At 42.3% G+C, this 144,179-nt stretch overlaps 1 protein-coding gene and 1 long non-coding RNA gene across 2 annotated transcripts; one reads left to right on the forward strand and one right to left on the reverse strand.

Annotated features, from left to right (window-relative positions):
- Positions 1–7,292: 7,292 nt before the first annotated feature.
- On the forward strand, positions 7,293–109,526 carry LOC111962587 (leucine-rich repeat-containing protein 4C-like). The gene is made up of 3 exons (XM_023985760.2): positions 7,293–8,898; positions 65,314–65,386; positions 104,558–109,526. The coding sequence occupies exon 3, from the start codon at positions 104,614–104,616 to the stop codon at positions 106,552–106,554; it is 1,941 nt and encodes a 646-aa protein (XP_023841528.1). The 5' UTR covers positions 7,293–8,898; positions 65,314–65,386; positions 104,558–104,613; the 3' UTR covers positions 106,555–109,526.
- On the reverse strand, positions 40,405–41,121 carry LOC111962588 (uncharacterized). The gene is made up of 3 exons (XR_002877124.2): positions 40,909–41,121; positions 40,615–40,799; positions 40,405–40,507 (listed from the first exon to the last, which is right to left on the reverse strand). It is a non-coding gene; the product is annotated as an uncharacterized lncRNA (long non-coding RNA).
- Positions 109,527–144,179: the final 34,653 nt, after the last annotated feature.

A 144,179-nucleotide genomic window follows, 5' to 3' on the forward strand; every position in this document is an offset into this window, starting at 1 on the left:
GGAAGTATGTCTGAATGCACACGTCACATTTTATCTGTCAATAGGTGTAGAGTTCTCTCAAAATGGAGTTGATTCTCGACTCCTGAAAGGTGCACATTGGATAAGTGCAAACTCTGTTTCAGTTCAGTACAGCACCTTAGCTTGAATTTGAATGAAAATCCTTCTACTTTATTGAGAGTTCTACATGGTCCGTGCATGCACTCACAACAGTACCAAGTGATTGCATATAATCGGGAGTTGTCAGTCATACGTTGTGTGGGCAACATAGTAAACCTGTGATTGTACTAAGATGAGGTTGCTGTGTTTTTGATGTGTATTCTCTTGTGTGTTACTAATGGTAGAGTTTCTGCCTGTGGGCCTGCTGCTACCGCTGCTGCTGAGGAATGGTAATGATCAATGGGATGATAGTGATTATGGTTATCATGATCATCATACATCCTGTTATCCATCCACGTGCAGAACACTGCCCTTCTCCTTTCTCCTTACTGTTCTGTGCTGCAGCCTAAATCCAATAACCCCGTCAGTTATCAAGACCTCTGTTACCTGTCATATACTGAAATTCAAGCAAGGCAGAGGATGCTTTTAGGGTGTGCCTGGCGCTGAATTATTAAAATGTTGCCAGTTGAATGGGCGGAATAGAGGAATAAAGGCTGCTGTGAGGGGGGCTGCTAGCAGTGAGTTGAGAATCAGGACTGGGCTGCTGCTCTTCGATTTTATTTTATTTTTTATTTTTTTATTTTTTTTCACCTTTATTTAACCAGGTAGGCTAGTTGAGAACAAGTTCTCATTTGCAACTGCGACCTGGCCAAGATAAAGCATAGCAGTGTGAACAGACAACACAGAGTTACACATGGAGTAAACAATAAACAAGTCAATAACATGGTAGAAAAAAAAGAGAATCTATATACAAAGGTGTGCAAAAGGCATGAGGTAGGCAATAAATCGAATAATTACAATTTAGCAGATTAACACTGGAGTATAAATCATCAGATGATCATGTGCAAGAAGAGATACTGGTGTGCAAAAGAGCAGAAAAGTAAATAAATAAAAGCAGGTGGGTGAGGTAGGTAAATTGGGTGGGTAGTTTACAGATGGACTATGTACAGCTGCAGCGATCGGTTAGCTGCTCGGATAGCAGATTTTTAAAGTTGTTGAGGGAGATAAAAGTCTCCAACTTCAGAGATTTTTGCAATTCGTTCCAGTCGCAGCAGCAGAGAACTGGAAGGAAAGGCTCCAAATGAGGTTTTGGCTTTAGGATGATCAGTGAGATACACCTGCTGGAGCGCGTGCTGCGGGTGGGTGTAGCCATCGTGACCAGTGAACTGAGATAAGGCGGCACTTTACCTATCATAGCCTTGTAGATGACCTGGAGCCAGTGGGTCTGACGACGAACATGTAGCGAGGCCAGCCGACTTAGGCATACAGGTCGCAGTGGTGGGTCGTATAAGGTGCTTTAGAACAAAACGAATGGCACTGTGATAAACTGCATCCAGTTTGCTGAGTAGAGTATTGGAAGCTATTTTGTAGATGACATCGCCAAAGTCGAGGATCGGTAGGATAGTCAGTTTTACTAGGGTAAGTTTCGGCCGTGAAGTGAAAGGCTTTGTTGCGGAATAGAAAGCCGATTCTTGATTGATTTTGGATTGGAGATGTTTGATATGAGTCTGGAAGGAGAGTTTGCAGTCTAGCCAGACACCTAGGTACTTATAGATGTCCACATATTCTAGGTCGGAACCGTCCAGGGTGGTGATGCTAGTCGGCGTGCGGGTCAGGCAGCGAACGGTTGAAAAGCATGCATTTTGTTTTACTAGCGTTTAAGAGCAGTTGGAGGCCACGGAAGGAGTGTTGTATGGCATTAAAGCTCGTTGGAGGTTAGATAGCACAGGTCCAAGGAAGGGCCGGAAGTATATAGAATGGTGTCGTCTGCGTAGAGGTGGATCAGGGAATCGCCCGCAGCAAGAGCAACAATCATTGATGTATACAGAGAAAAGAGTCGGCCCGAGAATTGAACCCTGTGTACCCCCATAGAGACTGCCAGAGGACCGGATAACATGCCCTCCGATTTGACACACTGAACTCTGTCTGCAAAGTAGTTGTGAACCAGGCAAGGCATCATTAGAAAAAACGAGGCTACTGAGTCTGCCGATAAGAATATGGTGATTGACAGAGTCGAAAGCCTTGGCCAGGCGATGAAGACGGCTGCACAGTAATGTCTTTTATCGATGCGGTTATGATATCGTTTAGTACCTTGAGCGTGGCTGAGGTGCACCCGTGACCGGCTCGGAAACCGGATTGCACAGCGGAGAAGTACGGTGGGATTCGAGATGGTCAGTGATCTTTGTTGACTTGGCTTTCGAAGACCTTAGATAGGCAGGGCAGGATGGATTAGTCTGTAACAGTTTGGGTCCAGGGTGTCTCCCCCTTTGAAGAGGGGATGACCGCCCAGCTTTCCAATCCTTGGGATCTCAGATGATACGAAGGAGAGGTTGAACAGGCTGGTAATAGGGGTGCGACAATGGCAGCGGACAGTTTCAGAAATAGGGGGTCCAGATGTCAAGCACTGATTTGTATAGGTCCAGGTTTTCCAGCTCTTTCAGAACATCTGCTATCTGGATATGGGTAAAGGAGAAGCTGGGGAGGCTTGGGCGAGTAGCAGCGGGGGGGCGGGCTGTGGCCAAGGTTGGAGTCGCCAGGAGGAAGGCATGGCCAGCCATTGAGAAATGTTTGTTGAAGTTTTCGATTATCACGGACTTATCAGTGGTGACCGTGTTACCTAGCCTCAGTGCAGTGGGCAGCTGGGAGGAGGTGCTCTTGTTTTCCATGGACTTTACAGTATCCCAGAACTTTTTGGAGTTAGAGCTACAGATGCAAATTTCTGCTTGAAAAAGCTGGCCTTTGCTTTCCTGACTGACTGCGTGTATTGGTTCCTGACTTCCCTGAACAGTTGCATATCGCGGGGGCTCTTCGATGCTATTGCAGTTCGCCACAGGATGTTTTTGTGCTGGTCGAGGGCAGTCAGGTCTGGAGTTAACCAAGGGCTATATCTGTTCTTGGTTCTGCATTTTTGAACGGAGCATGCTTGTCTAATATGGTGAGGAAGTAACTTTAAAGAATGACCAGGCATCCTCAACTGACGGGATGAGGTCAATATCCTTCCAGGGTACCCGGGCCAGGTCGATTAGAAAGGCCTGCTCGCAGAAGTGTTTTAGGGAGCGTTTGACAGTGATGAGGGTGGTCGTTTGACCGCGGACCCGTGGCGGATACAGGCAATGAGGCAGTGATCGCTGAGATCTTGATTGAAGACAGCAGAGGTGTATTTGGAGGGCAGGTTGTCAGGATAATGTCTATTAGGGTGCCCATGTTTACGGATTTAGTGTGTACCTGTGGGTTCCTTGATGATTTGTGTGAGATTGGAGGCATCAAGCTTGGATTGTAGGACTGCCGGGGTGTAAGCATATCCCAGTTTAGGTCACCTAACAGAAACAAACTCTGAAGCTAGATGGGGAGCGATCAATTCACAGATGGTGTCCAGGCACAGCTGGGAGCTGAGGGGGGTCGGTAGCAGGCGGCAACAGTGAGAGACTTATTTCTGGAGAGATTAATTTTTAAAATTAGAAGTTCGAACTGTTTGGGCATAGACCTGGAAAGTATGACAGAACTTTGCAGGCTATCTCTGCAGTAGATTGCAACTCCTCCCCCTTTGGCAGTTCTATCTTGACGGAAAGTGTTATAGTTGGGTATGCTAGACATCATTGCTGACATTACAGCTGTTGATGATGTCATGTCTGTTTTGACATGTGAACCAATCTAAGATCAACCTGCACGGTATTATGAGGCAAGCCACAGTAAACAGGAAAGGGCAGTGTGGCTTCATAAGCACATAATGCACATGGTCTATGCCCAATTCGATCGTGGCCCTATGGGCCAAAAGAATCCTTGGATAACGAGTAGAGTGAGAGATTAGTGTGAATCAAAGTGGATATTAAACAGGATGGCAAACACATTGATGCGCCTAATTATGAAGTCCTTGAAATTTTCTGAACCTCTATGAATCACATTCATGTCGCTGAGGTGTTTGTGGGGATTTTACTCATTGAATTCTACACTGTATTGTATGGCAACATGTGTTTTCCCCCGCTCTGGGCACTTACAGTGCATACAATATGTATCACCAGAGTCCTTGTGTTGCAGGCAAATATTAGGTTGGAGGTCAGGAACTAAAAGCATTACTGTAGCAGACAAGAGGAGCTGTCAATTGCTATTTTTATCAACAACTGTGGCTGAACATTTACTGTTAGATTTACTGTTAGACAAGACAGTGAAAACAAAGAGAAAGAAAGCAGTGAGAAAGAGAACAGAGAGGAGATTGAAAGAGAGGTACGCCTATCACCACTGTAACCCTAGCTGCCACCAGGCCTGCTGGAGCGGAATTGAGGCCAGTGACGAGTGGCACTCTCAGAGACACAAACTAAGGCTCTCGCCTCTCAACACCTGCCTCTTCATTTCCTACATTATTCTATTTTCCTCTGAGTCCCAGGAGGACTAGCGAAGTGACGCTACTCCAAACCCTCCAAAAGCAACAGCATTAATAATGAAAACAACCTACGTCGACTCCACCAGCAATTTGAATTTTCAGAGCCATTCAGGGGTGATGTTTTGAACCAAGATTTGGAAGTGGGTTAAGTCAAGAGGTGCACATACTCTGTCAGAGCCATGTGCATTATGTGCTTATGAAGCCACACTGCCCTTTCCTGTTTACTGTGGCTTGCCTCATATCACCGTGCAGGTTGATCTTAGATTGGTTCACATGTCAAAACAGACATGACATCATCAACAGCTGTAATGTCAGCAATGATGTCTAGCATAAAGTAACAAGACAAGACCCTTTTAACCGTATGCAAGGACATTACTAAAACATATGAAGAGACTAAAGTGCTCTGTTGACCATGTATTAAGGGTTAAGACGTGAAATGAATCAATATATTGTAGAATAATTACAGCTAAATTAAGTTCCTTCTCAAAACAAAAAAAATTAACTTTAAATAAAGACACCAATTTCAGACTAAATAAAGCTGTATACTCAGATGATACTAACCAGAGAACAGGTTGATGTTTTTGACGGTAACAGTGGGATGTATCAATCAACATTCATTCAGTTTCCCCAAAAGGCACATTAATCCAAATAAAATGGGAGTTAATATGACCGCTTGTGATGGCCCCCACAGAGCAAACAGGGTTTTAAGTAAAAAAGGAGTGGTCACCAGATTCACAAGAAAGTGGTCAAATGAAAGCCTTAAATCCAAACCATTAGGCATGGCTGTCATAACATGGCTGCTATTATTGCAGAGTGCTCAATGACAGTGAACTAAACAATACATGTGAACAGCATGAATCTACTGTGCAGAGGTGAGGGAGAGATTATTAGAAAAGGTTACGACTCTGCCTAGGTGGAAAGTGGCTGTTTGTGGCTGTTTGCAATTGTAATAGGTTACATTTGCATGGTCAGTCTGAGAAAAATGAATTTGAATTTGTGTGTGTGTGTGTGTGTGTGTGTGGCGGGTTGAGATAGTGAGAGAAAGAGACTGACAGAGAAAGACCGTGACTGACAGAGAGAGGGAGCGTGACTGACAGAGAGAGAAAGAGTGACTGACAGAGAGAGAGAGACTGACAGACAGACAGAGAGTGTGACTGACAAACAGAGAGAGTGACAGAGACAGAGAGAGTGACAGAGACAGAGAGAGAGACCCTTTAATGTCAAACAATTAAAATTGCTCAATCATAGGTGAGGAATGCAGGATAATGGCAGTGCACTTTTAGTGATGAGTGGCCAACAACTGACAGACAGGTATGTTGACATTTATGAAGACTGATAGATGATGCAACACCTTCACTGTTGAGATGTGATGAGACGTTGACAGCTGGACAGATCCTTGGTCTGGCATAATAATGTGTTCTCACATCTACAGTATCAACGTAAAAAAAAAGGGACTGCAACCACTGCAAGTGGAATGTCTCCTCCCTCCCCATCAGCAAATAGTTCTATCCATCTTGTCCAGTTTTAACAGTATATGTATATTTTGTATATGTCATGTCATTCACTGCTGCTTCTTGTAGCCACTGAGAATACCATCATAAGTAGTATGTGCAGCAGAGGTAGTTTGGTGGGCTACAGTCAAGTGATAAGTACCCATGTCTGGGACCATAGCAAATGCATATTTTATCCAAAGATATAAAGAAATCCCAGCTGAACTACACTACTTTCAGTGTTACCAGTAGCTTAGATTTAAATACATATTTTTATCATAATTGTGATAACATGTTAGACAATTATATGTACATACTGTGTACTCTGCACTGTATTGACTCTAATTCTGTTCTAGTATTGAGAAATTACCCCTGACACAGCAATTAGCGATAGTACCACGCATTGGCCTCTTTCACTGCCTGATGATGATGTGCGTAATTTCGAGTTACATTCAACTCGACAAAAGCGCTGGTGCTTCTCATAGTTGTGTGCCTGAGTCGCCCATTCACTGAATGTTTCCAAACAGTCACATTTTGAGAACCGTTAATGCCATCTGCGCTGCTCTGGTGACGTCGCAATTGCGCATCCCAATGTGAATTGAACTGTAGGCGCACTGAGGCCAAAAATAACTATGGACTGGCTATTTAATTGTATCTGGTCAGGTGCTACAGATATTGCTCGATGGGAGTGTGTAAGTTTTGTTGAAACTCACGCTGAATTATGTTGGCTGCAATGGGTGTGATCTTGAGTTGTGTCTGTGTGCATAATGCACAGCATAGACTATAAGAAAATGGACCCGTTGTGAAACGTAAGTTGATGAGAAAAGCACCGTGTTCTGCCCGGCTGCTCCAGTAGCCTGTGGCTCTGATGGTGTCATAGAGGGGAAGGGGGGGGGGGGGGTCGGTAGGTGGCAGTCGTGTCCCATCTGGTGCAGGGAGCCGCTGAGAAACAGGCCTCCGCACCTCTCTCCCTATCTTTCTCTCTCTCTCTAACTCACACACACATTCTCAAGTCGTGCACGCACGGGGGCAAACACACGCGCATCCATATTACCCCCAGACGCATCGCTCCTCATGACATCAAGTGATAATGCAATTGACCAATCAGTGGGTAGGTGATGGCAGGAAATTGGATAATTGTATTTCACCCATCAAAAGTGAGAAAGGGTGCGTGGGGAAAATATAGTGGGACCCACAACAAGGCAGACGCAACACATGAATGTGCGTCAAAGGAGAGGTGTTCAGCCAGTCTAGAGGGAGTATTCCTTCTGCACTGACTGGCGATATACAAATGGTCTTGTTTTGAGTGAGGGAGGAAGCCAGTGCGGTCTGGGTGTGAGGCTATCAGCACTCTGCAACAGAGGAGAAACTACTTCCCCGCACTGTCCACTATCTATTGTCTAGACCTTCGATCTTGCACATGCATGGTATCATATGATCTATGTGAGAGCGCACAAATGCATTGCATGTATAAATTGTAGATTGTTGGATGTAAACTAATTCTTAGCTTGATAAATTGTGGTCATAGCTATTGGCCATCATCCCAACGCGCAATATGAGTTGGCGAAGAGCGCGCACGGAGGATCATCACTAGGTGGATATTCGTTCCCTCTTGTGAGATATCAGTGGATTGACGGTACTGGAGAGTCCTGTCTGACACGTATAGAGCAAGAGAACAGAGAGAGGATGCGATGATTGCTGTGGGGGAAAACTGACAGGAGCAGCTTGGTGAACAAACGGCTCTCAAGACGCAATGAGAAGTCGGGACACGAAACCTTTGGAACTGTAATAGGCCTAATATTATAGCGTTATATTAGCTATAGCTATAGCTTATCCTGTGAAACATACTCATAACATTTGCCTTAGATTTGAGAGTCAGAGTCCAAGGAAGGGGATTTCGTTGTTAACCCTGGAAACAAGGCTTTAATGCATTTTTAGGTTATACAACCTGCTGGATTTTCCACCTGGCTCGCCGCAGGTTCTTACATCAAACATACTGACGCCTATGAACATCGATGGAATAATCTATCAGAAGACAAAGATAAGCCTGAAGACTGTATCATTCTTCGTCCAATCTACCCGACGAATTCATAGGCTACATCAACTCCGGGACCCCATCCAACGACATTCAATACGGAGGAAAAGATTAGTAAGAATCTTGAAATCCGCACTGGGTTGTGCGTTGAAATCTAATCAGATTCCAGTGGGGTTGCAGAGTAGCAAGGGGAAGCGTGAGAAAAGTTCCAGCTAAAAGCGTGACAGCGGGAAGACAACTATCAACCTCTTTATTTTTGCTCAATATGTCTGTTGATGATATTCAGCCGTAGATTATGATGAGGTTTGAGGATGTTATCAATCTGGGGGTCCACGGCTGCGTGAGACGGTGTCTTTAGTTGTCTGGCTCTGAAGAGGTTGGTTTTGTTTTTATTGAAAATAAAAATATAAGGGCTGGATCTGGGAAGAGCTCGGATTTCTCCTGATTCACGAAATGGTACCGGACAGCGACATAGATATAATTTTGCCTTGTTAACCTCACAGCGGGGTATCGCTCTGCATCAAACCATTAGTTTCAACAGTGCCTCCGTATTATTTGCCTCTTGAAAAATATGATTATGGTGATGGATAATTTGACTCTATTATCAATGTGCAAGTCCTAAATCTCAACCGATTGATATTAATTGATGGATTAAATTCTACATCGTTTGCAATCTGGGGACCGGATAAGGTTATGTGAAAGTATCACCACGGAGTCTGTCAAATCGCTTGAGAATTGCGGATGTATTTTCGATGCAGTTTTCGAGGGGAAGGAGCTGAAGAGCCAACTGTCGTTGTTTGAATCAGCTATCCTGCTAACATCAGCATCTTTGGTGACAAGTAAGTTATATGTGCTAATTTTGTTTAGTTGAATTGATTTTGAAATGGCACTAACACCTTGCCCACATTGAATTACGGTTTTAGCTAAAGCATATTGGTAATCTGGTAGAGGTAGGCTATTTAAAATCTGCGTTCCTTTGCTGCTCTGTCTCACTTTGCCGTATTATATTACGACATAGACTAAACAAAAAGCTTCATCCGACTTCATCTGACAAAAAAGCATATTTTGTGTGATGTGATGAATGGACCATTCGGTGTGTGTGTGTGTTCGTGTGCGTGCGTATGTGGTGGAGCGCTCTAGGAAATGCTTGTCGATTCAGCCTTTATTCGACTAACCTATACACATTTTATTTTATCATGAGGCCGATGCTGCTACCACAAATAGCCCAAACTGATCAAAATGTGTGGACAGGATGGTTGACTCTGTTATGTTGAGTAGTGGTGATGCAGTCTGTTGCATCCCATTTGCAGTATTTGGACCGTTGGATTTCAGCACCTACCAAAGGCCAAATAACATTCAGAATATCAAATATTTTATGTTGATTATAATATGCACAGTAGGCCCACCAATAGCTATTTGTAGAGCACATTGCTGTGCAATTGACTTCAAACTGTTATGTTATTAAGGCTCTTCGCATGCGCCCGGGTGAAAAGCCTAACATATCTGCCATGTCTTTGAGAATGATGTTTGCAAGAACACTATAGGGCTGTAGCTAATGCACTTTCATTTCCACCTATCCATGGAGTGTAGTGTCTGTTTTAATGCGGAGGCGCTGCGCTCCAATGTGTGCTTGAGTAGTTGGCTCGCGGTTGCTGTGAGCTCACTACTGGTATTGAGGGAGCTGTCCCTCATAAACGTGGTGCTGAAATGACAAGAGTATGGAGGCCGCTATGCAGTCTGCTGGCTAGAAACGAACGTAGCATAATGTGTGGTGTATAGCACACATACATGAAGCAATGGTATTTTGGTTATATTCCAGTTATGATAATTGATCACCATGCACTGATGTACAGTGTGCCATGGTATGGGATATGGTGTATCGGTTGAAATGGATTGGTTCTCCATTCATTCATTCATTCATTCATTCATTCATCTCACCCATTCATCTCACCCATTCATTCATTCTTGGCACTAGGAGCACATGGAAACAAACACACACACACACGCACACACACACACACACACGCACACACGCACACACACACACTCTGAACCCTACACCCTCCTTCTCACACAGTGGTCTCTTTGATCTCGCAGAGGGACAGCAAGACAGAAGACCACAGAGAACATGCACACACAGGGCCTTGCATCTAGCCAGTAATGAACGTTAGATTAAATTTGACTCCTTCAAAAATGAGGTTTTATCATATCTGCATGCTTAAAGCAAATGTTATACAGTATACAACTCTCTTACATGTGAATTTAACCAATTGTGTTTTCTTATTTCAACCACCCATTTGTCTGAAAACAATCAAATCGGTACTCTACAGTGCATTCAGAAAGTATTCACCCCTTGACTTCTCCACATTTTGTTGATTTACAGCCTGAATTTAAAATGGATTAAATCGAGATGTTGTGTCACTGGCCTAAACACAACACCCTATATTCTCAAAGTGGAATTATGTTTTTAGAAATGTTTACAAATGAAAAAAAAAGAATGAAAAAAAAAAGAAACTGAAATGTCTTGGGTCAGGAAGTATTCAACCTTTTGTTGTGGCAAGCCTAAATAATTTCAAGAGTAAACATTTGCTCAACGAGTCACATCATAAGGATTCACTCTGTGTGCGATAATAGTGCAATAATGACTACCTCATCTCTGTACCCCACACATACAATTATCTGTAAGTTCTCTCAGTCGAGTAGTGCATTTCAAACACAGATTCAACCATAAAGACCAGGGAGGTTTTCCAATGTCTAGCAAAGAAGCGCACCTATTGGTAGATAGGTAAAAAAAAAAAGCAGACATTGAATATCCGTTCGAAAACATGTGTTGAATATCCGTGTTTTTAATGACACTTTGTATGGTGTATCAATACACCCAGTCACTACAAAGTTATACGCGTCCTTCCTGACTCAGTTGCCGGGGAGGAAGGAAACCACCCTGGGACTTCACCATGAGGCCAATGGTGACTTTAAAACAGTTTCAGAGTTTATTGACTGTGATAGGAGAAAATTGAGGATGGATAAATAACATTGTAGTTGCTCCACAATAATAATATAAATGACAGTGAAAAGAAGGAAGCCGGGACAGAATACAAATATTCCAAAACATTCATCCTGTTTGCAATAAGGCACTAAAGTAAAACTGCAAAAAATGTGTCAAAAAAGTTAACTTTATTTCCTGAATACAAAGTGTTATGTTTGGAGCAAATCCAATACAACACATCAGTGAGTACCACTCTTCATATTTTCAAGCATGGTGGTGGCTGCATCATGTTTTGTGTGTGCTTGTCAGCGGCAAGGACTAGGGAGATTTTTAGGATAAAAATAAATGGAATGGAGCTAAGCAAAAATCCTAGTTCTTTCCAACACACTGGGATGCAAATTCACTTTTCAGCAGGACAATAACCTAAAACACAAGGTCAAACTGGATTTGCTTACCAAGGCAACATTGAATGTTCCTGAGTGGCCTAGTTACAGTTTTGACTTAAGTTGGCTTGAAAATCTATGGCAAGACTTGACAGAGCCTGATAAAAAAAGAAGAATGTGCAAATATTGTACAATCCAGGTGTGCAAAGCTCTTAGAGACTTACCCAGAAAGACTCACAACTCTAATCACTAAAGATGATTCTAACATGCATTGATTGATTCAGGTGTGTAAATTCGTTTTTTCTGTATTTCATTTTCAATAAATTGGTCAAACTTTCTAGAAAACACTTTGTGATTATGGGGTATTGTGTGTAGATTGGTGAGACATAAACTATTTAATCTATTTTCAATTCAGGCTGTAACTCAACAAAATGTGGAATAAGGCACTGTATATGCTGGATACAAGCTACTATCGAATAGTATTTTTCCATCATGTTTTTACCATCTTCTCCTATAATACAGCTACATTGAATCATGGATATATGTAGGTAATTTTAGGCGATACAGGTAGTAAGGCTTGGTGAACGCACAGTTCACTTGGTTTTAGATTGACTAATGCAGTATCTATCCTACATATCAGTGTTGGAAGTATATGCCATTTAGTAGTATTAGTGGTAGTCAATCATTAATAATACATCACAGTAGAAGTAATAGGAGTAGTAATGTTATCGCTTCAGTTGCAACTGAGGTTACGGTTGTCATTCTACTGTTGTAGAATTGATCGCAGCTTTCTGTCACCTGATTAAAGTGGCCCCCTATTCCCTCAGGTGAGTGAGGGAGTGAACATCTTTCACCCTATTTGAGAAAGCATGTTGCCTTGGGGAGACAAATCAGACTGCTCATTTTATGTTCTTCCCTTGTCAAAGGTTTTAGCATGATAAATCCACTCTATGAATCCCAAAGATGACATGTGTTTGTTGTGGCGTGATGCAGAGTGATTCATGCCTACGAGGAGCCTATCCCTTCTGCATGTTGAACACTTCTCGAAGGTCCACTTCCCTCCTGAACTTTCCATTCTATAGAGGTGATAGAAAGTCATCAGTCTGGGGCTTGGGGGGGGGGTTGGATGTACTCTATACTAACCAAGGGTAGCTTATGGTATTACAGTGTTTTACTTTTTAAATACTTAAAAAAATACTTTAGAAAGATAGAACAGTCATATTGTACACTTGGATTCTTGTTTTTTAATATTGCAGTAAGTAAGTTGTGCAGTGGTCTCAGAGCAGGTGCGGTGTGGATACTGAGGACCGAGGGAAAAGTCCTGCTGCTGCTAGCATCAAGCCAGAATTCAGTTGATAACATTGTCACCTCCGCAGACGTCTGTTTCATGTCCAATTCCTCCCCTCGTTGCAGTCTTAGTAATCCGTTGAAAATTGTGCCAAGCGGCCCTGTCAAAAAATTAATGAACTTGTCAGCCAGAAAAGGGTAGCATTGCGACAAGGTGTCAGCCCCTCTAGAAGCCACAGAGCATATGCCCATGTTCCTTTTCCCACATTCTCCTTTGAAATGTTGCTTATTTCCTCAGACTGTGACTCCGTTCAGATCAGGGCCATCGCTTTGTGCCATTTAATAAATGTTCATTTGTTAAATCTGATTAATCTGGGTAAAGCCCCAGCTTAGGACACCATTAGCATTAATTTCTCTGACTGCTGGGGACTTCTATCAATAATGGAACCGCCCGTACAATTTTCATCTTCTCTGGGTAGAAATGTTCTTTGGGGATTGGATTGGTCGTGAAAGGGAAATTAAAAAGTCAGGCAGTCCTGTGTTATCTACACTCTTTGAAAAAAGGTGCTATCTAGAACTTAAAAGGGTTCTTTGGCTGTACCGTACGAGGACCCTTTGAAGAACCCTTTTTGGTTCCAGGTAGAACCCTTTTCGGGTAAATGTTGGCTGCCAGACCGGCAGATAGAAACACCATGGGGGAGGTTGAGACGAGGAGGGGCGCTGGGGTACCAAGAGAGAGCGAGAGAAGGCAGATATGTTTTCAGGTCAAGGCAGTGCTGCGGTGCTGTGAGTATACAGTACAAGCTCTAACTGGATGCATCATCTCAGATGATTGGTGGTTTGTTACATGAGTTCAGTCCCTTGATGACTTCCTATGCCTAGGTGCTGATGTAGGCAATGGTTGAGTCTAGGGCTGTTATGGTGATTGCCACACCAGCAGTCACGAGTCATGACTGCAGTCAGATGCCACGTGACTGTTGAATCAAGGTAACTAGGCTTCTCAAAAGCGCACTCTGAAGTCGCTGATTTTCATTAGTAGCCTACCAAACTTGCTTACGGCCAGTCGCAAATGGCCTGGTACTCAGCGCTCTATTGTCCCTCTAATCACTCTGTCATCAATGCAAATGCATTCGAAAATAAAATCAAACACTTCATGAGAGCCCTGGCATTCAGAGTTTGAGTGGAAAAAGATCACCTCTTGCGCAGCAAGAGCCCACTCCTCATAGCTGATTGATGCATGGAATTAATAAGTGTTCCCCATAAGCCGTTGTTGCGCAACATTTCTATAGGCTATGCTATGCAATTACGTGAGAAAACAGAGTTTTGACGGCCTCTATTATTCTCTAGGGTAGGGGGCAGCATTCGGAATCTTGGATGAAATGCATGCCCAAATTAAACTGCCTGCTTCTCGGGCCCAGAAGATATGATATGCATATAACTGGTAGATTTGGATAGAAAACACTCTAAAGTTTCCGAAACTGTTCAAATAGTGTCTGAGTATAACAGAACTGATTTGGCAGGCGAAAACCTGAGAAATCCATTCAGGAAGTAGTTTTTTTTGTTGGTTTTGTAGTTTTCTATTCAATGCCATTACAGTATCCATTGACTTAGGTCTCAAATTGCAGTTTCTATGCCTTCCACTAGATGTCAACAGTCTTTAGAAATTGTTTCAGGCTTGTATTCTGAAAAATTAGGAAGTAAGAGCAGTCTGAATGAGTGGAACCTACAGTGTCACAGAGCTTTTTCATGCGCGCGACCGAGAGAGTGCCTTTCTTGTTTACCTTTTAAATTGACGACGTTATTGTCGATTATTTAGGCTAAAAACAACCTGAGGATTACATTTTAACATCGTTTGACATGTTTCTATGAACTTTACGGATGCAATTTGGATTTTTTCGTCTGCCTGTTTTGACTGCGTTTGAGCCTGTGGATTACTGAAGAAAACGCGCAAACAAAACTGAGGTTTTTGGATATAAAGAGACATTATCGAACAAAAGGAACATTTATTGAGTAAATGAATGTCTGCTGAGTGCAACCATATGAAGATCATCAAAGGTAAGGGATTAATTTTATCTCTATTCCTAACTTGTGTAACTCTTCTACTTGGCTGGTTACTGTTTGTAATGATTTGTCTTGTGGGCTATGTTCTCAAATAATCGTAAGATATGCTTTCGCCGTAAAGCATTTTTAAAATCTGACACCGTGGTTGGATTCACAAGAAGTTAATCTTTAAACCTATGTCAAATACGTTTTGTTTTCTGAATTTTTATAATGAGTATTTCTGTATTTGAATTTGGCGCCCAGCAGTTTCACTGGCTGTTGAAGAGGTGGGACGCTAACGTCTCACGTACCCAAGAAAGGTTAAAATAGGAATATCCCATCAGCTTTAATCCGTTACATGTAAGGGATTACAAAAAAAGCATAACTGTAATACGTTATGTTACTATCAAAAGAATTGTAATCAAATTACAGATACTTTTGAAAAACTAGATGATTACTTCGAAGATTACTTTTAAATTCAGAAAGGATGTTGTCTAAAAAAAATATTTGACACTATCTGTTTTCTCAATGACATTCAAATCAGCATTGAAAAAAAGCTCAAATTTTAGTTTGTTCCACCTGAGCGAGTCTGACCATAAATCAGAGACGACTATGATGACAAGCTAGTGGGAAGGTTGCTGTCCTTTTCTGTGGCTTAATTATGGCTGAAGGGGCAGTATTGAGTAGCTTGGATGAAAGGTGCCCATATCAAACGCCCTGCTCCTCAGTCATATTTCCTAATACTTGCATATTATTAGTAGTATTGGATAGAAAACACTCTACAGTTTCTAAAACTGTTTGAATTATGTCTGTGAGATTAACAAAACTCATATTGGCAGGCAAAATCCTGAGTTGAAATCAAAACAGGAAGTCAGAAATCTGAGCCTGTATGTATTCACCAGAGTCCCTTAAGAAATCCACTTGAGTTATGAATGATGTTGCACTGCCTAGGGGTTCCACTAGATGTCAACCATCAATAGAAATTCCAATGAGACTTCTATGATGTTGTGGGAGAGAATGATAGCAGAATCAGTCAGGTGTCCATCAAGCAGCCATTTTCTGATCATGCTTTTTATTCATGGAAGTCACCTATGTTCCATTGCTTACGCAGACAAGAACGAATACTCCGCTTGGAACTTTATTGAAGCTATATGTTAAAAACATACTAATGATTGATTCAGTACTTAGTTTGAAATGTTTCTTCGACCGGTAATATCACATTTTGAAGTTTTTGTCCGATATAAAGCTGACCAGAATTAGCGTTTGGACATGTTTACCAAACGCGCTAACAATTGGACATAAATAACAGATTTTTTCCGAACAAAACAAACATTTGTTGTGGACCTGGGATTCCTGGTGTGCTTTCTGATGTAGATCATCAAAGGTAATGGAATATTTATCATGTATTTTTGTGTTTATGGTGACGCCATCTTTGCAGCTGTGGTATGCTACTTTTGAGCGCCGTCTCAGATTATAGTGTCCATTTCTTTTTCCGTAAAGTTTTTTTTAAATCTGACACAGCGGTTGCATTAAGGAGAGGTATATCTATAAATCAATGTGTATAACTTGTATTATCATCTATATTTATGATGAGTATTTCTGTTGAAACGATGGGCTATGCAAAGTCACTTGATGTTTTTGCATTTAGTGAATCTAGTCGCCTCAATGTAAACTCAGATTTTTTTATATAAATATTAATTTTATCAAACAAAACATGCATGTATTGTGTAACATGAAGTCCTATGAGTGTCATCTGATGAAAATAATCGAAGGTTAGTGATTCATTTGATCTCTATTCTGGTTTTTGTGAAGCTATATTTAGCTGGAAAAAATGGCTATGCTTATTGTGGTTTTGTGGTGACCTAACATAATCGTTTGTAGTGCTTTCGCTGAAAAGCCTATTTGAAATCGGACACTTTGGGGGGATTAACAACAAGATTTCCTTTAAAATGATATAAGACACATGAATGTCTGAGGAATTTTAATTATGAGATTTCTGTTTTTTGAATTTGGCGCCCTGCACTTCGACTGGCTGTTGTCATATCGGTCCCGTTACCGGGACTTCAGCCATAAGAAGTCAACCTCTCTAGGGTATGTGGGACGGTAGCGTCTCACCTCGTCAACAGCCAGTGAAACTGCAGGGCGCCAAATTCAAAACAACAGAAATCCCATAATTAAAATTCCTCAAACATACATGTATTTTACACAATTTTAAAGATACACTTGTTGTAAATCCAGCCACGGTGTCCGATTTCAAATAGGCTTTACGACGAAAGCAAANGTCCGATTTCAAATAGGCTTTACGACGAAAGCAAACCAAACGATTATGTTAGGTGAGTGCCTATTCACAGAAAAACACAGCCATTTTTCCAGCCAAAGACAGGAGTCACAAAAAGCAGAAATATAGATAAAATGAATCACTAACCTTTGATGATCTTCATCAGATGACACTCATAGGACTTCATGTTACACAATACATGTATGTTTTGTTCGGTAAAGTTCATATTTATATCCAAAAATCTCAGTTTACATTGGCGCGTTATGTTCAGTAGTTCCAAAACATCCAGAGATTTTGCAGAGAGCTACATCAATTTACAGAAATAGTCATCATAAATGTTGATGAAAATACATGTGTTACACATTGAATTTTAGATCCACTTCTCCTTAATGCAACCGCTGTGTCAGATTTAAAAAAAACTTTACGGAAAAAGCAAACCATGCAATAATCTGAGTACGGTGCTAAAACGACAAATCAACCCAAAGAGATATCCGCCATGTTGGAGTCAACAGAAGTCAGAAATAGCTTTATAAATATTCACTTACCTTTGATGATCTTCATGAGAATGAACTCCCAGGACTCCCAGTTCCACAATAAATGTTTATTTTGTTCGATAATGTCCATCATTTATGTCCAAATTCCTCCTTGTTGTTCACGCGTTCAGTACACAATCTAAACTCACGATGCGCGTGCAAGTCCAGCGGAAAGTATGGACGAAAAGTCCAAAAAGTTCAGTCCGTAGAAACATGTCAGAAACATGTCAAACGATGTATAGAATCAATCGTTTATGTTTTTGTTTATGTTTTTAACATAAATCTTCAATAATGTTCCAACCGGAGAATTCCTTTGTCTTCAGAAAAGTAAATGGAACAGAGCTCGCTCTCACGTGAATGAGCGTCATGAGCTCAAAGCATTCTGCCAGACCTCTGACTCATTCCCCTCTCATTCGGCCCCACCTCACAGTAGAAGCATCAAACAAGGTTCTATAGACTGTTGACATCTAGTGGAAGCCTTAGGAAGTGCAACATGACCCCATTTCCAGTGTATCTTGGATAAGCAAAGAGTTGAAAACCTACAAACCTCAGATTTCCCACTTCCTGGTTGGATTCTTTCTCAGGTTTTTGCCTGCCATATGAGTTTTGTTATACTCACAGACATCATTCAAACAGTTTTAGAAACGTCAGAGTGTTTTCTATCCAAATCTACTAATAATTATGCATATCCTAGGATCTGGGCCTGAGTAGCAGGCAGTTTACTCTGGGCACGCTTTTCATCCGGACGTGAAAATACTGCCCCCTACCACAAAGAAGTTAACCAACCTGGCTCATAATTTAACAATTGTATTCGTATTTACAAATGGCTCACACGTTTGTTATTAAGGTATATGAAAGTTCACATGTTCCAAAAGGTATTTCTGTCAAAAAATGGATTTAGATTTTTTTTTTAAGTTTACATTTAAATGACTCTCCTGTGATGTAGTGACCTGCGACATTTGGCTAGTTTCCTGAAATGAGTCACAAATGTGTTTGATGGATCGCGGGAAAAGCTTTTGTAGACTAGTCCAAGCTATGTCTTCCAATGCTGCAACTGCTGTCAGCATCCAAAGATTATCCAACTTGAATAAACTCTTGGAGGTAAGGATTACAGCAGTGATGTAGTCTACGGCGATATGGATATCACTTATTATTGATATTTACATTGTGCATTGATGTGAATCACACTGCTGCTCTCTCATTTAGCTATTTGTGGCATACTGATTGTGGTTGTTGTGGATGGCTGTTCACAAATCTAAATATGTATTTGAAGTCAATAATGGTTGAATTCAAGAAGTTTAACTTCTTGACGCACGGATCCCGTTACCGGGATCATTTATCAACAACAACCGCTAAATTGCAGAGCGCCAAATTCAGATGAAATACTAAAAATATTTATAATCATGAAATCACAAGTGAAATATACCAAAACACAGCTTAGCTTGTTGTTAATCCACCTATCGTGTCAGATTTTGAAAATATGCTTTACAGCGAAAGCAATCCAAGCGTTTGTGAGTTTATCAATCACTAGACAAAACACTAAGAACAGTTAGCCTTAAATTAGCTTGGTCACGAAAGTCAGAAAAGCAATAAAGTTAATCGCTTACCTTTGATAATCTTCGGATGTTTGTACTCACGAGACTCCCAGTTACACAATAAATGTTATTTTTGTTCGATAAATATTAGTTTTATAACAAAAAAACGCCATTTGGGTTGTGCGTTATGTTCAGAAAACCACAGCCTCATTCCGTTCCTGAAAGGCAGACAAATTCCAAAAAGTATCCGTAATGTTCGTAGAAACATGTCAAAGGTTTTTTATAATCAATCCTCAGGTTGTTTTTAACATACATAATCGATAATATTTAAACTGGACAGTAACCTACTCAATAAAATAGAGAAAGAAAATGTTGAGCTATCCCTCTCGCACGCAGGAACTAATCAAAGGACACCTGGCGCGTTTTGAAAATTCTCGCTAATTTTTCAAAATAAAAGCTTGAAACTATGTCTAAAGCCTGGTCACAGCCTGAGAAAGCCATTGGAAAAGGAATCTGGTTGATACCCCTTTAAATGGAGGAGGGGCAGGCAACGGAACAGGGATTAAAAAAAGGCACTTCTGGGTTGGATTTCCTCAGGTTTTCACCTGCAAAATCAGTTATGTTTTACTCACAGACAATATTTTGACCGTTTTGGAAACTTTAGAGTGTTTTCTATCCTAATCTGTCAATTATATGCATATTCTAGCATCTGCACCTGAGAAATAGTCCATTTACCTTGGGAACGTTATTTTTCCAAACATAAAAATTCTGCCCCCTAGCTGAAAGAAGTTAAGCTGCCAATCAATCATTGTTTTTGAAACCAGTGGACGGCCAGTGAAAATTGCAACAGCTCCACAGTGCGGATCCCAGCCTATGAAATAAAAGTGGTGCTTTTATTGCTCAATCTAATTCATGCTGATAAAAACAAAAATCTATAGACCTAATGGACACATGCTCAAACTCGTAAACTTTTGATAGACTTAAAGGGGCAATCTGTAGTTGCTACATCCTTTTTTGGACTTATAAGTTATATATATTAATGTATAGATATTATTTTATTTTATTATTATATGTATTAGAAAGCGATGGGTTAGAAGAAGCCTATATAACCAACCCATAAAGTAAAATTTTACCTCCATATATGGCCAGCTATGTAAACTTTAACATTGATTTATCCTGCAATAGATGTTGTTCAATTGGTAACATACATTTTTATTGTAACGGTACTCCTCTTCGTCTGAGGAGGAGTAGGAAATATCGGACCAATGTGCAGCGTGGTAAGTGTCCATAATAGATTTTTAATAAATCAACTGAACAAAAATAACAAAAGCACAAACAAACAACCGAAACAGTTCTGTATGGTGAAACAAATAAAGTTGCATAAATAACTCTAATTTATAGGAGGACCTGTTTCAAATTATAGGCTATGCGTGGAAGCCCGGAGATGCGAAAAGTGTTTATGTTAATTAACGTTCAATTATCGTGAGACCGGCAGTTATTTTCATGACAATAACCGGCTGACAAAATGTCATGACCACCACAGCCCTAGTTGAGTCACCCCACAACAATTGACCTTAGAAATATGTATTTTGACCCCAGTTGCAGGAAGCCGACACTCAAACTAACATACAGAAGTCCTACACAGGATGTTGGGATCATGAGCTATTCATGCACATTCTTTTCAACAATTTCTCTTCGAAGTGATTTATTTGTGGATGAGATGTTGAGTCATTATTTGGCTGTAGAATGGCTTAGCTAAGAGTGGACCTTTTTGTGTATTTTGTTTTATTTGTGGTTGTTATTGTTTTGTCGGCTCAAGCTAATTCTGTAACACTACAATGATCTACACAGGCATGGATGTTTATTGTAGCTCTGAACCCCATTAGCGACCCTGTACAATACCCTACTAGTAGAGTAAATAGGAACAGCAATGTGTTTTCATTCAGGTTTTTGGTAGTTAACGTAATCAATCCAGTCTTCAAAGAGTTTTATGATTTTGGGTTCATGCACTCCTGACATTGATCTAGATTCTTGTTAAGGATCAGAGTTACTATTTCAATCATGTGGAGACTGAAGACGTCAGTGAGCTGTGGACCAACGCACTGGATTTCTAAATCAACTAAGTCGACAGACACGTACAGACATCCTGCACACATACACACAAGCACAGAAATGCAAGCAGCCAGGCAGGAACAAACTCATGCATCACGCACAGGTGTGTGCAAACACACACAGGTGCTCTGGACACACACACAGCCCACATTAGCACACACACCGACACACACAAACACACTCCTGATAAACACACACACACTCACGATCAACACACACACACACAGCGGCTGTAGTGGGCTCGCTCATTAGTCATCGTCTCTAGCTTGTCTCTCTGAATGTGCCATCCAGGGAAAGGACAGCAGATCCGGAGGAAAGTAGCACTACATTCCTTCAGTCGATGGATTAATCAATGGCTGCTCCTCTCTCCCATCAATCTCAGGGAATAATCTGAGAGACATCCATTCTGTCACACTGGATGCCGGCATGCACTGCTCCTATTACTGTCCTCTTCTTTACAGCCAATTGTACTGTACCATAGGAGGGGTAGGGACATGTGAGGTTTGGATAAGTGACCGCAGCTGTAGCGTGTGCATACCTTTTAGGGGTTGGCAGTGGTGGTCAAGTAGTCTTTTCCATAGTGGTGGTCAAGTAGTCTTTTCCATAGTGGTGGTCAAGTAGTATTTTCCATAGTGGTGGTCAAGAAGACTACACCATAGTGGTGGTCAAGTAGTCTACTCCATATTGGTGGTCCAGTAGTCTACTCCATGGGTGGCTCAAGTAGTCTACTCCATAGTGGTGGTCAAGTAAGTCTAACTCCATATTGGGGCCAGTAGTCTGACTATATTGGTGGTCAGTAATTCTACCACATATTGGTGTCAAGTGTCCTCTCCATATTGGTGGTCCAGTAGTCTACTCCATAATTGGTGGTCAGTAGTCTACTCCATATTTGGTGGTCCGTAGTCTACTCCATATTGGTGGTCCAGTAGTGCTACTCCATAGTGGTGGTCAAGTAGTCTACTCATATTGGTGGTCCAGTAGTCTACTCCATATTGGTGGTCCAGTATTCTACCACATATTGGTAGTCAAGTAGTCTACTCCATATTGGTGGTCAGTAGTCTACTCCATATTGGTGGTGAAGGTCTCCTCCATATGGTGGTCAGTAGTCTACTCCATATTGGTGTCCAGTAGTCCTCCATTGGTGGTCAAGTAGTTCTACTCCATATTGGTGGTGAGTAGTCTACTCATATTGGTGGTCCAGTAGTCTCTCCATATGGTGGTCAAGTAGCTACTCCATATTGGTGGTCGTAGTCTACTCCATATTGGTGGTGAAGTAGTCTATTCCATTTGGTGGTGAAGTAGTCTACTCCATATTGGGGTCAGTAGTCTACCCATATTGGTGGTCAAAGTAGTCTACTCCATATTGGTGGTCAAGTAGTCTACTCTCATATTGGTGGTCAAGTAGTCTACTCCATAGTGGTGGTCAAGTAGGTCTACTCCATATTGGTGGCCAGTAGTCTACTCCATATTGGTGGCAAGTAGTCTACTCCTATTGGTGGTCAAGTAGTCTACTCCATATTGGTGGTCAGTAGTCTACTCCATATTGGTGGTCAAGTAGTCTACTCCATATTGGTGGTCAAGTAGTCTACTCCAATATTGGTGGTACCAGTAGTCTACTCCATATTGGTGTCCAGTAGTCTACTCCATATTGGTGGTCAGTAGTCTCCTCCAGTGTTGGTCAGTAGTCTACTCCATATTGGTGGTCCAGTAGTCTACTCCATATGGTGGTCAGTAGTCTACTCCATATTGGTGTCCAGTGTCTACTCCATAGTGGTGGTACCAGTAGTTCTACTCCATATTGGGTGGTCAAGTAGTACTACTCCATATTGGTGTTAAGTAGTCTACTCCATAGTGGTGGTCCAGTAGTCTACTCCATATGGTGGTCAAGTAGTCTACTCCTATATGGTGCCATGTAGTCTACTCCATATTGGTGGTCAAGTAGTCTACTCCATATTGGTGGTCAAGTAGTCTACTCCATATTGGTGGTCAAGTAGTGTAACTCCATATTGGTGGTGAAGTAGTCTACTCCATATTGGTGGTCAAGTAGTCTACTCCATAGTGGTGGTCAAGTAGTCTACTCCATATTGGTGGTCAAGTAGTCTACTCCATTTTGGATGGCCCAGTAGTCTACTCCATAGTGGTGGCCCAGGTGTCTACTCCATATTGGTGGTCAAGTAGTCTACTCCATATTGGTGGCCCAGTAGTCTACTCCATATTGGTGGCCCAGTAGTCTAGCCCGTAGCAGGTAATGGCTTTAAACAAAAACAAGCTGAAATATACTTGTTGTGCTGTGACTCAACGATGTCCCTTTCCCTCTCGCCCCTCTCCCCTCATTCTTCCGCCCCAAAACTCAACTAAAAGTAGTGACCTGGAATTCAAGTTGCCACGTTAGTCAGTCACCACAGGCCTTACCTCACCCACATTGTCAGTCTTGCCGAGGTTCAACTTAATGACTTAGCCCCCTCCCTCTTTTCTCCTTCCCCCTTACACCATGCATGAATGTACAAGGTGCAGAATCGAGAGAGTGGCGGCCCCTGAAGTAAGGTTGTGCTGACGTGACAGCCTGGGTGAAGGAAAACATACACACGCATGCATACACACACGGCAACACACCACCGACACACGTGTCTCCAGCGAAGCCAATCCTCTTGCCTCCAGGGCAGTGTGACAGCGTCTGCTGAAAGTGATAGTGGCTCAGGTCGCCACATTAATTTCTGCTGCTAAATGAAAAGGTTAAAGGGACTGAGAGAGGGTGACGTGTTGTCTTTCACCTCCTCCCGCCCACTCTCAGGCCTCCTCCTAATGAAGGTGAGACTATAGATTCCTTCCCTTCACTGCGGAAAAGGACCAAAGGAAAGAGACAGAGTATGGAGGGATAAACAGAGAGAGAGAGAGAAATCTTAATGATGGGAGCACGAGTAATCTGCATGTAATAGGTTATTTGGAAATGCAGAAAAAGGGAGACTGCTGGAGTTGATTGTTCTTATTTGAGTTCATTAATACAATTCCCCCTCACAAAGAGCCTGTGCAGAACCTTTCAAGCTAAAAGAATGACTAAATCAGTCATGGTGACTGGGCCTATTTGCTCTGTAAAAGACTGTGTCATAGCACACACATGCACACACACGTGCGCACGTACAGACACAAACACAGACTTGTCTGTGTTCCCTGTCAACAAGAGGTGTTTTGAAAGATTATAAATTGAGATGGAAGGACTTTGAGTGAAGTGGTGCCCTGATGCTGGTATGGCTGGGTGACCTGTTACTGGGGAGAGATTGTGTTTTATTTTCTGGTTGCTGCAGTCCTCTCCTCTGCAGTCCCTTTCAAAGGCATACTGTAGCCCAGTCTAGAGGGAGAATGGTGATGGCTGAAGCCAACACTCAGTATGAGGACAGGCATAATATATCACCTGTGTGTATGCATTAACCTCAGAGAGTTTCTCCTTTCATGGGTTGTCTGGAGACATCATTATTCATCACCGTTGGCTGAGAAAATAGGGCAACGGTGGTTGAGCCGAGCACATGCACTGAAAATGTAACTGTCAGCCAGGTGTTTGAAATGTTTCAGATTTACTGTGTCTGGAATCTCTTTTACTGTTGCCTCTTAACTCTGGGCAAAGTCAAGGAGCCTCATTATATAATCTAAGGTTAAATTCTAAATTCTCCATTCCACGGGTCATAAGTTAGCATCAAAGGAATGGTATGTTACATTTTAGGCTATGTTTATGAGTGTGTCATTCCTTGCAAACAATAACCTCTGCTTTATGGTGTGAAGCTGTAGCATAATCATGGATTGCTATTACATCTATTACTATGCAGATGAAAGGGCCTTGCAGAGAGTAGAGAGAGAGAAAGAGAAAGAGAAAGAAAGAGGGAGGGAGAGAGAGAAGCCTGCATCGCTGATGACTCAAACGCCCACGTATATTACCTCACATCTAGATTAATCAGAGGCTACAGAAAACTCACTAACGCGATTACAGAGCTTAATATAATCACCCCATATTCATAGTATATAATAGCATCAGATTTGATAATGGAAATGATCATGTTTTCTGTGAAATGATCATGTACTCTGACTCCATTCTGAGCATTTTTATACTCAGGTCCTGTTGAGATGTGTGCTATAATGCAAACACAGCTGGAATCAGTCCCTCTTATGGTATCTTTGAGGTTATAGATCAGTGTTTTGTCCTGCTCTTCGCTAGATATGTGTATTACCTGCACTGAGGTGTTTCATTATCAATATTGATGAGTTTTCGTATATCTCAATGAGGCAGTGTCCTTCAATCCCAGATTTTTGTACTAACATGTCTAATTCAACAATGATCAAGGGATAAAAACACTAAGGAGAGTAATGTAATGGCTNCTGTAGCATAATCATGGACAAACCTCTGTTGCTATTAGATCTTACTATGCAGATGGCAGTGCAATCCAGAGAGTAGAGAAGGGAGAGACAGAAAGAAGGGAGAGAGAGAATCCTGCTTTGCTGATGACTCAAACTCCCACATGTCTATTACCTCACATTTACATTCATCAGGGGCTGCAGAAAACTCACCAACGTGATTACAGAGCCTAAAATATCACCCCATATTCATAGTATGTAATGTAATCAGGTTTGTTTTCTGTGATATGATCATGTAGTTGGACTCCACTTTGAGCATTTTTACGCTCATGTCCTGCTGTCATGTGATGTGATAATGCAAACACAGCTGGGATCAGTCTCTCGTAAGGGTCATCTTTGAGGTTATAGATTAGACTGTTCATGTGGTATGTTTGTTTTGTCCTGTGTTTACCTAGGTGTGTCTCACCTGCACTGCAGTGTCTCATGATGAATATGGATGAGTTTCCCTACTATCTCAATGAGGCAGTGTTCTTCAAYCCTTGTCCTGACATTTTTTTCTTCTTCAGCCCAGTGCTAACATGTCTAATTAAAGCAATCATCAAAGATTAAAAACACTAAGGTGAATCATGTAATGGCTGCAATTTCCTTCCCACCCTCCCTCCCTGGATGTGTGTATGTTGGCCTTCTGTAGACCCAGGGGTGTAGGATGAGCGTCTGGGATCTGGACAGCTGGGACGGGCTTCTCCATCTGTCTCCCTGAACCTCTCTTTAACTCACAGACCCAATCAGCCTGGCAGGACTCAAACACTAGTGCAGCTAGCACACAGCTAGCACACAGCTAGCACACAGCTATCAGCGCTCCACTCTGCTCAGCAGGAAGAGGCTGACCTGCCAGTCAATTAGTTCATACTAGAGTACAGTACAGTACACAATGTCTGTGTTTTCTTCACATCTATCTCAGCCAGTATGTATCACTTTCTCTCTCCCTCTCTCTCTCTCTCTCGCTCTCACTCTCTCCCTCTATCTCTCTCTCACTCTCTATCCTTCACTCGTTCTCTCTCCCTCTTTCTCCTTGTCTCTGTCCTTGATGCGTCAGTCATTCAGCCACCTGTGTGTAGACTGGATTTGCCCTATGAGGGGAGTTTTGATCTGACAGGAAGAGACTTGAACTTGATGTAATCCTGCGTGTCTCCGGGGAGTCTAATGAGGTACTAGTGTGTCTGCCTGGTAAGGTCAGGGCCCTGTGACAGAGACTGCCAACTCACTCCCAGACAACATGGATGACAGAGGGAAGGAACGACATGGTGGAAAGTGAAAACAACTCCTTGAGATACAATATAATGCAACTATATTTTTTAAATAGAAGCTATCCAATATGGTGCTACCTAAATAGTGTCTTATCTTCCCTGTGCCTGACCAATTAAATTACACCTTCACTGTTGACATAATCATATGTATTTGTAATTAGAGATTGGATCTTTAATGTACACAGATAGAGTGGTGTTATGTGTGCCTATCCTATCCCCTGTCATCTACATATTACCCTATCCTATCCCCTATCATGTACATATTACCGTATACTATCCCCTATCATGTACATATTATCCAATCCCCTATCATGTACATATGACCCTGTCCTATCCCCTATCATGTACATATTACCCTATCCTATCCCCTATCATGTACATATTACCCTATACTATCCCCTATCATGTACATATTATCCAATCCCTTATCATGTACATATTACCCTGTCCTATCCCCTATCATGTACATATTACCCTATTCTATCCCCTATCATGTACATATTACCCTATCCTATCCCCTATCATGTACTGTATACACTATCCTATCCCCTATCCTGTAAATATGACCCTATCCTATCTCTTATCATGGTCATTTTTCACTATCCTATCACTTATCCTGTACATATTACCCTATCCTCTCACCTTTCCTCCCATCCACAGTCACCCATACCCATGCCCAGATCTACCATGCCAACATGATTTAAGACGTATGGTCATTCAAAAAAAATAAAGAATAGTCTGATTGGTCACTTGGAGTGGCAGCAGGTTATAGGAGGGTACTGTGACTCCCTTTCTCTCTCAATCTCGGTGTGTGTGTGTGTGTTACCCCATGGCACACCTCCTGCAGCCTACGCCAGACTCTTCGCCCTGTGGGGCACAATGTTTGGCTGTGACAGGCCCGTCTGCCACAAAACAGAACAACACTGTCACACAATTGCCAAGGTCTGTCCACATACAGTACTTATTATCATCCTCTGGTAATGCAGCAATACAGAATATCACCTCATCCATGCACACATGTACATGTATGGATATATATATCTATAAAAAAATACAATGTTAGATGAAGTGAAGATAGCCAGTTAGATATGTAAACTTCACTGTTTTGTACACATCCCATTAGCTACCACATTATACCACTCACTATACTGTACTTCATGTGGTTCATATTGATTACAGAGTCTACATGAATGCATGCTTGATATTCCTGCCAGGTATAGGCCTTCAGGAATATATTTTAAAGGGAAAAACTTTATTTGTCACATACGCCGAAATCCACTGTAGAACTTACCATGAAATGATTACTTACAAGCCCTTAACCAACAGTGCAGTTCAAGAAAGAGTTAAGAAAATATTTAACAAATAAAATAAAATAAAAAATTATTAAAAGTAACATTATAAAATAACAATAACGAGGCTATACACAGGGGGTACCGGTACCGAGTCTATGTGCGGGGGTACAGGTTAGAGGTCATTTGTACATGTAGGAAGGGGTGAAGTGAATTTGCATATATAATAAACTGCGAGTAGCAGCAGTGTACAAAACAAATGGAGGGGGGGGTGTCAATGTAAATAGTCCGGTGGCCATTTGATTAATTGTTCAGCAGTCTTATGGCTTAGGGGTAGAGGCTGTTAAGGAGCCTTTTGGACCTAGACTTGGTGCTCCTGTACCTCTTGCCGTGTGGTAGCAGAGAAAACAGTCTATGTCTTGGGTGACTGAAGTCTGACAATTGTTTGGGCTTTCCTCTGACACCGCCTAGTATATAGGTCCTGGATGGGACCACCTGATCCATGTATGGTGTTATATTACTAATTGGCCTCCCATGTCACACCTGTGTCATGTTAATGAGCCAGATGCATCTCATCGGCATATTCATGAACTGGAAGGTTTGCCTATGTTATAGGACTGCAGAGGTGACTCTGTGTGTGTTTGTGTATGCGTGTGTGTTAGTGTGTCTCTGTGTGGGTGGGTGAGGGTTTCTTTGTGTGTGTGTGTTTCTCTATGTCTCCGTGTGGGTGGGTGTTTCTCTGTGTCTCTCTCTCTGTTTCTCTCTCTCTCTGTGTGTTTGTGTGTGTTAGTTGCTGTGTTTCTCTGTGTTGTTTGTGGGTGGGTGTCTCTGTGTGTGGGTGTGTGTGTGTGTGTGTGTGGTTGTGTGTGTGTGTGTGTGTGTGTGTGTGTGTGTGTGTGTGTGTGTGTGTGTGTGTGTTGTGTTAGTGTGTTTCTTTGTGTGTCTCGTGTGTGTGTTAGTGTGTTTCTTTGTGTGTGTGTGTGTGTGTGTGTGTGTGTGTTGTGAAAGTGTGTGTGTTAAAGTGTGTGTGTTTCTTTGTGTCGCTGTGTGGGTGGGTGTTTCTCTGTGTGTGTGTGTGTGTGTGTGTGTGTGTGTGTGTGTGTGTGTGTGTGTGGTGTGTGTGTGTGTGTGTGTGTGTGTGTGTGTGTTAGACTAGGGAGGTTATGCACCCTTCACTGTTCTACTTTGATTTATGTTGAAGTCTTCCTGAGAAGCAGTTACAATGCTTGTAGTCTCTGCATCATGTTTTATGCCACCTCTGTTGAAATGAAAAGATTTGTATAGTTGAAATCCCTGTGGACATGCACTGCATTGTAGAAAAACATGTATCTCTTTGTCTCACAATGTCTGAACAAAGGGATGTAAATAAAGAGACAGAAAAATGTGAAGACCAGGTGGTGCATGTTCAGCCATCCATTTCAAATGTAATATAACCTGAGTAGTTTTAGGCTGCAGCATCAGTCAGGGTATCCCCCCCTGAGGGAAATGTGTGTTTGCAGGGTGTTGCGGCCAGGTTAAAAGGATCCTAAGCCTTGATGGAACAGGTAGGACCCCTCAGTTACTGGCGTGTTGTGCTATGCCCATCCCCCCATCTCGCCTCCCTCCCTACCGGGGTGTTATGTATTAGCATAACACTGATGGGGGCATGAAAGAGACATAAAGTCCTTCTGTATCCATTAGCTTCATCTCAAGGTGTTTCCTTTTATTCCAGAAAGGCCCCATCACAGCCTGGTCATCACAATGACTTCTCTACACTACGCTCAAAGGCTGCACTATTTATTTTTCTCAGCTTTTGAATTGGAAAGAGAGTCTTTGGTTAAAATGTCTTAACAACTTAGACTCAACAACATGTACTCAGAGAAGCCTGTCCTTTCTGAGGAGCTGAGGCCCATTTCAATGAGGTCATAGAGGATAGGTTATGTTGAATGACGGCCCTGAGGATATGTTCAAGGTCAAACAAGTATCATAGCACACTATCAGAGAGACTGCGCTGATTTAGTTCAAGCATTATTATATCTAATAAGACTACTTCCCATGATTCACACTGATATTTTGGCTGCTACAGACCAAGACCTGTTCCCTCCACAGTCACCCTGTGCACTCCAATCCACTCTCCTGTTCTCATCTCTCCCAGGCATTGTTGGCTAATTGGGATAAGCTCCTTGTCTGTTTGACTTCACTCCTCAGATTCAGGAGATGAACCTCAACGGACAATTGTGTTTCCTGTACAGAACGAAATTACACATAAAAAAGTGGGTGGGGGAAAAAAAGTGAAAAAATATTTGATAGCAGCCTAGTGGAGTGTTAGCCATAGCGTCTGATCCAGCGTCTGATCCAGCACACTGACTTAGACGTGTTGCTGAGGCATTCATTACACTTTGTTAGGAATGGCAGCTATCAATCCGTAAATGAGCCGTACAAGTCATATAAATTATGCCGAAAGCGCGGAAATCCCTTCCGTAAGTGTCAAAAATGCAAATGTCTTAAATGGATGACTGGGCGGGTGGCTAAAGCTTATAGGAGGGAGTTTACTCCCCAAAGCCATGTTCTCTCTCACCAGCTGTTGTGACAGCATAGGTTCCAGTCCATGTGAGGGAACATACTGTAGATCCTCAGGTATAAGGGAGAAATAGTGCTATTTTGTCCCTGGCTCTGTGGATTCCATTAATTTCTTAGTATATTTATGAAGTTTGAACATGAAAAATAAAAACATAAACTTTGTCATTTACGTCAACTTTATTTTATTGGTGGTTCAGCATCTGGACAGCTTCTGGGCAGTGAGTCTCCTGTGAGACTGGGTAGTGAATTCAGACGCCAAGCTAAAGTAAACCCAGCTGCCTACTAACCTATGCTGACTTGACAGGAAGAGCTAAGACAAGTCTCCTGTCTCAAGCCATTGCATCCCCATAGAACCTTTACCTTCCCTTTGGCTGCCATTCAACTTCATCAGATGAGGATTGTTTCCAAATTCTTTACCTTATTACCCACGTACATTAGCTAATGATGCACTGGCTTTTTCAAATCGAGTGGGCAGAATGTGCTGTTGCAGCTAGACGACAGTCTCTGCTTTCAAAGACCTCCTGATAGAGCAGAAAACTCTGGCTCTTAGTTGCAGGGGTGTACAGAGTAAGTTAGCCTGCCACCTCAGGGTGAGTCCATGTGAGGCTCCTGTAGAGATGTGGGAGCAGGCCGGTATACACTGAGGGTGGTGCAGAGTTCTATGGGGGCAGGCAGACACGCTGAGCAAATGAAAATCCTACATCTGCACTGAGGATGGAGCAGATATCTGTGGGGGCAGGCAGGGATACGGATCAGTTCTAAGGGGGTAGACAAATAGAGGATGAAGTAGTTGTATGGAGACAGAGAGGAACACACAGATACTGAGGATGGAGAATAGGGTTTGAGTCTTTCTCAGAGAGACTGTGGGGTAATATGGAGACCTGTACTGTTGGGCCCAACATGAGGCTTCTTTAGTTTCCATATCTGTCTGACACATTGTGTGCTTGTGTGTCTGGTACACATAAACACACACACTATGTATTTCTCTGTGTATTTCTCAGACGCTCTCTTACACACACACACACACACACACACACACACACACACACACACACACACACACACACACACACACACACACACACACACACACACACACACACACACACACACACACAGTAGACACAAGCATTAGCGCTCACATACCAAGACAACTCCCTCTCACGTTCTCTGTTATAATCTCCCCCTCTCTGTCACACAGAAACACACAGGGAGTCTCTTTCTCTCCCATCTTTTTTTACCCCTCCTGACTCAGTTTTCTTCTGTCAGACTAATCTCAATGTGCTCTGCATGCTCTATGCTCAGTAATTGGTTTAGAGAACTGTTTATCCCCGGCCCCCACACTTCCCCACTCGCGCCACACCGAATCCGCTCCCCTGCATGCCTTCAATCAGACAGCCATTCCAGGGAGCAACAATGTCTTGGCTGATTTTGGCACTGCTGTCCCACAGGTAATGGGAGAGATTTAAAGAAGGCTGCCGCCGACCTGCACAAACAGCCCTGAGGTTGGGGGAAAGAATAGCAGCTCATCTGGAAAGTGACCGCATCAGTGCTTTTGTTAGCCACCTAGCTGGAGATTGTGTAGTTGGTGCTGATAGTTTGGCCGCTAAGCTAAGCTACCCCTGCTAAACAGAACACTGCCACTGTGTCACAATTAGCCTTGATGGCTGCAGTCATGATTGCTGGGCCTGGTGGCGCTGGAGTCAATCCGTCTCCCGTCACGGTAATATCACTACTGTAGAGATCATTATCAAAGTGATGAATTCTGCAGCCTATTCACCCTGAGGATTTCACACCTGGACAGGAATCAAGGGAAAATACAGGCAGTTGTTAGCTTTGCTAGATCTCCTCTGACTCCTGTGTTTAACAAGATCACAGTGGACAAAATTACCCTGGTCTCACTCACATGGTCTAATAGTAAGGCCTCAGGTCTTGGAATTGGAACAGATAAGCACTTTTTTCTCTCATCAACACGTGTTCCCATAATATATTCCTGGAAGCAGGAGCAAACCAGGTCAAATAACCAGGTCAAATAACCAGGTCGAACGTTTAAAAGGCAGAGAATTATAATTTTTTAAACCACAACCTCATATTCTGAGAAACAAGTATGTCCAGAAGTAAACACTAACTGGACCCCTCTTACAGTCTGCATTAAGCTTTGGCCCCAGGTCTACACATGCACACACACACACATACACACACACACATGAACACACATGAACACATACACACGTGAACACACAAACACACTTGAACAGACACATGAATACACGCCAGATTTACACAGACTCATACACCCACACACACACAGATCCAGCAGCTCTGACTGATTAGAGTGCATGATTAATTAGGAGACAGATTGCTAAATGCCTACGTTCATGGTCTGACGGGGAGAGGTAAAGTGTCTCTGTGGTGCTGAACACCCTCCTCTGCCCCTCTTTTCTCTCTCCTCTCTCAACTCTCTCTCTCTCTCTTTCTCTCTTCTCTCGTTTTCTCCCTGTCTATATTAAGCTCTTCTGGGCTAATCATTCCTAGAGGACGGCAGCCCAACAATATTGCCATGACTTGACACACATCTGTGCTCAATCAGATTCCAACAACATCCTTCCTTTAGACTCCAACTACTGCCACAGTCAGAGAGGATGAAAAGCATTTTTCTCCCACACGTCTCTCAATCTTATCATTTCACATTTGTTTTAATAAACTTCCTGATTCTGTTTGTCCCTCTCTCTCGCTCAGCGTAATCTCTTCCTGTCCGTCTTTCATTGTGTGATTAAAAGTAAGCTTTCACATTTTTTTGTTCCAAATACTGTATCCCTGCTCTTCTCTCATCCCCCCACTCCTCTGTTGTGCTTTGCTGGTGCTGGACCTTGTGGGAGGTGTGTGCTGTAATTCATGTGTTTGAATATGGAGAATATGTCCAGTTTTATGGATGGCACTGACTTTGGCAATTTCTCCACTGGCTCTGCTCTCCACTAGTATAGGCTTCAGCTGCCTCAGAGGACCATATCCCCAAAGAGAGAGAGGCATATATCAACAAACAAATATCGCCAAACAGTCACACGCACATGTAAGCTAGCACACACACGCACGCACGCACGCACGCACGCACGCACGCACGCACGCACGCACGCACACACACACACACACACAACACACACACACACACACACCACACACCACACACACACACACACACACCACACAACACACACACACACACAGACACACACACACAGAGACACAAAGAACATCCCACACACAACAAACACAGAGAGAAACACACTAACACACCACAAACACAAAACACACACACACACACAGAGAGAGAGAGAAACAGAGAGAGAGACACAGAGAAACACCCACCCACACGGAGACAGAGAGAAACACACACACACAAAGAAACACTCACCCACCCACACAGAGACACACTAACACACACGCATACACAAACACACACAGAGTCACCTCTGCAGTCCCATAACAAAGGCAAACCTTCCAGTTCATGAATATGCAGATGAGATGCATCTGGCTCATTAACATGACACAGGTGTGACATGGGAGGCCGATTAGTAATATAACACCATACATGGATCAGGTGGTCCCATCCAGGACCTATATACTAGGCGGTGTCAGAAGAAAGCCCCAAAAATGTAGCATGTTGTCGTCGTGAGTATAGAACACACGATCGAGAATAGAACGCTGAAAAGACTCCATGACTATCCTCTTATCTTCTTTAGTAGATTCCCATTCAGGATGGCTAGCTCTCTTGAACCTGTTCTTCTAGAAGGGTTCAAGAGGTTTGAGAAATGAGTTTTATGTCTGGACTCAATGAAATCGAATCTCACCATCCTTGAGGTTTAGAATTGATTTTCAAAGATGATTGAATGAATATGCTCAAGGTAATTGGATTTGTTTAATTTTCATTATGAAAGACTATGTGATAGGCTGCCTCGATCAGAGCAAATTAATGCATTCATTTCACATCCCCACCATTTTGTTTAACACTCTCTGGAACTTGACACTTGATCTGTGAAGTGTATGTCAGACAACATCTTCTAGAGCATTGGGGTGTTTGTGGTGTTCGGTCCACAAGAGTTGAAATCAGTGGTTACCAATAATAGCATCTTCCTGGTTCACATTAGGCATCTTCCTGGTTCACATTAGTCTGCCTGGGGATTTTCTTAATGAATGTGCTTTCAAGCTGGATGTGATCTGACTGCTAAGACACAGTGCTTGAGGCTCTCGCTGCTCTCTCTCTCCTCACTCATTTCTTTCTTTCTTTTTATCTATATCTCTCTCTGTCCTCTCCCTTTTCTCCTCGGCCTCTTCTACTCTCTCTCTATTTCTCTCCTCTCTCTTTTTCCTCTCTGTCTCCTCTAATCTATGTTTCTCTTTCTCTCTCTCTTTCTCTCTGGATCTTCAGCTAAAGTTGAAACCTACCCAGCTGAACGTGTCTTCTAAGGTGACCTGTGTTTGTCCCCAACTGAAACCCTATCATTTGTGTACCAGTGATCAAATGGATTTGGGATTTGTCACAGCTTAACCATGTGAATATTATATTCACCTATTTAGAAGGTTCATTCATCACTTACCAACCCTGACCTCATCACTTGAGAGGGTATTTGTAACACTGAAGTTACAACATCTGTTTTGTGCGACTACCCCTCCTCACATCTAAATGTATTGGGTGTGTTATGACTATTTTGGTTACGTCCCTAAACAGTGCCCATGGGGAGACCCAGCTGCCCAGGGTTCTGATGACAGACTGGCTGTTCTCAGAGGTTCAGCCATTTCCTCCTCCTCTGGCTGTTCCTCTGGGCTTGTTTTTTCACAGTTTTGGGGTCTCTCAGGCCAGGCAGAGGACCACAAACACACACACGCACACTCACACTCACTCTGAGCCTGATCAAACACTACTGGACTGCACCCATAACTAAAGAGAGAACGGTGCTTGTTTGCACTGAGTTTACGGACGTCATCTGTAATGGAACATTTGCTCCTGTTTGAACTGCAACAAGCTCCTTCTCATGAGCAAATCTGAAACAAAGCCATGAGCACTGTTCTTTTGATCCATGCTTTTGATGCCAAATTAAATGCACAAGCTTCAAACTCGCGAGACAACACAGCATCCAAGAACACAGAAGATGCCAAGACACTTCCCACTACAGTGAGGTGAATGGCAGATGTGGCAAGGGAATGTGCGTCTCTCTCTCTCTTTCGCTCTCTCTCTTTGTCTTTCTCTCTCTCCCCCCTCTCTCTCTTCCCCCCGTCTCTCTCTATCTCTCTCTCTCCCCTTCTTTCTCTCATTATGAAAATAGTATCACAAACCTGATTATTATTCTCTCCTACCCAGACAGGATCAGAAGAGAACAATCAGGGAGAGTAACTGTGCTTATTCTATTTTTAAATCCTGCTTATGTAAACCGCCAAGTGGCGACGCTGATGAAAGACTATAATTGTATAACAGGTCTAGATAAACGTGTTACTGAATATACCTGATCTGGATATGTACCTTGATGAATCCAAGTAGAGAAGCTGCTCAATGTGTGGTGTGTGTGTGGTGTGTGTGTTGTGTGTGTGTGTGTGTTGTGGTGTGTGTGTGTGTGTGTTGTGTGTGGTGTGGTGTGTGTGTGTGTGTGGGTGTGTGTGTGTGTGTGTGTGTGTGTTGTGTGTGTGTGTGTGTGTGTGTTGTGTGTGTGTGTGTGCTGTGTGCGTGTGAGTGTTGGCGTGCGTATACATATAAGTGTTTGCTTGTGTGTGTACCTGAGGCCTGCTCTTCTGCAGTGCTACCTCATCCATGACATGTGTATCAGACACCTAAGAGTTAATGAACAGGCCCTCAGCACCTCTGGCCCTGATACATCTTCCAGACATCCACATCATGAATGACTATTCAGCATATCAGCAGGAGCAGTCTACATATACAAACACATGCTGGCAAGGATGCTTTGCATGGATGCAACACACACACACTCATTGTGTATTTATTCCTTGTGTTATTATTTTTCTATTATATATATTTCTGTTCTCACTGCGTTGTGGAAGGCCTGTCATGCCAAATAATGTCTTCCGGCCAAATATGTCCCCCTCTATGTCACAAATGGGATTCGATAAACAACTACCGTCCGTTGCTATATCAACGGTGTGACGACCTAATGATTAACATTTTGGAGATTCATTACAGCCCTAAATGACATTCTTTTCATCAGACGCTATTCAAAACTAGGCTGATTTCCGCGACAAATTTCACTGTTTAAAAGTTTTATTTTAGCTAATATAAATGAAAACATTAATTCAAACTACTTTTGGGTACCTGCTAACATTACAACATGAAATCCATATCTTAAAACATTTGCTATGTTTTTGAAATGACAAAGAAAACACGTAATCTGCTTGACACATTGAAGTTACTTTACCTTACAGATCACGTAAGTTCAGCTAATTACCACTCCATTCATATGGAAATCGATTTGATTCATACACTTGCTTGTCTGGCTGTCATGTTTTTATTTTAACCTGCCCTTCCCTTGTCTACACTGAAATAATATAATTTCACTAGTCCTCTATTATGATTATTTTTTTTCTATCTCGCATAACTCATTAGTACACCCTTTGGTTGAATATATAATGTATCTATTGTAGGTTCGAGATACAACAATGAATAATGTGGAACAAATAAATAGCCATCAAAGGATACCTTACAACTTACAATAATGAACACACCTTGTGAAAACCAACCTGGCAATATTTAGATTGTAATACATAAACTTTGGATAGTTTTGGTACAGTGTGTCATTAATTTATTTTCCTAAATTGTTTGTAGGCACTAACAAGGAAATCATAGACTAAACATGCAGAATTTCTGTGTGTTGTGAATATAGAGGAAGTGGTTGCTGTGTGGGTGGGGAGGTTCTGCCTGTCACTCGTTCTCAACAGGCAGCCGTTCTCGGAAGAGACTTGAAGAGGGAGACTGCAAAGTCCAGGCACTGCTGCTCACTTTGTTCTGAGTGTTACAGTGCTAATGATTTTAGTTGATCTGTGTATCTCACATATTATGTGACCAGTATGATAGAGCAAGAACACTTTCTTAGCAGATAATGACAACAACAGTAGCTGTAGATGATATAATGACAAGTTGGAGTGTAGTTGGTAATGGAGGATGTCAGGTGGATCCACGTCTGGGTGTTAGGCAGAACCCCTAGGTCTTGGAGAGCAGGAGCAGAGTTAAAGGGAACAGGTTAGGAGACAGCGACGTAAACAAGCAAACACACAGGTTACACTTTACTGTGAGAACATTTGATGGACTAGTGCAGTGTTATAAATGGGAGATATGTATTTTTCAACACTTTGGAAGGTATAGCTTACCTCAAGCTTGTCCCCCTCCGACCCAGAGCACAGAGAATCAGACTGATCTGAACTCACTGGTTCTGGTGGATGGGACACCTCCTGGAGGGCACGCAAAGTCAATGGTCCTAAAGTCATGTGGAGGTAAATTGAAGAGGTACATTTTTATAAGCATAGCATAACTACCATTTCTTACTTTCTTGCATCCTCTGTTAGGTGACCTAAACTGGGACATGCTTAACACCCCGTCCATCCTACAATCTAAGCTAGATGCCCTCAATCTCACACAAATGATCAATGAACCTACCAGGTACAAGCCCAAATCTGTAAACACGGGCACCCTCATAGATATCATCCTGACCAACATGCCCTCTAAATACACCTCTGCTGTCTTCAACCAGGATCTCAGCAATCACTGCCTCATTGCCTGCGTCTGTAATGGGTCTGCGACCAAACGACCACCCCTCATCACTGTCAAACTCTCCCTAAAACATTGCAGCGAGCAGGCCTTTCTAATCGACCTGGCCCGGTTATCCTGGAAGGATATTGACCTCATTCCATTAGTAGAGGATGCCTGGTTATTCTTTAAAAGTGCTTTCCCCACCATCTTAAATAAGCATGCCCCATTCAAAAAATTTAGAACCAGGAACAGATATAGCCCTTGGTTCAATCCAGACCTGACTGCCCTTGACCAGCACAAAAACATTCTGTGGCGTACTGCATTAGCATCAAATAGCCCCCGCGATATGCAACTTTTCAGGGAAGTTAGGAACCAATATACACAGGCAGTTAGGAAAGCAAAGGCTAGCTTTTTCAAACAGAAATTTGCATCCTGTAGCACAAACTCCAAAAAGTTCCTAAATTATATCATAACCACCATCGATAAAATACAATACTGTGCAGCTGTATTCATCGACCTGGACAAGGCTTTCGAGTCTGTCAATCACCACATTCTTATCGGCAGACTCAACCGCCTTGGTTTCTCAAATGCAGTGGTGGGCCGTCAGGGCCTGCAAGGCCTTCTCTGCTGGCCTATATAATTTTTTTTTAAATATATTTTCCCACAAATATGTATTAAATTATTCCCCAGAGTAAGAGTTATACTCTTCGATTTCATACTTTCCTCTTTGGTGCACTGCTTCCAGCCCCAGGTTGAGATTTGGAGGTCGGTCTTTATGTTAGATCTTTTTATCCAATCATATTCAGCCCTCTGTGTTGCCAGGGGTTCTAAATCTGCTCTCAGGCCTTCAGAATCAACAGTGCGGGGCGCTTGTTAGCTTTAAGTGAATGGAAATTAAAATTTTTGTGTCAACCAATCAGCTTTAGATTGGCTATTTGTACGCCTGCTGGCTGGCTCCAATGTTTTACACAGGAGCCAGCTAGCAGGCCCTAGGGCGTCCACGTCTTTTGATTGGATTACCAATATTGAGAGGCAGGTCCTATGGGCAGGTCTATGCAGATCTAGGAAACTCTACTTAAGCTGTTTTTTGAACCCACAATGGCGGGAAGGAGGAGAAGATATCGATTTCGTCGAGGATATAATTATAACCGCCATTCTCAAGCGAACTTTTTCAAGAAAAAGTTAGACATTGTAAGGAGAGGATCGCCCGACGCCACAAAAGCCTGTCACAGGCGGGGAAAGGGGTTCGTTCGCTCGCCACTTTCAAAGTTCAACTACGAGCGCTGTCAATGGCTCAAAGGCTCCGAGAAGCACTGCAAACTGTACTGCTGGGAATGCCTATTATTTGCAAGTGATCGATTTGGTGTTTGGAGCCACACTGGCTTTGCAAACTTGAGTTGTCTGTTAAACACTGTTTACCCAAAAATTTCAATTTGTCAATTTCAAGGTGACGCAACGCCTGGTTATACTGCGTTTCTGTCTAAATGTATAGTGTCTAGAGCCATGGCATAATTGATGATAATAAGAGGTGGATTAATTCGGGTGGGACTGTGTAGTACCTCACTGAAGGCCTAGGCCCCAGGCCCACGGCACGCCACTGCTCAAATGACTGCCTCGCCTGGTTCACAAAATACTTCTCAGACAGAGTTCAGTGTGTCATCTATCACTCCAGTGTTTAATTGCTAAATTGAAATTACTTCGCCACTACGGCCTATTTATTGCCTTACCTCCCTAATCTTACCTCATTTGCATACACTGTATATAGTTTTTTTTTCTATTGTGTCATTGCCTGTATGTTTGTTTATTCTATGTGTAACTCTATGTTGTGGTTTGTGTCACACTGCTTTGCTTCATCTTGGCCAGGTCGCAGTTGCAAATGAGAACTTGTTCTCAACTGGCCTACCTGGTTAAATAAAGGTGAAAAAAGTCAACCAAAGCTTAACATGCATTGTCTATTGGGCTTCAGCGAAGTGTAGGGCGTCAGTGCTTCCAGTGGTCGACCGTCCAACTGCTCCAACTGTGGATGATTGTTGGCTTCCACCGAGGTAACCCTAGGAAGACAAAGAGAAAATGATCAGTGTTAGGGAAGCTAAAACTAGCTTCAGGTTATTTTGTGAGCAAATCCAAATAATTATTATTTGAGATTTTTTATATTCACTTTAACAGATGGTGATCCCAGCTAGGAGCGAAGGAGCAGCAAGGTTTCCCAGGTCTCGCCTTCCTTTCGTCCTTCTTCCAAACCAAGTAATTCACCCGGATGTCATAGCTCTTGGTCCCCCTCTTGATTCGGCTCTGGTAGCTCTCCTTCTGTTTTTCCTGCGCCTTGTCCATGTTCAGTCTCACCTTGATTGATGACAGGAATACATGCAATTATATTTTATATTACAAATACATTTTTTGCACATCTCTTGGAGGGACTGAAAATAAACGAACAGCAGACAATCCTTTTTACCTGGTCGAAAACCTCCACATCCTTCTCAGCCGTGCCTGAAGGTCGAAGGCGTTCTGATCTGGATTGACAACTTCCACCACATCAATAGCCAAACAACAACACTAAGTCAATCACACATTTGATAGACTACAGTATATGCAATAATTGTATATAATAGAACCTGATTGATAAACAAAAAGTTATTTCACTTGCCCAGCTTTCCACCTCCTTGACAATTCCCCATCAGAAGAAAGCATAGGTTGATTTTGGCAATCATGAGCTTCACTCCGAAATGTCCAGCATGCATCTCGGTCAGCACAGCAGCCTTCTCCTCCTTAGTAAAATTCACCCTCCTGTGTGGCTGGCCATCCTTCCCCCGTAAGTAGATATGACAAGTTGGAAGAGAAGAGTTGTTGAAATACCCAAGTCTAAGTACATTTGCACTGCTGTCTTTCTCTCTCTGTTTCTCTCTCTCCATCTTGCTCTCTCTCTGTCTTCCACTTTCTTCCCACCTCTCTCTCCCTCTCTCTTTCATTCTTTCTTTCTCACGTTCTTCCTCCCCCCTCTCTGTGTCTGTCTAGCGAAGACACCTAGTTAACGGAATTTGTAATTACCATAATTCCTTACACCTATCCATTTGATTGAGCCGGTTTAACTTATAGCTAGACAACTCAATATGACAGAGGTATAACTATATAATTGGAGGCTACTGAGGGGAGGATGGCTCATAATAATGTCTGGAATAGAGTCAATTGAATGGTATCAACCACATAGAAATCACGTGTTTGATACCATTCCAGACATTATTATGAGCCATCCTCCCCTCAGCAGCCTCCACTGAACTATATGTATAGCTAGCACCTAGCAAACATTAGATGGAAAATGGTTGTGAATTTCTCTGAATGTTGCGCCTTTTGTTGAGATCAGTGGTGTCTTCATAGTACTTTGCCTGGTTGGAAAGATGAAAGAGAATCTCCTCGAGGGATGCCATTGAAGTGCAAGCTACATACAACAGAAAGCTACAATAACAGTTACAGTAGCTTGCTTGCTAGCTAGCTAATGTTATATAAATACACCTTATATAGGTGCAGTAGCTAACAATGTAAATCTAAAAACAGCTTACATTATTTATTCCTATTTAACAATATGTACTTATATAAAGACACATACATGGTAAAGAAAGTGTTCTCTTTCCAGTATTTTCGGTCCTCTGAAACAGCAGGTAGTCAGCAGGTTGTCACTGTCAAAAACACCGTCCTTGGAGAGCAATTCTGAGGTAATAATTTTGCACTTAAACTAGAACTGCCCGCATCCTCCTTTCTTCGCGACCACTACCGGGTAAAATAGAGCCAAGCAACCAGCATAGCAACGGACGCTTTGGTTCATTACGTAATCCGGTTCAAGTTCTAGCAACAGCCCTAGCAACAGAAGCTAGAGCTCATCGAATCCCATTGTGACGTAAAGGGGGACACTATTTGGCCGGGGGACACTATTTGGCATGACAGGCCCGTAAGTAAACATTTCACTGTTCTTTACGAAGCATGTGACAAATAAAACTGGATTTGATTTTACACTCACGCACACACGCACGCACACACGCACGCACACACACACACATACACACACACACACACACACACAGCACCACCCCTCCTCACATACTGACTGAGGTTATCTTGTTTCCTTTGTTTAATTGTGTTTTCAGCTGAATTATCAAAGCAGTTGGATCTGCTCTAATATATGCAAACGCTAACCAAGTCAAAAGAGAGAAAAGAGAACAAACAATAAACAATGGGAGCTCTTGCTCTTGACAAGGCTAACCCACTGCTGCTACTCTAGCTGAGTTCTGATGAATGCAGTGATAGATATTTTTAATATTGTAAAAACATAAAAAAGGTCCTTGTGTCTTTGCATGTGAGGATATTTTATAGCATACAGTGTGGTTCCATCACACAGTCATTAGAAAAACACGTCATTACACTGGGGTAAAGGGAGTTGAGAACTGTTTTAATTTTAGACTTTATCTCTTCTCCATTGCACTTATATTAATTTATTACGTAATTTAGTTTGGCAGAAGAGGAGCAAAACAAAGTGCACTTTAGACTCTAATTGATGCTGGTTCTCCTGAGTCTGCACCCTCAGCATTCTTCCTCCCTCACCAATGAAGTTAACTAGGTGGGGGAGGGAGAGTGGACGCAGGAGGGATGGAGGTAGGAAAGGGGAAGAAGGAATGAGTGGCTAGTCTGGGCTGTGTGTGTGTCTTGTGTGCTTGTGGATAACTACGTAGTGTTGTTGTGTGTGGGGTGCACATTTCATTTCCTCCCTGTCTGTCCATTGTTAGTCCAGGGCTTTGAGAGGCAAAGAAAGTGGAGATCCATTTTCTAGGCTCTGTTGTGACGGAGATTAGCTGAGGCTGGGCTTGTTTCTATTTGAATAATCTCTCTCTCTCGTTCCATTCTGCCTTTTTCTCAATCTCCATGTCTCTTTTTCCTTGTCTCTTTCTTTCTTTCTTTCTTTCTTTCTTTCTTTCTTTCTTTCTTTCTTTCTTTCTTTCTTTCTTTCTTTCTTTCTTTCTTTCTTTCTTTCTTTCTTTCTATCTTTCTTTCGTTCTCTGTCCTTTCTCGCACTTTCACCCGCTACGACAATCCACGGCACCGCTGAACAGGGTTATCTGTGACGTTCTTCTCCGTTTCTCTACTGGTTCCCTCACAGCACACATGTGGACAGGGAGGAGGAGGGGTGTTTGTGTACGCTGGGTCGGGGGGTCAGATTGATAAAGGAAGTGATGCTTAAACAGGAAACAGTCAGGAAGTGTAAATTCACAGGGCGCCACACTCTCGTCAAGTGAGAGTTTGCAGGAAGGCTTGCTGCCTGGGTCCACTTCACCAGAGCCACAGTGTCACCTTAATTATGTAGCTTCTCCAAACCTCCAAAATCCAATAAAATCAATGTTATTTGTCACATGCTTCGTAAACAATAGGTGTAGCCTAAGATTGAAATGCTTACTTATGGGCCCTTCCCAACAATTAACAGAGAAAGAAAATAGAGAAATAATAGAAAAGTATTAACACGTTATAATAAAAGTAATAACAAAGAGACAATGAGTAATGATAACTTGGCTTGTATACACTGTTTACCAGTACCGAGTCGATGTCCAGGGGTATGGGGTAATTGAGGTAGATATGTACATATAACTAGTAATACATGTACTATCCTGTTGGGATAGATAATATACAGTAGCAGCAGCACATGTGATCAAAAAAAGTTATTGCAAAAAGGGTCAATGCAGATAGTCTGGGTAGCTATTTGATTATCTATTTAACTAACTATTTAGCAGTCTTGGCTTAGAAGATGTTTAGGATCCTGTTGGTTCCAGACTTGGTGCATTGGTTTTGCTTGCCGTGTGGTAGCAAAGATAACAGTTTTGGGTGGCTGGAGTCTTTGAAAACGTAAGGCTTTCCTCTGACACCTTCTGGTATAGAGGTCCTGAATGACAGGGAGCTCAGCCCCAGTGATGTACTGGGCCATATACACTACCCTTTGTAGTGCCTTGCAGTCGGAGGGATGGGGTTGACGGGGTAGCATAGCACTTTTCGTACATAACCCCCCCCCCCGGAAGACACAAGCAGGCCCAGCGCATGCCTAGGAGACCCAGCTTTACTCTGCTTTATGTAGCCTCATTTCACCTCCCAACTATAACTTACACAGCAGCCCTGGCAGAGTTAAGGTGTTAGCAGAGCTGCCGTCCACATCGTAAGCCTTGTCCGATCCCAAGAAGGAAGGATGAAAGGAAAACACAAGAGAGGACGGAGGGATGAGGGCTGGGTTTTGAATGACTGTGGAGTGCGATGGGGGTGCCGTTAATAATCAGGGCTTGAATAAAAGTGTGTGTGCATGTGCATGTGTGTGTGCGTGCCTGCGTGTGCGCGCGAGTGTGTATGTGGTGTGTGCTCTCCCACATAGACTCAGACAAGACTGATGAGGAGCCTGGATCTCAGCATGGCTGTCATGGTTCAGTCTGGGCTGAAAGGAGTTTGAATTAGAGGTGAGACGGCTGGAGAGGCAGCCGGGAGGAGGAGGGAGACTAGAATGAGCAGAGTGTGAGCTCACTGGGGAAGATCAGAAAGGTGGGAGATAGAGAGAGAATGGTGGGCAAGAGAGGGTAAGAGAAGAGAGAGAGCAAGAGATAGAGGTAAAGCAGAGAGAAATGCAGAAAGAAAAAGGAAGATAGGGAGAGAGAAACAGGGAGCCCCAAGAGTGTACATCCCTAGTCAGTAATTCCACTGGGGCTCTCCACACAGCTCTTCAGTTTCATCTCCAGATGAAAAATATATAACCTCTTCAGACGCCCTGCTTCTCCACAGAGAGAAGCAAGAGAGAGAGAGTTGCTCACTTTCCATCTGTCTCTATCTCTATCATTTCACATGCATACTCTCAGACACACATGTAGACTCTGTCTGGTAAGCCTGCTGTTGACACACACACACATACACACACACACACACACACACACACACACAACACACACACACACACACACACCACACACACACACCACACACACACACACACACACACAACACACACACACACACACACACACACACACACACACACACACACACACACACACACACACACACACACACACCCACACCTCCATGATAGCCATCAATTACAGAAAGCCACATGCAAGCATGACTCCTTTCACTGAAATATGGCCTATATCCTTCAGCTGTTACCCAAATACACTCCTAGAAAAAAGGTGCTATCTAGAAACAATAAGGGTTCTTTGTCTGTCCCCATAGCAGAACCCTTTTTTGGTTCCAGGTAGAACCCATTTTGGTTTCAGGTATAACTGTTTTGAGTTCCATGTAAAACCCTCTGTGGAAAGGGTTCTGCATTGAACCCAAAATGGTTCTACCTGGAACCAAAAGGGTTCTTTCTACCTTTAACCAAAAAGGGTTCTTCAAATGGTTCTCCTATGGGGACAGCCGAAGAACCCTTATTGGTTCTAGATAGCACCTTTTTTTCTAGGAGTGTAGATATGGCCAATGCCAATATATCAGATGTCCACGACTGTATAGATGAGCAAACAAAACTAGCAGAACTATTCGGTCTTGATAACCAAACATGTCTATGGAATACAGGCTGTACTGTAGCTCGTCCAGTTTCTCTTCAGCTCTATCCTGCTTTCTTTTCTCTGTCCCTCCCTATAGCTCTCTCTCTCTCTCGTACAGACACGTTCTCACTGACTCTCTTTCTCTCCCTTTATACCTCTTTCTTCCCTCTGTCTGTTACCTCCTCACATCTCTAACCCACCCTTTGTCAAAGCTGCAACCTACTTATTCAGAATCCTGTACTAAATACAACATCCAATCCTACTCTCCTCACTGTGACTCTCTCTGCTATGTTTCGGTGTCAGGGAGTCTGCACGGCAGGCAGTTTTGCTACAGTATCTGACTGTAGTACCCTGACGATTCTCTGATGCGTTGGTGCGTACACTACACCCCCTGGACGGGGAGGGCCGGCGGGCGGCAACAGCTGCTGCTGGCACTGAGGCTATGGGCTAGACTGGGGCGAGATCGTTCCGGAAAGCACCGGAAGACGGATGGTCTGTGCAAGACAGAGACGCATGGCTGATGGCGCGTGGCCTGTACTCCTCATCATCAGCTGCCTCTCTCCCTCCCTCTCTTCTTTTATCTCTCTCCTTCTCTCTCTATATACCTTATCTGTCTATATCTCTATCTTTCTTCACTGTCCCTCATGCAAGAGATTATCAAAGAAAAAGAAAATATGTCTCCTCGCAGTGCTCTCTTTCTCTAGCAGTGCTCGCTCTCTCTCCAGCATAACTCTTTCTCTCAAGCAGTGCTCTCTCTCTCTAGCAATTATATTTTTCTCTAGCAGTGCTCATTCTCTCAAGCAGTGTTCTCTCTCTCTAGCATTACTCTTTCTCTCTAGCATTACTCTTTCTCTCTAGCATTACTCTTTCTCTATAGCAGTGCTCTTTCTCTCTATTATTACTCTTTCTCTCTAGCAGTGCTCTCTCTCTCTATTATTACTTTTTCTCTCTATTATTACTCTTTCTCTCTAGCAGTGCTCTTTCTCTCAAGAAGTGTTCTCTCTCTAGCAGTACTCTTTCTCTCTAGCAGTGCCCTCTCTCCCTAGCAGTGCTCTCTCTCTCATTCTCTCTAGCAGTGCTCTCTCTCTAGCAGTGCTCTCTTTAGCAGTGCTCTCTCTTCCTATCAGTGCTCTCTCCAGCAGTGCTCTCTCTAGCAGTGTTCTCTCTGGCAGTGCTCTCTCCAGCAGTACTATCTCTCTCTCTAGCAGTGCTCGCTCTCTAGCAATGCTCTCTCCCTAGCRGTCCYCTCTCTCTAGCAGTGCTCTCTCTCTCTWGCAKTRCTCTTTCTCTCTRGMAYTWCTCTTTCTCTCTAGCAGTGCTCTCTCTCTCTCTAGCAGTGCTCTCTCTCTCCAGCAGTGCTCTCTCTCTCTAGCAGTGCTCACTCTCTAGCAGTGCTCTCTCTCAAGCAATATTCTTTCTCTCTAGCAGTGCACTTTCTCTCTAGCAGTACTCTTTCTCTCTAGCAGTGCTCTTTCTCTCAAGCAGTGCTCTCTCTTTCTAGCAGGACTCTTTCTCTCTAGCAATGTTCTCTCTCTAGCAGAGCTCTCTCTCGCTAGCAGTGCTTTCTCGCTAGCATTACTCTTTCTCTCAAGCTGTGCTTTAGCTCTCTAGCAGTGCTCTATGTCTCTAGCATTGCTCTTTCTCCCTAGCATTTATCTTTCTCTCTAGCAGTGATGTCTCTCTAGCAGTGCTCTCTCTCTAGAATTACTCTTTCTCTCTAGCATTACTCTTTCTCTCTAGCAATTATCTTTCTCTCTAGCAGTGCTCTCTCGCTCTTGCAGTGTTCTCTCTCTCTAGCAGTGCTCGCTCTAGGAGTGCTCTCTCTAGCAGTGCTCTCTAGCGGTTCTCTCTCTAGCAGTGCTCCCCCTCTCTAGCAGTGCTCTCTTTCTCTAGCAGTACTCTTTCTCTCTACTAATACTCTTTCTCTCTAGCAGTGCTCTTTCTCCTCTCAAGCAGTGTTCTCTCTCTCTAGCAGTACTCCTTCTCTCTAGCAGTGTTATCTCTCTTTAGCAGTGCTCTCTCTCTAGCATTACTATTTCTCTCTAGCAGTGCTATCTCTCTCTAGCAGTGCTCTATCTCTAGCGTTACTGTTTCTCTCTACTATTACAATTTCTCTCTATCAGTGCTCTTTCTCTCTAGCAGCGCTCTCTCTCTCTAGCATTACTCTTTCTCTTTAGCATTACTCTTTCTCTCTAGCATTACTCTTTCTAGCAGTGCTCTCTCTTTCTAGCAGTACTCTTTCTCTCTAGCAATGCTCTCTCTCTAGCAGTGCTCTCTCTTTCTAGCAGTACTCTTTCTCTCTAGCAGCGCTCTCTCTCTCTAGCATTACTCTTTCTCTCTAGCATTACTCTTTCTAGCAGTGCTCTCTCTTTCTAGCATTACTCTTTCTCTCTAGCATTACTCTTTCTAGCAGTACTCTTTCTCTCTAGCAGTGCTCTCTCTCTCTCTAGCAATGCTCTTCTCTAGCATGCTCTCTCTCTTAGCAACTCTTTCTTCTAGCAGTAACTTCTTTCTCTCTAGCTGTGTTCTTCGCTCTACATACTCTTCTCTTTCTAGCAGTTACTTCTTTCGCTCTAGCATGCTCTCTCTCTAGCATGTTCTCTCAGCGTACTCTTCTCTCAGCTGTGCTCTCTTCTCTAGCAGTGCTCCCTCTTCTTCTAGCAGTGCTCTCTCTCTCTAGCATTACTCTTTCACTCTAGCAGTATCTTTCTCTCTAGCTGTGACTCTTTCTCCCCAGGCAACTGGCTCTCATTCTTCCTAGCGTTGCGTCGTCTCTCTCTTATTAATTATTCCTCTTTCTCGTTCTCAGCAATGCTCTCTCTCTAGCAGTTGCTTTCTCTCTCTGCATATACACTTTCACTTCGAGATTACTCTTTCTCTCTGCATTGCTCTTTCTCATCTAGGCATGACTCTTTCTCTCTAGCATTACTCTTTCTCTCTAGCAGTGCTCTTTTCTCTCTGAGCAGTACTCTTTCATCTCTTTAGCAGTTGCTCTCTCTCATACGTCGTCTAGAGTACTTCTTTCTCTCTAGCATGACCTTTCTTCGTTAGCAGTGCTCTTTCTCTCTAATGCAATTTCTCTTTCTCTCTAGCATTTGTCTTTCTCATCTCCCCTAGCAGTTGCTCTCTCAGCAGTGCTCTCTCTCTTCTCTAGCAGGTGCCCTCTTTAGCAGTGCGTCCTCTCTCCCTAGCAGTGCTCTCTTATCTGCCAGCAGTCTCTCTGTAGCAGTGCTCCGCTCTCTCTGCAGTGCTCTCTCTCTAGCCAGTGCTCGCTCTCTCTAGCATGCTCGCTGCTCTGCTAGCAAGGTGCATCTCATCTCTAGCTCAATGCTCTCGTCATAGCTCAGTGGCTCCTCTCTCCTCTAGCTCAGTGTCTCTCTCTCTAGCATACTCTTGTCTGCTCTAGATTACTCTTTCTCATCTAGCAATGCCTCTCTCCTCTCTAGCAGTGCTTCTCTCGCTGAGCGGTGCTCTACGTGTCCTCTCTAGCAGTCCCTCGCCACTCTATCCTCTCTCACGCAGTGCTCTCATCTCCTTCTGCAGTACTACCTTTCTCTCTGAGCAATGCAATCGTTCTATCTGAGCGTCTCTCTCAGCTACCTTTACTTTTCTCTTAGGCATTTACTGCATTTCTCTCTGATGAGCAGTCTACTCTTTCTCTTCGCCAGCTGACTCTTTCTCTCTCTAGCAGGCTCTCTCTCTCTAGCATTACTCTTTCACTCTAGCATACCCTCTTCTCCTAGCTGCTTCTTTCTCCCCAGGCAATGCTTCTCTCTCTAGCGTTGCTCTTCTCTATTATTACTCTTTCTTCTCTAGCAATGCTCTCTCTCTAGCAGTGCTCTCTCTCTCTCTAGATTACACTTCACTCTAGCATACTCTCTCTCTGCAGTGGCTCTCTCTCGTCTAGCAGTACTTTCTTCTAAGCAACTATCTTTCTCTCTAGCGTGCTCATATTTCGCGGATCTAAGCATTACTCTCTCTTTCTAGCAAAGTATTCTCTTCTCGCTCTTACAATGCTCATCTCTACTTAAGCAGCCTGCGTCTTCTCTAGCGAGTACTTCTTTCTTCTTCTAGCTGCTGCTCTCTTCATCTCTTAGGCATGCTCTCTCTCCTCTCTCAGCTCAGTGCTCTCTCTTCTCATAGCGATTATCTTTTCCACTCTAGCATACTCTTTCTCTCTAGCGTGTTAGCTCTTTCTCCCAGCAATAGCTCTGTCTCTTGACGCGTTGCGTTCTTCATCTCATATATTACTCTTTTCTCTAGTCCAATGACTCTTCTAAGCAGATGAACTCTCTCTCTTCTGTCTAGCATACACTTTTCACTCTAGGCATTATCTTCTTTCTCTCGTGCTTGCTCTTCTCCTCTAGATTACTCTTTCTTCTCTAGGCATGACTCTTTCTCTTAGCAGTGCTTCTTTCTACTCTAGCCCATTACTCTTTCTCTCTAGCAGTGTCTCTTCTCTCTCATCGTAGCAGTACTCTTTTCTCTCTAGCATTACTCTTTCTCTCTCAGCAGTGTCTTTCTCTCTATGTCATTACTCTTGTCTCTCTAGCATTTGTCTTTTCACCTAAGCCAGTCTCTCTCAGCAGTGGCTCTCTCTCTCTCTGAAGCAGTGCCCTCTTTAGCAGTTGCTCTCTCTCCCTAGCAGTGCTCTCTCTAGTCTCCAGCAGTTCTCTCTCTAGCAGTTGCTCGCTCTCTCGTAGCAGTGCTCTCTGCATCTAGCAGTGCTCGCTCATCTCTAGCAGTGCTCGCTCTCTCTAGCCAGTGCTCTCTCTTCTTAGCCAATTGCTCCTCTCTAGCAGTGCGTTCTGTCTCTCAGGCCAGTGCGTCGTCTTCTCGTCTAGCAGTACTCTTCTCTCTAGAATTATCTCTTTCTCCTTGCAGCTGCTCTCTCTCTCTCTTAGCTAGTGCTCTCTCTCGAGCTAGCAGGCTAAAACTACTCTCTCGTACAGTGCACTCTCTCTCTCTGCAGTGCTGCCTTCGTCTGCTGAGCAGTACTCTTTCTCTTCTCTAGCAATGAATCTCTCTATCTGATGCTCTCACTCGTCTAGGTGCATTACTCTCCTCTCAGTGCTTACTTCTGTCTCTCTTAGCAGTACTCCTTTCTCTCTAGCAGTGCTCTCTCTCTCTCTAGCCAGTGCTCTCTTTCTCTAGCGAATACTCTTTCTCTCTATGCAGGCTCTTGCTCTCAGCAGTGTTCTCTTCTCTCTCAGTCTAGCAGTACTTCTTTCTGTCTTGCTGTGCTGTCTCTTTCTAGGCACGTGCTCTCTGCATCTAGCAGTACTCTCATCTCTGTAGCGAGGTGACGTGATTTCTTCTCTAGCAGTGTCTCTTCTCGTCTAGTCAGTACTCTTTCTCTTCTTAGCCAGTTGCTCTTCTCTTAGCAAATGCTACTCTCTGCTATGCAATGCCTCTCTCTCTAGCAGGTGATCTCTCCTACTCTCTAGCATTACAACTTTCACTACTTAGCATTACTCTTTCTCTGTCAGCATTATCTTTCTCTCTAAGAATGTGCGAATCCTCCTTCTCTCGTAGCTGCATTACTCTGTTTCTCTTAGCAGGTCTTTCCTCAGCATTACCTTTCTCTCTGAGCATTTGTCTTTACTCCCTAGCAAAGGTGCTCTCTCCAGTCCAGTGCTCTCTCTCGCTCTCTCTAGCAGTGCCTCCCTCTTTTAGCATTACATCTACTCTCGCCTATCAGTGCCCTATCTCCTATCTCCAAGCAGTGCTACCTGCTCTCTGAGCAGTGCTTCGCTCTCTTAGCAGTGCTCTCTTCGTCTAGCAGTGGCTCGCTCTCGTCTAGCAGTGCTCGCTCTCTCTAGCAGTGCTCTCTCTCTTAGCACAGCTCTCTCTGCTTAGCAGTTGCTCTCTCTTCTCTAGCAGTGCTTCTCCTTCTTCTTTTCGTAGCAGTTCCTCTTTCTCGATCTAGTTAATTATCCTCTTTCGGGCTCCTATGCCATGCTCTGTCTCTCTCTACGCATGTGTTCTTTCTCGCTAGCAGTGCCTCCTCTCTCTCCACCAGCATGCACTCTCTCTGCTCTAAGCAGTTGCTCTCTCTCCTAGCGACGTACTTTTCTCCTCTGAGCTCACAGCAATCTCCTATATCTGTACTCTCTTCTCGTGCTTAGCATTATCTCTCTCGTCTAATTACTCTTTCTCTCTAGCAGTACTTCTTATCTCTCTAGCAGTGGCTCTCTCTCCAGCTCCCTACAGCTGCTCGTGCTCTTCCTCTCAGCGATATCTGCTTTCTCTCTAGCAGTGCTTCTTGCTCTCAAGCTTCAGGTCTGCCTCCTCTTCGCATAAGCTCCAGTACTCTTTCTTCTTGCTTGCTCTCTCTTTCTAGGCAGTGGCTCTCCTCTCTAGCAGACTCTCTCTCTCTAGCAGTACGATATTTCTCTCGTGAGCAGTGCTCTCTCTCTAGCGAGTACTCTTTCTCTGCTTAGCAGTGGCTGCGTCTCTCTAGCAATGCTCTCTCTCTAGCAATGGCTCTCTCTTCTAGCAGTGCTCCCTCGCTCTAGATTACACTTTCACTCTAAGCATTGACTATTTCTCTCTATGCTATTACTCTTTCTCTCTGACTTATTGCTCTTTCTCCCTCTAGCCATTCACCTCCTTTCTCTCTGCAGATAAGCTCCTCGGCTCTCTAGCCTTCACTCTTTCGTTCTAGCATTTGTCTTTCTGCCCTTAGCAGTGCTCTCTCCAGCAGTGCTCTCTCGCTCTCGTCTCTAGCCAGGCCTCTTTAGCAGTCTCTCTCTCCATGCCTAGCAGTGTGTCTCTCGTTATCTCGCAGCAGTGCTCTCTCTAGCAGTTGCTCTGCTCTCTCTTGCAGTGTCTCTCTTGAGCTCAGTGCTCGCTTTCTTCTAGCTCAGTGCTCTTCTCAAGCGCATAGCAAGATGCTCCCTCCTCTACGCAAGGCTCTCTCTCTAGCATGTGCTCTCTCTTCTCTATGACAGTGCTTCCCTCTTCTTAGCAAAGTACTCTTTCTGCTCTAGAATTACTCTTTCTCTCAGCAATGCTCTCTCTCTCCTAGCGTGTTCTTCTCGTGCAGTGCTCTTCTGGTGCTCTAGAACAGTGCACTCTGCTGCTTCTTCATAGCAGTGCTTCTCTTCTGCTCTTGCGAGTACTCTTTCTCTCTAGGCAATGGTCAATCTCTCATGACTTGACTCTCTCTCGCTAGCAGGTTACTCTCTCTCTATGCGATACCTCTTCTCTCTAGCTGTACTTTGCTCTCTAGCACGTGTCGCTCTCCTCCTAGCGAGTGCTTTCGTGTTCTCTGCAATACGTCTTATCTGCTCTAGGCAGTGCCCCCATGCTCTCAAGCAGGTGTTCTCTTCTCTGTCTAGCTTTCTTTTACTCTTTCTCTCTTGCTGATGCGCTCCTTCTTTTAGTCAGTGCTCTGCTCTCTTCTATGCTCACGTACTCCTCTCTCTACGAGTATCTTATGTTCTCTCTCTAGCAGTGCTCTCTCTCTAGCAGTACTCTTTCTCTCATATGAACGTGCTCTCTCCTCTAGCAGATGCCTCTCTCTCTATGCAGTGCTCTCTCTTCATCTAGCAGTGCTCTCTCTCTGTCTAGCAGTACTGCGTTGCTCTCTAGAATTACTATGTCTCTCTAAGCAATGCTCTCTCTCTTCTCTAGCTTCAAGTGCTCTCTCGTAGCGAGTGCTTCTCTTCTAGCGCAGTACTCTTTTTTACTTTTAGCTCAGTTCCTCTACTCTGCGTAAAGCCTAGTGACTCTTTCCTCTACTAGCAGTACTTCTTTCTCTCTAGCAGTGCTCTACTACTAATAAGAAACAAATATACTCATCATACTGGAGCATAATGTATTAGACATTACTCTCTTCTCTCTAAAGAAGTGCCTCTCGTATAGTCAGTGGCTTCTCTCTCTTCTCCTAGGAGTTTCTCCCCTCTCTCTTAGATTACTCTTTCTCTCTGACAGTGCTCTCGTCTCTCCGAGCTATACTCTTTTCTTGTGTAGCGTATTACTTCTCTTCTAGGCGAACTCTCTCTCTTCTCTCATAGCAGTATCTTAACTCGATCTACGAGTGGCTCTAATTCTCTCTAGCAGTGACTCTCATCTCTCTCTAGCATTACTCTTTCTCTTTAGTAATTCCTCTTCTTCTCTCTAGCAAGTACTCTCTCTCTAGCATGTGTTCTCTCTCTCTAATTACTGTTTTTCTTCTCTTAGCAGGCCTCTCTCATCTAGCAGTGCCTTCTTCTACATCTTGCTTTCGTCCTCATCATTCTCCCCTAGCAGGTGCTCTCTCCAGCAGGTTATCTCTCTCTCTCTCTCTGTCTTCTCTCTCTCTCTCTGAGCACGTGCTCTCTCCAGCTCATGTGCTCTCCTGTCTTATGCAGTGCTCTCTTTACGCAGTGCTCTCTCCAGCAGTTGCTCTCTCCAGCAGTGTTTTTCTCTCTCATAGCACGCTCTCTCTGTATAGCAGTGACATTGCGTTCTCTGCTAGCAGTACTCTTTTCTCTAAGGCAGTGCTCTCTCTCTTCTAGCCCGAGCAGTGTCTTCTTCCTCTTCCTCTAGCAACTCTTTCTCTTCTAGTCAGCTTACTCTTTCTCTCTTGGCATGTCCTGGCGAATTCTCTAACTCTTTGCAGTGCCCTCTCTCTCTCTTACGCAGTGCTCTTCTCTCTCTCTAGCAGTTAATCTTTCTTCTCTTAGCATTATTACTTTTTCTCGCTAGCAGTCTGCTCTCTGCTCTCCAAATAGTCTCTCTCTCTCTAGTCAGTGCTTTCTTCATCTCTCTAGCAGTCTTCTCTTACTCCTCTAATAGGGTGCTCTCTCTCGTCTAGCAGTACTCTTTCTCTTAACAGTGCTGCTCTCTCTCACTGCATTGCTTTCATCTGTCTCTTCATCTGTCTGTCTATCTGTCTCTCGGTCCGTCTGGACTGTCTGTGGGTCTCTCCTCTTTTGTTGCTTATTTTTTTTGTAGATCTTTCTCCCTCCCTCCTATCCCTCCATTTCTCTCCTCTCGTGCATTCCTCCTAAAATTATTTGTTTCAAATTGTTTCAAGCTTAAAACCTAATCTAATATTCCCATAATCTAGTGATATCATCTGGACTTTTTCCAATTATTGTTATTTTGGTATCCGTTCCATTTAGAAAGTAGATTGTCTTAACAATTTAGCTGTTATCAACCACTTATGGAAATTGAATTCTAAGTGCTTATCATGCATTTGGCAATCATTTAAGCAATAAAATTATTATCGTCCTATTCAAGTAAGAGAATTCGATTTAGTTTAGCATTCTTATCAATCATGCTGTGTTAAACTGATATATATTGTAAGATACCCAAATGAGCCATATTGTTGCACGTTGTTGTAATCATTACCTCTAAAAGAATCCACTCAAAGTTATATTGAAGAGATCTAGGTTAGACGTGATTCTTTAAGCATCCTATCCTTTTGGTGCTATGCAGTACGCCAAAGCCGCACACAACACGATCACACGACTACAGCTATCACCATCTTGCACAAACACATCATTATACAACACAAGCATTGTGCTGTCTCCCTTCTTATCTGTCTTTTCAACATTATATATTGATAGTGCAAAATCCTAGGTTGGTTGGAGTAGCAGATGAGTTATGTTTGTGTTTTGTGTGATGTTGCTGTGTGTGTGTTGTGTGGGTGTGTGTTGTGTGTGTGTGTGTGTGTGTGTGTGTGTGTGTGTGTGGTTGTGTGGTGTGTTGTGTGTTGTGTGTGTGTGTGTGTGTTCCTGTGTGTGTGGTGTGTGTGTGTGGGAATTAAGAGTTAGGTGCTAGTGGTGTGTTGTGTGTGTCGTGTGGCCTGTGAATGTTTCTGTGGCGTGATAATAGTCTCTGGTATGAAGCTATCTGGCTTACAGCTCTTCTGATACGAGGCAGTCTTCTAATCTGGCCTACAGACGGTACATTACACTCTGCTTCTCTGGTACCACGTCAGCAGTTCCTTTCTTAACTCCACCATCCACTTCCCCTCCTCCATACCTGTAATGAACGATACGCTTAGCGCTGATATCTGAAATCCTCTTAATAACCTCTACAGGATCGCACCCCCCCCCAAAGGACGGTTAAGCTAACGTAGGCTAATGTGATTAGCATGAGGTTGTAAGTAACATGAACATTTCCCAGGACATAGACATATCTGATTTGGGCATAAAGCTTACATTCTTGTTAATCTAACTGCACTGTCCAATTTACAGTAGCTATTACAGTGAAAGAATACCAAGCTATTGTTTGAGAAGAGTGCACACTTATGAACTTGAAAATGTATTAATAAACAAATTAGGCACATTTGGGCAGTCCTGATACAACATTTTGAACATATATGCAATGGTTCATTGGATCAGTCTAAAACTGTGCACATACACTGCTGCCATCTAGTGGCCAAAATCGAAATTGCGTCTGGGCTGGAATAATACATTATGGCCTTTCGCTTGCATTTCAAAGATGATGGTACCTTTTACGGTATCTTTTACCATATCTAATGTGCTATATTCTCCTACATTAATTTCACATTTCCACACACTGCAAAGTGTTTCCTTGTTTCCTCAAATGGTATGAAGAATATGCATATCCTTGCTTCAGGTCCTGAGCTACAAGCAGTTAGATTTGGGTATGTCAGTTTAGGCGAAAATTGAAAAAAGGGGCAGATCCTTTCTTAAGGAAGCAGCAATGACAGGTGCACCTACCCCCACCTCTCTCTGTCTCTCTCTCTGGCTGAGAGGGAAGGATGGAAAACCTCATCGCATGAGTTTCCTCCCATTGCGTGTTCTGTTCTCTCCTCGACAAGACTTGTGTGGGATGTTACACTTTGTGGTGAGACGTGTCCGTGAGGATTTGGAGATTGGGCTGAGGAGGAGCAGAGAGGTGTAAGAAGGGTGTAAGCGTGCAGAAACACAAGGCTTACATGCTCTGGGAGGCTTCTCTCAAACTGAGACACACAAAGCTTGATTCAATCAGATCCGCTTTAGCCGCATCCGACACCGCCAAAACATCTGCTATGCGGGTAGCTGCTATCGCCGGTAAACACTTGATCTGATTGAATCTAGGCCCCAGTCTCCCAAATAATGGCTGCTCCCACCCGAGACAGAGAATCCGGATTGAGGAACTTGTATGTGTGTGCGTGCTAGATAAATGGAAGTCGGTGCAAATGGCTGTTTGTTGGAGTTGTAAGAGTTGGGATGGACAGAGTGATGTGTTGTGAGCTGAGGCAGATAGAAGGAGTGACAGAATCTTCAGTCCACACTCAGTCACTTCCCAAACCATTCAATATTTTATGCAGTTAGTTCAGCCTGCACATTATCAATGCATAAACACTTAAGGGTTCAGATTTTCACTTTTGATTTTATTACACAGTTAAACAATTTAATTGAATTATAACAACAGCTTTATGTGACCATGTTAAATGTAGAATAAAATCAGAAGCCAACCTGTGAGGCAGCTGAGGAACCAACAGGACTTCCATCCCTGGAGGAGTCTCCTGGGGTTAAGAGAGGGAACATCAGAGGTGTTGCTCTAATTTGTAATCACCCCAGTCCTTTAGCATGGCCCTTTGATGAGAGACCAGGAGCCTGAGTCTTCATGGCCCCGGTATGCTCCACGGTCCTGTGTGTGTGTGTGTGTGTGTGTGTGTGTGTGTGTGTGTGTGTGTGTGTGTGTGTGTGTGTGTGTGTGTGCTGTGCGGTGCAGCGCACGCGAGCGAGGCAGAGGAGAGCGAGCGATTTGGTCACTTTCCCCCTGGCCCAAAGAGAGACAGACTGAACATCACGCCCTGTGGACCCAGACGTAGCCTCAGTGGTGGACAGATGAGTAGACTGAATCACTACGAGACCAATCACTCTAATCTACTCTACTACTCTCTCCTCTCCTCTACCATCATACGTTATGCCTTTCTCAACTTTATTCCGCTCTTTGCCCTCACTCCTCTTCCTTCCCACTGCTCTCCATTTCTCTATCCTTTACTCCACGCCTCCCTCATCACGTTCTCTCCTCTTCTGCCTTTCTTTTTACTATTTTGATCTTTCCCTCCCTTCACTCCTCTCCAAACGTAGTCCTTAGCTATATTTCTTCTCCACTTTTCCTAACCCTTTTTCCACATCCACATAGGTCCATAGAAAACAAGCTGTAAATAAACGTGTCATTTGAGGCCAGATTCAACAGTAAACATGTTATGGCTATTATACAACTCAGCTGGCATGCTCCATGAGAAATAGTAATATGAAATGTGGCATGTAATGTGTCTTCAGAATGACTCCCTCAGTGACATGCTTAAAGCCCGAAACCTTCCTATTGTTCCAGTGTTTGCAGCTTTCATAGGAGACTCAAACATTCTGAGGGGTGGGTGATTCCATATATTGTTAATTAATATCATCAATATATACATGCTGTATCACCCCCAAAGCCAATTCCTACTTTGGCCGCCGCTCCTTCCAGTTCTCTGCTGCCAATACTGGAACGAACTGCAAAAATCTCTGAAACTGGAAACACTTATCTCCCTCACTAGCTTTAAGCACCAGCTGTCAGGGCAGCTCACAGATTACTGCACCTGTACATAGCCCATTTATAATTTAGCCCAAACAACTAACCCTTCCCCTACTGTATTTATTTTAAAAAAATTGCTCCTTTGCACCCTATTATTTATATTTCTACTTTGCACATTCTTCCACTGCAAATCTACCATTCCAGTGTTTTACTTGCTATATGTATTTACTTCGCCACCATGGCCTTTTTATGCCTTTACCTCCCTTATCTCACCTCATTTGCTCACATTGTATATAGACTTATTTTTCTAACTGTATTATTGACTGTATGTTTGTTTTACTCCATGTGTAACTCTGTGTTGTTGTATGTGTCGAACTGCTTTGCTTTATCTTGGCCAGGTCGCAATTGTAAACGAGAACTTGTTCGCAACTAGCCTACCTGGTTAAATAAAGGTGAAATAAAAAAAATAATAATTAACTCCTATATGGGCCTCACCATATAGGGCTTTCATCTTCTCGGTTTTCTGATTTTTCACAAACTACTTTTCCCAATCTTCTTCCTCTGCCTGTTGAAATTTTGGCATTGTCTCCTGTTTTCTCTCTTCTTAGGAGGAAATTATCTTTGTACCTGCCTTCATATCTCCTCTCCCCAGTTAAGCACCTTCATAAGGCCCACTCATCTTTAATACCAGTATCTCTCTCAGTAAAAATGTTTCATAATTTATTCTGTGAATATGCAGTTTTCAAGGGGCCAAAACAATTATCTTCCACTTCATGAAGAATTGAAAGCTGGTATGTGTACTACTGAAAACCTAAGGCAGAAGGGTGAATAGGAATCAATTTCACAGTCAGATGAATCGGAGGAACATTTCCTTGTCAAAAATTATTAATCAAAGAGAAGAGACTAGACGAGGTAAAACCAGGAAACATTATCTTCTCAGCGGGACGCTGTCTGTCTGTAATGACATATTTCTTTTATATAATCCCTCCCTACCACTCTTTCACTCCCTTCAAAACCCTCCTTACACTCCACATGCTAATTCAGTCAGCCACTTAATCAGACATATTAATCCTATATCTCTCTCCTGATTGTGTTAATTTTACTCGGCAGATAGTTTGTCTATCTATATATATATACAGTATATAAATATATATATATATATATTAGACAGGCAGATAACGATCCCTCCCTACTTCTGGAACTATATAACACAGTGTGTTAAGTATCCACATTTGTTAATACAATTGTGTATTAGCGCTGGGTGGTAAAACCATTGAATAGACTCCATGGCTGTGGTTCTACATTGGGGCAGTTATGAACTGATAATGCTATAACATGGTAGGTAATGTCCATCACACATTGTTGCTGTTAATCGTCCCTCTTGTCATTGGTTTTATAAGACTGGCAGCCATTTCTGAGGTCTTGACAGATGTTGTGAAAGACCAGATGCAGCAGGCCTGTCAACTACATTAGAATAAGCAGGCCTTCTCTGTCCTCATTGTCAATGACTGAGAAGGGCATCTGGCTAAAGCACCATACCATTGTTTCTGTATTAGCCTGTCTGTGTGAAACATAATGGTGTCGTATTTTTCAGTATTACAGGCTGGTTGTCAGTAGAGGCGATTACAAGGAAACATGTAAACACATGTTGCAAATAATGCACACACACACACACACACTTTTTATTTCACAAAATGTGAAACATCGCTTTTGTTCATATTTCCATGAAAGCAGTACACCACCAGTGTACAAAGATTGTCTGAGGCTCATTTTTGACCCGGCAGTTATAAAATGATTTACACACCACAAAAACCACAAAGACACACACACACACACACACACACACACACACACACACACACACCCACAACACCCACACACGACACAACACCACACACACACACACACACACACACACACACACACACACACACACACACACACACACACACACACACACACACACCACAATACACATAAAAGCCTTTGACAGTTTCACAAAATAGGTTGAAACAGATAAGCCTGTAAGCACAATTTAAGATAAATTATGTATATGGCTGGGAAATGTGTTAATTACAAATCATATTAAAGTAGAGCTTTAGCTGCATTTTAATTTAATGAAGTCACAGATCCTGTAACACAGAATTACCAAATCATATTCTTTGTTCCAGATAAATGTATTCCCACTTAATTCCCACTTTAGTCCCAAATTTGCCTTATCTCATCACCATCATCTCCCCAGACGTATTTACTATAATAAAAGAAACCAGCATTACATATAAATCCCTGTCTGTATATGAGACACGTCAAGACAGGAATAAAGCAACATTCAATTGTTATGGATCACTGTCAGGTCCTAGTTATGACTATTATAACTATCATTGGCAGCTGGGAAAAGCTGTCTGCTCCTCCCCAACCTCCTAGTTAGAGGTCTGCACGGGACTGATTTCTTCATCCCGCTCCCGCCCACACCTGCAGCTTTTCATACTGCATCCTCCCACACCCGCTTGCTTTCTGTCCGACTCCCACCCGCTACTGCAAAAACCTGGTCCCTAACCCAATTGCAGTCCAGCAATGCTATTTTAAGCATATGTGACTTGCCAGTCATTGTCCCAGGAAACCTGCGCCCTATAGTTAATATCAAAATGCTCAAAAATAACCTAAGAAAAATAATTAATAATAACCTAAATTACCTGAGATTCTCACATGGCCCATTATATTAGGCTATCAGTATTACTGGTCTTAGTTTGAAGAGAGTAGAGTTGGAAAGACTTGCACTTTCAACATTTTCAGATGGAGACAAACATATTTATTTTTAGGCAATATAGTAAACTATAGCCTAATCATATTTATTAAGTACATTTCCGTGGACAGAAACTGCCCCGTGATTCTCCGCCCATGCGTAGGCTATAGCCTACTCTTTGAGACCACACATGGCTACTAAACTTGAAGCAGCAAGCATGATGACAGCGGGTCACTTGCACTTTCTCTTACGTTTTGCATATAGGATATAGCCTACCTTGTAGGATGAGGATCTGCAGGCAGAGACAAATACATGGCTAATCAATATTTATTGAAACATTTTTGGACTGCACTTCGACTCATGTTGGTTGAGCCCCTTTCACTTCTTTCCATTATTAATATTTATTTACAGACACATTACTAAACTATTATTCTAATCATACTTAAGTTAATTTCCTTGGAAAGATAACTGCCACGTGATTCTCCGCCCATGCATAGGCAGCATACTCTATTTAATTGAGACCCCACATATAGGCTACTACAGGCACACTTGAACTCGCAAACACAACTAGAAGAGGAGCGGTAGACTGATTGAAGTCGAAGCTGCGGATTTTGAGTTTGTGAATAATGCAACAAATATGTGCTATTAATACAAAAGGTAGACCTATGCTAACCCATGCCAAGAAGAAAGAAGACTGTTTCCAAATAATCTGCAGGACCCAAAAAATATTTTCATCCCAAAGTTGTCTGTCTGACCTCCTGCTCCCACACACAGCACGAAAAATGACGACCGCAACACAAAGATTGCTGTCGGGCCCGCAACCCTATACTCCTAGTCAACCTCCTGGTGCCTTCATAAAGATATTTGAAGTATGTGTGATGAACAGCTATTCAAGTCTTTCAAATGTTTCATCGACATTTGTTGTCTCGACACCAATTGTTGTCTGGTCTTCAGACATGGTCCTAACAGCGGGGCATCCAGACATTCTTTATTAGCTGGATTGCACACACAGCAGGCTATTCCCTCCCTTCATTTGATCTCTTTCTCCCAATGTCTTCATTCTTCTCTCCACCCCAAACACATCTCCATCTACGTGTACTATTATCTCTCTTTCTCTATACATCTCTTTCTTCCCTTTCTGTCTCTCTTTCAATTACATCCCCCTCTCCCCTTCCTCCCTCCCTCTCTCTTGTTACTTGGTGGTGAGGTCAGTGTGTGTGTGCTGGCCTGGTGAGAGAGCTGATCCAGACACAGATGGATTTACCATTAGGTGATGATTAATTGGAGGACCGGCCCAGGTGATTTCAGCATTCACAGCCCGTCCGGGAACTCCTGTTCCTGGCCAGGGTGGCCTCACCTTCACCCTTCACCACCCCAGCCTCGACCCACCCCACCCCAAGCCTTAATTATACAAGTGGGTGTGTTGCCCATTAACTGGGCCTGACAACACTTCTTGGTCATTTCCACAGGGTGATGGAGGGTGACCTGTGGGTCAGATGGTGATAGGGCGGCCAGAGGAGTAGAAGGCACGCAGATTGCTGACATCGCTTGATTTGTTGGACTTCTACTCCTGGAAAGATACACCTTGTGTCCATGAGTTCAGGAGAGATAAAGAGAGGGAGAGATACGAGCATGGTATATGTTAGCCCCACTGCTAGTGGGGAGGTGGTAGCTTACAAGCATAAGTCTCTGGAGACTTGGAGGAGGTATTGCAATCTCTAAGTTTATTGGGTTGAAATTGAGGTTGCACATTGTGTGGAAAATTACTTCAAGGGATGGTGAATTCAGAGGTTATTATCAGTCGACCAAAAACCACCAGTAAATTGTTGTGCTTATCCCATACATAGGACCCATCATTTGATACAATCGGTTAGAGTGCTATTCATCCATATGGAAAGGTAGAACACATTTCACAGAAAAATACAGAAATCGAGGTGAAATGGTGCCTTGAATACAATTTCAGGACTTTACTGTTAGGATTTTTTATTAATGTTGAGAGATGTCTTGACAACTATTCAAAATATATGCTGCTGTTCTTTCCATTCATTGTCCTCCTCGGAGCATCAGCTGCACTAACCTGACCTCTCTCCATCCCATGGCTGAGCTGAAATAGACAGCATGTACTCTATACTGTTCTCCTAGCATTAACTATATATAGTTCAAACAGTGAACGCATATCAATGAACTGTAGGTTACATCTCCCCATCCTCCCATGGTAGGACCCAGCCACAGAGGAGGCTTCTCCAGCCCTGGTACTCTTCTCTCTCTGACATAATGTTTGAATATGTATTTTCCTCTGTCCTCATTAGAGAGAACAAATATCTCTCCACGTTATGAGCCATTGACTCTGGATCCACAGTTGGAAATGTGATGATGCAGTGTTTTGTCAAAGTAGGAGGTGTGTGTGTGTGTGTGTGTGTGTGTGTGTGTGTGCGTGCGTGCGTGCGTGCGTGCGTGCGTGCGTGCGTGCGTGCGTGCGTGCGTGCGTGCGTGCGTGCGTGCGTGCGTGCGTGCGTGTGTGTGTGTGTGTTTGTTTTATGGAGATATCATTGAGGATGAGGATGAGGATGATGATGATTAGTGTGGCAGTGCTCATATCCATCATCTCCGTCATCTTCTTTGTTAGTATAATTAGTCACTCTCAGTTGAATATATGCTTTGCGGCGTCAGCTAGCTCCAGAGAGAAAAAGAGGGAGAGAGCGAGAGATGCACCGGTTTGGGCCCTCAGGGAGTGTATTGTGTGATGTGTGATGAGTTCATTGTTGTACACACAAACACTCTCTTGCTCGTTCTCTCTCGATACTATTTCTCAAACACACACACACACCCATGCACGCACACACAAACACACACAGACAAAGTCACACACACAGAGACACATTTGGATGCTCTGAGCTTACGCAAGGCTTTAATGCCATTAGTTGCGTGCGCCTGCAAATAATGCAACAGTAATGTGGAACAGCGCCCACTGGGCCGCAGCATGGATGAAATAGCGAGAAAGCGAGAAAACCCTGACAAGGGATCTCAATAGTCTACAGAGACTTCCTCTCCATGTCTCCTGCCTTTGTCTGCTCTGAGGGGAAGGAAATGTACAGGTGAAAGCAAGTGCTGGATAGGGATCAACCATATTGCTGTCACCTGTTCTTTGTTTTCAGAACAGAACAGTGCAGATGAAGGTGAGGAGACAAGGAGAGGAGTCCACTGTAGACCCAGTCTGAAAATAAGGACAGCAGTCAGGAAAGGCCTCTACTTTTATGTTCCTGAGGTTCAAACACTCCCTTATTAACACTCGTCCCTTTGCATTAATGGTTGGAAGGATTGAGGGCTTTATCGGTGTGTTTTTTTTTACCCCTCTATTATTTATTCAGTGAGCGGATCCTCTATTTCCTCTCCTCTGTCTATGGTTAGATGTGACTGTCCGCTGTCCCTGGGGTATGTGGAGCAGCCCACCCCCCACTGAGTAGAAAGTCTTCTTTTTGGCCCAGCTGGACGTTCGCTCCTCCAGTTATGTAACGCTTGGTTCCTCAAAAGCAGCGAAACCTGCCTCAGCAGAGCCGAAAGGGAGAGGAGGAGGAGGGAGGAGGCAGGGGATAGAGCCAGGAATGTAGAGAGATATTTTTGGAGAAGAAAGGGGTTTGGGGAGGTATGAGTTATTTTTTTGTCAGGTGGGTGGATAAGATTTTTATGGTTTCCACATAGTTAATGAAAACAGGTTCAGTCTGCCAACAGTCTCCAGCGATACTCGATATAGGCCTAGCCAGAATTCTGTGTCAGTAATGTATTTTTTAAAGGTCTATAGCTGGAGTGGGATGTACTAATAATAGTCTCTGTGATTCTATGCCTATCCGGTAGAACATTTCCTTTCGCTAAGCCCTTGCTTTGGCGGTACTACACTCGCACTGCTTCAACAAAGACCTTGGCACCCTCTACGCAGTACCAATGCACTCCGCTAGCCGCCGTTGCCATGTGAGGAGCCCACAAAACCAAGTGTCATCCAAGCAGCTTGGCTTGTCATTGTAAACACAGTCATTCTTTTCTCTTTTTTAAGTATTCATAATGAGTAATTTTTCCTCTCTTCTCCTTTCAGGGTGAGCCAGCATCCGAAAGCGAGCAAACGTGAGGATGGCCAGAAACCACGGAGACTGTGAATAAATTGGCAGGTGAGAGCAAAACAAGAGGCAAAAGGAGAGAAAGAGACAACCAGAGGCTACAGGCTGATCCTGGATTAGCCGCAGGGCCTGACTCCGCCCAGTCTAATGGGGAGGGGCGGAGCATGGGATTTAGTGACAGGGACATGACTCCTCATTGGCCTGAAGGGAGGTCCAAAGAGACCTGGGTTTTGGGGTGGCCTTTGTCAGGCAGTGGTGTCCTATCACAATAAAAATTGATATCTCAGTTCCAATAATCTTCCTTTATGCAGTTCCAGGAAATAACAAAGCATACAGTAGCACCAAAGGTGCGCTAATTCCTTAGTCATTGTGGAAGTATGATTATGTAACTAAAAAACAGTATCAAGTTCAAGTATTCGACTCTTGTTTACTAAGTTAGCCCCTTGATATTTACTCTCCTTAGCGCTTTGATAGCAATATTAAATGATCTTAATTCTCTGTGTTGTCCCCTATGCAGTGACGATTTAAGCATGTAAATCTTGGTGGGGCAAACCCACCGAAAAATAGTTTGATGCATGCCAGCAAAGCCACTACACAACACAATACTAAAGAATACATTAATTGCACTATAACGGTGACAAACGGAGCCCACAAACTGTTAGGGCCTAAATAAAGCTGTCCCAACAGCAGAGCTTTCTTTCCAGCACAATGGAGTGAATCCTTACCACTGCTACACCTGGCTATCAGTGGAGCCTTGTCTGGCAGCGAAACAGTTAATTAAGCCTAATTTTCTGCCTTAAAAAAAACCATAACTGATATGGCTGACTTGCTTAACCCTTGTGTTGTCTTAAGGGTCAAAAGCCCCCACTGTGTTTAACAGCAGATTTGATGACTTTTCCTAGAGTGACCCCAACATTAGAAAAGTGAAACATCACCTTTGTTCATATTTCCATGAAACACCACCAGGGTACAAAGATTGTCTTAGAGTCATTATAACATGATTTACACACCACAAAAACCACAAAGACACACACACACACACACACACACACACACACACACTACACACACACACACCACACACACACACACACACACACACACACACACACACACACACACACACACACACACACACACACACACACACACACACCACACACACACACGCACACACACACACACACACACACACACACACACACACACACACACACACACATGAGATATTGAGATTATGTGTGCTAGCTAATTGAACTCAGCCAGCAGCTCCTGAAGAGGAAGAATCATCATGGTTGGCACAGTTAGAAAGAACAAGCCTGAGCTCCCCCTGCTTCTCTTGCAACAAGGGGGAGAGAGGCTTCTCATCAAAGTTTGCCTTCATCCCTGCCACCACTCTAGTTTCTTACCTCCCAAAGAGGAACAAGAATGTGGTCCTACTGAGCACACTGCACAAAACATCTGAGATCAGTGATCGTGAGGACAGGAATCATCCTGGACTACAACCACAACAAAGGAGGCTGGACAACCTGGACAAGGTGATTGGAACTTACAGCTGCAGGAAGGATACTGCCCGCTGGCCCCTGGTCATCTTCCATAATATCATTGATGTGTCCTCATACAATGCCTTTGTGATATGGAACAAGATCAACCCTACCTGGATGCCTGATAAGTGGAACAAGTGCTTTTTCCTCCTGGAGCAACAGGGAAAGGCACTTGTAACCCCACACATTCAAAGAAGGGAGCGCCTCCACCGCACAACAGCCTCTGCAGCGCTTGTGAAAGCTGTTCAGGGGGCTGAATCTTGTCCTGATCCATCTGAGGCTGCAGCTGGGGCAGGCAAGAGGAGGAGATGCCAATTATGCCCCCAAAGAAGGACTGGAAAACAAATACTATGTGCTGCACATGAGAGAAATACATCTGCAAAGTCCATGCACACACACTTGCATACTGTCCTACATGTGCTAATTAGAGTTGATTGATTTATGTTCTTCACATTTTTGTTTTGTATCTATTACCTTATTTTATTCTTATTTATTGTTGTTGTTTATACACCTTGTGGGTGGGGGCAATAGTTTAAAAAATGGGAGAAGACTAGTATTTTGTAGTTGAATTCGTCAACTACAAGATGCAGTTTTAAAATAATTGTGTCCCATCTATTTTCCGATTAGGCTACTTCGCAAACTGCTAGTGCCATTTAGAATTGGTTAGCCTTAGGCTACACTATAACCCCCCCTAAACATAGACTCTTTACACACTCAAAATATGCAAAAACATTGGTTTGATGAAGACAATGATAATGTTTTCTTCAGAATCATTAAGCCTAGGTCTACTCACCAAACAGATGTTGTGGCTGTAGTTCATCACCATGCAGTTTTCGATGTGGAATTATCCATTTAGAAAATTACAAATCACAGGCAGAATATACTAAATCGAAAATATTCTGTTCCATTTTCTTCTGTTATATTACCTTGTGTTTTTTACTATAATATAGGTGTGTCTTGACTGTGATAAGGGCTCTGTAAATACGTATATTGTCTGCAAAACAAGGCTATGCCATTGCACAGCCATAGGCTTCTACAAGCAAGCACAACTGCTAAGGTTACTGCATTTTTAAAGATCGTGTTCTATGATATAATATCACCAGTTGTATTGTAGTTTCAATAAATCAATATTTTAACTGAATATACACTGAGTGTACAAAACATTAGGAACACCTTCCTAATAGAGGTTCACACCCTTTTGCACTCTGAACAGCCTCAATTTGTTGAGGCATGGACTCTACAAGGTGTCGAAAGCGTTCCACAGGGATGCTGGCCCATATTGACTCCGATGCTTTCCACAGTTGTGTCAATGTTAAGGTAAGCCTAAATAAGTTCAGGAGTAAAAATGTGCTTAACAAGTCACATAAGAAATTTCATGGACTCTGTGTGCAATAATATTGTTTACCATGATTTTTTTATGGAATACCCCACTTATACCCCACATATACAATTATAGTCCCTTAGTCGAGCACTGAATTTCCAACAGAGAATCAACCACAAAGACCATGGAGGTTTTCCATTGCCTCGTAAAGAAGGGCACCTATAAATAAAGGAGACATTGAATATCCCTTTGAGCGTGATGAAGTTATTAATTGCACTTCGGATTGTGTATCAATGCACCCAGTCACTACAAAGATAAAGGCATATTTCCTAACTCAGTCGCCAGAAAGGAAGGACACCGGTCAGGGATTTCACTATGACGCCAATGGTGACTTTAAAACAGTTACAGAGTTTAATGGCTGTGATAGGAGAATACTGAGGATGGATCAACAACATTGTAGTTACTGCACAATATTAGCTTAAATGACAGAGGGAAAAGACAGAAACCTGTACAAAAAAATATATTCCAAAACTAATATAGGCCATGCATCCTGTTTGCAAACAGGCACTAAAGTACAACTGAAAACCTTGTGTGAAATGTGTCAAATCAACTTCATGTCCATAATACAAAGTGTTATGTTTGGGGCAAATCCAACACTTCATTGAGTACCACTCTTCATATTTTCCAGCATGGTGGTGGCTGCATCATTTTATGCTTATGCTTGTCATCGTCAAGGACTAGGGAGGTTTTTTTACATAAAAATAAACAGAATAGAGGAAAAATCCTAGAGGAAAACCTGATCTTCTTTCCAACAGACACTGGGAGAGAAACTCACCTTTCGGTAGTACAGTTACCTAAAACACAAGGCCAAATCTACACTGGAGTTCCTTAACAAGATGACATTGAATGTTCCTTAGTGGACTAGTTACAGTTTTGACTTAAAATCGGCTTGAAAATGTATGGCAAGACTTGAAAATGTCTTTCTAGCAATGATCAACAACCAACTTGACAGAGCTTGAAGAATGTTAAAAATAATAATGTGAAAATATTGTACAATCCAGGTGGCAAAGCTCTTATAGACTTACCCAGAAACACTCACAGCTGTAATCACTGCCAAATGGGATTCTAACATGTTTTGATTCAAGGGTGTGAATATTTATGTAAATGAGATATTTGTGTATTTGATTTTCAATAAATGTTTAAAAAATACATGTTATTGTTTTCACTTTGTCATTATGGGTTATTGTGTGTAGATGGGTGAGAAAAAAACATATATTTAATCCATTTTGATTTCAGGCTGTACCACAACAAAATGTGGAATAGGTCAAGGGGTATGAATACTTTTTGAAGGCACTGTATATTAGGAATTGTTTTGCACCGTTTGCATATAGGCCTAGATAAATGCGCACACATTTTTTTCTGGCCTTGTGTGTTTCATTCAAGTATTCAAGTTATATAGAATTTATTGTGGAGGCACCTAATAAAAAAGTGGTGTTCTGTTCATAAATATAAATTACCCCTGTGAAGAAATGTTTAAATGTTTAATAAAAATATATATTTTATTTTTGCACCCCCACTTTCAGACAAAGTCATGCGACCATGCGTGTGAGTATCTGTTTGTCTGTGTGCTCGTCGTGTGTGTTACTGATTGGCTAAAAGCAGAATCACCAGGAGCTCGTGTGTGTACTGAAATAGACTAGGCATGAGAGAGAGCTCCTGGAGCTCAATTAGCTGTTATTAACTAGATATAGGCACTCTATCGTGGGAATGACACTCCTCCATCCATAGGCTTGGTGTCTGGATTGCTCAGTTGACTGTCTCTTCCTACATTCTTTGGTATGTGTATTGTAGCTCAGTCAGCAAGAGTCATTAAGCTCCCCGATGCAGTGTTCCACACAAGCACTTCAAGATGAAAACTACATAAAAACATACACCTCTGGTTTATATGCTGAAACAGAAATGCAACGGGTTGTTACTGTACCGTGCTTATCCAATTGTATTTGAAACAAAAATCCAAACTCATAACACACCTTTGATTATAGTTACCCCATTCACAGAAACCAAATGGGTCACAAAGGTTATTCAACGCAACACTTCCTCCGTTCTTCACCAAACACCTGGGTTGGTTAGTTGTTGCCCTCCCTGGTAGCCTTTAGCAGACAGCTGTTCCCTGGGAGCTGCCTCTCTGTCTCTCTCTCTTCCTGGTCCAGCAGCTGTTGTGTCTGTGGCACGTCTTCCATCACACAGACCAGAGGCTGCTGTTGCTGCTGCTCTAGCCTGCAGCATGGCGGCCCAGGGTTGTGACCTCTAGATGGCCGGGTCAGACTGGATGTTGTGCATGGTCACCCTGTCCTCTGCCAGACACCCAGGTTGACAGGACTAATGTGGACAGAGAGAGAGAGGTGCTTCTGACTGCCTCACATAACCATGAAAGGACAGCATAATGTTTAGCGGCCATTTTCTAACCACAGTCACTCGGAAACCTTAACAGGATGAAGCATCACAGAATGGGAGGTACACACACACACGAACACACAGCATGACCAAATGCAGACTCACACAAACGCAAACATAGACAGACTCACAAAGGCACACACAGGACACAGACATGGGGATTTTATCCTTGCCTATGTGATAGAGACATTTGGACATTGATTGTGAAAGAAAACATGTAGGGAGATTGATCTAGACCGATACACATCTCCTGAGTTGTGCCCTCCCCTCCCTCTCCTCAGCCTGAGATGATCGATAAAGCACCTGGGTGTCAGATTCTGCTTAATTGTGGAAATAAATCAGTGACATTAAGAACAACAGACTACTGACAACAGAACAACAGACTACTGACCAATCTCCATTGGTCAGTGAAGAAATTGGTCAGGAATTCAGTGAGGTATAGACAATAGCAATGACAAAGAAAATCTGGGTATGTGAAAGAAAGGGAGGTATTGACAGAGGGTATGTGTATGTCTGTATTAGAGGTCGACCGATTATGATTTTTCAACGCTGATACCGATACCGATTATTGGATGACCAAAAAAGCCGATACCGATTAATCGGTCGATTTTTAATGACAATTACAACAATACTGAATGAACACTTATTTTAACTTAATATAATACATCAATAAAATCAATTTAGCCTCAAATAAATAATGAAACATGTTCAATTTGGTTTAAATAATGCAAAAACGAAGTGTTGGAGAAGAAAGTAAAAGTGCAATATGTGCTATGTAAGAACGTTTTAACGTTTAAGTTCCTTGCTCAGAACATGAGAACAAATGAAAGCTGGTGATTCCTTTTAACATGAGTCTTCAATATTCCCAGGTAAGACGTTTTAGGTTGTAGTTATTATAGGAATTATAGGACTATTTCTCTCTATACCATTTGTATTTCATTAACCTTTGACTATTGGATGTTCTTATAGGCACTTTAGTATTGCCAGTGTAACAGTATAGCTACCGTACCTCTCATCGCTCCTACCTGGGCTCGAACCAGGAACACAACGACAACAGCCACCCTCGAAGCAGCGTTACCCATCGCTCCACAAAAGCCACGGCCCTTGCAGAGCAAGGTGAACAACCACTCCAAGTCTCAGAGCGAGTGACGTTTGAAACGCTATTAGCGCGCACCCCGCTAACTAGCTAGCCATTTCACATCGATTACACCAGCCTCATCTCAGGAGTTGATAGGCTTGAAGTCATAAACAGCAGAGCTGCTGGCAAAACGCAAGAAAGTGCTGTTTGAATGAATGCTTACGAGCCTGCTGGTGCCTAGCATCGCTCAGTCAGACTGCTCTATCAAATCATAGACTTAATTATAACATAATAACACACAGAAATACGAGCCTTAGGTCATTAATATGGTCGAATCCGGAAACTATCACGTTTATTCAAGACGTTTATTTATCAAGACGTTTATTCTTTCATTGAAATACGGAACCGATCCGTATTTTATCTAACGGGTGGCATCCCTAAGTCTAAATATTCCTGTTACATTGTACAACCTCCAATGTTATGTCATAATTAAGTAAAATTCTGGCAAATTAGGCGGCCCAAACTGTTGCATATACACTGACTCTGCGTACAATGAACGCAAGAGAAGTGACACAATTTCACCTGGTTAATATTGCCTGCTAACCTGGATTTCTATTAGCTAAATATGCAGGTTTAAAAATATATACTTCTGTGTATTGATTTTAAGAAAGGCATTGATGTTTATCTTGTTATGGCTGCAATCGCGTTAATGGGATAAGTGTCATCAACAACCGCTGAATAGCATAGCGCTACATTCAATAAATATTACTAAAAAAAATTATATTCATGAAATCACAAGTGCAATATAGGAAAACACAGCTTAGCCTTTTGTTAATCCACCTGTCGTGTCAGATTTTGAAATTATGCTTTACAGCGAAAGCAATCCAAGCGTTTGTGTAAGTTTATCGATCGCTCGACAAAACATTAAGTACACTTAGCATCAAGTAGCTCGGTCACGAAAATCAGAAAAGCAATCAAATTAATCGTTTACCTTTGATGATCTTCGGATGTTTTCACTCACGAGACTCCCAGTTAGACAACAAATGTTCCTTTTGTTCCATAAAGATTATTTTTATATCCAAAATACCTCTGTTTGTTTGGCGCGTTATGTTCAGAAATCCACAGGAAAGAGCGGTCACGACAACGCAGACGAAAATTCCAAATAGTTTCCATAATGTCCACAGAAACATGTCAAATGTTTTTTATATTCAATCCTCAGGTTGTTTTTAAAATATATAATCGATAATATATCAACCGCAAATGTCTTTCACAGTAGGAGAGGGAAAAACAATGGCTGTCCAAACTCTGTTGCGCGAGCAAAACTCATGTGACCACTTGACGAGATGTTATCGTTCTGGCTCATTTTTCAAAATAAAAGCCTGAAACTATGKCTGAAGACTGTTGACACCTTGAGGAAGCGATAGGAAAAGGAATCTGGTTCATATCCCTTTAAATCCAGCAAAATGAGGCTATGGAACATGGAGTTTTCAAAATAGAAGCCACTTCCTGTTTGGATTTTCCTCAGGGTTTCGCCTGCAATATCAGTTCTGTGTTACTCACAGACAATATTTTGACAGTTTTGGAAACTTTAGAGTGTTTTCTATCCAATACTAATAATAATATGCATATATTAGCAACTGAGACTGAGGAGCTGGCCATTTACAATGGGCACATTTTCATCAAAGCTACTCAATACTGCCCCTGCAGCCATAAGAAGTTATGGTTAGGTACACATTGGAGCAACGATATGCACCGCATCGATTATATGCAACGCAGGACACGCTAGATAAACTAGTAATATCATCAACCATGTGTAGTTAACTGGTGATTATGATTGATTGATTGATTGTTTTTTATAAGATAAGTTTAATGCTAGCTAGCAACTTACCTTGGCTTACTGCATTCGCGTAACAGGCATGCTCCTCGTGGAGTGCAATGTAATCAGGTGGTTAGAGCGTTGGACTAGTTAACTGTAAGGTTGCAAGATTGAATCCCCAAGCTGACAAGGTAAAAAGTCGTTCTGCCCCTGAACGAGACAGTTAATCAACCGTTCCTGGGCCGTCATTGAAAATAAGAATGTGTTCTTAACTGACTTGCCTAGTTAAATAAAGATTAAATAAAGGTGTAAAAAAAAAATATATATATATATATATAGGCCAAATCGGTGTCCAAAAATTCTGATTGTTATGAAAACTTGAAATTGGCCCAAATTAATCGGCCATTCCGATTAATCGGTCGACCTCTAGTCTGTATATATGTGTGTGTGATGTGGGTTTGAATGAATGAGCCTGTGTGTTTGCAGAATGTTAACTTACCTTGACACGACGCTCTGTGCCTTCTGTCTGTGTGTGCGTTTGTGTGCCGGTGTGTGTCTATATCCGTATCTATTCATGAGTGTGTGTGTGTGTGCCTGCGTGCGTGTTTGTGTGCATGTGCATGATGCTGTGGTCGTACATGGGATTCAGGGCCAACAGTCTAAATGAGCTCTCTGCCCGAAACTCATGTCTAAAGAGGCCAATCGGAATTACTGCGCCTCATTTGTCATGAAAATGTGTTGCTCCGGGGTCATTCCCCGACTGGGGGATCGGACGATTGCTCCAGCTCTGTGGCTGGCTCGGCGCTGTAGATGTAGCCCGTGGATATGATCCCAGCTCATTTGTATAGTGAATGGGCTGCCCTGCAGACACGTTACATGGTTATTTTCATGCTCCGATGGCCACATCGCCCTCCCTGACACTGGCTGGATGTAGACCGATGGTCAGTGTTGACTCACAAATGAGCCACTGCCAGCCACCCAGTGGCAGAAATTGAGAAATGTCATACATATCGAAATAGCGTCACATAAAAGTGTGCGGTGAGAATCCGAGTCATATGTGGTTGTATTTGAATGTATCAGGTGCTTCACAGTAGATGTCTAGTACCTTAAATAATGGTTGTTCAAATTAGCATAATCAAAATGCATGATTATACGTTGCTTCTATATAACATATACTCACTCAGGTGTTTATAGAAGAACCATGTAAGAGTTCATTTAGAACCATTGCAAGGTATGTCTCAAGGGCTTACAAATCACAAGGCTTGTTTATGTAACACATAACCTTGATATGTTGCTTTGGTGTACTTTTATTTTCTTATTTTGATACAAGCATGCTATGCATGCAGTATAAGATTCAATGGGTATAGCTACAGTGCATTTGAAAAGTATTCAGACCACTTGACTTTTTCCAAATTTACTTACATTACAACCTTATTCTACAATGGATTAAATAAACACATTTCCTCATCAATCTACACACAATACCCCGTAATTACAAAGTGAAAACAGGTTTTTAGAAATGTTTGCAAATGTATAAAAACAAACAGAAATATCACATTTACATAAATATTCAGACACTTTGCGATAAGAACCAAAATGGAGCTCAGGTGAATCCTGTTTCCATTGATCATCCTTGAGATGTTTCTACAACTTGATTGGAATCCACCTGTGGTAAATTCAATTGATTTAACATGATTTGTAAAGGCACACACTTGTCTATATAAGGTCCCACAGTTGACAGTGCATGTCAGAGCAAAAACCAAGCCATGAGGAAGATGGAATTGTCCGTAGAGCGCCGATACAGGATTGTGTTGAGGCACAGATCTGTGGAAGGGTACGAAAACATTTCAGCAGCATTGAAGGTCCCCAAGAATACAGTGGCTTCCATCATTCTTAAATTGAAGTAGTTTGGAACCACCAAGACTCTTCCTAGAGTTGGCCGCCTGGCAAAACTGAGCAATCGGGGAGAAGGGCCTTTGTCACGGAGGTGATCATGCACCTGATTGTCACTCTGAAAGAACTCCAGAGATCCTCTGTGGAGATGGGAGAACCTTCAAGAAGGACAACCATCTCTGCAGCACTCCACCAATCAGGCCTTTATGGTAGAGTGGCCAGACGGAGGCCACTCCTCAGTAAAAGGCACATGATAGCCCGCTTGGAGTTTGCCAAAAGGCATCTAAAGATTCTCAGACCATGAGAAACAATAATTAATTATTTGGCCTGAATGCCGAGCGTCACGACTGGAGGAAACCTGGCACCATCCCTATGGTGAAGCATGGAGGTAGCAGCATAATGCTGTGGGGATGTTTTTCAGTGTCAGGGACTGGGAGACCAGTCAGGATCGAGAGATGAACTGTGCGAAGTGCAGAGTGATCCTTGATGAAAACCTGCTCCAGAGCGCTCAGGACCTCAGAATGGGGCAAAGGTTCACATTCCAACAGGACAATGACCATAAGCACACAGCCAAGACAATGCAGGAGGAGACAAGTCTCTGAATGTCCTGCAGTCAGAGCCCGGACTTGAACCCGATCAAACATCTTTGGAGAGACCTGAAAATAGCTGTGCAGAGACGCTCCCCATCCAACCTGACAGAGCTTGAGAGGATCTGCGGAGAAGAATGGGAGAACCTCCACAAATATAGGTGTGCCAAGCTTGTAGCGTCATACCCAAGAAGACTCGAGGCTGTAATCGCTGCCAAAGGTACTTCAACAAAGTACTGAGTAAACGGTCTGAATACTTATGTAAATGTGATATTTCTGTTTTTAAATGTTTTATACATTTGCAAAAATTTCTAAAAAACTGTTTTTAATTTTTCATTATGTGGTATTGTGTGTAGATTGATGAGGAAGGCTGTAACGTAACAAAATGTGTTAAAAGTCAAGGGGTCTGAATACTTTCCGAATGCACTGTATATATCATTAATTTAAATGAAAATTGCACAGCAGAAACTATTACAGTACAGAATGTGTTTTAAAGTTTAAATAATGTTCTCCCCTAGCCTCTCTCAGTTAATGAGAAATGAATTCCCTCAGATATGATTCAGTAACTGGGACCTTTTACGATATGTGGTGCTTGACCACTGGACTATGCATTTCATCCTGATGAACTTTTAATCCAGTTCTGTGTGGATGAATAGATGAGATGTGAGCACAGTTCACATTATGTATGCAGTTCATTTCTCTGTATGTGTCATGTATTTCTCTGTCCCATTCCCCCTCTCACGCAGCCCTCCTCTCTATCTCTACCAGTTTAAGGAAGAGAACTCTAATCCAAAATGTTGAAATCGCACAAAACACTGACTGAGATTTATTTATCAAAAATGTGTTTTCATATTTGTTTCTCACTAAATGTACTTTTTGATGAGTCCTGTTGCATTTATCTATTCATTAATTTGTTTAGTGTTTCATACATGGTGTTTTCCAATTATCCTCCATTGGCTTACTCTTCCCAAACTAGACTGAACAGCCTCAATTCAGCAGGGCATGGACTCTACAAGGTGTCGAAAGCGTTCCACAGGGATGCTGGCCCAAGTTGACTCCAATGCTTCCCACAGTGGGAGGTTGACCATTCTTGATACACAAGGGAAACTGTTGAGCGTGAAAAACCTAGCTGCATTGCAGTTCTTGACTCAAACTGGTGCGCCCGGCCCCCTCTTACTATACCTCGTTCAAAGGCACTTACAGTTTTTGTCTTGCCCATTCACCCTCTGAATGGCACACATGCACAATCCATGTCTCAATTTTCTCAAGGCTTACATTTTTTTTATTTAACCTGTCTCCTCATCTTCATCTAAACTGATTGAAGTGGATTTAACAAGTGACATCAATAAGGGATCATAGCTTTCACCTGGATTCACCTGGTCAGTCTATGTCATGGAAAGAACAGGTGTTCTTAATGTTTTGTATACAATATATTTCTCCAACAACTTTAAAAAACAAATAGGTTAAAATGGTTCCCAAAGGAGTTATGTGACTTCAAGCTTAGTCTTTCACTTAAAGTGTCAGATTAACTTCACAATAATACTTTCATGAACTGTATTAAAATTGCTTTGCAAATTAAAACTGTAATTTTGTGCCAGAAAAGCTTGCGTTGTGAAAGACTGTCAGTCTCTACAGAAGCTTGTACAGATAATGCAGAAAAAAAGGGATTTCATTGTAAAGACTAAAAAGAAGATTGCATTTTGAAATGTGATTTTGATCCATCAACCAAACCCTTCAATCTCCCACTCATTGTGGACATTATTGTCATGTCGTAGCATCAGCAGGGTTATATGTTGACCAGTGTAACCAAAAGGTAAATCCTGACACAATGGCTGCTATTTAATCAATTGCGCTTTCAGAAGTGTGTTTGATTTGCACAGCAGCATGTCCCAGATAGATGTAGTTGACACTTGATTTAAGAGACTGGAAGTGCCCTGATGTGGCCCCTTCCCACCATAGGTACAAACACAATTTGGACTACGGCATGTTTCTTACAGAATGAGCCCTGATATGTTCAAATAATCTCTACAATGTTACTGTGTCCATTCTCTTGTGCAGTTTCAATGTACACAGAACATAGTCAGTTGCACAACTGAATGAATTCTAAAATGTTTCTTCCGCATTTAACCCATCCCCTCTGAATCAGAGAGGTGTTGGGGGCTGCCTTAATCGGCATCCACGTCAATGGCGCCCGGGAACAGTTGTTGTTGGGGGTTAACTGCCTTGCTCAAGGGTAAAACTGCAGATATTTTCCACCCTGCCAGCTCGGGGTTTCAAACCAGCGACCTTTCGGTTACTGGGCCAACGCTCTCAACACGCTGGGCTACCTACCTACGTATGACGCTATTGTAATGGTAAAGCTGATTCAAGGATAGAGAGGTATTAGATAGAGAAAAAATCTCTCATAGACGTGTCTTGGGATTCAGTGGGAGGAAGGACAGTGAAGAGTATTATACAACAATCTAGTATGCCTAGCAGCGGTATTTCCTTTTGTGATCATTGGCATGGCAACCAAGGACAGGAAGTAAAATGATGCCAACCAAAGAATGATCACCAACGAGACTCGAAGTAGTAACTTTGTGCGGTCCCCTGATGAAGTGTGTGTGTGTTGTGTGAGTATGTGTTGGGGGCTGGGAGGGGAGGCAGCTGGGGTATCAATGGGTGGGGTCTGTTTAGTTCTAGCATGCTGCTATGGGAATCCCATGTCCCTGGGCATCCCATGCTGTAACACTGTAGTGGTTCTCCAAATTATTCACTGTGCTTAAACAAATAGCACAATTTCAGTACCGGTGCTATGCTTGCTGTAGTCATGCAGAAAACAAGTGCTCTGGGTGTACTCAACAGCAACAACACTCGCTGGTTTTTAATCTGTAGACTTTACCCCAAAGGGAAATTGTGCCCTCTCTTCCCACTTCTCTCTCCATACCCATGCTTAAGATTAACAGCAGTAAACCCTTTGCTTATTAAATACAACCATGCCAGCGATAACATCTATGGTAATCCTATCCGTTGCATTGGTCACAGTTTTTGTTTTTCTCATGTTCAGTTGGTGCTCATGGTTATGTGAGATGCATAGTGAGAGTAGTATGTGCAGCAGCTAGGGTTGCAAGGGATGGTATATTACTGGAAACATTCAAAGTTTACCAGTAAACTGACAGAAATTTGGTTTCGTTTAAGGATTTTATGTAATCTATCACAGACATCTAGATGGCCCTTTTGGGTACTTCCAATTATCACAGGTGTCGGTAATAATCTCTGGCCCTCTCTGTGGCCTAATCACATGTCGAATACAGTTGAAGTCGGAAGTTTACATACACCTTAGCCAAATACATTTAAACTCAGTTTTTCACAATTCCTGACATTCAATCCTAGTAAAAATGTCCTGTTTTAGGTCAGTTAGGATCACCACTTTATTTTAAGAATGTGAAATGTCAGAATAATAGTAGAAAGAATGATATATTTCAGATTTGATTTCTTTAATCACATTCCCAGTGGGTCAGAAGTTTACATACACTTAAGCAGTATTTGGTAGCATTGCCTAAAAATGGTTTAACTTCTCTAGGGTAGGGGGCAGCATTCGGAATCTTGGATGAAATGCATGCCCAAATTAAACGGCCTGTTTCTCGGGCCCAGAAGATATGATATGCATATGATATGCATACTGGTAGATTTGGATAGAAAACACTCTAAAGTTGACAAAACTGTTAAAATAGTGTCTGTGAGTTTAACAGAACTGATTTGGCAGGCGAAAACCTGAGAAAAATCCATTCAGGAAGTCGTTTTTGTTTTGGTTTGTAGTTTTCTATTCAATGCCATTACAGTATCCCTTGACTTAGGACTCAACTTGCAGTTTCTATGCCTTCCACTAGATGTCAACAGTCTTTAGAAAGTGTTTCAGTCTTGTATTCTGAAAAATTAGGAAGTAGGAGCCGTCTGAATGAGTGGACCCTAAAGTTTCACGGAGCTTTTTCTTGCGCAGAACCGAGAGAGTGCGTTTCTTGTTTACATTTTATATTGGCGACGTTATTGTCCGGTTGAAATAGTATCGATTATTTAGGCTAAAAACAACCTGAGGTTTGAATATAAACATCGTTTGACATGTTTCTATGAACTTTTCGGATACAATTTTGATTTTTTTGTCTTCCTGTTTTGACTGCGTTTGAGCCTGTGGATTAAAGAAAACGCGCGAACAAAACTGAGGTTTTTGGGTGTAAAAAGACTTTATCGAATAAGAGGAACATTTATTGAGTAAAGGAATGTCTGCTGAGTGCAACCATATGAATATCATCAAAGGTAAGGGATTAATTTTATCTCTATTTCTAAATTGTGTAACTGTTCTATCTGGCTGGCTACTGTTTGTAATGATTTGTCTTGTGGGCTATGTTCTCATAATCGTAATGTATGCTTTCGCCGTAAAGCATTTTWWAAATCTGACACCGTGGTTGGATTCACAAGAAGTTAATCTTTAAACCTATGTAAAATATGTTTTGTTTTCTGAATTTTTATAATGAGTATTTCTGTTTTTGAATTTGGCGCCCAACAGTTTCACTGTCTGTTGAAAAGGTGGGATGCTACCGTCTCACGTGCCCAAGAGAGGGTAACTTGTGTCAAACGTTTCGGGTAGCCTTCCATACGCTTCTCACAATAAGTTGGGTGAATTTTGGCCCATTCCTCCTGACAGAACTGGTGTAACTGAGTCAGGTTTGTAGGCCTCCTTGCTCGCACACGCTTTTTCAGTTCTGCCCACAAATGTTCTATGGGATTGAGGTCAGGGCTTTGTGATGGCCACTCCAATACATTGACTTGTTGTCCTTAGGCCATTTAGCCACAACTTTGGAAGTATGCTTGGGGTCATTGTCCATTTGGAAGACCCATTTGCGACTGTTACGTTCCCCAGTTTCTGTGTTGTATTTGAGTGTGTGTTTCAGGAGATGGCTTCCTGGAAGCCTCCCCAACCAGCTGATTGGTCGACCCCAGGCTAATTGATGATTGGAGTTGACCCCGCCCCCTCGTCAAGAAGCAGCTGACTCTAATCACCATTGCCACCTGAAGATATAAAAGCCAGTGTTCTGCTCAGGAAGAGGGGTAGTTGAGATTTGGAGATCAGAGAGGGAAATTGAATATTTTGGAGAGAGGAGAAAGGAGAGAAATTAGAGATTAGAGGGAGATAGAGGGAGAAATTAGATTGTGATATAGTGTTGGTTGTGTATCAGAAAGTGTGGTATGTACTGTTGTTGTTGGTAGCAGTTTTGCTATGTCCTGTGTTTGTGAGAGTTTGTGAAATCGTTAATAATTATTCTATTTCATTTGTTCCCAGGGGGGGAAGGAGAAGGCACTTTGGGAGTGCTTAGGCAAGAGGCCCGCGGGCATACATATACCCGTAGTATATTCATTGTCTAGGCACACTAGGTAAGACCTGGGCGGACCACCCCCTGTATTTTGGTTAGGGCACCAGGTGGTGCTAAGATAGGTAAGTAGTGGGTAGGTAGGTTAGATAGGAAAGGGGGAAGTTTTGATATTTACTTTCTTTGCTTTGGTTCCGTCCAGMCCCTTTTCCCCATATTACCGTAAGGAAATAAATCCTAGTAACGGTAAMATCTGCCTTTGTCGTCCTTACTCACGCCTACAGTCCATACCTCTTACACTTCACAGGGAGTTGAGTTGCAGCAGGGAGTTGCGTTCCCTCTTCTCAGAGGCGTGCGTAACAGCGACCAAGCTTTAACTTCCTGACTGATGTCTTGAGACGATGCTTCAATATGTCCACAGAATTTTCCTACCTCATGATGCCATCTATTTTGTGAAGTGCACCAGTCCCTCCTGCAGCAAAGCACCCCCACAGCATGATTCTGCAACCTCCGTGCGTCACGGTTGGGATGGTGTTCTTCGGCTTGCAAGCATCCCCCTTTTTACTCCAAACATAATGATGGTCATTATGGTCAATCAGTTCTATTTTTGTTTCATCAGATTAGAGGACATTTCTCTGGCTTTTTAATGGCGGTTTTGGAGCAGTGGTTCCTTCCTTGCTTAGCGGCCTTTCAGGTTATGTCGATATAGGACTCGTTTTACTGTGGATATATATACTTTGGTACCTGTTTCCTCCAGCATCTTCACAAGGTCCATTGCTGTTGTTCTGAGATTGATTTGCACTTTTCGCACCAAAGTACGTTCATCTCTAGGAGACAGAATGCGTCTCCTTCCTGAGCGGTATGACGGCTGCGTGGTCCCATGGTGTTTATACTTGCGTACTATTGTTTGTACAGATTAAAGTGGTACCTTCGGTTGTTTGGAAATTGCTCCCAAGGTCTACCATTTTTTTCTCTGAGGTCTTGGCTGATTTCTTTAGATTTTCCCATGATGTCAAGCAAAGAGGCACTGAGTTTAAAGGTAGGCCTTGAAATACATCCACAGGTACACCTCCAATTGACTCAAATGATGTCAAATAGCCTATCAAAAGCTTCTAAAGCGATGACATAATTTTCTGGAACTTTCCAAGCTGTTTAAAGGAACAGTCAATTTAGTGAATGTAAACTTCTGACCCACTGGAATTGTGATACAGCGAATTATAAGTGAAATAATCTGTCTGTAAACAATTGTTGAACAATTACTTGTGTCATGCACAAAGTATATGTCCTAACCGACTTGCCAAAACTATAGTTTGTTCACAAGACATTTGGAGTGGTTGAAAAACAAGTTTTAAAACTTCTTAGGGATCAAATCCCGTTAACAGGATCGATTTGAGAACAGCCATTGAAATTGCAGGGCGCCAAATTCAAACAATAGAAAACTCATAATTAAAATTCCTCTAACATACAAGTATTATACACCATTTTAAAGATAAGCTTCTTGTTAATCCAACCACAGTGTCCGATTTTAAAAAGGCTTTACGGCGAAAGCATACCATGCGATAATGTTAGGACAGACCCTAGTCACAAAAACATACAGCCATTTTCCAGCCAAAGAGAGGAGTCACAAAAAGCAGAAATAGAGATAAAATTAATCACTAACCTTTGATGATCTTCATCAGAAGGCACTCATAGGACTTCATGTTACACAATACATTTATGTTTTGTTCGATAAAGTTCATATTTACATCAAAAAGTCTCAGTTTACATTTGTGCGTTATGTTCAGTAATGTTTTGTCTCCAAAACATCCGGTGAATTTGCAGAGAGCCACATCAATTTACAGAAATACTCATCATAAACTTTGATGAAGGATACAAGTGTTATACATAGGATTAAAGATAAACTTCTCCTTAACCTTTCTAGGACACACGTTCCGCTAGCGGAACCCCCCCCAACATTCTGCTGAAAAGGGACATTCAAAAATATTTTTTTGAAATATTTAACTTTCACACATTAAACAGCCACCACTAACATTGAGTGGCTGCTGCCAACATACTGACTCAACTCCAGCTCACTTTAATAGTGGAAATTGATGGAAATTGCTCAACAATGTATCACTAGCCACTTTAAACAAGTCCACTTAATATAATGTATATGTATATACTGTACTCTATATCATCTACTGCATCTTGCCATCTTTATGTAATATATGTATCACTAGCCACTTTAAACTATGCCACTTTTATGTTTACATACCCTACATTACTCATCTCAAATGTATATACTGTACTCGATACCATCTACTGCATTTTGCCTATTCCGTACTGTACCATCACTCATTCATATATCTTTATGTACATATTCTTTATCCCTTTACACTTGTGTGTATAAGGTAGTAGTTGTGGAATTGTTAGGTTAGATTACTCGTCGGTTATTACTGCATTGTCGGAACTAGAAGCACAAGCATTTCGCTACACTCGCATTAACATCTGCTAACCATGTGTATGTGACAAATACAATTTGATTTGAGATTTCACGACACATTAAGTGTGTGCCCTCAGGCCTCTACTCTACTACCACATATCTATAACACAAAATCCATGTGTACATGTGTGTATAGTGCGTATGTTATCGTGTATTTGTATGTATATGACTATGTTTGTGTTGCTTCACAGTCCCTGCTGTTTCATAAGTTGCATTTTTATCATTTTGTTTTACCTAATTCTACTGCTGGCATGAGTTATTTGATGTGGAATAGAGTTCCATGTAATCATGGCTCTATGTAATACTGTGCGCATCCCATAGTCTGTTCTGGACTTTGGGACTGTGAAGAGACTCTGGTGGCATGTCTTGTGGGGTATGCATGGGTGTCTGAGTTATGTGCTAGTAATTTAAACAGACAGCTCGGTGCATTCAACATGTTAATACCTCTCACAAATGCAAGTAGATACTGTTGATTACCAAGATACAAGTAGATACTGTTGATTACCAAAATGACTAAAGATTCCGGTAACTTTGGTATACAGCAGCTACCACACTTCTAGCAACAATCCTTCTCAGGGGCTATCCCACCCAGAAAACACCCCTTGGCAGCTCGAATTCAATCACATCCACCACAGCAATGTTAACATAATGTTACATGGTGTTAGCAATAGGATTTGAAATATGGGTAAAAGAGAGAAACACATATGGGAAAAGGAGCTCCTGCTTCAATACTGCATTGCGAGTGTGACTGATTTGGTATTTTTGGTACCCTGTTCTCTCCTCTTTTTGGAGTACTGCGTAAAACATCAGGCTCTGCCAGGAGCTGACCTGATTCAGTTTTGTATCTCATTAATGTGTGTCTCTCTGTAGGCACCTCACAGTGCCATCATGTCTTTTCCTTCCACCATCCACAGGCCGTCCCAGCCCGCCTCCTCCTCCCTCACAGAACATCATCTTGGTCCCCAACATCCTCCTTCTCCTGTCCTCTCATACCATCCATGCTATCCATATCACATGCCAAGCTCTGTCAAAGCCCCACCATGTTACTGGCAGTCAGGACAAAAAAAACTCATCATGATTGCGCGCTGAAGCGATGACCAAGTGGAAAAAGCCTCAGCAGCATTTTTCGCTGGTTTCTTCTCTCCCTTTTATCCCTGCTCTATGGCAGCCATGAATGTGGCTGCAGTGAAGGGGGAAAGAGAACGTTTGTGGGCCGCATTTTTTTTTTAAGTCCTTTTTACGTTGTGCTCCTTGCCCGGGGTAGAAGCAGACACCCTTGTATCTTTGTGTGCTGCTGTTACGGGGGATGGGGGGATTGTGTGTGAGTTACTGTGCTTGTGTTTATGTACACACGCATGTGCCTTTGTGCAGGCATACTTTAGTGTGTGTGTGTATGTATGTTTGTATGTGTGTGTGAGTGTTTCCCTGTTTCTCAGGTTCATCGAGGAAGGTATCTGACATGCCAGGGTTGGCTGAGCTCACTGAGCAAGGTGTCCTTTGTGTTTGTGAAGTGTGAGCCCCTCCACTGGAGGGATATTGATTTGGTGTATCATGCAAAAGAGGGGCCTTTCGTTTTTGCTACTACCAAAGTCTATTTCCACTTGGTTGCCTCCAGGTGCTGCGTTGACAGGTCCTCCTATCATGTCCAAAAGAGCGAGAGAGAGAGAGAGAGAGCGAGAGCGATAGAGAGAGAAAGAGAGGGAGAGGGAGAGGGTGTGAGGCAGGATCATACCAGGATTCTGTGAGTAGTTGTGCCATGTCCTGTGGGCTGTAATAGAAATTACAGTGTTTTCAGACACTGTGTGACTAATGCTTCCAGTCAAACAGAGTTAGGTTACATCTACAGTTTGCATACTATGGACATTATGCAGTTATCAGTTATGCCTTTCCATAGGTAAAGTATATCAAATGAAACATTGAAATTGGTTCAGATTATTGCAGATAATATTTATATTTTAACCTTAAAAAAGAACATCACTTCACTCACTACATAGCCTTTCATTTTCTGATTCAACCATTGACAAACCACATGGAAGCTACCTTATTTGAAACATTGTTAAAAGTGTGAATGAGGTAATCCCACCACAGGATGAAGAAGATAACCCATCTCTAAATATGTGGTAAGAACTAGATATGTGACCGTAGCAACATTTAAAATTGTGTATTTTACATTGGGATAAAAGTAGAGACTCAGAGCTGAAAAATGTTATATCATACACTACAGCTGAGGAACAATGGGAAAGTGATTCTGCTTTGACAGTTGAAAGTAATCTTGTAACCCCACTTTGAGAAAATGGCCATTGAATGTTTGGGTACACCTACTGGAGAGCTCTTCTTTGTATAAACCCATTCAGCATCGTTCACACCCTCTTAAGCCTTAGCCACACCCATCTCTTTAAGGATTCACATGTGAGGTCATGAGGTAAACAAACAGTATATCAAATAAAATTGAAGTTTATTTTTCACATGCACAGGATACAGAAGGGTAAATGGTACAGTTGTTACTTGCATAGTAACAAAATCAAAAACAGAAAGTGTACAGCTAAAAAATATTGTATAAATATTTCATCATTATTAGATGACGCTTACCTGACACACTTCTCAAAATTGATGGGTCATGTAAAGGAAATGCTATAACCACCCCCCGGCCACATCTAGCTAAGTGGATGGTTCACTATTGTCTAGACATGTACACATGAAATACAATAGATGGTCATAATCACCCCCAGACACACCTGGCTAATTTTATGGGTTATGTAATAATCCGGCTGAAGTGGAGTCTTTTATTTAGACATGGAGCTAGCTAGCTAGCTAAAAAATGAAACAGTAAATCCCAACTCATACTACGGTAGCTAAAGCTAACAAACTAGGTTAAATGTTAGCTAGCTAACATTAAGCTATTTCTGTTGACTAACCCCATTCCGTACACATTTGTGCATCCGCGGCATTCAAACGAGGTTGCAATGAAAACTAATGGGACTGTAGCGACTGTGTTGCCATCAAAATCTTGGGTGTGAACTATGTTTCTATTCAAGCGTTGATTGACATGGTAAGGGCCCGATAGTATTGGAGAAAAGTTGAAAAAACTGAGCCCTCTGTCGATGTATGTTAAATTGTGACGTGTCATGACGTAATGTACAGCACGCATAATGCAACTCATTCTGTGTCATACAGCCTCTCTCCACCAGGTGTAGCGCTTCTCTCGCAGTTAAAAAAAAGGGACAGGGACAGGGTAAGGGGGATACCAAATCAATTGTACAACTGAATGCATTCATTTTTTGCATCATCACTGCAAACCGTCATGACTCTCAAAAGCCGTGACAATCACTGTTTACGTCTGAAGATAACTAACTTTTTTTTAAATCTTTCTTTTGGTGTTTTTCAGAGTCAGTAGAAGGGCCTCTTTAGTGTCGTATGTTTTCATAACTGTGACCTTAATTGTCTACCATCTGTAAGCTGTTAGTGTCTTAACTTCTCTGCGCTAAGGATCCCTTTTACGGGATCATTTTCCTAAACAACCGCTGAATTGCAAGGCGCAAAATATTACAAAAAATATTTATAATCATGCAATCACAAGTAAAATATACCAAAACACAGCTTAGCTTGTTGTTAATCCACCTATTTTGTCAGATTTTTAAAATATGCTTAACAGAGAAAGAAATCCAAGCTTTTGTGAGTGTATCAATCAATGCTAGAACAGCTAGCCCAAATTAGCATGGTCACGAAAGTCAGAAAAGCAATAAATTAATCGTTACCTTTGATAATCTCCGGATGTTTGCACTCACGAGACTCCCAGTTACACAATAAATGTTATTTTTGTTCGATAAATATTACTTTTATAACAAAAAAACACCATTTGGGTTGCGCGTTATGTTCAGAAAACTACAGCCTCGTTCCGGTGCTGAAAGGCAGAAGAAAATGCCCAAATGTATCAGATTCAAAAATATTACAAAAAATATTTATAATCATGCAATTACAAGTGAAATATACCAAAACACAGCTTAGCTTGTTGTTAATTCACCTATCGTGTCAGATTTTGAAAATTTTTTTGCAACGAAAGCAATCTAAGCTTTTGTGAGTGTATCAATAAATGCCAGAACAGTTAGCCTTTTATTAGCTTGGTTAGCTTGGTCACGAAAGTCAGAAAAGCATAAAATGAATTGCTTACCTTTGATAATCTTCGGATGTTTGCACTCACGAGACTCCCAGTTACACAACAAATGTTCTTTTGTTTGATAAATATTACTTTTTAACAAAAAATCGCCATTTGGGTTGCCCGTTATGTTCAGAAAACCAAAGCCTCGTTCCGTTCGACGAAAATTCCAAAAAGTATCCGTAATGGTCGTAGAAACATGTCAAATGTTTTTATATATCAATCCTCAGGTTGTTTTTAACAAACATAATCGATAATATTTCAACCGGGCCGTAACCTATTCATTAACCTCTACTGCCTCAGAAACCCGGATCCGGAGCCCCCCCACCCCCACACACTGTTTAGCATAGCTAGCATAGCTTCACAAGTAGATAGTAGCATCTAAATATCATTAAATCACAAGTCCAAGACACCAGATGAAAGATACAGATCTTGTGAATAAAGCCACCATTTCAGATTTTTAAATGTTTTACAGGGAAGACAAATATGTAAATTCTATAGCTAAACACGTTAGCAAAATACACCACTATTCTAACTCCATCAGTTTCTTACTCCTTCAGGTGCTATCACCAATTCGGCTCAACTAAGATATTGATATCCACTAACCAAGAAAAAACCTCTCTTCAGATGACAGTCTAATAACATATTCATGGTATAGGATAGTTTTTGTTAGAAAAAGTGCATATTTCAGGTAGAAATCACAGTTTAACATTGCACCCACCATCACAAATCGACTAGAATTACTAGATAGAGCAACGTGTATGACCAATTTACTCATCATAAAACATTTCATAAAAATAGACAAAGCATAGCAATGGAAAGACCCAGTTCTTGTGATTTCAGACCATATTTCAGATTTTCTAAGTGTTTTTCAGCGAAAACACAATAAATCGATAAGTTAGCATACCACATGTGCAAACGTTACCAGAGCATCGATTCCAGCCAAAGAGCGCTATAACGTAATCACCGCCAAAATATATTAATTTTTTCACTAACCTTCTCAGAATTCCCGATGACACTCCTGTAACATCATTTTACAATATACATATACAGTTTGTTCGAAAAGGTGCATATTTAGCCATACAAAACCGTGGTTACACAATAAATACTAGGAAATCAAGCCTCAATATGTCTGACGTCATCTATCAGAGTGATCTAGTTTAATTGAAAGCTAATCATATACTTGACTAAAAAATACAGGGTTGACAGCAATCGAAGACAAATTAGTTCTTAATGCAACGCCTGATTTACATTTTTAATTATCCTTACTTTTCAATACAGGGTTGGCCAAGTGAAGCTATACCAAACAAATGGCGAAATATGCGTTTAAAATATTTCGACAGAAACACGATTTATCATATTAAATATTGCTTACTTTGAGCTGTTCTTCCATCAGATTCTTGGGCAATGTATCCTTTCTATGTTATAAACGTATTTTGGTCGATAGATGTCCTCTGTCCTTCGAAATGTCCACCACCAACGACCGACACCCAAAACGTGTCCAAACTTTCAGAGTGCACAACAAAGAAATTCCTCAAAATCGCACTAAACGGATATAAATTGCTATAAAACGGTTCAAATTAACTACATTATGATGTTTTTTAACAACTATAACGACTGAAACATGACCGGAGAAATTATGCTGGTTGAAAACGATTTGGAACGAGGCAGGTCCGATGTCCTTCACGCTTCAGGCGCACGACGAGAAGGGCGGTCTCTATACATTTTGGTCTTTTATAATGGCTGTGAATGTCCCATCGATTCCATTGAAAACGTGATGACGTACAGACACCCAGAGGAAGACGTAGGCAGTGTCGGTTTCTATAGCATTCACTGTCGCCTTAAAAACAGACCCAGATCAGAGGTAAAAATTTCTGAAATTTGAACCCTGTCATGAAAAGTGCTGTAGAAATTGTTCTGTACCACTCAGAGACAAAATTCCAACTTCTATAAACTAGAAGGTGTTTTCTATCCAATAATAACAATAATATGCATATTGTACGATCAAGAATTTAGCACGAGGCAGTTTATTTGGAGAACAAATATGCTAATGCGGAACAGCACCCCCTATAGTTGCAAGAAGATAAGAGAGAAAAAGAAAATGGAGAGCTACGCAGGAACTAATCAGAGGCCACCTGACTACTTTTGAAAAATCTCGCTCATTTTTCAAAATAAAAGCCTGAAACTATGTCTAATGCCTGGTTACAGCCTGAGGAAGCCATTGGAAAAGGAATATGGTTGATACCCCTTTAAATGGAAGAAAGACGGGCCAGGAAACACAGATTAAAAATAAAAATAAACCACTTCCGGGTTAGATTTTCTCAGGTTTTTGCCTGCATTATCAGTTTTGTTATACTGACAGACAATATTTGGACAGTTTTGGAAACTTTTGAGTGTTTTCTATCCTAATCTGTAAAGTATATGCATATTCTACGATCTGGACCTGAGAAATAGTCCGTTTACCTTGGGAACGTTATTTAAAAAAAGTATATATATGACCCCTAGCGTCAAGAGGTTAACCTCTCTAGGGTATGTGGGACGGTAGCGTCTCACCTCGTCAACAGCCAGTGAAACTGCAGGGCGCCAAATTCAAAACAACAGAAATCCCAAAATTCAAATTCTTCAAACATACATGTATTTTCCACCATTTTAAAGATACACTTGTTGTGTAAATCCAGCCACAGTGTCCGATTTCAAATAGGCTTTACGACGAAAGCAAACCAAACGATTATGTTAGGTGAGTGCCTATTCACAGAAAAACACAGCCATTTTTCCAACCAAAGAGAGGAGTCACAAAAAGCAGAAATATAGATAAAATGAATCACTAACCTTTGATGATCTTCATAAGATGACACCCATAGGACTTCAAGTTACACAATATATGTATGTTTTGTTCGGTAAAGTTCATATTTATATCCAAAAATCTGAGTTTACATTGGCGCGTTATGTTCAGTAGTTCCAAAACATCCAGTGATTTTGCAGAGAGCCACATCAATTTACAGAAATAACATCATCATAAATGTTGATGAAAATACATGTGTTTCACATTGCATTTTAGATCCACTTCTCCTTAATGCAACCGCTGTGTCAGATTTAAAAAAAACTTTACGGAAAAAGCATAATCTGAGTACGGCGCTCAGACGACAAATCAACCCAAAGAGATATCCGCCATGTTGGAGTCAACATAAGTCAGAAATAGCATTATAAATATTCACTTACCTTTGATGATCTTCATCAGAATGCACTCCCAGGAATCCCAGATCCACAATAAATCTTTGATTTGTAAGATAATTTCCATCATTTATGTCAAAATTCCTCCTTGTTGTTCGTGCGTTCAGGATACAATCTAAACTCACGACGCGCGTGCAAGTCCAGTGGAAAGTACAGACGAAAAGTCCAAAAAGTTCCGTTACAGTCCGTAGAAACATGTCAAACGATGTATAGAATCAATCTTTAGGATGTTTTTAACATAAATCTTCAATAATGTTCCAACCGGAGAATTCCTTTGTCTTCAGAAATGTGATGGAACGCAGCTAACTCTCACATGAACACGCATGGTCAGCTAGTGGCACTCTGGGAGAGACCTTACTCAATATCCTCTCATTCGCCCCCACTTCACAGTAGAAGCATCAAACAAGGTTCTATAGACTGTTGACATCTAGTGGAAGTGCAAGATGACCCCATTTCCACTGTATCTTGGATAAGCAAAGAGTTGAAAACCTACAAACCTCAGATTTCCCACTTCCTGGTTGGATTCTTTCTCAGGTTTTTGCCTGCCATATGAGTTCTGTTATACTCACAGACATCATTCAAACGGTTTTAGAAACTTCAGAGTCTGTTCTATCCAAATCTACTACTACTAATAATATGCATATCCTAGGATCTGGGCCTGAGTAGCAGGCAGTTTACTCTGGGCACGCTTTTCATCCGGACGTGAAAATACTGCCCCCAACCCCAAAGAGGTTAATACTTTCCGAATGCACTGTGAAGGTAGTGTGAGGTCTAAAAGACAGTTCATAAGATTAGCCTAGAGTCCAGACATAGTATGTAAATACAGATATTTGAGGAAATTAGCCCACATCTGCACAAGGAAGGCTGCACTCGTGAGAGGACAAGCCTTTGATCTATTTTCAGATGAGCCTGATGTTTAAGATGCAAGCTGATTTTGCAGTATCACATATGTGACTTGTTTCAGGAAACTAATGTTTATGTCGATCTTCACAATTTCACATGAGCGGCATTTGAACGTAATTTTTTTTTTAAAATCTAAACGCGTTTAGCGAATATATGATATGCATATTATTAGTAGATTTGGATAGAAAACACTCTGACGTTTCTAAAACTGTTTGAATCATATCTGTAAGTATAACAGAACTTATATAGCAGTCAAAACCCTGAGGACTAACTTTTTTATTGTTAAGTCACTGTATGTTCAATGAGTTCTCATGGGCAAAGCAGAATTCTAATTACTATGCACGCAGTTTCTACTGCTTCCACTGGATGTCGCCATTGTATGGAAAAAGGTTAAGGTTTTTCATTAGTGAAATGAGAAAGATATTGACCCGGAAGTGGAGTSACGTCGTTTGTTTATGTTTGAGAGTTGCGCAAGACTTGAAAAGTACYGTGAGTTTGTTGATATCCTGTATTGAAAACAGATTGACCCATCTTCAATTTGATCGATTATTAACGTTTACAAATACCTTAAGTTGTATTACAAAAGTACTTTGAAATGTTTTGGCAAAGTTTAGAGGTAATTTTTTAGATATTTTGTCGTGATTTTGCGCAAATTGAAGGCTGTTTTTCCTGGTACAACGGCGCGAAATAAATGGACAATTTGGATATATATGGACGGAATTAATCGAACTAAAGGACCATTTGTGATGTTTATGGGACATATTGGAGTGCCAACAAAAGAATCTCGTCAAAGGTAATGCATGTTTTATATTTTATTTCTGCGTTTTGAGTAGCGCCGGCATGGTTGAAATTGTCAACAAAGAGAGTGTAGTCATTGCACTATCATCAGATAATAGCATCTTATGCTTTCGCCGAAAAGCCTTTTTGAAATCTGACATGTTGGCTGGATTCACAACGAGTGTAGCTTTAATTCGGTATCTTATATGTGTAATTTAATCAAGTTTGATTTTATAGATTTTTTTTTGAATCTGGCGCTCTACATTTTAACAGGCTGTTGGGACGCAAGGGTCCCGCGATCCCAGAGAGGTTAATAACAAACTTTTATTTCATCCATGAATACGAATAAAATTGTTACATTATGAGCCTAGTTGGTTTAGCCACGGAAAAAGTCAGGAACCTTCCCGCTAGCCATGATTGGCTTAGATAATGTATGGGCTGGACATGCCGGGAGATGAGTTTGGATTGGTCTGCCATGTAGCATGCTTCTGTCTGTAATGTGAGCGGTTCAGTATGTGTTGACAGTCATTTCTACCTCACCGTTTTTGAAAGATTTAACGTTAGCCATTGAGAACTACATTTTTTAAAACATTTCTCAACAACATTGATGCCCTGAATTTACCAGGCGCTATCGACAGATCAGTTGGAAAAAGTGATGTGCTACTTTCTGCACAAGCCACGGTCAGTGTGAACCGGAGTGTTTTGACACAACGCTGGCCAAACAAGATGTAGCTACAAACAAAACAGAGTTCAACGGTTCTAGTCTGCTGTGAAGAGTTCATCCATGTCTAGAGTCTAGCTGCATTTTCAGATATAGTTTCTAATTTTGTCAGAAAGTCATATTTATTGCAAGTTAAGGTGTACTGCTTGTTAGCTAGCAAACGTGTATGATCTGTGTAGTAATAATATTCGAATCAGAAATCCATTTGCATTGCTAGCATAGTTAGCTAATGCACTTTTGTACATTGCACTGTAACATACAATTTACCTTATTTTAGCACCCAAAAACGTAATACTTCCAGGTCATCTGTAATATGAATACCATTGTAAAGCACCATTTGTCCCTTTCCAGTGATATCAATGACGAGACCTTCATGCTGCCTGAGGCTGTACGACACAGAATGAGTTGCATTATGCGTGCTGTACATTATGTCATGACACGTCACAATTTAACGTACAGCGACAGAAGGATCAGTTTTTTCAACTTTTCTCCAATACTATCGGGCCATTACCATGTCAATCAACGCTTGTATAGAAACGTAGTTCCCACCCAAGATTTGGATGCCAACACAGTCGCTACAGTCCCATTAGTTTTCATTGCAGCCTCGTTTGAATGTCGCGGTTGCGCAAATTTGTACAGAATGGGGTTAGTCAACAGTACCAATTTTCGAGAATTCACTCTGTGAAATGGAATGTTGATACTTATACACTACAGGCTGATGGTGAGTTGTCCAGTTTTTATTTTTAGTAGAGTGGTGTGTGGACACAGCTAGAAGTGACCTGTGCTTTGAATTCTGCAACATCTAGACCAGTCTATTTGAGTTACATTGCTAGTTTTAATGCAGTGTTGAATGAACCCAGCACTCTCCTGACTTGTGCTTTGAAATGTAAAAAACATTAAGAACAACTGTTCTTTCCATGACATAGACTGACCAGGTGCATCCAGTTGAAAGCTACAATATACATCTGAAGTCTGAAGTTTACATACATAGGTTGGAGTCATTAAAACTACTTTTTCAACCACTCAACAAATGTCTTGTTAACAAACTGTAGTTTTGTTAAGTCGGTCAGGACATCTACTTTGTGCATGACACAAGTCATTTTTCCAACAATTGTTCAACAGACAGATTATTTCACTTATAGTTCACTGTATTACAATTACAGTGGGTCGGAAGTTTACATACACTAAGTTGACTGTGCCTTTAAACAGCTTGGAAAATTCCAGAAAATTATGTCATGGCTTTAGAAGCTTCTGATAGGCTTATTTACATAATTTGAGTCATTTGGAGGTGTACCTGTGGATGTATTTCAAGGCCTACCTTTAAACTTAGTGCCTCTTTGCTTGACATCATGGGAAAATCTAAAGAAATCAGCCAAAACCTCAGAGAATAAATTGTAGACCTTGGGAGCAATTTCCAAACAACTGAATGTACCACGTTAATCTGTACAAAAAATAGTACGCAAGGACCACGCAGCCGTCATACCGCTCAGGAAGGAGACGCGTTCTGTCTCCTGGAGATGAACGTACTTTGGTGCAAAAAAGTGCAAATCAATACCAGAACAACAGCAAAGGATATTGTGAAGATGCTGGAGGAAACAGGTACCAAAGTATATATATCCACAGTAAAACGAGTCCTATATCGACATAACCTGAAAGGCTGCTCAGCAAGGAGGAAGCCACTGCTCCAAAACCGCCATAAAAAAGCCAGACTATGGTTTGCAACTGCACATGGGGACAAACATTTTACTTTTTGGGGAAATGTCCTCTGGTCTGATGAAACAAAAATAGAACTGTTTGGCCATAATGACAATCATTATGTTTGGAGGAAAAAGGGGGAGTCTTACAAGCCGAAGAACATCATTCCAACCGTGCTTTGCTGCAGGAGGGACTGGTGCACTTCATAAAATAGATGGCATCACGAGGCAGGAAAATTATGTGGATATATTGAAGCAAAATCTCAAGACATCAGTCATGAAGTTAAAGCTTGGTCGCAAATGGCTCTTACAAATGGACAATGACCCCAAGCATATTTCCAAAGTTGTGGCTAAATGGCTTAAGGACAACAAAGTCAAGGTATTGGAGTGGCCATCACAAAGCCATGACCTCAATCCATTTGAAAGTTTGTGGGCAGAACTGAAAAAGTCTGTGCGAGCAAGGAGGCCTACAAACCTGACTCAGTTACACCAGCTCTGTCAGGAGGAATGGGCCAAAATTCACCCAACTTATTGTGGGAAGCTTGTGGAAGGCTACCCGAAACGTTTGACCCATGTTAAACCATTTTTAGGCAATGCTACCAAATACTTATTGAGTGTATGTAAACTTCTGACCCACTGGGAATGTGATGAAAGAAATAAAAACTGAAAAAAATCTATGTCTCTACTATTATTCTGACATTTCACATTCTTAAAAAAAAGTGGTGATCCTAACTGGCCTAAGACAGGGACTTTTTACTAGGATTAAATTACTAGGATATACTTCATATGGCTGCAATCCCGGTGACGGGATGATGTGACAACAGCCAGTGAAAGTGCAGGGCGCCAAATTCAAAACAACAGAAATCTCATAATTAAAATTCCTCAGACATACATGTGTCTTATACCAATTTAAAGGTAGTCTTGTTGTTAATCCCACCAAAGTGTCCGATTTCAAATATGCTTTTCAGCGAAAGCACTACAAACGATTATGTTAGGTCACCAAACCACAATAAGCACAGCCATTTTCCCAGTGAAAGATAGCAGTCACAAAAAAGCTGAAATAGAGCTAAAATTAATCACTAACCTTTGATGATCTTCTTCAGATGACACTCATAGGACTTCATGTTACACAATACATGCATGTTTTGTTTGATATAGTTCATATTTATATAAAAAAATCGGAGTTTACATTGGCGCGTTACATTCACTAGTTCCAAAACCATCCGGTGATTTTGCAGAGAGCCACATCAATTTACAGAAATAGTCATCATACATGTTGATGATAATACAAGTTATACACATTGAATTATAGATATACCTCTCCTTAAATGTCAGGAATTGTGAAAAACTGAGTTTAAATGTATTTGGCTAAGGTGTATGTAAACTTCCAACTTCAACTGTATATACAAAAATATGCGTACACTCATTCAAAATAGTGGATTCGGCTATTTCAGCCGCACCCATTGCTGACAGGTGTATAACATCGAACACACAACCATCTCCATAGACAAACATTGTCAGTAGAATGGTCTTACTGAAGATTTCAGTGACTTTAAACGTTGCAGCGTCATGGGTTGCCACCTTTCCAACAGATCAGTTCTTCAAATTTCTGCCCTGCTAGAGCTGCACCGGTCAACTGTAAGTGCTGTTATTGTGAAGTGCAACAATGGCTCAACCGCGAAGTGGCAGGCCACACAAGCTCACAGAACGGGACCGCCGAGTGCTGAAGCAGGTAAAAATCGTCTGTTATTGGTTGCAACACTGACTATCGAGTTCCAAAATGCCTCTGGAAGCAACGTCAGCACAATAACTGTTTGTCGGGAGTTTCATGAAACGGGTTTCCATGGCCGAGCAGCCGCACAGAAGCCTAAGATCACCATGCGCAAAGTTTGCTGACACTGGAGCAGTGGTGAGATGAATCACGCTTCACCATCTGGCAGTCCGACAGACTAAACTGGATTTGGTGGATGCCAGGAGAACACTACCTGCCTGAATGCAGAGTGCCAACTGTAAAGTTTGGTGGAAGAGGAATATTGGTCTGGGGCAGTTTTTCATAGTTCGGGCTAGGTCCCTTAGTTTTAGTGAAGGAAAATCTTAATGTTACAGCCTACAATGACATTGTAGACAATTCTGTGCTTCCAATTTTGTGGCAACAGTTTGGGGAAGGCTCTTTCCTGTTTCAGCATGACAATGCCCCCGTGCACAAAGAGAGGTCCATACAGAAATGGTTTGTCGAGATCGGTGTGGAAGAACTTGACTGGCCTGCACAGAATGGAAGCATGTCCCCGCAGCAATGTTCCAATATCTAATTGAAAGTCTTCCCAGAAGAGTGGATGCTGTTATTTCCGCAAAGGGGGGACCAACTCCATATTATTGCCTATGATTTTGGAATGAGGTGTCCACATACTTTTGGTCATGTAGTGTATGATCCCTTATTGATGTCACTTGTTAAATACACTTCAATCAGCATAGAGGAAGGGGAGGAGACAGGTTAAAGAAGGATTTGGCGTCCAACTCAATATTAGGAATTTATTGTTTGGTATACCCAGTGTATATTCCTACCTACAGTATGTGGTGAATTTAGGTCAAATTTATATTGCAGTGGTTACGCCTTATATACTGTAAAGGTTGACCTTTTTAACCCTGGTATTTGTATTCATGTTTGATGTTGTATACAGTTTGCGATCCTTAACCTCAAAGTATTGTCCAGTCATTGCTCTGAACTGGGTCTGCATTGCTTACTCTTCCCCTGCTGTCTGATGGCTTGGAATTTAGTTGAAACATATGCCTCTGGCTACATTGGCTTTGTCGTATCAAAGGGCATATACATCCCCAAAATAAAGAGACTGGGCAGCAGAACTAGTGATGCTCTTCTCCTGCTGCCTGATGGCACATGGGCTGTAGTCATTACACCCACTGTACCTAGCAGTGTGGCGAGAGAACTATCAGGGAGCGTGATTGCATGAAGCTACGCCATGATGCTGGGCCATGCTCTGAGGGCAGAGAGCTACTGTGCTGATCAGGGTAATTGGCCTCTGCAGTCCAGCTTTAGGAGTCGGTAGTAATTGTCTCAGACTGCTTGTCCAGGGTCAGATGGTGTTATACTTCTAATGATCAAGGTTGGGTTTTCAGTCTGAATCTGATCCTATATCTTTGGCGAGCCACAACATCTACCCTGTGCATAACTCTAATCACCTGGAATTGCCTGATTGTTGACATTGTGGAGGCCTTTTCATTTCATGACAGAGATGGCACGTTTTTAACAGCTCTCCTTCTCCTTAAGCAGTTCTCCCCATTGTCAGCTACATAGAAAATTAATTCACAAATCTTGCTTATCTAATTTTTGCTGCATTCTGCCAATCTGGGTCATGCTTTAGCCATTTCCCCTGCTCTCAGGCTTCCAAGAAGCCTACTGCCAGTTCATCGTCTCTTATGGGGACAAAAGTTTAAAAACCTATTCATTTCTTAATCTCATTTTGTTTATCTTTTTTCCATCTAATTCCCTCCCAGCTCTAAATCCAATTTCGCTGCTCTCATTGTCAGTGAGGAGACGGATTGCTTCGTAAATCAACTTCATCTTCTTTTCTCTCTCGTCATGAATTGGATTGCGTACCTCTGATTTCATTGTTTAATTTATTTCAAGGCTCTATTGGTGGAGAATTAGGGGATGAGGAAATAAGTAGAGAATGACATTGCATAAGGGGATAAGGGATACAGCTGTCTATGGGGTGCTTTAAAAGTAGCTACTAATTTAACTTCTGCTGGATTTAGGTAGTGAGTCTTACTGTATCTTATGGGCAAAAGTTCGATCAGCTTAATGTACTGCACTGAATATATCCCCTCAAATAGTCACCTCCAATACAATGTAAATCCACAAGGCATGGTAACCAATGAGTTATGAGAAAGAGACCAGGCAAGCCAAAATAAAGTCACATTGTGCCCTAAATTTCTAACCATTGTCAATTGCTTTCTGCCTTAATGCCCAACAAATTAGAGGAGCTCGACTGGAATGCGATTTTCAGCCTTGTGTGTGATCCCTGTCACATTTCTCTGATCTCCCGAACAGAAACACCATGTCCACCCTCAGGCTATGGGCTGATCAGAATTGGGGTAAAGGTAATTAAATAATTAATGTCCTTGGTAATCATGAAATTAACCGATAGTTACAGTAATAGCCTGCCCATCCTCCAGTGAAAATGGGACGTATTTTTGTTCCAGAGCTGGCCTTATGGCTGGACTCACACAATGGAGAATGTACTGTAGCTAAGAACTTCTTCAAGACCACTAGTGTGGCTCCCTCATACATACTGTAGGTTGCAACACTGAAGTCAAATGTCATTAAAATACAGTACTGCATCATGGTGATTCCACTGATCCATAGTGACAGTCAGACAGACACAAAGCTATATGAGCACAAGCATCACAAATATATACTCATCTCTGAACCTGCTGCAAAAGAACATATAGAAACTTAAGAGCACAAACACATGAAAGTACACACGCATAATTTTTCTTACATACTAAGGCATGCATGCACACATGCCCGCAAACAAGCAAACACACACACACACACACACACACACACACACACACACACACACACACACACACACACACACACACACACACACACACACACACACACACACACACACACACACACACACACACACACACACACACACCAGCACAGAGGAGAGGCAAGCATAGTACAGCATACACATCCCCTAACAGCATGACATATGATACAGACAGATCATCATTCCCTGCTATCTTTGTGCCTCTGCCTTTTCACAGTCCAGCCACATACATACAATTGAGCATCACTCCGAGATGTAATCAGAAATGACCTGATATGGCGGCATGATTGAAGGACTGGTGGGTGGCAACTTTCCTGTTATTTATGTCCCCACAGTCTGAAATATAAATCACATCACAGCTTCAGACATGGCTGTGCCTGCCTCCACTCCTCCTCTCCACTGGAGAGATACAGCACAGATGTTGGAGGAATTATTGTGATTTTGTTTTATGTGACTGAGATTGAGACTGCAAGGGGAACACTCTCAGAAACAGAAATAGATATAAAACACACTGCCAAGGTCATCGCAGGTTCATATTGTGGTTCACAGTGTGAGTGAGTGAGTGAGTGAATGAGTGAGTGTATTGTGGGGTAGACGGGATCATTTCTCTCTCTGTTTTTATGTTTGGGGTTCTGGCACCTTATGGTCTTGTCAGATCTGAAATGGTTGATGTGGCCATACCCTGTATGCACCTGTGAATGACAGGGGATTGCTTATATTTTGGGCTCTGTGTGGTGCATGTCTGTGTGCATGTGTCTCTGTCTCTGTTTTGTGTGTGTGTGTGTGTGTGTGTGTGTGTGTGTGTGTGTGTGTGTGTGTGTGTGTGTGTGTGTGTGTGTGTGTGTGTGTGTGTGTGTATTTAATCCTGTAACCTTTTTTTTAGGCAGATTATGCGTAGGGGTTTTACGGTGACCGTATTACCGCCACACCAGCGGTCACAAGTCATGACAGCAGTCAAATTCCACGTGAACGTTTAGTCACGGTAATCATGGTTCTCCAAGCTCTGATGCTGCTGATGACCGTTAGTAGCCTACCAAACTTGATAACTGCCTGGTACTCAGCACTCTACTGGCCCTCTAATCACTCTGACATCAATGAAAATGTGAAAATCTAATCAAACACTTCATGACAGCATAAGCTCACGTTGCTCAACATTTCTATAGGCTATGGAATTGCGTGAGAAAACAGAGTGATGGCCTCTGTTAAAAAAAGGATGATCCCATCATTTTTCTACACACTAGGCCTACTATATTTATTTCTCAACTTTCCTAATATTAAGCACATTGTTTCTCTTTACAACAGGAGTATAGCCTACCTGGCTGGCATGAAAAGGAACCACGGGAAAAGTGTCCTCCATATGCTATTTAAGTGCATAGATGACATGTATTTTTTTCTACTGCCCTTGTTTCGAGTAAGGTGCATGATAATGGTCCATTCTAAATCACAACAAATTTAACACATATTATTTAGTGTATGTAAAGACAAGATTACATCAAGAATAGTGTGATGGTTAACAATATTAGCCTATCACATGTGAATGATATATTAGCCTATCACTTGTGAATGATATATTAGCCTATCACTTGTGAATGATGCCCAGTTTATTGCTTTGCAATGGGTGTAGAGCCTAGCTGGCATACTATACATAGCGTGTGAGTTTGCGGAAGATAATTTTCACTATTAAAATGCACCTTTATAATAAAAGCATTACATGCATAATTGTATTTGTGGTCAATTTTGAGAATGGGTTTTCCTGCTAATTGAACATTTGCTCTTATAGCCTACTACTGTGTGAACATTGCTGCGCTTATAATGTGAAGAAACAGCCTAATAGTTGATCAACACTCTAAGCTAAACGTTCTCATCTGTTGCATCAGGCTCATTGCTTAAAACAGGTGTTTTGATGATAGTGGTTGTATTCATTTGGGATCTATCGCATCCCACAACTGTCCCAGACTATGTTTGGAATATGTGTTTCTCGCGCAGAATAGAATAGGTCAACTGTTGTACTACGGGGGATAGTAGATTGACATAGGCTAGTGCTTTTGCTGTTCGCTAGGCCTACTCATCTTATTGACTGACGAAAAGTAAATGTGGACAGTTCTTCCAATATCTTCCATATGCACCTCAGAGTTGGATAAGGACACAGATCACGAGACCGATAGCCATGTGAGTGAGAGGTGCTTCGACATGCAGCCGGGAGAAGGGAACTATCATTATTATATTCAGCCCAAGGGCACAATGGGCACTGGCCCCAAAAGGCATAGATTCTTTTAGGGGGCATTACGGCCACACAAAGTGAATGCAGCCGCGAAATTCGAGGCATTATCAAGTGCTTGTCAAATTGGGAATGAGAGACTGATGAGGTGTGTACAGCCTTTGCAAAAAACAATGAGCCCTCATGCCTTTCATGCAACTTTTTTCAAATCATCATTAGAGTTGCATCATGCAGCCTTAGAATGTATAAAACATCTAATCATAAAGCCCAACATTTGTATCACAATTAAAGTTACATAAATAACTCTAAATTAAAAGGATAGGCGTTCCATCAACGGGACAGTTGTAAATCATACAGTGCATTTTGTCAAGATCGCAGATTTTAGAGAAACAACAAACGTCGGTACATATAAGTGTCTTATATCGGCTGAAAACTTAAATTGTTGTTAATATAACTGCACTGTCCAATTTACAGTAGCTATTACTGTGAAAAAATGCCATGCTATTGTTTGAGGAGAGCTCCTAACAACAAAACACTTTTTTCAACGTGATAGGTTTGATAAATTCACCTCTGAAGGTGACATGTGTACTTACATTCTGAAATCTTGCTCTGATTTATCATCCAAAGGGTCCCAGAGATAACATGAAGTGTCGTTTAGTTAGATAAAATAATTTTGTATGTCCTTAAAAGGTCCATATAGCACACACAATCGATTTTGTATTTCCACATGTTCAATTTGCAAATAAAGGAATCTGTGAAAATCTCACCCTGAACGTTGTTTGAACGAGTCAAATCATGTTTGTTTCTATTCCTCAGATATCCTAGAAGGTAACATGACTTCACTATTTCATTAGGAGTGTAGTATATCCTATAGGACACCATATTTGGTCAGAGAGCGATGCCTTCATGGCACGCCGAAGACGCGGGCGGCCATCACTTGAACGACTGTATCTTTGTCAAATAAGCACCAATCGGGGTCAAACAAAGCTATCTAGATAGCCAATGAGCTGGGATTTACGGGAGTAAACCATGTATATGTCATAAAATGTAGGTACTAACCTTGTACGACAGCATGCCTTTTCATTTTGGAGAAAGAAAACAAGGGTATTCAGAGTTATAAAGTTATGAAAAATGGTTGTTTTGCAAATGTTGAACTTATAATATGGATACTAATACTTGGAAAGCTAAATAAAATTCCAAGTATACAGATTTGACGATATTCTTGATGAAAAATGGAATATGAACACGAATGGGTTTTTCATGATTTGCCCAAATGTACATGGGGACTTCACACTAAAAGTCTTGAGGAGCAGTCATACTCCAAGTTATCCATCTGAAACTTTGCACATACACTGCTGCGATCGTGTGGACAATATCGGAATTACAACCAGAGTGATGGCTATAACAGTGACCTTTCTCTTGCATTTTAAAGATTGTGGTAAAAATACACCGGTTGGTTTTTTCTTTCTATTTTCTTTTACCAGATCTATTGTGTTATATTCTCCTACATTCAATTCACATTTCCACAGACTTCAAAGTGTTTCCTTTCAAATGGTACCAAAAATATGCATGTACTTGCTTCAGGGCCTGAGCTACAGGCAGTTAGATTTGGGTATGTCATTTAGGCGAAAATTGAAAAAAAGGGGGCTATCCCTATGAAGTTTTAAGCATATAGGAGTACCTGTTTCTTTCTTAACTGCTCAACACGGAATAGCCACTTGTGTGCACTCCCTCAAATCATTTGGGGAAAATATCCTTTCTATTTTATTCAGCTATGTTCAGTTGTATTATTCATACTACAAAATAATAAGAATAATGCCATGGATCTCTAAGAATATCTTGTCAGCTAAATTAATTAGTGTAGCCCATAGCCATTGAAATAGCCAGATCATGGCCTACAGAAACATAAGGACAACTCAAAGTATGCTATTCTGTTCCTCTAAAATAGACTACATATCATGTTTCGTTAAACCTGTCTAAAATAAATAATGTGTTTATTGTGATGGTGTAGGCTATATTACATGGATTTATTAGACCTTTTAAAATGTAGATGTTCCAAAGGTCTGCATCAGTGATTTGTAGGCTATATGTGGAAGCCAGGAGAAGCTAAATGTGTTTATGTTAATTAGCGGTCAATTACCGTGAGACCGGCAGTTATTTGCTTGACAATCACCGGCTGACTAAATGTAATGACCGCCACAGCCCTAATTATGCACGGTTTATCCTTTCAATGTTTCATTGCACAAGAAATGCATTAAAAGGCTTCAGAGCATGTGTCATCACTCAGCGCTCATGTACACATGTTATAATTATATCTTGCAAACACATTATAAATCACATCATATTGCAATACATGATGGCGTTTCATTTACATTCCTCCCTTTTAACCTACCCCTCCCCTTTCTCTCTTCTTCTCTCATTTCAGCCTTCCCCAACCCCGCCTCTTCCCAAAGAGTGGATGATCCAGCCAATGAATTATGAATGTTGAACAAAATGACCTCTTCTTGGCAGCAGCAGACGATGAGAGGTCCTAGGTGGAACCGGGTCCTGTCCGACCCTTTGTTCGTGCTGCTCCTGGCCCTCCAGCTCCTGGCGGTGGCGGGCCTGGTGCGCGCGCAGACCTGCCCATCCGTCTGCTCCTGCAGCAACCAGTTCAGCAAGGTGATCTGCACCCGGCGGGGACTACGTGATGTCCCAGACGGCATCTCCACCAACACACGATATCTGAACCTTCAGGAGAACCTCATCCAGGTGATCAAGGTGGACAGCTTCAAGCATCTGCGGCACCTGGAGATCCTCCAGCTCAGCAAGAACCACATCCGCAACATTGAGATTGGGGCTTTCAACGGCCTGGCTAGTCTCAACACCCTGGAGCTGTTCGACAACCGCCTCACCACCATCCCCAACGGGGCCTTTGAGTACCTCTCCAAGCTCAAGGAGCTGTGGCTGAGGAACAACCCAATCGAGAGCATTCCCTCGTATGCGTTCAACAGGGTGCCCTCGCTACGGAGGCTGGACTTAGGGGAACTGAAACGCCTCTCGTATATCTCAGAGGGAGCTTTCGAGGGACTCAGCAACCTGCGCTACCTGAACCTGGGCATGTGCAATCTCAAGGAGATTCCCAACCTCATCCCACTGGTCAAGCTGGACGAGCTAGAGATGTCAGGGAACCAGCTGACGGTCATCAGACCCGGCTCCTTCAAAGGGCTGATCCACCTGCAGAAGCTGTGGATGATGCACGCCCAGATCCAGACCATTGAGAGGAACTCCTTTGATGACCTGCAGTCGCTTGTGGAGCTCAACCTGGCCCACAACAACCTCACTCTGCTGCCCCATGATCTCTTCACCCCCCTGCACCACCTAGAGAGAGTCCACCTCCACCACAACCCCTGGAACTGCAACTGTGACATCCTGTGGCTCAGCTGGTGGCTCAAAGAGATGGTGCCGGCCAACACCAGCTGCTGCGCCCGCTGTAGTTCCCCAGCAAGCCACAAGGGGCGCTACATCGGTGAGCTGGACCAGAACTATTTCCATTGTTATGCACCGGTTATCGTAGAGCCTCCGGCTGACCTGAACGTGACAGAGGGCATGGCAGCGGAGCTGAAGTGCAGGGCAAGTTCTCTGACCTCAGTCAGTTGGATTACACCCAACGGCTCCATTATGACCCACGGTGCATACAAGATTCGCATTTCCGTGCTAAACGATGGCACGCTCAACTTCACCAACGTCACCATGCAGGACACGGGCACCTACACCTGCATGGTGAGCAACTCAGCGGGCAATACCACAGCATCTGCCACACTGAACGTGTCATCCACAGAGAACGTCCTGAGCTACTTTACCACAGTGACAGTGGAGACCATAGAGCCAGTGCATGACGAGGGGCGCACCACAGTTGGGCATAATGTGGGCCCTACCCCCTCTGCCGGCTCCTGGGAGACCGTCTCATCCACATCTACCACCACCACCACCACGGCCCGGACACCTCTCTCCACTCGGGTCACAGAGAAGACCTTTACCATCCCCGTCACAGACCTGAACGGCGGCTCAATGACCGGCCTGGACGAGGTGATGAAGACCACCAAGATCATCATCGGATGCTTTGTGGCCATCACCCTCATGGCCGCTGTCATGCTCATCATCTTCTACAAGATGAGAAAGCAGCACCACCAGCAGAATCACCATGCACCCCAGCGCACCATCGAGATCATCAACGTGGACGAGGACTGTGTGACGGGCGGGCCGGCCATGGAGGGCCACCTGACTCTTCCCCCGCTCGAGCATGAGCACCTCAACCATTACAACACCTATAAGACTGCGTACAACCACGTCTCCACCATCAACTCCATACACAGCTCGGCGCACGAACCTTTGTTAATCCGGGCCAGCTCGAAAGACAATGTACAAGAGACCCAGATCTAAAACTTTTTTCATAATGAGACGAACTGATAAAATTACTAAAAGGGACATTATTGGATATTAGTTATGAGGACTATGAATGGGAAGTGGAGGACTTGACTCACTGTGTGTCCAGGGTATCAGTGGTTGATGTTTATTCAATGACATTGGGAAGGAACTAGGGTATGTCTAATGTTTCAAAAAGTGTCTTTACAAAACAGAAGTTATTTATTTAAGAAAAAATATATTGTGGTTAATCAAGAAAAAAACTGTATTCTGCAAATATTTTTTCAGCACTTATTTCATCAGATGTTTTGTTTTTCTTCATTTGAGGGAGGGTGGTTTACTAATATGCTTACAAACTCTATGTGACTCTAATGCTAACCATAAGTCTGTATGTGATGGCAAGTTGGCAATCACTTTTTACCCCACATACTTTGAGAATTTCTAGATAACCGCAGAGATTTCCTCCTGCCACAAATTAATTGATGAAATCTTTTGTGACCATCTGTTAATTTAGATGGATTAAAAGCTTGGTCGTTATCTGAGGGTGAACGCTGGGACTGTCAGCGATGAAATCTGATAATAACACAATATTTCATTAAATCTTCCACTCAAATGCATTAGACACAGATGTACACTTGGCTCTGCCATCGATAGATTGGGGACGTTAAACGAGGGTAGTGTGTTCCAAACTAACCCAGGGCCAACTGTTAGCAACAAGCGATTCATAGTTGTTTCACTGTGTTTATTGCGCCAGAAAGTCACACGTTTCACACAGTGTTTTTGTCTCATTTACACGTTGTGCATTTATACTATTTGTGATTCCTTCTTTATTCTATTAGCTCTAATCCATAATAACTTTGTGAGTCACACAAAGATGCTTTAAGATCACTTTGGCAAATGTAGTCAAGCATATGAGAGCTCCCTGAATGCCATTCCCCTTGTTTCCATCTGACACCATCTGTTATAATGGTGTGCCATTCCATCACAGATATGGGCGCATTTCCAGAAGATTGCTGTATCATATTAATGTGGTTCCTGAGAAATTAAGCACTTCTCCAGGTGTTGAAAGATCTAATAATTTGTCCAAAAGAAGATTCCTAGAACTCCCCCAATAATTCTGGTGTAATAATCAGAATTATAATAATCCTGTATGAACTCTCTGTGACCTCTGACCCCTGACTTCAAGGAGCTGACTGGTGAGTGGGAGAGGGAGTTTAGGACCCCGAACACAGCTGTTTCTTCCAGCACATTGCCTGTCGTCTGTAGTCTGTTCCCACATTGGGCACGGCAGCCTCAGATTCACACCGGGCTCCTGCCAAGTGCAGGATGAAGCCCAGAGGACAGAGTGCCAGGGCTTTTGCAGAGAGAGGATTTAGGTATGAAGCGTGTGACGTCGGGCATCAAGCAGATGTTCAGGTCACACCTGCATCCCTCTACCTCGGCCATGGCACCATTTCCATTTTAATTGATGTGCCTGCAGGGGCTTTGGGTGGACAGCTTTTCACAGGCACCCTGTTCCCTGGAAAACGTTCAATAGGCCCCACAGTGAAAGATGGTGCCATAAATACAGAGGCCAAACAAGTACCCTTCACATCCAAGGCTTAGCCACATGCCCCAGGTGTCTCTTTATAGATGAGGTGAACTGATATTTTTTTCTCCCTTTTACTTTTGATCTCCACACCCTCCATAATGTCAAACATCTAAGAAAGAGTATGCAACAGTCCTTTTTCATTCGGTTCCATTCTGTTTCTTAGAAAATAAATGATTGTGTACTATTTTACATTTTCCAGAAGGTTGGGGGTAAATTCTCATCATTGTTTCCCATCCAGATGTCATCTAGTTCTTCTCTGGGAATAAGCACTATTAATGATATGATGTCAAATACAGTAGTGGGCTGATTCATTCACCATAGAAACCATGACCTTGAGCGGAAAGGCATGAGCTAACAGAGTTCCCATTGGCTAGATGCTTTACTCATTACTCATAGTCAAATGGAAATATTTCTATGGATAGCATTAATGGAAATGCACCTCAACTATGTCACAATATTTTTACAGTGACGTAATAGTATGTCATCCCCTTGCACTTGACCAGTGTTTGGCAATAAACAGTAAGGTATAGAGGTTGTTGCAGATGATAATGCTATGTTGTGTCATCCCAGTTACTTTTCCACTTAAACTTAGACAGTAGGGGATGCAGGACCAGAGAATAGACACATGATGCAATCAGTATAACAGTCACTTTTACAGTATACGTTTGGCAGCAAGTGCACAGAATGACGTAATCCACAAAGATGAATGAATAACTTATTTTAATGTCATGTGGCACTTAATGACGTCATTAATAATTAAGTAAACTCCATCTCACATGAGCTTCTTCAACCCAGTTTTAGTCAACATGAAACAAATATGTTCCTCAGTGTGACATCCCTGCCAATACAATAACTACTCATGGTGAAACATGTTTACATGAAGTTTAGCACAGTGGTAAACCATGTCTTTGTGTGTTTGGGGATCATGGTGTGGTCTGGATCCAAAAGTTTGAAATAAGAGTTTATCTATCTTCCTTTCTCTTTCCTTCATTATTTTGAGACTTTTATGGTGAATCTATTGAAATGTAGTCAATCCATCTCATTCTGTATGTACTGTACCTCAGTGTTTTGGTTGGGTAGATGGGGCAAGATGTTGTTCTTTCCACGTCATTTTTATTTTTCTCTGGAAGGGAATGCTGTTCTAGTGGTAGATTTATATAAAGATACATTTTGAAATAAAAAAAAACCAAAAAAACATTTGTAAATTTTAATTTTACATGTGCCAACAAACTGTTCAACAAGTGAAAAAGAGAAACATGCTGTAAAAGAATAAGAAATTGATTATCATGTAAGTATACTTTCATGACCTTAAAAAATATGAAGATTGATTATAGAAACCAGAGTTTGTAGTTCATACACAAAAATAAGGTTACAAATAAACTATTGTTGTTTTTCTGTACGGTCTGGTTCTTATTTACAACCTTTTTTTCTCTGTAGTTAGAGCCACAAACAACACACCACCCAGAAGTGTTTTCTGTGCAAGGAAGGTCATCCGTTGAGGTTGCGGTATAAGTAAGTGAATATGACAGCTGTATATGAAGTGATAATAGCTTTTTCTCCTTCTATTCATTGCATACAGCATCACGGTCTCTGCATATAATTATGGAGATTGCCAGCAGGTTACAACGATGACTAATGTTCTTGTAAATGGTTGATTGTCTACAGTGGGAATGATTATCAAATTACCACTAGCACTCGTCCTTGTCAAGTTTCATATTAAAGACTTTGATATAGACCTGGAAAGTGTGAATGATGATGGTTATTACTTACTTTAATTGTTGTACAATCTGGTGAAGAACAGGAAACTGTAACAGGGTCAAAGGATACAAGGTGCTAACAATATGCCTTGCTTCTCAAATGAAAGACCTTTTACAAGTAAGATAACACGTCTTGTACTGTTACTAACTACTTACTAACTAGTAATGATAACTAACTGTGATTTAACAACCACAACAGTAAACACATTGTCACCATCCCCGTAAAACCCCACACCAGCAGCAGTTAGTCAAAGCATGTGTTCTTATAGTACCCTCCCGGGAGGAGAGGTCTGGATTTCCAACTGTGCTTGACTTTTTCACACCAAGGTTTATGAGATTTGGATTAAACTAATCATAAAATCTGATTGTTATTACAGATAATCTAGGCAAGTCTATTGTTAGCACACTTTACATAACTGAGGATTCAGACGCTTGAGGGGAGGAGAAGAAGCATTAGCAATGAAATTCAATTGAAATGTAAATGTTCTGCAACTTGGATGAATTTGTCTTTTGTGTGTTTGTGTTTGCAATAACATGGTGTACAACAGGGTGTTGATACAAGCCACAGTGTCACGCCCTGACCATAATTTGCTTTGTATGTTTATATGTTTTGTTTGGTCAGGGTGTGATCTGAGTGGGCATTCTATGTTGTATGTCTAGTTTGTCTGTTTCTGTGTTTGGCCTGATATGGTTCTCAATCAGATGCAGGTGTTAGTCGTTGTCTCTGATTGGGAACCATATTTAGGTAGCCTGTTTTGTCATTGTGGGTTGTGGGTGATTGTTCCTGTTCGTGTGTTCCTATGTTCTGTGTTCACTATTTCGGGACTGTAGCATCTTCGGTTATTTTTGTCAGTTTATTGTTTTCGTTCTTGTTGAAAAGTATTCAAATAAATATGAATACTCACCACGCTGCGTATTGGTCCGACATTTCCTACTCCTCAGATGAGGAGGATGAAGAATACCGTTACAGAATCATCCACCACAACAGGACCAAGCAGCGTGGTAACGGGCAGCAGCAGCAGCAGCAGCAGCAGCGAGATCTGGACTATACAACTTGGGATGAAATAGAAAGGTGGTCGGTCGACCCAGGGAGAGTGCCGGAGCCCGCCTGGGATTCTCTGGAGCAGTGCGAGGAGGGATACCGGCGAATGGAGTTGGCACCGCGATCAAGAAAGCGCGGATGGAAGCCAGAGAGGCAGCCCCAAAAATGTCTTGGGGGGGGTGCACACGGGGGGTGTGGCTAAGCCAGGTAGGAGACCTGAGCCAACTCCCCATGCTTAACGTGGAGAGCGAGCGTACGGGCAGACACCGTGTTATGCGGAAGAGCGCACGGTGTCTCCAGTACGTGTGCATAGCCCGGTGCGACATTTCCTACTCCTCAGATGAGGAGGATGAAGACTACCGTTACACACAGTCATTATAACCCAGTTGCCACCTCAAAAACAAATCAAATCAAATCCCAGTTGCTTCCTCAGTGCAAACATATTTTGAAGTTCGTAATAGGCACCTGTAAACTATTTGAAATGGGATGTCTTACACCCTGTTTGCCTTACAAGCCTGTCTGGCTTCGTTTGCAGAATCAAGTAAAATGACATTTACCTGAAATAATGTGTTCTTGTATCCATTGTAGCCACATTTTCCCAAAACGTATCTATGTATGTTTTTTTTATTTTTTTATTTCACCTTTATTTAACCAGGCCAGTTGAGAACAAGTTCTCATTTACAACTGCGACCTGCCCAAGATAAAGCAAAGAGGTGCGACAAAAACAACAACAGAAAGTTACACATAAACAAACGTACAGTCAATAACACAAAATAAAAATCTATGTACAGTATCTGATAGACTCAAAGTTCTCTGGTGTGTAAAATAACATCAAACTTTAGAGGACTTTAGATGCATGTTTATTAGACAAAAATGCCTACCAGCCTGTGACAGAATCTTGTAATTTTCTGCCTGGATTACATGTTGCAGGCATTATTGAATGAGGGATTCAGAAGCCTGAGTATAGGACCTGTGTATCAGTAAACACAGTGTGTGCTACTGTCTGATCCTGCAAGGAATGCTACAGCTGCTTTACAACACAGCAGGGAAATGTGTAGTTAGCAATGTTTAAATGTACTGTACCTGTTTTACTCTTACTATGTTTGAGCACTAAAAACAGCATGACAGTGTACTGTCGGGTTTGCTTTGTTATTGATGAGAATACATTTTCTCTCAGCCTCATGGAGGATAGCATGAGATTATCTATACAACTTTAGCTATACAATTAGCTATACATTTTTTCTCTTTGCCCCACGGTGTGTGTGTTTGAAGGACAGGTTGGCGGTGGCGGGCTGCTTTGGTTCCAGCAGGTGTTTAGGCAAGAGAGTGGGCAGTGCTGAATATCTTTTTAGCTCTAGCAGGCTTGACTGCCAATGCGTAGGACTGATAAAGCATTACTACTTACTGATTTTGAATGGGGACAAAACGATACACCATGGTTTTAGCAGTGTGGTGCACATAATTGGTATAGATGTTGATACCTCTGTCTCTATCTGTTTCTATCTCTTTCAATGAATGCTATTTCAATTGCCAAAATAATTTATTTCAACCGCAATTCATTACACTACATTTTTCAAATGTTTTCCTTTCTGCTCAGAGCGATGTGCAAGGTGCACAAACAAAAAGCTGAGGCTCCTGCTGTTCCTTGAAGGAACAATGCATTACGATGCCAAGCACTTTTCCCTTTGATCAAGGTCGAGGATGTGCCATGGTTAGTATTCATAACATCAGTCTATTCAAAACACAGCCCAGGGCCCACTGTTCCACCTGCTTCTCCTTAATACACCATTAAACTCCTCATTTCTCTCCTTAGCCTTCGCTTGAGGCAGCCTGGGTAAATTAACAGCTGATCAATGCTAGGGCCTAGTGTGCCACTCTCTTGTTCCTCTTAGCTGTGCCCTGTCTCTTTGGAACCACTCTTAGAGATGTTTTATCTATCTATGTGTAGCTACATCTATGTGTTGCTTTGTTGTTGTGTACCTCTTAGAGCCTCTGACATTCTCATTTTTTAGGAAAATAAATGACTGATGTCAGTGAAACCATATTGGTCTTATAGTCCCTTTCAGAGCACCCTTCAGAATGGATCTCTGGTTTGCATAGGTGTGGATGCTTTGTCACTCACTGCTTTTCATTTCATGTGCTGGTGATTGGTATCATAATTACATCACAAAATCAATCTCCCCGTCCTTCATAGGGCTTATTAATCCGCTTTGTCATTTATGTTTATCAATTAATCAATCAGCCAATTAACCACAATGAACTAGTCCTGCCTACAGGCTCTCCACACACACACACACACACCACACCACACACACCCACACACACACACACACACACACACACACACACACACACACACACACACACACACACACACACACACACACACACACACCACACACACACACACACACACACACACACACACACAATCAAGAACTCTAAACAGGTTGTTCTGGGATATATATACAGTGTTTTTAATCGCTTTGGTGCAATTTTCACAAGTATTTGGTAAAATTTCACAACTGTACAAAACTCAAAACAATCATCTCTACTTTAAGCATATTTTAAATTGACTAAATGCAGCTCACAAAATCACACAGTAACTTTTTCACCAAACCTAATCAGTGTTTCATCTAGAAATACCTTTAATATAACGTAATTGCCTTTCACAATGCAATGCTCACAATACTTTTCGCATGATTCTCTGCTCATTTGTTTGAGTACATTTGACTATCACTTAATCCAACTGTGCTTAATGGTTAATCACTTAACCATTTGATAAACCTATAGATTTTAAACGGGCTTGTTTACTTGATATGGATTTTGAGAACTACAGAAATAAACGTGTGTTTATAAATTACATGTATGATACATGATAACCATACATAATGACTACTCATTGTTGGTAACTGATTCCACTGTCATGACTTCCGCCGAAGTTGGTCCCTCTCCTTCTTCGGGCGGCGTTCGGCAGTCGACGTCACCGGTTTTCTAGCCGCCACCGATCCACTTTTCATTTTCCATTTGTTTTGTCTTCATTGTAGACACCTGGTTTCCATTCCCATAATTATGTTCCTTATTTAACCCTCTGGTTCCCCCCATGGTTTTGTGTGTGTTTGTTCTGTGTTAAGCTGTCGCTACATTTTTGTGAGCTGGATTGTTTTCCCTGCGTGGAAATAATTTTGTTGTCGTATTGAGTAAAGTCTGTTCATACTCATCCTCTATGTCCTGCGCCTGACTCCGTCCCACCTGCTGCACATCGACCCTTGATATCCACATAGTGGTAACCATAATCGATCACCATATAAAAGGGTGTGTGAACACTTGCAATGTCTTTCAACATGGAGCAGGATAGACAGCAAGGGAGAGGAAGAAATGCAAGCGTTCGTGGACAAGGGGCCTGTACGAGAGGTGTGCAGGGGTCCCATCAAAGTGGTCAAAGAGGTGGGCATGGGCCCTGTCAAAAATGTCAAAAAGGTTGGCATGGGCCCCATCAAAGAGGTGGACATCAGAGAGGGGGAGGCAGATGGCAGGGAACTGTTGTGTCTAATGAAGTCCATAAAATAATCGTTGACCATGTGGTAAACAGAGGCCTTACCATGGCAGAGGCTGCCAGTTTAGTTCAACCCCAATCTGAAAAGATCAACTGTCAATTTGATTATAAGAACATTTCTTCAAGAAAAATGCTTTAGCATTACATTTAAAGTAAATTACTTCTTGTAATACATGTAAATTCGCATTATTCTTACAGTATGATCTATTGACAGTATAGTCCATTATTTTTATTTAAACTTTATTTAACTAGGCAAGTCTGTTAAAAACAAATTCTTATTTACAATGACGGCCTACCCCGGCTTCCCCTAACCCGGACGACACTGAGCCAATTGTGCACCACCCTAAGGTACTGCCGATCACGGTCGGTTGTGATACAGCCTGGGATCAAACCAGGGTGTGCAGTCACACCTCTAGCACTGAGATGCAGTGCCTTAGACCGCTGCGCCACTCGGGAGTTCTATCCTCAGAACTGCTAGATGGCCCAATGGTGGGGACCGTGGCCGTGTGTTTGACCAACCAGCAGGAGTGGGCTGTGTGTTGGAAATTATGAGGGCCAGGAATGACATTTGGCTGTCTGAAATAAAGCAGGCCATTTAGGAGAACAATGACACCTTTGCCAATGTGGCAACCATCAGCCTACCAACAATTGCCCACCTTTTGAAGAGGCACCAGGTATGTATGAAACACATTTACCTGGTGCCTTTTGAGAGAAACAACGCCTGAGTGAAACAACTGCGGGTCGAGTATGTTCAGGTACAGCAATATATACTGTATTACTGTTACTATTTGATGCACATCCTACTTCACAATATCATCTTAGAATTATACTGCAAAAACAACTATCTTTATTGATGAAGCAAGCTTCAACCAAAACTCGGCACCGTGGGCGGAACCTCATCCGCGAACGGGCGACCATCCAAGTGCCTGGACAACGTGGGGGAGGCATCTCCATGTGCACAGCTATCTCTGAAGAGGGTGTGGTAGGACATAGGCCATTCCTTGGATCCTACAATGCTGCACACCTCATTGTGTTTCTCAATGAAATTGAGCAGGCCTGTCAAGGTGAAGGGGTCACCTACAGTGTATTGGGAAAGTGTTCAGACCTCTTGACATTTTGTTACGTTACAGCCTTATTCTGAAATGTATTACATACTTTTTTCTCTCATCAATCTACACACAATATCACATAATGAAAAGGCAAAAACATTTTTTTTTTAAGTTTTTATTTTTTTACTGAATTATGTATTACAAAAGCATTCAGACCATTTCCTAAGTACTTTGTTGAAGCACCTTTGGCAGTAATTACAGCCTTGAGTGCTTTTGGGTATGACGTTACAAGCTTGGCACACCTGTATTTGGGGAGTGTCTCCCATTCTTCTCTGCAGATCCTCTCAAGCTCTGTCAGGTTGGACGGGGAGCGATGCTGCACAGCTATTTTCAGGTCTCTCCAGAGATGTTCGATCGGGTTCAAGTCCGGGCTCTGGCTGGGCCACTCAAGGACATTCAGAGACTTGTCGCAAAGCAACTCCTGCATTGTCTTGGTTGTGTGCTTAGGGTCGTTGTGCTGTTGGAAGATGAACCTTCGCCCCAGTCTAATGTCCTGAGTTCTCTGGAGCAGGTTTTCATCAAGGATCTCTCTGTAATTTGCTCCGTTCATCTGTCCCTAAATCCTGACTAGTCTCCCAGTCCCTGCTGCTGAATAGCATCCTCACAGCATGATGCTGCCACCAACATGCTTCACCGTAGAGATGGTGCCAGGTTTCTTCCAGATGTGACGCTTGGCATTCAGTCCAAAGAGTTCAATCTTGGTTTCATCAGACCAGAATTTTTTTTTTCTCATGTTTTGAGAGTCTTTAGGTGCATTTTGGCAAACTCCAAGCGGGCTGTTATGTGCCTTTTACTGAGGAGTGGCTTCCGTCTGGCCACTTTACCATAAAGGCCTGATTGGTGGAGTGCTGCAGAGATGGTTGTCCTTCTGGAAGGTTCTCCCATCTCCACAGAGGAACTCTTGAGCTCTGTCAGAGTAACCATTGGGTTATTGGTCACCTCCATGACCAAGGACCTTCTCCCCCGATTGCTCAGTTTGGCCGGGCGGCCAGCACTAGGAAGAGTCTTGGTGGTTCCAAACTTCTTCTATTTAAGATAATGAAGGCCACTGCGTTCTTGGGGACCTTCAATGCTGAAGAAATGTTTTGGCACCCTTCCCCAGATCTGTGCCTCGACACAATCATGTCTCTGCACTCTACGGACAAGTCCTTCAAACTCATGGCTTGTTTTTTCTCTGACATGCACTGTCAACAGTTTGTAGACAGGTGTGCCTTTCCGAATGCTCTGTATGTCATTGTGTGGGCAGTCCATAAGCGCAGACGAAGGATATCAAGGATCTGGAATGATTCTGTATGGAGGAATGGTCTAAGATCCCTTCCAATGTGTTCTCCAACTCATTACACTTTTTAGAAAAAGGTACTGAAAGGTATTGAAAATAGGGATGTCAATCATTTTGTTCCCTACTTTTTTGAGAAACTAAAATATTACTTGTTAAACAAAATCTCTTTCTCTGAGCTATTTAATTAGTATAAAATAATTGACAAATGTTTTCTTTGCGAACAATATAATAATTATTTATTTCATACAGTCGTTTTTGCTAATCTTTATAAAGGGTGTCAATAATTCCGTACCTCACTGAATATCCCAGAACTTGTTTACAGGTCATGACTTTGAGGTCATGATTTTGTGTGCTTTTCTATCAAATATCTTGGATTTTACAAAACTGCAAAAAGTTAAGAGAATGAAATGGCATGCACAATGTTACAGTATACAGTATCATACACAATTATTTGTATATCACAGCCCATAACCTTATCTTATAGCACCAGCAGGCTTGAAATCTTGTATTTCAGTCACATTTCAGTTATATTAAATATGGTCTTGGCAGCTTGTGTCTGTTGTTGCTACTGCTGTCCATCAATGAGTTGGATGTGGTCTTGCCCTGTACATTACCGATAAAGGGCATGCCCTGAAAACCACTCTGTTTATTAAGGGGCTGAAAATGCTCTCCCTCTCCCTCTCCCTCCCTCTCTCTCCACAGCCAACCTTTCTTCAGCTTAGTCCTGCAGGGCCACGTTGTCTAAAAATTCCATTCCACTTCATCTGCTTTCCCAACATATGCAACTACCGACAATAATTGCCCTCAGCAAAATCCCATTAAATGCATAGATCTGTGAAAAGAGGAAGCTAGCGTAGCATTCTGGAAACTCTATATCTAGGATCCAATGGAGTAGAGGAATGGGTCTTTCTGTATCAGATTTATGAGGTCATTTTTGATTCACTGAATATGTTTACCACTGGTGAATATGGAAAAGTTGCATGAAAATTATTACAGGGATTTTGTTGAATATACAGAGGCGGAGGACAGTCTGAGAGAAAGGAATGACTAAGCGCTGTTGAACATATACAAATGACACAGGTCACAAGGCCCATTTGTTCTGAGAGATTAATGTCCTGTGCTCTGCAACAAAATTTCTGTTGTGACTTTCAGGGGAGGAAGAGCTGAGTTACAAACAAATTATATATGCATGTAATTGGTAGGCTAATAATATATGGTCCTCCAATTCATCTTGCCATCAATGGTGTGGAGAGGCTTATTATTGCATTACTCCTCCATAGGCCATTTGTTAGCTGTGTATGTGGACCACGGTGAGGATAAACAAAATGTACAGGAGGAGTCCTTGGGTGTACAGCTGGAGACCTTGGAGATAGAATAGAGAATGAGATCAAATAAGATGCATGCACATGAGTTACTTCAGGACAAGAAAAGGGTCTACTTCAGGGAAAGAACATAGTAAAGCTTCTGGGAGAGTTGTGAGTTATGCCAAACCCTTTCAGATCCAAAAAAGATTTACCCCTAGGAGAAATTTGATCACGCATTGTGGAGTGCTTGACATTTAAAGGTAATTTCAGATTCTGCAGTGTTTACAGTGAACGTGATCTCTGCGAACGTGGGACCATTTCCTTTAAAAGCCGTATTGTTGACAGTGCTCTACAAAATTAAGTCGTGATGAATCCCAGTCAAGATCTTGTCTATCAATCAAAAATCCTCATTCTGACTTGTCATCTGTATGTGCAGCAGACCAACTTTCTCATAGAGGAAATAAAAAGGTATTCATTAAGACTGAAGTTAATGTATGCCAGTCTGCAGATAGCTGCTGGGTATACGGTATCTAGCTCTCTCTATGACCTCTGAGTGCACATGCTAACTAGAGAGCCCTAGTTTGAGAGTAAAAAATTTGCAACACTTTAAATTAAGTTGCCCCTATTACTATGTAACTGCACAGTAAGAACTGTAGTAACAACATAGTAGTTACATTGATAATACTATGTTAATGCAGTATCATAGGTTGTAGTGGTATTAGTTATTACACAATTGGAACAAGGACTGTGTAATTACACATCCAGTTGCTGGAGGTTATTCCACACGTGTAATTGCTGATGTTTTTACAAATGTTGTAGTTCCACTATGTAACTAATGTTTAGTAATTACATGTGTAATAACCTCCCGCAAGTGGATGCACATGCATTAACATCAGCTAATTTTGTGAATTTTGTGTACGACAAATAAAAGTTGATTTTAATTGGTTTGAAAATCACCTGTGAAATACCATGTTAATAATTCAAACCAAAATGTGACCTTGCTACCTGTAACTACACACTTTGAAATGGGGGATTTGAATTTGAAAGGTTTCAATATGAATCTGTCAAATCCATTCAAGAAAAGTCCAACTGAAAACGTTCCTCCTTTCTCCTAATTTCTCATGTTTAGCCTATTCTATCCACAAAGGTTGCTATATTGTAACTACATTAGTAATTAAACATATCACTTCACTTTACATTCAATTGCTTGCTCCTGGATAAGTACATTGTAAATACATGTATATACCTTGTAAAAACATTGTAATTACAGAATTGGTTGTTAAAGATTATTATATTGTAAGTACAATGTAACTAAAAGGGTTATTTGTCTCCTAATTTTTCCTGGTAACCCAATTGTCTGCAAAGGTTGTTACATTGCAATTAAAAAGGTTATACCCTGTTGAGTTTCACTTTACATGAAGTTGCTTGCTCCTTGGTAGGTGCATGATAATTATAATAATAATGTATGTAACATTAGTTACAAATTGGAACAAGAAAATGTGTAAAACATCAGTAATTACACATTCCTCGTTCCAACTGTGTAATGACTGATACCGCCGCAATCCTATTAGCATGTAATTACCTAGCAATGCTACACTATGATGAGACAGACTGCCATACAAGCAAGATATCTACTTATGTAGGCTACACCTTTTGTAAAAAAGTTTTCCAACTTTACCTTAAAATGGGCTAATTTGGAACACATAAATATATTCGCATCTTACTGAAATGTTATTCATGCTTTTTCTTTAGACAGTGCCATCAGACTGTCTACAAGAACACAATATGGCTATTTTGATGAATTGTCTATGTCAGCAAGTGAAATTTGAGCAAGTAATCCATATAAAGTTGTGATGAAATTAAACTGGCAGAAAGTTGATGAAATTAAACTGGCAGAAAGTTGATGACATTGATAGATGTGCTCATTTTGCAAACCCAAAATATATCTCTTGTATCTCTGTTTCCCAATAACTGCTTCATCCTGACAAAAATATTGATCTAATTTTGGACTAAGTTTGTCCCTTCACAGTAAGTTATGCATTCTCCAGTACCATTCTGCCGAGTCCTACAGCATGCTGAACACATGTAACAGACATTGTATACTGTACAGTACATTAGGGGTGTTAAACTCATTCCACTAAGGTCTTAGTGTCTGCAGGTTTCTGCTTTTTACTTTAAATTAAGACCTAGACAACCAGGTGAGGGGAGATCCTTATTTTTATGGTTAAGTGCCTTGTTTGATGGTACATCGACAGATTTTCATCTAGTTGGCTATGGGATTTGAACCCAACGCTCTTAATCGCTAGACTACCTATGCCTTCTTGCCCTGAGGTAGAACCTTTTCGTGCCCTGAAGTAACTCATGTGCATGAATTGTTTCTGTATGCTTTTGTATGTGTTCCTATGAACTTGAGAGAAGTGCTCTTTTACGTGCTGTCATGACGTTGGCCTGTGGGTGAGGTTTATGACCCCCCCATAAATACCTTTCTCCCTTTCCTCTCTCTTGACTCTACAGAAGGACTCTTGAAAAGACTTTGTTAACCTCACTGGGATATGTGGGACGCTAGCGTAGTGTTTCAACTCTTTGCCTATCCAAGATACAGTGGAAATGGGGTCATGTTGCACTTCCTAAGGCTTCCACTAGATGTCAACAGTCTATAGAACATTGTTTGATGCTTCTACTAAAAAGGAGGGGGGAATGAGAGGGGATTGAGTCAGAGGTCTGGCAGAGTGCCACGAGCTGGTCATGCGCATTCACATGAGAGGTAGCTTGCGTTCCATCGCATTTCTGAAGACAAAGGAAATCTCCGGTTGGAACATTATTGAAGATTTATGATAAAAACATCCTAAAGATTGATTCTATACTTAGTTTGACATGTTTCTTAGGACTGTAATATGACTTTTCGTCTGAACTTTTGCCTGGACCTGCCAGCGCGTGATCAGTTTGGATTGTGTATTAAACGCGTGAACAAAAGGAGGTGTTTGGACATAAATGATGGACTTTATCGAATAAATCAAACATTTATTGTGGAACTGGGATTCCTGGGAGTGCATTCTGATGAAGATCATCAAAGGTAATTTAATATTTATAATGCTATTTTTGACTTTGTTTACTCCACAACATTTCGGATATCTCTTTGGCTTGCTGGGCTCTGAGCACTGTACTCAGATTATTGCATGGTGTGCTTTTTCGGTAAAGCTTTTTTGAAATCTGACACAGCTGTCAGGACCCGGTTACGAACTCGGGTCTCCGGTGTGAGAAACAGTCACTTAGCAAACTGAGCCACTAATAGTCGGCAGAACCCAGAAGATGAGGCAGACACAGCAGTATTTGAGACGGTGTTTTAATAAAGTAAAAAGGAAAGTTCTTCAGGCAAAAATATAAATCCACAACGTCAAAAGTAATTCCAAGAGAAAAAGGTATATCCTCCAAGTCAAAAGGTAAATCCACAAAGTGGTAAGTACAGCGGGGAAAAAACCTCAAAAGAATAATCAAAAAATAAATAAACGAGAACAAAACCAGAGTACCTCAAGAGAATCCAACAGGAGTAACAAATGCTCACAGCATGGCTGGGTGCTAACATTCAAACACAGAGCAAAGAACTGAGGAAAACTAAGGGTTTAAAAACATTCAAGGGAAACGAGGCACAGGTGCAAATAATAACTGGAAACAAGGGAAAACAAAAGGGTCAAAAAAGCACAATGGGGGCATCTAATGACCAAAACCGGAACAATCCTGGCCAAATCCTGACAACAGCGGTTGCATTAACTTCTCACGAGTCACCATCCCGGATCCGGGAGCACCCTCATCAGTAAAAAAGCTGACTAGCATAGCCTAGCATAGCGCCACAAGTAAATACTAGCATCTAAATATCATGAAATCACAAGTCCAAGACACCAAATGAAAGATACACATCTTGTGAATCCAGCCATCATTTCCGATTTTTAAAATGTTTTACAGCGAAAACACAATATGTATTTCTATTAGCTAACCACAATAGCAAAAGACTCAACCGCATATTTTCACAATATTTTTACCGCATAGGTAGCTATCACAAATTCGACCAAATAAAGATATAATTAGTCACTAACCAAGAAACAACTTCATCAGATGACAGTCTTATAACAGATTTATTGTATAGCATATGTTTTGTTTGAAAAATGTGCATATTTCAGGTATAAATCATAGTTTTACATTGCAGCTACAATCACAAATATCACCAAAGCAGCTAGAATAACTACAGAGACCAACGTGAAATACCTAAATACTCATCAAAAAACATTTATGAAAAATACATGGTGTACAGCAAATGAAAGACAAACATCTTGTGAATCCAGCCAATATTTCTGATTTCTTAAGTGTTTTACAGCGAAAACAGAATATAGCATTATATTAGCTTACTACAATAGCCAACCACACAACCGCATTCATTCACCGCAAAGGTAGCGATAGCAAAAAAAACAGCAAAAGATATACATTTATTCACTAACCTAGACAAACTTCATCAGATGACAGTCCTATAACATCATATTACACAATACATATATGTTTTTTTCGAAACTGTGCATATTTAGCAGTACAAATCGTGGTTTTACAATGTGAATACGTAGTCAAAATGCACAAAATTGTCCGGAGAAATCTTGGAGAGTCACCTCATCTAATCAAATAACTCATCATAAACTTTACTAAAAAATACATGTTGTACAGCAAATGAAAGATACACTAGTTCTTAATGCAACCGCTGTGTTAGATTTTTTTAAATAACTTTAGTACGACATACAGCTTACGTTATAGCGAGACAGCGCCCAAAATCAGGGCGGAAAATATGACTAAACATTTTCAACAGAAATACGAAATAACATCATAAATGGTTCCTACTTTTGATGAGCTTCCATCAGAATGTTGTACAAGTTGTCCTTTGTCCAGAATAATCGTTGTTTGGTTGTAGAATGTCCTCTTCTCCTGTCGAATTAGCAACCAAAGCTAGCCATGTGGCGCAAACGTGCCCAACCTCACATAACGCAAAGAAAAGAAAATGCCGAAAATCGCAATAAACGTTCAATAAACTGATATAACTCGGTTTAAAATAACTACTTTATGATGTTTTTATCACATATATCAAATAAAATCAGAGCCGGAGATATCTAACGTCTATACCGAAAGCTTTTCAGAACGCAATCTGGGGTCCATTCTCGCGCCTTCCAAGACAATGAAAATTCTGGTCACCTCATTCCAAAAGCTCTTGTTCGGCCTCAGATCAAGCTAGACACCCCATTCCACCTCTCACTGCCTGTTGACATCTAGTGGAAGGCGTATGCAGTGCATGTAGATCCATAGATTTCAGGCAAATTAATAGGAAGGCCCTGGAACAGAGCCTCAATTTCAGATTTTTCACTTCCTAACAGGAAGTTTGCTGCAAAATTAGTTCTGTTTTACTCACAGATATAATTCAAACGGTTTTAGAAACTAGAGAGTGTTTTCTATCCAATAGTAATAATAATATGCATATTGTACGAGCAAGAATTGAGTACGAGGCAGTTTAATTTGGGCACGATTTTTTACAAAGTGAAAATAGTGCCCTCCTATTGACGAGAGGAAATTAGTTGGAAGGGTTGGACAAGTAGATACTGTACAACGCTCCCGTCTCATCGTGAGGGACAAGGCTAAATACAGGAGGAGACCATGGATGGTCTTTAAACATGGTTGCTAGGGAAACATTGAGCCTTCAGCTGCACTTATATTCCTGAAGAAAACTTCATCCAGATGTAAAGGTGCCAGTCCAATTACAGTCCAAACGGTACAACGACCGCGAGAGAAAAAAAAACCTGTGGCGCAAACACGCACCACTAACAGAGCAAACAACAGCAAAATAATCCCGCACAAAGCATAGCAGGCAGCAGAGGTTAATAAACCGACCGAAATTAACTAATAGGACACAGGTGTAAACAAAACAGACAGACACAAACGAAAAAGAAAAATGGATAGGTGGCAGCTAGTAGGCCGGCGACGATGACCGCCGAGCACCACCCGAACAGAGAGAGGAGCCACCTTTGGTGGAAGTCGTGACAGAACCCCCCCCTGACGCGGGGCTCCCGCAGCGTGCCAACGCCGGTCTCAAGGATGACCTGGAGGACGAGGCGCAGGGAGATCCGGATGGAGGCGGTGAAACTCACTCAGCAGAGATAGGACCAAGACGTCCTCCACCGGCACCCAGCATCTCCCCTCCAGACCGTACCCCTCCCAATCCACGAGGTACTGCAGGCCCCTCACCCGACGCCTGGAATCCAGTATGGATCGCACTGAGTACGCCGGGGCCCCCTCGTGTCCAGGGGGGGTGGAGGGACCTCCCGTACCTCAGCTTCTTGAAGCGGACCAGCTACCACTGGCCTGAGGAGAGACACATGAAACGAGGGGTTAATACGGTAATACGGGGGGAGCTGTAACCTGTAACAAACCTCGTTTATTCTCCTCAGGACTTTAAATGGCCCCACAAACCGCTGCCCCAGCTTACGGCTGGGCAGGCGGATGGGCAGGTTTCGGGTTGAGAGCCAGACCCGGTCCCCCTGTGCGAACACCGGGGCCTCACTGCGGTTGCGGTCAGCGCTCGCTTTCTGCCGCCCTTCGGCCCGTTTCAGGTGCCCGTGGACGGCCTCCCAGGTCTCCCTCGAGCACTTTACCCATTCCTCCACCACAGGAGCCTCGGTCTAGCTCTGATGCCATGGCACAAGGACCGGCTGATACCCCAACACGCACTGAAAGGGCGAAAGGTTAGTTGAGGAGTGGTGGAGTGAGTTCTGGGCCATTTCTGCCCATGGAACGTACCTCGCCCACTCCCCTGGCCGGTCCTGGCAATACGACCACAGAAACCTACCCACATACTGGTTTACTCTCTCCACCTGCCCATTACTCTCGGGGTCAGGCTGACAGATACCCCCAGACGTTCCATGAACGCCTTCCATACCCGGGACGTGAACTGGGGACCCCGATCAGAAACTATGTCCTCAGGCACCGCATAGTGCCGGAAGACTGTGTAAACAGGGCCTCCGCAGTCTGTAGGGCAGTAGGGAGATCGGGCAAAGGGAAGAGACGACAGGACTTAGAAAACCAATCCACAACGACCAGGATCGTGGTGTTGCCCTGGAACAGAGGAAGATTGGTCAGGAAGTCCACCAACAGGTGTGACCAAGGCCGCTGTGGAACGGGGAGGGGTTGTAACTTCCCTCTGGGCAGGTGCCTAGGAGCCTTGCACTGAGCGCACACCGAACAGCAGGACACATAAACCCTCACGTCCTTAGCTAAAGTGGCCCAACAGTACTTCTCCCTAAGGCATCGCACCATCCTATCGATACCCGGATGACCAGAGGAGGGTAACGTCTGAGCCCACCGAATCAACCTATCACGAACACCAAGCGGGACGTACTTCCGTCCAGCTGGACACTGAGGTGGAGTAGGCTCTGACCGAGATGCCCGCTCGATGTCCGCATCCACCTCCCACACCACCGGTGCCACCAGACAAGAGGCCGGAAGTATTGGGGTGGGATCGATGGCCCACTCCTCTGTACCATATAGACGGGACAATGTGTCTGCCCTAGCGTTCTGGGAACCTGGTCTATACGATATCGTAAATCTGACTCGAGTGAAAAACATAGCCCACCTTGCCTGGCGAGGGTTCAGTCTCCTCGCCGCCCAAATGTACTCCAGATTACGGTGGTCAGTCCAGATGAGGAAAGGGTGTTGAGCCCCCTCAAGCCAATGTCTCCACACCTTCAGAGCTTTTACGACAGCCAGCAACACGTCATAGTTTCGCTCTGCCGGGCTGAGCTTCCTCGAAAAGAAAGCACAGGGGCGGAGCTTCAGTGGCGCGCCCGAGCACAGTGAGAGCACGGCTCCAATCCCAGCCTCGGATGCGTCCACCTCCACTATGAATGCCAAAGAGGGATCCAGATGAGCCAACACGGGAGCCTCGGTAAACAGAGTCTTCAAGCGACAAAACGCTCTGTCCGCCTCAGCCGACCACCGCAAACGCACCTGTTCCCCCTTTAGTAGTGAGGTAATGGGAGCAGCCACCTTCCCCAAAACCCCTGATAAACCTCTGGTAGTAATTTGCAAACCCTAAAAACTGCTGCACCTCCTTTACCGTGGTGGGAGTCGGCCAATTACGCACGGCTGCAATGCGGTCACACTCCATCACCAACCCTGATGTGGAAATGCGATACCCCAGGAAGGAGACGGCCTGTTGGAAGAACAAGCATTTCTCAGCCTTGACGTACAGGTCATGCTCCAACAGTTGCCCATGTACCCTGCGCACCACAGAGACATGCGGTGGAATTCGTGACAGACGTTCAGTAGAGGGATGCTGTGATTTGTTAGAAAATTAGGGAGGGAGGGATGGAGGGGATGCAAAGGTGCCATAGGTCTTTAACTTCTTATGGATGAAGGGGCAGTATTGAGTAGCTTGGATGAAAGGTGCCCATATCAAACGGCCTGCTCCTCAGTCATAGTTCCTAATATTTGCATATTATTAGTAGTATTGGATAGAAAACACTCTAAAGTTTCTAAAACTGTTTGAATTATGTCTGTGAGATTAACAGAACTCATATTGGCAGGCAAAATCCTGAGTTGAAATCAAAACAGGAAGTCAGAAATCTGAGCCTGTATGTATTCACCAGAGTCCCTTAAGAAATCCACTTGAGTTATGAATGATGTTGCACTGCCTAGGGGTTCCACACAATGAGACTTCTATGATGTTGTGGGAGAGAATGATAGCAGAATCAGTCAGGTGTCCATCAAGCAGCCATTTTCTGATCATGCTTTTTTTTCATGGAAGTCACCTACGTTCCATTGCTCTCGCAGACAAGAACGAATACTCCGGTTGGAACTTTATTGAAGCTATATAACTCTACCGCTTCTCTCTCCCGGATCCGGGATCCTCCTCATCAAAAAAGCTGACTAGCATAGCCTAGCCTAACGGGACAGGGATATCATATAATATAATTTTCATGAAATCACAAGTCCAATACAGCAAATGAAAGATAAACATCTTGTGAATCCAGCCATCATTTCCGATTTTTAAAATGTTTTACAGCTAAAACACAATATGTATTTATATTAGCTCACCACAATAGCCAAACACACAACGCCATGTTTTCACCATATTTCCACCGCATAGGTAGCTTTCACAAAATGCACAAATAGAGATAAAATTAATCACTAACCTTGAACAACTTCATCCGATGACAGTCTTATAACATCCTGTTATACAATACATTTATGTTTTGTTCGAAAATGTGCATATTTGAGGTATAAATCGTAGTTTTACATTGCAGCCACCATCACAAATAGCACCAAAACAGCCAGAATAATTACAGAGAGCAACATGAAATGAATAAATACTCATCATAAAACATTTATGAAAAATACAAGGTGTACAGCAAATGAAAGATAAACATCTTGTGAATCCAGCCAATATTTCTGATTTTTTAAGTGTTTTACAGCGAAAACACAATATATATTTCTATTAGCTCACCACAATAGCCAAACACACAACGCCATTTATTCACCGCCAACATAGCTTTCACAAAACCCAGCAATAGAGATAAAATTAATCACTAACCTTTGGACAACTTCATCAGATGACAGTCTTATAACATCATGTTATCTTCTTGTCACTACAGGGGGTGCTGTTTCAACTTCGACATTTTGCGTCTCCAAATTAAACTGCCTCGTACTCAATTCTTGCTCGTACAATATGCATATTATTATTACTATTGGATAGAAAACAATCTCTAGTTTCTAAAACCGTTTGAATTATGTCTGTGGGTGAACCAGAACTCTTTCTACAGCGAAAATCATGACAGGACATGCGAAGGTCTGAAAACTAGGCTCTGATCTCGGATCAGTTTAAAGCTCTGTGTGTGCCCTATGGATCGAAATGAACTGCACCCGCCTTCCCCTGGATGTCAGTAACCAATGAGAAGTGGAATGGTGTTTCTACGTATTTCTCACAGCTTATAAAAGGGCAAGGAACGAGGTGCGCTCTCTTTTCGACTTCCGCCATTACGCAACGCAAGACCCCAGGATAGCATTTTGAAACGCTCAGTTATCGGCCTTAGATATGTCCGTCTGTAATTTAATTCGGTATAGGTGTTAGAAACATCATAACGAAGTTATTTGAAACCGATTTATATCAGTTTATGCGAGTATATTGCTATTTTCKGAATTTTCGTAGTATTGCGTTTGAGGATTTGGACACGTGTGTGCCACGTAGCTACTGTTAGCTGCTAGTTCCGAAGTTGAAGTGGACGTTTTACAACAAAGCAACGATTMTTTTGGACAAAAGGACACCTTGCCCAAGATTCTGATGGAAGCTCGTCCAAAAGTAAGAGCTATTTATGATTTTATTCCGTATTTATGTGGAAAAATGTAAACGCATTTTTCGGCCATTATTGCGGCACTAGTCTGGCTGTAACGCACACTGTATGTCTAGTAACGTTAATTTWAAAAATCTAAATCAGCGGTTGCATTAATAACCAATGCATCTTTCATTAGCTGTCCAACCTGTATTTTTTTAGTCAATCTAATCGATAAATAATCGTAAACTTAGGTGCCCTTCCAAGATGGCGCGGGCCAGAATGCATGCCATGTTTTGACTGATTACATAGCATAACCACGATTTGTGATGCTAAATATGCACATTTTCGAACAAACTCTATATGCATTGTGTAATATGCATTGTGTAATATGTAATATGCATTGTGTAATATGATGTTACAGGACTGTCATCTGAAGAATTCTGGTTAGTGAAAAAATTTATATATTTTGGTGGTGATAACGTTATCGCGCTTTTTGCCTTGAATCAATGCTGGGGTGATGTTAGCTCATGTGGTATGCTAATATAACGATATATTGTGTTTTCGCTGTAAAACACTTAGAAAATCTGAAATATTGTCTGGATTCACAAGATGTTGGGCTTTCATTTGCTGTACGCTGTGTATTTTTCAGAAATGTTTTAAGATGAGTAATTGGGTAATACACGTTGCTCTCTGTAGTTATTCTAGTCGCTTTGGGTGAGTTTTGTGATAGTGGCTGCAATGGTAAACTGTGATTTATACCTGAAAAATGCACATTTTTCAAAAAAAACATATGCTATACCATAAATATGTTATCAGACTGTCATCTTATGAAGTTGTTTCTTGGTTAGTGGCTATATATATCTTTATTTAGTCGAATTAGTGATAGCTACTGATGGAGTAAAAAAATGGTGGAGTAAAAAAAGTGGTGTCTTTTGCTAACGTGGTTAGCTAATAGATTTACATATTGTGTCTTCCCTGTAAAACATTTTAAAAATCAGAAATGATGGCTGGATTCACAAGATGTTGCGCTTTCATTTGCTGTATGCTGTGTATTTTTCAGAAATGTTTTAGGATGAGTATTTTGGTAATTGACGTCGGTCTCTGTAATTATTCTGGCTGGGTCGGCACCTTTTCAGAATGCAGCTGCAATGTAGAACTGTGATTTATACCTGAAAAATGCACATTTTCTAAAAAAACATATGCTATACCGTAAATATGTTATCAGACTGTCATCTTATGAAGTTGTTTCTTGGTTAGTGGCTATATATATCTTTATTTAGTCGAAATTGTGATAGCTGCCCATGCAGGAAAAAAATGGTGGAGAAAAAAAAGTTGTGTCTTTTGCTATCGTGGTTAGCTAATAGATTTACATATTGTGTCTTCCCTGTAAAACATTTAAAAAATCGGAAATGATGGCTGGATTCACAAGATCTGTATCTTTCATTTGGTGTCTTGGACTTGTGATTTCATGAACATTTGATTATATGATATCCCTGTGGCTTTCGGTTAGGCTATGCTAGTCAGCTTTTTTGATGGGGGGGATCCCGGATCCGGGGTTGTGACTCGTTAGAGGTTATACAATACATTTATGTTTTGTTCAAAAATGTGCATATTTAGAGCTGCAAATCGTGGTTTTACATTGTGAATACGTAGCCACAATGCACCAAAATTTCCGGAGATATTTTGGACAGTCACCTAATCTAACCAAAGAACTCATCATAAACTTTACTAAAAAATACATGTTGTACAGCAAATGAAAGATACACTGGTTCTTAATGCAACCGCTGTGTTAGATTTTTTTAAATAACTTTAGTACAACATACAGCATGCAATATTGTGAGACAGCGCCCTACAATTCTCCGCCTTGTTGGAGCCAACATAAAACACAAAAATACGAAATAACATCATAAATATTCTCTTACCTTTGTTGATCTTCCATCAGAATGTTGTGCAAGGAGTCCTAGTTCCAGAATAAATCGTTGTTTGGTTTTAGAATGTCCATTTCTTCTGTCGAATTAGCCACTTTGGCTAGCCATGTGGAGCTCACGTGTCCAAGAAATGTTTGCGCATGGAACGAAAAATTCCAAAAGTCCCAATAAATGTTGAATAAACTGGTCAAACTCGGTTGAAAAATCCTACTTTATGATGTTTTTCTCATATGTTTCCAATAAAATCAGAGCCGGAGCATTTCGTCGTGTAAGCCGAACGCATTTCAGAAGACAATGTTAGGTTCCCTTGTGCGCAGCTGACTACTGACAAAAGAGCGGACCTGTCACTCCAAAAGCTCACATTTGGCCTCACATCAAGCTAGACACCCCATTCAACCTTCTACTGCCTGTTGACATCTAGTGGAAGGCGTATGCAGTGCATACAGATCCATAAATATAAGCCAGTTGAATAGGCATTCCCTGACACAGAGCCCCATTTTCAGAATTTTCACTTCCTTTTTGGAAGTTTGCTGCCAAATGAGTTCTGTTTTACTCACAGATATAATTCAAACAGAGTGTTTTCTATCCAATAGTAATAATAATATGCATATTGTATGATCTAGAACAGAGTACGGGTCCGTTTAATTTGGGCACGATTTTTTCCCAAAGTGAAAACAGCGCCCCCTATTAACAAGAAGTTAAAAACATCCTAATGATTGATTCAGTACTTAGTTTGAAATGTTTTTTCGACCGGTAATATCACATTTTGAAGTTTTTGTCCGATATAAAGCTGACCAGAATTAGCGTTTGGACATGATTACCAAACGCGCTAACAATTGGACATAAATAACGGATTATTTCGAACAAAACAAACATTTATTGTGGACCTGGGATTCCTAGTGTGCTTTCTGATGTAGATCATCAAAGGTAAGGGAATATTTATCATGTATTTTCTTGTTTATGGTGACGCCATCTTTGCAGCTGTGGTATGTTGCTTTTGAGCGCTGTCTCAGATTATAGCGTCCATTTCTTTTTCCGTAAAGTTTTTTTGAAATCTGACATAGCGGTTGCATTAAGGAGAGGTATATCTATAATTCAATGTGTATAACTTGTATTATGATCTATATTTATGATGAGTATTTCTGTTGAAACGATGGGCTATGCAAAGTCACTTGATGTTTTTGCAACTAGTGAATCTAGTCGCCTCAATGTAAACTCAGATTTTTTGATATAAATATAAATATGAATTTAATCAAACAAAACATGCATGTATTGTGTAACATGAAGTCCTATGAGTGTCATCTGATGAAAATAATCGAAGGTTAGTGATTAATTTTATCTCTATTCTGGTTTTTGTGAAGTTCTCTTTAGCTGGAAAAAATGGCAATGCTTATTGTGGTTTTGTGGTGACCTAACATAATCGTTTGTAGTGCTTTCGCTGAAAAGCCTATTTGAAATCGGACACTTTGGTGGGATTAACAACAAGATTACCTTTAAAATTATATAAGACACATGAATGTCTGAGGACTTTTAATTATGAGATTTCTGTTTTTTGAATTTGGCGCCCTGCACTTCGACTGGCTGTTGTCATATCGGTCCCGTTACTGGGACTTCAGCCATAAGAAGTTTTAATCTCACCTAACAATAGCAGCGATCAGGCTATATAAATCATTCCCCTATTTAATCATTGTGATGCCCTAAGATGTACAGAGTACTATCATTAAGCAAATAGTCTGCATCACTTTTGGCCTCACTGGCTACACTCTGCTTCACCCATGATCCTGGCTGCTTGTGTCCTCATCTCGTCCAAGACATTGCTCATTCAAGTTTTACTGCAAACAATGTCACACTTATTTTTTTCTCTAACTAACAATCCTTCTATATGTTCTCCCCCCCTATTGCACACCAGGCTGGTTTACCCTCTCTCCTCACCCAGGCTGATTCTCCTGGAAGGCCCATGATGGGTAGGAGCAGAGGTCAGATGGCCCCTGGGGGGCCCTGATACCTGTACCATGATCAGACACTCATTTCACTATGCCTGCTCCTCCGCTCTGCTCTGCTCAGCTTTTCTCCTTCTCTGGGGAGAGAGGCTGTATGCCTGGGCTGTTAAGGGCTCTGCCTAGCTCTCAGGTATGTTCTCCCATTCACACTGAAGGAAAACCTCCCTTTTTAATTTGAACCTCCCTGAAAATACAATAAAGCCCTGAAGGAGAGACCTCTTCCACTGAGAGAAATATAGAGGTCTTCTCTTGTTGATGCTCTTTATTCGACAACAAATGGAAGGAGGAGAATGGAAGTGCTAGCTATTTTGAGGGCCGGGGAGAAAATTAAGTATTAGTTGTTCCCTATTAATCTCAAATGCAGGTCTTCATTAGGAAAATGCACACTGCTTTGCATAGGCCTTTTTGAGCAAGAGCACATTTCTACCTATATTCATTAAGCTCACGTCTCTTAGTGTTTTCTGGCGGTTCATGGCCATACAATAGAGCTTATATGTGAAATTGGCCTAATTTTAGAACTGAAATATAGATGTGCTAAACTGATTCCACCAAGCTGTAAAATATGATCTTCCTACAAAAAAAGTAAATTAATAAGTAATGAACTTCTGAACTGCCAATGAGCTCATAGCCATTAACACAATGTCTTCCTGGAGAAAACAAACATTCATTATTTTCATATTTGTCCATCTAAATCTTTTAGTAATATTCTATCTGAGAGGTCATTCAATCTTAACTTAGTTTCCCCTCTAGTCTATGCAACACATTTGTTTGTAACAGGGTACTGGTCTGAACATTATGTTCCTTCAAATATACTAAACAAAAATATAAACGCAACATGCAACAATTTCAAAGATTTTACTGGGTTACAATTCATATGAAATCAGTTCATATGAAATCAGTCAATTCAAATAAATGAATTAGGATCTAATCTATGGAGTTCACATGACTGAGCCGGGGCGGAGCCATGGATGGGACTGAGAGGACAAAGGCCCGGGACTCGGGAGCCACAGCCCACCCACTGGGGAGCCAGGCCCAGCCAGAGTTTTTCCCCTCAAAAGAGATTTATTACAGACAGAAATACTCCTCAATTTCATCAGCTGTCTTGGTAGCTGGTCTCAGACGATCCCACAGGTGAAGAAGCCGGATGTGGAGGTCCTGGGCTGTTGTGGTTACACGTGGTGTACGATTGTGTGGCCGATTGGCCAAATTCTCTAAAACGATGTTGGTGGCAGCTTATGGTAGATGAATGAACATAAAATTATCTGGCAACAGCTCTCGTGGACATTCCTGCAGTCAGCATGCCGATTGGATGTTCCCTCAAAACTTGAGACATCTATAGCATTGTGTTGTGTGACAAAACTGCACATTTTAGAGTGGCCTTGTATTGTGCCCAGCACAAGGTGCACATGTGTAATGATCATGCTGTTTAATCAGCTTCTTGATATGCCACACCTGTCAGGTGGATAGATTATCACAGCAAAGGAGAAATGCTCACTGACGGATGTTAACAAATTTGTGCACAAAATTTGAGAGAAATAATATTGTTGTGCGTATGGGAAATTTCTGGAAACTTTTATTTCAGCACATGAAACATGGGCCCAACAGCAGGCCAACACTTTACATTCACTGAGATAACATCATAATGGCTAAAACTTCCTTTTAAAGTGGGTAGCTAGAAAGTAAACATTAAGGTATTAAAAGTTGTGATTTAAACTTACTTTGTGATTTAGTGCCTATAGACACTTTCTTTAGTAACGTTGCTAACTATGAATGTCAAACACAATGATGACCCATGTTCAAGAAACAGTCACAATACCTCAAGATGAGAGGGGAAGAAGGTTTCATACATTTTGTAGGACAAAGTGTGCATTGAGTCTAACATATGATAATATCATCCTCATCATCATCATCAAAGCATGAATGCAGTGTTAACAGATATGAGTGTAATTTGTCAGTCTGCAGTGCAGACAAGCAGGGCCTAATCATTGAGCCTATACCAGCCCCAGTAGCATGCAAGGCTACAGGTGTATTTCAAATCCAAGACCTGTCTCAAGAGGAGGAACATTTGCAGGTCTGACAACCAAGCATTGGAGAGTGCTCATTTCAAGAGCTGTCATTGAGATGACAAACAAAGCCATTTTGCCATTAAATAATACTTACAGTACATAAGAAATATCAGGAGATATTTCCTTTGTCCTCGGCTCTTTCCCTCCCATAGTTACAGCCCCTGTCTTCTTTTCACTTAGTGTGTGGATGCCTAATGGATCCTGCCCAGTATTATACATCCATGTTAATATTTACAGATTGGCTGGTCCTCTGCTGCAAATCTAACTCTAAAGGAGAGGCTTGGGAATGTGCCAAAGACTTGTGTTAGTGTTCAATTGAACTCCCGTGGGGATTGGAATCCTCCAGTATCGACCTGGCCCATTCCCCTTAATCATGACTCATGCCAGATGTCGTCAGCAGCCATAGAGATAGTGCCTACAGGTACTGGCCTTGGTATAATGTAGTGACCATTGAAAGACAGTACACATGATATGTAGAGAATTGGCTGCCATTCATAAGGTTATTCAGTTAGGGCCCGATTACGACTAAAGATAAGTAGACTTAACATGGACTTAAGTCAATAAAACATGGACTTAAGTAAAAATGTGTTGACTTAAGACCATGACTGTAACAAACTGCAAAAATCACTGAAGCTGGAGACTCTTATCTCCCTTACTAACTTCAAGCACCAGCTGTCAGAGCAGCTCACAGATCATTGCACCTGTACATAGCCCATCTGTAAATAGCCCATCCAACCACCTCATCCCCAAACTGTACATATTTATTTATTTTGCTCCTTTGCACCCCAGTATCTATACTTGCACATTCATCTTCTGCACATCTATCACTCCAGTGTTTAATTGCTATATCGTAATTACCTCGCCACTATGGCCTATTTAATTGCCTTACCTCCCTTATCTTACCTCATTTGCACACACTGTATATATCCTTTTTTTCTACTGTATCATTGACTGTATGTTTGTTTATTCCATGTGTAACTCTGTGTTGTTGTATGTGTCGAACTGCTTTGCTTTATCTTGGCCAGGTCGCAGTTGTGAATGAGAACTTGTTCTCAATTGGCCTACCTGGTTAAATAAAGGTGAAATAAAAAAATAAAAATGTTAAGTCAACGTATCTCAAGTCTGAATAGAGCCCTTAGTCTAAAGATGAGCAAGGTCCAGTGTGAATGTTCTATTGTCGTGTATCATATACTGTCTCTAGGACCAGGAGTTCTTTATGGTCAGGTCACGTGGCCAGGGAAAAACGCCTGATCATTGAAAGGAAAGAAATAAGGAAAGGTAGCATAGACAGAATCAAAAATAGAGAAATAAGGTCAGGGAATATTTTAAAGATGTGAGGGTCTACAGTAGCTCAAGATAATGTGCCTAGTGGATGTTGGGAAGAGAAAGGGAGTGGGGTGCCGGGAGCAGAGACTTACTCCATGGCTTTGTCCGAGGAAAACTAATTAACTGATGCATTCCATTCCATCAGGGTCTGGGGAACGATCCATCACACTCAGGGGGGGACCAAAAAATACACTACTCATGTAAATTAAACCCCCAGAGCGCCTCTGGTTTGGGACAGATAATTTTCCTTCACTTATTCATTGATTTTCCTCACCACTCTCTACCAACGGCGGGATCTGCCTTCCAGGACCTATATACTACGCGGTGTCAGAGGAAAGCCCAAAAAGTGTCAAAGACTCCAGTCACGAAGTCATAGACTGTTCTCTCTGCTACCGCACGGCAAGTGAGGCCGGAGTGCCAAGTCTAGGACCAACTGGCTCCTTAATAGCTTCTACCCACAAGCCATAAGAATGCTGAACAGTTAATCCGGCCACCGGACAATTTACATTGACATCCCCTCTCCATTTGTTTTTTACACTGCTGCTACCCGCTGTTTATTATCTATGCATAGTCACTTCACTCCTACCTACATGTACAAATTACCTCGACTAACCTGTACCCCCGCACATTGACTAATTATATATACTGTAGCCTCGTAGCCTTGTTATTAAATGCAAATTAATTACTTAAAAATCATACAATGTGATTTTCTGGATTTTCTTTTTAGATTCCGTCTCTCACAGTAAAGTGTACCTATGATAAAAATTACAGACCTCTACATGCTTTGTAAGTAGGAATACCTGCAAAATCAGCAGTGTCTCAAATACTTGTTCTCCCCACTGTACAACAACACAGAGTTACACATGGCGTAAACAAACATACAGTCAATAATACAGTAGAAAAAGTCTATATACAGTATGTGCAAATGAGGTAAGATAAGGGAGGTAAGGCAATAAATAGTCCATGGTAGCAAAGTAATTGCAATATAGCTGTCACGCCCTGGCCTTAGTATTCTTTGTTTTCTTAATTATTTTGGTTAGGTCAGGGTGTGACATGGGGAATGTATGTGGTTTTTGTAGTGTCTAGGGTGGTTGTAAGGTTTAGGGGGTTTATTAGAGTAGTTGGGTTTATGTTTAGTATAGTAGTCTAGCTGTGTCTATGGTTGAGTGTAGGTATCTAGGAAAGTCTATGGTTGCCTGAATTGGGTCTCAATTAGAGACAGCTGGTTATTGTTGTCTCTGATTGGGAGCCATATTTAAGGCAACCATAGGCTTTAGCTGGTTGTGGGGAATTGTCTATGTTGAACGTTTGTAGCATGTGTGTGTGCACTACGTTTAAGCTTCACGGTCGTTTGTTGTTTTTGTATAGTTTGTAATAGTGTTTCGTTTCATGTTCATCTTCGTAGTAAAAATAAAGAAGATGGCTTATTTTCACATGCTGCTTTTTGGTCCGTCTCTCCTCCACACGATCGTGACAGAATTCCCCACAACATCGGATCAAGCAGCGTGTGCAACAACAACAGGACCCACCTACACAGGACTATTGGAATTGGAGGAAATTCTGGACTGCGAAGTACCAAGAGAATATAACCGCCCCAAAGCTGAGCTGGAGCAGCGAAAGCAGAGAGGCGGAGATATGAGGAGGCAGCAAGAAACAAGGCTGGAAGCCCGTAAGTCAAACCCAAAAATGTCTTGGGGGGCTCTCGGGTAGTTAGTTGGGTCAGCCGGAAGACGTGAGCCAACCTCCTCCCTTACCCGTAAGGAGCCGGTGAGGGCGGATTTGGAGGTGAGTGACGCAGAGACAGTAAAGGAGTTAATGGAGAAATTGGAGGAGAGATTATGAGGATGTACTGGTTTGGTGCATGAGGCACGGCATTCGTCCGAATGAACGTGTTGGTGAGTTAATATCACCGGGAACAGCTCTCCATACTCGTCCTGAGGAGCGTGCTAGCCGTCTGGTTAAGACAGTGCCTACAGCACGCACAAAGCCTCCTGTGCGCTCCAGAGTCCTGTGCGTCCTTTACTGCTCCTCGCACTAGCCCTGTGGTGTGTATCCCAGCCCAGTACCACCAGTGCTGACACCACGCACCAGGCTTCCAGTGCGTCTCCAGAGCCCTGTTCCTCCTCCACGCACTCTCCCTGTGGTGCGTGTCTCCAGCCCAGTGCCTCCAGTCCCGGCACCACGCCACAAGCCTCCTGTGCGTCTCCAGAGCCCTGTACGCACTGATCCTTCTCCCCGCACTCGTCCTGAGGTGCGTGCCCTCACCCGGTACCACAGTTCCGGTCCACGCACCAGTCTATAGTGCGCCTTGAGAACTCAGTGTGCCCTGTCCTGCTCCCCGCACTAGCCTTGATGGTGCGTGTCTCCAGTCCGGTACCACCAGTTCCGGTACCACGCACCAAGCCTCAGTGTCCGCTCCAGAGCCCTGTACGCACTGTTCCTTCTCCCCGTACTCGCCCTGTTGTGCGTGCCCTCAGCCCGGTACCACCAGTGCCGGTACCACACATCAGGCCTATAGTACGCCTTGAGAGTCCAGTGTGCCCTTTTGTTGTTCCCCGCACAGCCTGAAGGTGCGTGTCCTTAGCCCGGTACCTCCAGTTCCGGCACCACGCACCAGGCTACAGTGCGTCTCAGCCGGCCAGAGTCTGCCGTCTGCCCAACGCCTGACTGCCGTCAAGCGCGCCTGAACTGCCCGTCTCCCAAGCGGCGCCTGAACTGCCCGTCTGCCAAGCGGCGCCTGAACTGCCCGTCTGCCCAACGGCGCCTGAACTGCCCGTCTGCCCAACGCCGTCTGAACTGTCCGTCTGCCAAAAGCCGCATGAACTGCCCGTCTGATTGAGCCTTCAAAGCCGCCCGTCTTGCCATGAGCCTGCAAGCCGCCCATCTGCCATGAGCCTACAGAGCCGTCCCCAAGACAGAGCCGCTAGAGCCGTCCGCCAGACAGGAGCGCTAAGCCTCCGCCAGACCGATCACCAAGCCTTCCACAGAGCCGGATCAGCCAGAGCCTTCCGCCAGACCCGATCAGCCAGACCTTCGCAACCGGATCAGCCAAGAGCTTCCCGCCAGACCGGATCAGCAGAGCCTTCCGCCAGACCGGATCAGCCAGAGCCTTCCGCCAGAAAGCCGGATCCAGCAGAAGCCTTCCGCCAGACCCGGATCAGCCAGAGCCTTCCGCCAGACCGGATCAGCCAGACCTTCCGCCAGAAAACGGATCACCAGAGCCTTCCGCCAGCCATGACCAGCCAGACCGTCCGCGAGCCATGACAGCCAGAGCCGTCCGCGAGCCATGACCAGCCAGAGCCTTCCGCCAAACCGGATCAGCCAGAGCCTCCGCCAGAACGGATCACGAGCCGTCGAGCCAGCCAGCCAGAGCCGTCCGCAGAGCCATGACCAGCCAGAGCCGTCCGCAGCCATGACCAGCCAGAGCCGTCCGCGAGCCATGACCAGCCAGAGCCGTCCGCGAGCCATGACCAGCCAGAGCCGCCCGCAGCCAGACCAGCCAAGCCCGTCCAGCGAGCCATGACCAGCCAGAGCCGTCAGCGAGCCATGACCAGCCAGAGCCTCAGCGAGCCATGACCGTCCAGCGCGTCAGCGAGCCATGACCAGCCAGAGCCGTCAGCGACAAGACCACCAAGCGCGCCAGCGGAGCCAGGACACGCCAAGCCGAACAACCAGAACAGGATCTGCCAGAGCCGCCAACCAGACAGGATCTGCCAGAGCCGCCAACAAGACAGGATCTGCCAGAGCCGCCAACCAAGCGGACCCAGAGCCGCAGCCAGCCATGAGCGTCAGAGCCGTCAGCCAGCCATGAGCAGCCAGATCCGTCAGCCAGCCAGCCATGAGCAGCCAGATCCGTCAGCCAGCCATGAGCCGTCCAGCCAGGATCCGCCAGAGCCGTCCAGCCAGGATCCGCCAGAGTCGTCATCCAGCCAGGATCCGTCCCTCAGTCCGGAGCTGCCGTCCCTCAGTCCGGAGCTGCCCCTTATCCTGGTGCTGCCCCTTATCCTGGTGCTGCCCCTTATCCTGGTGCTGCCCCTTATCCTGGTGCTGCCCCTCATCCTGGTGGGGACCACGACCAGTGCCGGAGCCGCCGCCGTGGACGGACGACCACCCAGACCCTCCCCTAGACTTTGTGCTGGTGCGCCCGGAGTTCGCACCTTAAGGGGGGGGGTTATGTCACGCCCTGGCCTTAGTATTCTTTGTTTTCTTAATTATTTTGGTTAGGTCAGGGTGTGACATGGGGAATGTATGTGGTTTTTGTAGTGTCTAGGGTGGTTGTAAGGTTTAGGGGGTTTATTAGAGTAGTTGGGTTTATGTTTAGTATAGTAGTCTAGCTGTGTCTATGGTTGAGTGTAGGTATCTAGGAAAGTCTATGGTTGCCTGAATTGGGTCTCAATTAGAGACAGCTGGTTATTGTTGTCTCTGATTGGGAGCCATATTTAAGGCAACCATAGGCTTTAGCTGGTTGTGGGGAATTGTCTATGTTGAACGTTTGTAGCATGTGTGTGTGCACTATGTTTATAGCTTCACGGTCGTTTGTTGTTTTTGTATAGTTTGTAATAGTGTTTCGTTTCATGTTCATCTTCGTAGTAAAAATAAAAGAAGATGGCTTATTTTCCACATGCTGCGTTTTGGTCCGTCTCTCCTCCACACGATCGTGACAATAGCAATTAAACACTGGAATGGTAGATGTGCAGAAGATGAATGTGCAAGTAGAGATACTGGGGTGCAAAGGAGCAAGATAAATAAATAAATACAGTACAGGGAAGAAGAAGTTGGATGTACTATTTACAGATGGGCTATGTACAGGTTTAGTGATCTGTGAGCTGCTCTGACAGCTGGTGCTTAATGCTAGTGAGGGAGATATGTGTCTCCAGCTTCAGTGATTTTTGCAGTTCGTTCCAATCATTGGCAGCAGAGAACTGGAAGGAAAGGCGGCCAAAGGAAGAATTGGCTTTGGGGGTGACCAGTGAGACATACCTGCTGGAGCGTGTGCTGCGGGTGGGTGCTGCTATTGGTGACCAGTGAGCTGAGATAAGGCGGGGCTTTACCTAGCAGAGACTTGTAGATGACCTGGAATCAGTGGGTTTGGCGATGAGTATAAAGCGATGGCCAGCCAACGAGAGCGTACAGGTCACAGTGGTGGGTAGTATATAGGGCTTTGGTGACAAAATGGATGGCACTGTGATAGACTGCATCCAATTTGTTGAGCAGAGTGTTGAAGGCTATTTTGTAAATGACATCGCCGAAGTCGAGGATCGGAAGGATGGTCAGTTTTACGAGGGTATGTTTGGCAGCATGAGTGAAGGATGTTTTGTTGCGAAATAGGAAGCCAATTCTGGATTTCATTTTGGATTGTAGATGCTTAATGTGAGTCTGGAAGGAGAGTTTACAGTCTAACCAGACACCTAGAATATGTGGACAACTACAAATACCTAAGTCAGAACCGTTCAGAGTAGCGATGCTGGACGGGCGGGCAGGTGCGGGCAGTGATCGGTTGAAGAGCATGCATTTAGTTTTACTTGCATTTAAGAGCAAGCTTGGAGGCCACGGAAGGAGAGTTGTATGGCATTGAAGCTCGTCTGGGGTTAGTCAACACAGTGTCCAAAGAAGGGCCAAAGGTATACAGAATGGTGTCATCTGCGTAGAGGTGGATAAGAGAATCACCAGCAGCGAGAGCGACATCATTGATGTATACTGAGAAGAGAGTCGTCCCGAGAATTGAACCCTGTGGCACCCCCATAGAGACTGCCAGAGGTCGGACAACAGGCCCTCCGATTTGACACACTGAACTCTATCAGAGAAGTAGTCGGTGAACCTGCCGAGGCAATCATTTGAGAAACCAAGGCTGTTGAGTCTGCCGATAAGAATGTGGTGATTGACAGAGTCGAAAGCCTTGGCCAGGTCGATGAATACGGCTGCACAGTAATGTCTCTTATCGATGGCGGTTATGATATCGTTTAGGACCTTGAGCGTGGCTGAGGTGCACCCATGACCAGCTCTGAAACCAGATTGCATAGTGGAGAAGGTACGGTGGGATTCGAAATGGTCGGTAATCTGTTTGTTAACTTGGCTTTCGAAGACCTTAGAAAGGCAGGGTAGAATAGATATAGGTCTGTAGCAGTTTGGGTCTAGAGTGTTTCCCCCTTTGAAGAGGGGGATGACCGCGGCAGCTTTCCAATCTTTGGGAATCTCAGACGATACGAAAGAGAGGTTGAACAGGCTAGTAATAGGGGTTGCAACAATTTCTGCAGATAATTTTAGAAAGAGAGGGTCCAGATTGTCTAGCCCGGCTGATTTGTAGGGGTCCAGATTTTGCAGCGCTTTCAGAACATCAGCTATCTGGATTTGGATGAAGGAGGAATGGGGAGGCTTGGGCGAGTTGCTGTGGTAGTGGAAGGCTGATGATCGGGGCAGGGGTTGCCAGGAGGAAAGCATGGCCAGCCGTAGAAAAATGCTTTTTGAAATTCCAGATTATAGTGGATTTATCGGTGGTGCCAGTGTTTCCTAGCCTCAGTGCAGTGGGCAGCTTGGAGGAGGTGCTTTACAGTGTGCTACAGGATGCAAATTTCTGGTTGAAAATTATTAGTTTTTTACTTTAGTTTATTTGGTAAATTTGAAAACTCTTTCTTGAACTGCACTTTTGGTTAAGGGCTTGTAAGTAAGATGTTCACGGTAAGGGCTACACCTGTTGAATTCTGCACATGTGACAAATAAAGTTTGATTTGATCTGCTCCTCAGATGGCTTGAGGGGGAAGTGCTGAGACAATGGCTCTCACTGAATAATAGAGAGGCCCTCAGCATTCCTTAGTGAGGAAGTGGAGTTTACAACATGGCCTTCGATTGTTGAGCTTACAAGATTGTATTTTTTACAAGGGTTTTTGTGATCGACATGAACATGAGTGGGTTGTCACATAATAATTCATGACAGACCTTCTCATGATGGAAAATCCTTGAAGATGTTGAGTTTCTTGAGGAAGAATAAATGATCCGCCATAACAGTCTGCCAAAACACGTGCTTTCGCTACGTCTAAATGGATTCCTCTTTTCTTACACAAGTGTCTTTCAGGATCTCCTACGCACTTAGCAGAAAGGCAGTCTACTTCCTGCTTACATGATGCTCACTTCATCTTGGTTGTTTTTTCAAACAGTCAAAAACAAGATTTGCATGTTTTGGGGAGCAGAAATGAAAATCTGGATTAAATCAAGCTAAGCTTATTAACGGATGGGAGATTTTTAATAAGATTGAGAGAGGCTAAGCCTGAGCCGCTGCCTGCCTCCATATGGGCCTCATTCCACCAGATACAGCAGGTGATTAGTAACACAAAGTGTGTATGTTTATCTTCTCACCGAACACCTTGGCACTGAAGAAAAACAGAGATATTAGCGGCTGAAGCCCAAACTCAACAAACTGGACCAGTAATGTAAAGACGGTGTCACTGCAACTCAACTTGGGTAATATCCAGCTGGGTGCTTTTCCCTCGAGTATAAAAGTGGCCTTTTATTTACCAAGAAGTGATATTTGCATGTGTAAATTGATGGCCTGAAAGGGTCCAGTTGCAGAAAATGTATGAAATAACTCTCTTGGGTCTTATCTTTAAAATAATTTGGAAAGTATTCAGACCCCTTGACTTTTTCCACAGTTTGATACGCTACAGCCTTATTCTAAAATGAATTAAAAAACAATAATCCTCATCAATCTAGGCACAATATCCCATATTGACAAAGCAAAAACAGGTTTTTAGAATTTTAGCTCATTTATTCACCCCAAAAAACAGAAAAAACTTATTTATATAAGTATTCCAAAACAAATTATGTTTGCTTTGTCATTATGGGGTATTGTGTGTAGATTGATGAGGGGCAAAAACTATTTAATCCATTTTAGAATGAGGCTGTAACGCAACAAAGTGTGGAAAAAGTCAAGGCGTCTGAATACTTTCCCATTCACTTTAAATCATAAAGCAATTGAAAAGACCAGTTACCTGCACTAATATGAGCTAATGATGTTGGAGTTAAAATATATTATGAGGATAATGACATCATTATAACAATGTATTTATGATTTACAGTATGTTCTGCTCTGTTAGGTTCTGGGACATGTTATAAATGATCTATTTGAGGTGCATTGAGGCTGAAATCACACGTAAATGTGACAAGGTTCAAGACATTACATGAATACCAATGTACAGTTGAAGTTGAAAGTTTACATACACCTTAGCCAAATACATTTAAACTCAGTTTTTCACAATTCCTGACATTTAATCCTAGTAAAAATTCCCTGTCTTAGGTCAGTTAGGATCACCACTTTTAAAAATGTGAAGTGTCAGAATAAT

This window comes from Salvelinus sp. IW2-2015, linkage group LG4q.1:29, assembly GCF_002910315.2.
Source record: "Salvelinus sp. IW2-2015 linkage group LG4q.1:29, ASM291031v2, whole genome shotgun sequence".
Taxonomy (NCBI): domain Eukaryota; kingdom Metazoa; phylum Chordata; class Actinopteri; order Salmoniformes; family Salmonidae; genus Salvelinus; species Salvelinus sp. IW2-2015.

Bases quoted from the DNA above. Each gene is read 5' to 3' on its own strand.
- LOC111962587 (XM_023985760.2), top strand. From the start codon at position 104,614: ATGTTGAACAAAATGACCTCTTCTTGGCAGCAGCAGACGATGAGAGGT.